At 35.6% G+C, this 107670-nt stretch overlaps 4 protein-coding genes, 1 long non-coding RNA gene and 4 pseudogenes across 5 annotated transcripts; 5 read left to right on the top strand and 4 right to left on the bottom strand.

The window, feature by feature from the left end:
• Nucleotides 1–43317: 43317 nt before the first annotated feature.
• Nucleotides 43318–44001, top strand: LOC136069371 (uncharacterized). The gene has a single exon (XM_065777815.1). It carries the CDS (start codon nucleotides 43318–43320, stop codon nucleotides 43999–44001), a length of 684 nt encoding a protein of 227 aa, XP_065633887.1.
• A 12-nt stretch (nucleotides 44002–44013) lies between these two features.
• LOC136069372 (uncharacterized) lies at nucleotides 44014–45067 on the top strand. Its single transcript, XM_065777816.1, has 2 exons — nucleotides 44014–44490; nucleotides 44603–45067. The coding sequence occupies exons 1-2, from the start codon at nucleotides 44014–44016 to the stop codon at nucleotides 45065–45067; spliced, it is 942 nt and encodes a 313-aa protein (XP_065633888.1).
• Nucleotides 45068–54664: 9597 nt separating this feature from the next.
• Nucleotides 54665–62859, top strand: LOC112027374 (autophagy-related protein 18f-like; annotated as a pseudogene).
• Nucleotides 62860–65048: 2189 nt separating this feature from the next.
• LOC112027372 (disease resistance protein At4g27190-like) lies at nucleotides 65049–68113 on the bottom strand (annotated as a pseudogene).
• A 642-nt stretch (nucleotides 68114–68755) lies between these two features.
• LOC112027371 (disease resistance protein At4g27190-like) lies at nucleotides 68756–82880 on the bottom strand (annotated as a pseudogene).
• Nucleotides 82881–84252: 1372 nt separating this feature from the next.
• LOC136069365 (uncharacterized) lies at nucleotides 84253–86093 on the top strand. The gene is made up of 3 exons (XR_010630608.1): nucleotides 84253–84319; nucleotides 85175–85209; nucleotides 85362–86093. It is a non-coding gene; the product is annotated as an uncharacterized LOC136069365 (long non-coding RNA).
• A 3148-nt stretch (nucleotides 86094–89241) lies between these two features.
• On the top strand, nucleotides 89242–91991 carry LOC112027364 (autophagy-related protein 18f-like; annotated as a pseudogene).
• Nucleotides 91992–93788: 1797 nt separating this feature from the next.
• Nucleotides 93789–96172, bottom strand: LOC136069378 (disease resistance protein At4g27190-like). Its single transcript, XM_065777831.1, has one exon. The coding sequence runs from the start codon at nucleotides 96170–96172 to the stop codon at nucleotides 94127–94129; it is 2046 nt and encodes a 681-aa protein (XP_065633903.1). The 3' UTR covers nucleotides 93789–94126.
• Nucleotides 93789–97078, bottom strand: LOC112027363 (disease resistance protein At4g27190). The gene has a single exon (XM_024060046.2). The coding sequence runs from the start codon at nucleotides 97076–97078 to the stop codon at nucleotides 96320–96322; it is 759 nt and encodes a 252-aa protein (XP_023915814.2). The 3' UTR covers nucleotides 93789–96319.
• Between the last annotated feature and the right edge of the window lie 10592 nt (nucleotides 97079–107670).

A 107670-nucleotide genomic window follows, 5' to 3' on the forward strand; every position in this document is an offset into this window, starting at 1 on the left:
GTGTTTTTTGTTTTTTTTTTTTTTTTTTTTTTTTTTTTTTTTTTTTAAATTATGCAAATTTCTCCATTTTAGTATTTAAGATTTTATTTAATATTTATAGTATAAAATTAATTGATTAATTCATATGACTTATGAGAAGTAGCAATTACTTGCTCAATTATTGCTTGGGCAGTGGAGTGAAAGTGTGAAACTATCATAATGGTAGACTCACGTGCTTTGAAATTTTGAAGCTTATCCCTGTCTAAGGTGATCAGGACCATATTTGGGTCCTATGATAACTCCACTTTTATTCTCTTGTCCTTCTCTCTTTGTCTTTGAAATGACATTTTGATTGGTAATACAAGTGGTGTGGTTGACTTCATAGGTGCTCATGACAACACCTACAAAACAAAAACAAAGAAGACCTTGTAGAGAGTACCGGTGTGATACCGGCCAAATACCCTCTGAATGTCAAGTTAGAGAACTTTCACAACTCTAGAGTGTCAGAGCTAGGAAAAATTATGCATACCTTGGTATGTGAGGGTTTTTATAGTAGCATAGGGTTGACATTCATTTCTTGGTATAGAGGGACTTTCCTTGTATGGAAGATCTTCATTAATACACGTATCTTGAGAGATTCTTTCCTTGTAGGAATCCCCCTTATTAGGGTTGACCGTGGGGCACAAGAAATCTCCTTATATACTCATGCGTGGAGGCCAAGCAAAGTCATGTCATACCCGTCAAAGGTTTACTTACCCCCTTCAGCTTCCTTCCGTCAGCTTCTTATCCCGTTTATGCCTTCTGGTCGTCTCATTCAGGCGTTGTTGATCTCAAGGCACAGCCGTAGGCTTTATGATATCATCGTTTATGTCTATGAATGTACAAGCAAGGTCGACGGGTTCATTAGGACTGTCAGCTTTGCTTCGTGTAAACGAGTTTATCAAATTTTCAGAATTACCCTTATCATTAAGCATATGAAATAATGATCTGAATCTTGTTGAATCCAAGTTTTGTTGATCACTAAAAGCCTATAATTACATGCTGGACAGACTAACACTCTTGATCTTGTTGTTCTCCTACATTACTAATCTCATTTTTAGGAGTTGCACACGCTTCCCATTCATCAACATTGTTAATATGATGGGCGGAAATGTAGAAAATAGTGTGATACATGATTGTGGATACTATGTGTTGTGATTAATCAGTTTAAGCAAGATTAAAGAGAAAAATATCAAAAAGATTTTACATGGTTCGGCAATGTGACTATGTCCATAGGACTGAGCGACTATAAATCCACTATATGAGAAATTTAGGAAGTAGAAATTACTAGTAGAAATCATTGGGGCCAGTGACATAATTGCGTGAAATTTGGTATCATAAACGAATCACCCTTGAGATCAAAACTTGCCATCTATGGCTGTGACCTATGTTGCTTTTTGGGCAAATTCTTTTGTTTAAGCCTCCAAATTATAAAATTTGCTACTTTTATAATTTTTTAATCTCTATAATCTCCAAAGTAGAAGTCAAAATAAGATCTTTTAATTCTGGACATTTCCTAGCATGCAATCTTCTCACATTTTCTTTATTCTATTAATTTAAACTAGTAAGTTTCCTGTGCGATGCACGGATAATTTTGTAATATTTTATATAAGACGGTTTTGAATAGTGTTGTACATATATTATTAAAAAAAAAAGTAAACTGAATTAGAGTAAAGAAACATATACATTTTGAGATATTAAAAATTAGTTTAGTAGTTTCACTGCAAATTTATAGCCTTCTCAAGGTTTTTTATTTTTATTTTTTTATTATTATTTAATCATGAAACCAAAAATAAATGCCAAGAGTAATGGGACAATGAAAATCAACTAATTTATGTTCTATTCACATATTTTATATTATGAAATGAAAGTATGTCCAATTATTTCACTGTCTTCCACTCATTGATAGTGCAATATTAAGATATAGTGTGGGCAAGTGTATATGAACGTGTCTTATAGATGATTTAAAACCATGATAGAATATGGCTTTACATTGCATACCAAATATTATCTCTACTTATATACCCAAAATAAAAACTATCCAACGAAATTACCAAAACCTAAATCATATTTTAGCCCCTAATTTAAAATAAATAAATAAATAAAAAAAACCATAGGGGTTTTGGACTCTTAGGTGGGAGGCCAATATGATAGAGGCAGCGGCCCCTTAGATTTCTCTTTCTCTCTCTTTCAAATGCTTTGTTAGTCTCAGGTCTTTTATTTTGTTAATATGTAGTAAAACAATGCATTTTATTTAACAAGTTAGTTCTAAAATAGGGTTTAGGTAGAGTTATTGTATGTATTGCAAACAATTATTGTATGGAAGGAGTTTGAATTGGATATTTGTTTTATTTTTTTACTTGTGGAATGTATGGATCCTTTTTTTTATAAATGTGTTGTTGAAATAAATGTGTTATTCAAATGTGAGGTTTTAATAATGTAATGACAGGTTACAGGTTAATATCAAAGCCATGAAAAAAATAAAAACAGAAAATAAGTTTTAGTGACGAATTGTTTTGTCACAAATATAGCAACAAAAAATTGTTTTAGTGACAAAAATTTTGTCACTAAATATAGCAAAATTTTGTAAGAAATGGTTTTAGTGACGAAAATATTCGTCACTATATGTGCATAGATTTTCTTAAAAATAGTTTTAGTGACGAATTTTTTCATCACTATATGTACCCGAACATAGTTTTAGTGACGAAATTATTCGTCACTAAATATGATTTAGTAAACTAAATTGCTTTTAGTGACGAAATATTTTCGTCACTGAATAGTGTTTTTAGTGAGGAAAACATTTAGTGACGAAATGTTTTCGTCACTAAAAGTTTTTTTTAAAAAAAATCAAATCGGACTTTTAGTGATGAAATTTTTTGTCACCAGGACTTTTAGTGACGGGGCTATAGTGACGAAATGAGTTTCGTCACTAAAAGTCCAATTTCGTCACTAAAGGTTCTTAGTGACGAAAAACTAGACTTTTAGTGACGAATTTTTTCATCATTGAAAATACATTTTGTTGTAGTGTGTGTTGGTTTAAATGAATTTTTTTTCAAGCTTTCAGAGGATGGACTTTAGATAAGATGTTCAACTTTTATACGCCAAGCATTGACGGTAAGTCTTGTACATGGAACAAATCGAGATAAGAATTTAAGAATATGGTCCATTTTGGTTGGCTTTAGCTTGAGTTGTCTAGACATCAATTTTCTCTCTTGCCAAAAGTCCAACTTATTTTAGGCAGAAGTTTCCTTGATTATTACTTATATACAAAATTCCAAGATCATTAAATTAGAATAGGTCCCTTACTGACCTAACCAATTGGAATAGGATGAAATTTCTTCCCATCCACAGTAAACGTTGTGTACACTCCAAATTTTTTTGGCATCTCATAATGATACGTTGTGGAAAGGTGTCATCGAAGTCCAAATAATTGAGAGTTGTAATTGAGACTATGGCCCAAAAGCTTTACTATTCAATACTTTGCGAGAAAAATTAAACACTCATTTGATGTAACAGGAGACTGTGGAATTTGACACCGTATACATTGGGATTTGTTCTCGATGTTGTAAAATTGCTATAGGTACTAAAAACTCTAGTTTGGTTAGTTGGCAAGTCATGTTCTTTAAGCATAAAAAGTCTACAATGGAAAACTTTTATGTTCCAACAATAAACATTTTGAAGAGAAAATTGTTAGCTCCTTCATCCCATTGGGACCCTCCTATTTATACAAAGGTAAAATGGTTCAATATTCCTGAGTGTAACATAGTTGCATTTGGATAGATTATATTTGGCAACTTATTTTACTATTTAACTTATTTTTGCTTTTGAGTGGAGTTGTGGTGTGTCTTTGAATTAGAACCCATTTCCCTCTTCATTGTGTGTGTGTGTGTGTGTGTGTTTCTCAAAAAAACTTATTTTTTCTACTATTCATAGGTCCTACTGCACTTTTTGGTACTATTTATGGGTTCCATTATATTATTTCAACTAACTTTAATATTTATCTACAATACTTTTAACAAAAAGTTTTCAATTTCAACAAAATAAGCAAATCTCAAATGGTCCCTAAAAGGGATTAGCTATTTTTTCTTCCTCCTTTACCATTTGTAGTATATGTATATGCCTTTTTCATATATGCTCAAGTGAAGTACCCATTAGGATTTCCCTTAATTACTTTCTAAAAAAAAAAGGATTTCCCTTAATTATGATAAACATATTAATTTTTTTTTTAAAGAAAGTTCTATATTTATTAAATGATATATATATATATGTCGATTACAGTTGGGTGCTTCCAAATGTCGATTACATGTCTCTTCATGTATGCAAAGAGTTCTTAATTTGGAAGCACCCAACTGACTATCAGTGGTCTAAATCTCTCAGGAGAATGGATCGGGTGGTTGTCGGGTAATGCAAGCTCTCTGGTCTTGAAAAATTGCTTGGGATTGAATGAGATGCTTGAAGACTTGGTCATTAATAGTGTTGGGTGCTTTCTTTGTTTAAAATCACTTACTATTGCAAGCTCTAATAGCAGTTTACGGCCTGGAGGAGGATGCGCTGCCCACTCTGACCTATTACCAAATTTAGAAGAGCTTCATCTGCAAGATATGACCTACCTAGAAAGCATTTCAGAAATAGTTGGCCATCTTGGGCTGAGATTTCAGAAACTAAAATTAATAGAAGTGACCCGATGTTCCCAGATGAAATATCTTATCTCTTGCGGTCACTTCATTCTCACCCTGCCAAACCTAGAAGTAGTCAAGGTAAGCTTCTGTGACAAGTTAGATGAGCTCTTTAGTTATCATTCAAGGCAGAAAATGTATCCAGATCCTGTTGCTCCAAGCCTACGGATATTGGAATTGAAGAATCTTCCCAAATTAAGAACTCTTTGCAGACACGAAGAGACATGTAATCGACATTTGGAAGCACCTAACTTAATCCCACCTAATTTACAATTACCATCTATATATACAGACCCGATTATCAGCCCTAGTCAAATGTAGATATGCTGTCTCAATTAGTTTCCATTACATGTGACTCAAAAACTCCATCGTTCTATTCTAACTTTTTTCAGTACGTAATAGCATTCTCAGCAACAAAAAATAAATAAATAAAATAAAATAAAATTCAGTAGTAGCATATTCTAATATGTCCATGTGGACTAGTTACAATTAGACTATTACATATGATGGGTAATGATTTTCTCAAATAACTTATTTCATATCATCCATACATATCATTTTTCACGTTTTAAATGTGGACATCACATTTTTGTGTTTTAAAATGTGTAGATTTGACATGTAGTTGTGGATGTAAGTGATAAAAGGAGTGTGAACAAATATTTACCAAATACGTATATAGTATGACATTGTCACACTGGTTGTAATTTTGTATACTTCTATTCTAGGATAAAAATGCTAGATTTGAGAATAGGACGTTACAAATTCTGTCTGTATATACAAAGTCTAAGAAATTCATGAGGTGGTGTTTGAGTGTGACTCTTTGATTGTTTCCAAAGCTTTGAACGGGGCTTGTGAAGCTCCCGTGGTCATAAGCAATATCATTGACGGAAGTAAATTAACATAGGATGAAGGATTTTAGAGGCTATCATTGACAGAAATAGACATAGGATGAAGGATTTTAGAGGCTAAAAATATACATGTTAGAAGACAAGGCAATTGTCTAGCACATCTCTTGACACAATATGCCAAGAATATTGATGATTATATAAGTTGGATAGAGAAAAATCCTACTATCATTAAATCAGTTCTAATTCAAGATGAAATGTTTTTATCTCCTCCTTAATAAAGTTATGATATTCTTATCAAAAGAAAAAAAAAAGTCTAAGAAATTCATAATTACTGTATCAATACTTAGGGTCTGTTTGGATAGCACTTATTGTTGCTGAAAGTTGCTAAAAACTGATTGTTGCTGAAAACACTGTAGCAAAATAATTTTTAAATGTGTGAATAGTGTTGTGGGACCTATTTTTAATATTTTTTAATACATAAACAGTGCGCTACAGTGCGTGAACAGTGCTAATTGTCTCCTGCACAGTGATTTTACTGTTCATGCGTTGTTTTTTTTTTTTTTTTTTTTTGCTCTGAAACGCAGAATTGGAAACGCACAGCAACTTTGAGTGCTATCCAAACGCAGGCTTAATAAAACCACCCCACTTTCCACGTTAATTATATAATTAAGGTCTGCAATCTAAAAATAAGATTGCTTTTAGCAAATAAAAATAAGATTTAGTATCATAATCATACCATTAAATTGCTTTGTTTTTTGTGGTAACCAATTTTTGACTGACAGTAATACATGCTCTTGTTCACTTGTCCAATAGGGAAAAAAATTAACACTAATTTAGAAAAAAAAAAATAGTCTTTTGTTAATGTCAAATTTACCCTTAAAAGTTAAGATGCTCGAACACTCAAAATCTCTCGGTATGTTAATGTCAAGTGGGGATATGTTGAGAACATTCCTATATGCGAGTCCTCCATGTGTGATTTTTAACTTTAGTCTAACTTCAATTGGTACTTGGTACATGATATTTTTAGGTGGGACATTAGCAGCATAGACCAACTTCCAAATTACATGCAAATTTGCTATCGTGCACTCCTAAGTGTTTTCGAAGTTGCTGATGAAGAGTTGGCCAAGCAGGGAACATCATACCGTGCTAGCTATGCAAAAGATGCAAAACGAGTCAACCAACTCAACTATTCTGCCTATTCATGCCTTCCAACTTTTTATTGCCCTCCTCAGTATAACTTATTTCATGAATGTTTTTAAATGTATGTTATCTTAGATGAAACTTTTGGCCTGGGCCAACTTTGATGAAGCCAAATGGGTCTTCCAAAATTACATATCAACAATGGAGGAGTATATGAATCTCGCACTAAGAAACTCCACTTACCCTATGGTCACAACGGTGTTTTTCCTTGGCATGGGTGACATCGCTACAAAAGAGGCATAACATTACACCAGCTCTCTTCTTGTCATCTTTATTGACTAATATTGATGACTTTTTTGCAATGGATTCTAACTTTGGTCAAAATTGGGTTTTACCCCTTTCAGCCAAACTTTTCAGCAAAATACCCCCTGTCTAAAACTATTTAAGAATATGCCCCTGTTTTGAAATTCGATTTTCTAAAACTTGAGTTTCAATGTAAATCCCAATTTTTGGAAAATCGAGTTATAGTGGAATTAAACTTTAAAAAAAATAAAAATAAATTTTGTGGAACTCGAGTTCCATTCAAGGAACTTGGGTTCATGGAACTCGAGTTCCACACTAAAAACTTGATTTTCACTATAACTCGATTTTCTAAAAATTGAGTTTTACATTGAAACTCAATTTTTAGAAAATCAAGTTTCAAAATAAGGGTATATTCCTAAATAGTTTCAGACAAGAGGCATTTTCTTGGAACTTTTCGGCAAAATGGGTATTTTGCCATTTTGGCCTTCTAACTCTATATCTCCTTGTTTCTATTTAGACTTATGGTTTCAACTCCACAGAGCCTAGAAATTTTATTTTAATAGTTTCTAGAGTTGAATTGGTGAATTATTTGATTTTTTTCGAAGATTACAAATAAGTTGTCAAGTTTTGACTAATCCTATTTGGAATTTATGTATAATGATTCAGCATGGTAAACATGCCTCACTAATATAATGCATAGAGAGGTAGAGAGCTCAAAGAGAGGACCACGTTAAGCTTATGATATAATGATCTGAACCGTTTATCTGCCCAATTTTCATGATCAATAAAAGCCTAGAAATAGATGCGGAGAAATTTAGACACACGAACACTCGTGATCTTATTCTTCTTCTACATTATTGATCTAGTTTTTATCAGTTAAGACATGCTTCGCACTTGTCAACAACGTTAATATGATGTGTGTAAATTTAGAAAATAACGTGATACATAATTATGAATATATGTGACCTAGAATGAATAGCACTAACTTTTCTCAAATTAAGGCACTATGACAAGTCAAAGTTGTTAGGGTCATATTTTCTATGTATTGGTTTATCCTTTGACAAAGCGTATTTTACTTATAATTCGGTAGATCTAAGTTGGGTTAATTTATCAAGAAGTATGTAAAGTTTACATCCTAAGTGGTATCATTAAAGACATGAAGATTGATCCATGAAAAAAGTGAAGAAAAGCAGTTTCAGTATTTTTTGACACTAGCATCTATCAAGATTTAATGAAGAAGCTCGACACAAGCTCAATCTATCGAGATCTACGATTTCAAAATTTTTAGATTTAAATTTCGGCCCATGATGACTTGGATTGCTAAGGTTTTGTCCTTTACAACCCTAAACCATATAAAAGGCTTATTTTAAAGTCATCAAAGATGTAAGGTTGAAATTTATCAACCATCTTGTTGGCTTTATTTCATGCCAATTTGCTTGTAATTTAGCACTTAGTAACCCTGTATTTAGGTGGGATTCATGTAAGGGTAGTGTGTGAAGAGAGTGTGAAGAAAAGCTCAAGTTTGTGCAAAGAAGCAGAGTTTCGCAGCTAGGACTCGCGACTGGCAAGCCGCCAACTGCAGGCACATGAGAAGCACACAGGAGAGCTGAAGGGTCGCGCCAGCTGTCGCACTACAGGACAAAAGTCCCAGGCTGGCCAGGCCGTTACGTCACAACTTGAACTTGCAACTTGGACAAGCCGCGAGGCCAAGCCGCCAACCAGCCCTGTTTGGCAAAATATGTTTCTTCGTATTCCAAACACACACTACTATATATAGACCCTTATACCCAGTAAATTGAGAGAGCTTCTAGAGAAAGTTTTGTGAGAGAAACCCTAGAGAAATACAAGATTGATTCATCCACAATCTTTTTCTTAGAGACTCTACAAATTCCTCTACTCTCTTCCTCTCCATTGTTATAACCTTGAGAGGTTATTGACCAGATCCTTGTCTCACCATACCCACGTCTGTGAGAAAGTTTATTTGGTGCTTTTGGGAAGCAGTTAGTAAGGAACCAATATACATTAGTTGATGCTATGGTCTAGTAGCGAAATTCGGAAAGTTAAAGAAAAAATAGGTTCGACGTAATCTCGTTGGAGTAAGAAGCTTGGAGGGCTTAAGTACTTGGGTAGATTAGGCTTGGAGGGTCTTCTGCTGTTCATGTATCCCAACTACATTCTTTAGTGGATTATATCACCGCTTGAAGGGCGGCGGAGAGGTTTTACGCCGAGGACTTCAGTTTCCTCTTCGATAACACATCGTGTGTCGTCCGTGTGTTTGCATCTTCCTTCCTTTTATCTTTACCTTATATATACTGTTGTGGATGTGTTTATATTTGGTTTAGATTAGTTATCAATTTTGTGATTGGCTTATGTTCATGTTCCGCACATTAATTGTTTGATTATAAGCTTGAATTGATATTTTATAATTTGGGGTCTAAACGTTCAAGGGTGTTTCATACCCATTTTGAACTTTCATTTGGTATCAGAGCGGGTACAATTGTTGTAGTTTTAATACCTGAGTGTGATCCTTAACCCTTTGTTAAGATGGATAGGTCTCAATCTCTCAATGTTCCACCATTTTTTTATGGTAATAATTATGCCTTCTGGAAAGTTAGAATGAGGGCATTTCTATGCTCTATTGATGACACCGTTTGGGATGTGGTTGAAGTCGGTTGGACTAGGCCAAAGGCTGCTAAATCTACTTGGGATAAGGCAGCTCTTGCAACAGTCAATGCTAACAGTAAAGCTTTAAATGCTATTTTCTGTGGTGTCTCCAGATGAATTCCACAGGATATCTCACATGATAATGGCCAAGGAAGTTTGGGAGATTTTGGAGACAACTTATGAGGGGACTAAGAAGGTGAAGGATACAAAGCTCCAAATGCTTACCACCAAATTTGAAGAGCTCAAGATGGGTGAAGATGAATCGTTTGATTCGTTCTATGGGAAACTCAACGAAATTTTCATTGCTAAGCTCAATCTTGGTGAGAAGATTAAAGATACTAAGGTGGTGAGAAAAATCTTGAGGTCCTTGCCTGAAAGTTTTAGAGCAAAAGTCACAGCCATAGAAGAAAGTAAAGACTTGGATGAGATCAAAATTCAAGAGCTGATTGGGTCTCTCCAAACATATGAACTGAGACTGCCTTCCCACAAGACAAGTAAATCGCTTGCTCTCAAAACCATCACCGAAAGAATGGATGATCCCTCTGAAGAAGATGGAGTGGAGAAAGAAGTAGCATATCTTGCGAAAAACTTTCGCAAATTTCTGAAGATGAAGAACAGTGGGAAACCATTTAACAGAGGAAATTTTTCATCTTGAAGATGTGATAGGAAAGAGTTTACGAGAAAAGAAGGGAAGGAGTCTCAATCTTCTTCGGACATTGTGTGTTTCGAGTGTAATGGACATGGACACTTTAAAAAGGAATGTCCCAATTATTTGAAAACAAAAGAAAAGGCGTATGCCACAATGCTGAGTAATACAGACTCTTCAAATTTTGATTCTGAAGAGAGCTGTGATGGAGAAGGAAACTACTCCGCATTCATAACCATTGCATATGTGGAATCCTCGGATGATTTGGGTTCACTTGTGAAGGAGCTTGGTGAACATTCTGATTTGGAGTCTATTGGAATTGTTGAAGAATCAGAGGCTGAAGAAGAAGAAGATACATCCAGTCTTCAAAAGAATTACACCTTACTTCTTGAGAAATCAGGTGAGTATACAAAGGTGGTAAAGGCAGCTGTGAAGAAAATAAAGAGAGCTGAGGAAGATTACAAAAGCCTGTTGGTCAAATACAATGAGGCAAAGTGTGAGATTGAAGCACTTAATGGTGAGCTATCAGAAGCTTACATAAAAGTGAGATTTCTTGAGCAAGAGGTAGTGCAAGCTCATGCCAAGATAGATAGGGTCTCCTCCAAGAAGTTAGATGATGTTATTTCATCCCAAAAATATGTCTTAGACAAGTCCAGATTAGGATATACCAGAGGAAGTAGCTCATTAGCAAATGTCACCAAAGAAGTGAAGTTTGTAAAGGTCAAAGAGACGGCTGTAGATAAGCCTATTCCTAAGAAAGTTAAGGCTGAGAGGAAGAAGAATGCGGCTGATCAACGGGTGTTAATTAAGTCCCGTAATCAATCAGAATCCATATATCGAGCTAGAGGAAGATCACTTCCAAGATCACAACAGGGTCTTAGAACGGATTATTTTGTCACTATTGCAGACTGTAAGGACATACCAGACCCAACTTTCAAAAGCTGAGAGTAGACAACAATGCAAGTGCACCTTGGTCACGAGGAAGAAAAAATGACATGAAGTCTTGGGGTGGTGAGCAACCAAGAAGTCAAAACCGTGATCCAGGAATGATGGACATGATGAAGATGATCGGTGCCTTCACCAATTGCCTGGAAAGCTTCACACGAAGGTTTGACAGTCCTAACTCTCGTACCCGATCCGTCAAGGATATCACTCCAAACGCACGTGACGTGTGGGTGATAAAGGGTACTCATGCATAAGCATTATAACATGTCCATGTATCAATACTTCCTATGTTTGTGAATATGCTTGGTTGTGTGCTTCTTGCTAGTATTTATTTGTAACTTGTTTGTTTTTGGTTCAAATGTTTTTACATTGTTCTTTATGTTATGTTTTTGATCAATTTTTTATTGCTTTTGTGTCAAAAATCCAAAAACACATAAAAAGTAGAAAATTCAAAAAGTTTGATCACTTTGTTGAGTTTTGTCTCAAAGTGTGTTTTGCCTTGTACCTTTGTACTTATGGCTTTGTGCATTTAACGAGCTTAGCTTGTCTCTTATGCACTCATATCATTATGGAAGAAAATTCTAAAATCTATGTGACTATTGTAAAAAGATCTTCAACTTTGTCATGAATGATTAGTGAATGGTTTTGTTGATCTTGAGACATGCATAGACTCATGCCTATATATCTTCCCACTTTTTATTTTTATGCTTAAAAGAGCTCTCTAAATGTAAATCTTCAAATGAAAAGAGATATAGAGTTGCAAAAGCCTGTCGCACATACTAGTATTCGACTAGGAAAAAGGGAAAGCGACCAAAATAAAATGTATGATGCCCAAAAAGTCAAAGACTAACTCATCAATTGAAATATCAAAAATTTCAGGCATCTATCTCACAATGAGATTTTCTTTGCTCAAAAAGTGCAAATGATATGTTGAATATGGAGCCAAATGAAAAGTTTCAAAGAATTGTTATCAAGTGCATGTGGGAGGTCATATATGCATGTTTCTATAATTGAGATAGGTCACATTATCCAGTGCTAGTTGTGTATGCCTTAATTGAATTGATCATTGAAACTTCACATTGTACTAAAGACTATCTCATTTTTGATATCCACACACAACACACAAGTCTATGTTCAATGAATGTCATATTCATTTGTGTGATTGTACTTATTTGAATGTGTTTTCACATGCTCAATCTTTGTTGGTCAAATACAAAAAAAATTTTGAGTGTTTTGAATTGTTTTTGGAAAGTTGTTTGTGATAAGTGTAATTTTTACATGATTTTTATTATCCTCTTATTTATTAAAATTGTTAGTTTTCCTTTATTTCTTTTGATTTGATTTGATTTTTTTTATTTATATTTATCTATTCATTTGTGCTTTGAAGAATAGTATCCTCTATGCTGAGTTCTTACTATCATTATTTAGAGGCCAAATGTATAACGGCATATTATTAGTGTTTGATAAGAGTTATCATGATAGCACTAATAATGAGAATTGTTCTCAATCAATCATAGTATTTTATATTCACTCTATGCTGAGGGATATTGAATATGGGATTGGGTTGTCGTTGCATATATTATATTATGGTTTTATTAAGGTTCCATACTATATGTTTATATGCTAAATTGATAATGTCCAGTTTATTGATTATATTCATGTTTATTGTTTTCAGATTTAGAACAGGGCATCATTTAGCCCACTTGTAACTATTCTTAATCAAAACAAACTGACTGGATCCAACTATGTTGATTGGAAAAGAAATTTGGACATTGTTCTTACTGCCGAAGAGCATAAGTATGTTCTTACTAAACCATGTCCTAGCTTTCCTTCATTAGATGCTCCTTCTGAGGAAAAACAACGATATGATTGTTGGCAGAAATCTAATGAGATGGCCAAGTGCTACATCCTAGCATCTATCTCAAATGGTCTACAGCATCAAATGCAGGATGTAGAACTAGCTTCAGACATTATGCTAAGTCTGAAGGAGATGTTTGGTGAGCAAGGTCGTTCTGCAAGGCAAGAGACCATGAGGCAAATTTATAATACCAAAATGGTTGAAGGTACTTCAGTGAGGGAGCATTGTCTTACAATGATCTCTAATTTGAATACATTGGAAGTTTTAGGTGCCGATATTGATGGAGAATCCCAAGTGGATATGATACTCCAGTCGCTACCAGAATCATTCAAGGAATTCAAACTTAACTATAATATGAACAAAAAGATTTATACCTTGTCTGAATTAATGAATGAATTGGTAGCAGCAGAAGGCATTCTTGGTACTTCCCATGTTGAAGCCAATGTTGGTGAAGCTTCTACTTCTCAACCTAAGTCGAAAGGTAAGGGTAAGAAGAAGAAGAAGAAGGACTTCACCAAGCAAGAGGGTAAACAAATTATCTTAGGGGTTGCTGATAAAGGAAAGAAGATCAAAGGAAAGTGTTTTCATTGTGGTGAGAAAGGACATTGGAAGAGAAATTGTCCAATATTTAAGGCTGCCAAGAACAAAGGTATGATTAATACATTCCTTCTTGAAATATGTTTGGTACAGAATCCCACGGATTCCTGGTGTGTGGATTCAGGTTGTACTAATCATATCTGCAATTCCTTGCAGGGGTTCTAGGAGACCAGAAAGGTTAAAGAAGGGGAGTTGTTTCTTACTTTGGTTGATGGGAGCAAGACTCCAGTTATAGCTGTTGGTGTTTGTAATTTATATTTTGAATCTAGAGTTTTAATATTAGAAGACTGTTTGTATGTACCTAATGTTCGTAGGAATTTAATTTCTGCTACTTACTTAAGTAAACATGGATATTGTGTTATCCTGAAAGACAGTATTGTAATAAAGAAGGATAGAGTGTTTATCTGTTCTGGTAATATTGTGGATGGTCTTTATATTTTAACTCCTGATAAGCATGAATTATATAATTCTGAATTAGATAATAACTCTCATGTAAAATCATTAAAGAGAAAGTTTCCTTCTACTAGTAACGCATGTCTTTGGCACTTGCGTTTGGGTCATATTAATTCAAATAGGATTCAAAGACTGATCAAAGATGACCTCTTAGAGTCTATGGACTTTGATGAATTTTCAGTTTGTGAATCTTGTTTGGAAGGTAAAATGACCAAACAATCTTTTAAAGCAAAAGGTAGAAGAGCTCAAGATTTGCTAGAGCTAGTGCATTCTAATGTATGTGGTCCTATGTCTATCCTAGCAAGAGGTGGCTATGAGTATTTCATTACTTTCACTGATGATTACTCAAGATTTGGTTATGTGTACCTAATGAAACGGAAGTTTGAAACCTTTGAAAAGTTCAAAGAGTTTAGGGCTGAAGTTGAGAATCAATTAGGTAAACGCATAAAGGCCATTCGATCTGATCGTGGTGGCGAATACCTTCTTGGGGATTTTAAGGATTACTTAACTAAGAATGAGATTGTATCCCAATTGATTGCACCTGGAACTCCACAACAAAATGGTGTAGCAGAAAGAAGGAATAGGACTTTTTTAGATATGGTTAGGTCTATGATGAGTTATTCAACTCTACCTATTTCTTTTCGGGGATGTGCCTTAAACACAACAATGTATCTTCTGAATTTAGTACCTTCGAAGTCTGTTCCTAAAACACCTGTGGAGTAGTGGAATGGACGTAAGCCTAGTATGAGACATCTCCATATTTGGGGTTGTCCAGCACATGTGTTAAAAGGAAAGTCTGACAAGTTACAGTCTAAAACAGAAGTGGTTTTATTTGTTGGGTATCCAAAAGGAACTGTTGGATGTTTATTCTATAGTCATAAAGATAATAAAGTGTTTGTTAGCACAAATGCCAAATTCTTGAAAAATGACTATATGAATGATTATACTCCTAGAAGTAGAGTTGTGTTGGCTGAAATAAATGAACCTGTAAATGAACAACCAATAGATGAAACTAGGGACGATGTGGCTGTATTAGATACACCACAAGATTCTTCTCATGACATGTCTAGTACTCAAGTGCCTCGTCATAGTGGGAGAATTGTTCGGCCTCCTATAAGATTCATAGGTTTGGGAGAAACTTATGAAACTATCTCAGAAGAGGCTGAATCAGATTCCTATACCTATGAAGAGGCAATGAATGATATAGATGCACATCATTGGGTCCAAGCTATGAAGTTTGAATTAGATTCCATGTATTCCAATCAAGTTTGGGATCTTGTAGAGGCGCCTAACGGCATTAAACCTGTTGGTTGTAAATCGGTTTACAAGAGGAAGAGAGAGATAGATGGAAAGGTTAAAACCTTTAAAATAATGCTAATGGCGAAAGGGTATACACAAAAAGAAGGTATTGATTATGATGAAACCTTTTCTCCAGTAACAATGCTTAAATCTATCAGAATTCTCTTATCCATTGCTACTCATTATGATTATGAGATTTGGCAAATGGATGTCAAGACTGCATTTCTCAATGGCAATCTTGAAGAGGAAATCTATATGATGCAACCGAAAGGTTTCATAGCTAAGAACCAAGAGCATATGGTATGCAAGTTGAAAAGGTCCATTTATGGACTTAAGCAAGCATCTAGGTCATGGAACATTAGATTTGATCAAGCAATCAAGTCATTTGGTTTTGAGCAAAATCTTGATGAACCATATGTGTACAAAAGACATTATGATAAAGTAGTAATGTTCCTAGTGCTTTATATTAATGATATTCTACTCATTGGAAATGATGTAGGGGTAATGTCATCAGTAAAGGTTTGGTTGTCAAGTTAATTTGATATGAAGGACTTGGGTGGGGCTAACTTTATTCTAGGGATCAAGCTTTGGCGAGATCGCAAGAATAAGATGTTAGGCTTATCACAAGTTGGATACAAAGATAAGGTTCTAGAACGGTTTAGCATGCAAAACTCCAAGAAAGGATTACTTCCTTTCAGACAAGGAGTTCCTCTGTCTGATGACCAAAGGCCTAAGACTCAAGAGAAAGAAAATATGATGAGACAAGTTCCTTATGCTTCTGCAGTGGGAAGTCTCATGTATGCCATGCTTTATACTAGACCAGATATTTGTTATTCAGTTGGCGTGGTCAGTCGATATCAATCAAATCCAGGGCCAAAACATTGGCAAGCTGTAAAGCATATTCTCAAGTATCTACGGAGAATGAGAGATTATATGCTTGTTTACTGAAGTGAGGATTTGATACCTATTGGCTATACAGATTCAGATTTTCAATCTGATCTAGATTTCAGAAAATCCACATTAAGATGTGTTTTCACCTTGCGAGGTGGAGTCATAAGTTGGCGGAGTATTAAGAAATCTTGTATTGCAAACTCTACCATGGAGGCAGAATATGTTGTTGCTTGTGAAGTAGCAAAGGAAGCTGTATGGCTCAAGAAATTCCTTTCTGACCTTGGTGTAATGAAAATGGAGCCAGTTCCAATCACATTATTTTGTGACAACAGTCGAGCAGTTGCACAATCTAAAGATCCAAGGAATCATAAGAAAGGAAGGCACATTGAGAGGAAGTACCATATCATTCGAGATATTGTTACTCGTGGAGATGTGGTAGTAGCAAAGATTGAAAGTGCAAATAATCTAGCAGATCCATTTACTAAAGCTTTGCCTCAAAGGACTTTCGAGTCACATTTGGAGAGAATTGGAGTTAGATTAGTGTACAATAGTCTTTAGGGCAAATGGGAGATTGTTAGGATTAGTGCCCTTAAATCCTATTGTATGATGCTATGTATGATATTAAGTTTGACATTGTGTATGACATTATGTATGACTTAATATTGTGTTTAATGAATTTGTTTTATTTTTATCTGAAATAATGATAACATGAATATTAGGACATTATCATTTGGTCCATGAGATGCATAGTATGTGATTTATGTGAAAAGTCACAAAAGATATAAATCACAAGTTCTTTGTAAACTCAGAATTATAGTTCGTAGTCGGTGACGAAATTGGGCATTTCATCTGCGAAGACTATAACATATCAATCACGATGATTTGTCTTGATCATGGAAGTGGAGACTTCTGGTTGATGTGTTAATATGTTTTAAGAGTTAAGACATATTGAACTAGACTGTTGTGAGATTTATTATTCTCCTAATGATTGTCATATGAATAATAAATCTCACGACTTGTATTTGCATGAACTCTTAATCCTGAGAGAATAATGGACCTGATCATGAGGTGTAGGTTGCTTTGATATATCAGGAGTAAGATCTAAAGTAATGGTCAAAACCTCAGTATGTTGGGCAGCCACATTTAGTGTTGATGGAACATGTATTCTCAAGATAGAATTCATAGTCTCTTAACGAAGATATAAAGTATTCCCTTGAGATAAGTTTAATGAGTTTGTTATTCAGATAGTTAGGCCTAACCACTTTAGTAAGACTAAAGTATATATTTATGGAATTGGATTTCATATATATATAATGAATAACATTAAAGGATTAAACCGGGTACTCAAGGATTAAGATGTAGTAATTTATAAAGTGGCAGTCTACATTAATGACTTTGTATTACTACGAATATTTAATGAAGGGGTTGCATGTATAATAAAGTCTTGGGATATAATTTATAGATAAGGCCTAGAGTGCAACTATATTTTTATAGTGGTATTAAATATAGTTAATGGTAACCTTGGACTTGTCAAGAGTTGATAGAAAAGCCCAAGGCCCATTGGAGCTAGTGTCTTATTGGTCCCTTTTGGTCCAACTCCAAGCCACACAATTAAGCCCAATTGGAAAGACCCAAGTAGCCAGCCCAATTAGATAATTGGTTAGATACAAAAGGCAAAAACGTACAGAATTTTGTGTAGGTGAAAAAAACAACATTGTAATGATGGAAGTGAGTGTATGTCACTCTCCAATCATCATTTTGTAACCAATTGAGAGACCAAACTTCTTGGGCATTAGTGGAATTGGAGTGAAGATTAAAAGTATTTCTAGTGCTTCAATCTTCGGTTTTGAAATTCACCGCTTCAAGGTACACTCTCTTGTTTCTCTAATTCTGAAATTTCCTTTGTGCATGTTATCAATATCGAATGAAGTAGATCCGTTTTAAACTTATTTTTCCGCTGCGTTCATCTCTAATTTCCAATAGGGAGAACCTTAATTGATGTCCAGTAAGGAAAACTTGTTTTGAGGGTCGGAGAGGATGAGGTCACTTTTGATGTATTTAAGTCTATGGAATTTCCTTCCGAGACACATTCTTGTTTTCAAATAAGTGACCGAAACATGATTGTGGACGACTAAATTTCTCTATTCGAAATGAGTCAAACAAGTAAAATAATTGCACAAATGCGAATTTGTATTGATGATTGTGTGGTACAATTCTCTGTGATTACAAATGAGTGATCCTCTAATTCGATCTCTTTGAAAGATTTGTTGATTTGGAATTGTGGTAATATGATTTTGATTCAAACACCAAATATACTTCAATTTGGCTGAAGAATGGATCGAAGATCTTTGAAACGGAATTACAATGAATTTATGGCTATGTGCTTGTTAGAAATCCTTTGTTCTTCACGTTCTTCGTGTTCTTCGTGTGTTCTTTGTGTTCTTGGTGCGTTCTTCATCTTCGAAGGTTTGTGGTGGAAGTTTTTCGGTGCTTTAGAGGCTTGAATCCATAGAGCTTCGTTGATTTATGGTTGGTTAGGTTTCTAGAGGCTTTTGAGCTTGATTTTAGGGAACTTTGAGATCTAGGAATATGATTTGGATGATTCCTCTTCGAATATTCTTTGTATTTGAAGGTTTGTTGTGGAAGATGTTCAATGCTTTAGAGGCTTGAATCCGTAGAGCTTCACTGATTTGTGGTTTGTTGAGGTTTCTGGAGGCTTTTAAGCTTGATTCCAGTGAACTTTAGAATCTAAGCAGATCGTTTGGATGATTCTACTTCGAATGTTCTTCATATTTGAAGATTGAAGTTCTTGAAGTTACTGAAGGCTTCAAGGCTTGATTCCAGTAGAACTTCTGGACTTCTAAATCTTCTCTGATGCTGCTTGTGCTTCAGATGGCTTGGTGTCCTCTCTCCCCAGATTCCCCCTCAAATGCCTTAGGAAGGCTTCTATTTATAGGAGTTTGGAGGTGGGTGAGCAACACGTGGTGGAATCTGATTAGTGACACATGTCACAGCTTGATTGGTCCGGTTATGTCATCGCTTACACACGCTAGACCAATTATGTCATCGCTTACACGCGCGAGACTGATTATGTTATCGCTTACACATGCTGATGCATGATTGGTTTTTACATGACACTTGGCAAATTTCTGTTGGTTTCTGAATAGTGATAGTAAAACCTAGCAGCAGTATGTGGCGCTTTGTAATTGGCTGTATTTTGTGGATTTGGTAGTGTGACGTGTCAGCTTGTGATAGGTCAGGAATTTTCCCTTATCTACAATGACCATGGCCGATGAGACTTGTGCAATTGATTTTCAAAAGTTACCACTTGAGGTATGTCTTACTTGCTCTACACCTGTTAAATTCAATAATGAAGAGGTTAAAGAGTGTGAAAGATATTTGGAGGCTACACCACTCTTTCCTCCTTCAATGCAACCAAAAGTGGAAGACCTAAAATCATGCTAGCCAACATCTCCACCATAGGAACCTCCTAAACTTGAGCTCAAACCGCTTCTATCAAATTTAAGGTACGCTTTCTTCGGCCAAGACTTTACTTTGCCAGTTATTATTAACAATTCTTTGAATGATGTAGAGGAGGAAAAGTTACTGAGAATCTTGCGGGAACACAAAATGGCTTTGGGTTGGACCATCTCTGACATCAAAGGAATTAGTCCTTCAATTTGCACACATAGGATTTTAATGGAGGATAACGTCTAGCTATAGACGTTAAATAAAGCGCTTTTGGGAGGCAACCCAAGTTTTTTATTTTTATGTTTATGTTTTTATCTTTCATTTTTTTTTTCTTTATCTTATTTTTTTTTTCTTTCATTTTATAGGAATAAAGAGACCAAAGAAATATTCAATGGGTACATGGCTGCACCTCAAGGAAAAATATTCAATTAAAAATCAAGGGAGCATCTCTTCTCCTTTCTCATTCTTTTAATTAGTTTTTCTTCCATTTTCCCATTGAGGACAATGTGAAATTTAAGTTTGGGGGAAGAGAATTTATTTTATTTATTAAAAAAAAAATTGCCTATGATAAGATTATGGTTGAATTTTCTTATAATTTTTAGGAATCATTCTCATTGCTTATGTCCAGTTATTAATTCTTTACTTGATCTTGTTTAATTTGATATGATCATTAATCATTGTGCATACCTAGAGAAATTTTATGTGAATTTTGTAAATTTTGATGATATCTACTTATTCTAGAACTTGTTGAATTACTCTCATGGAGAAATCTTATACATAATATTACTTGGGAAGTGATTTAGGCATTCTTTGAATCGATTGAGCCTTTCAAGCTTACCTCTTTATTATCTTTATCCCTAGCTATCCAACTGATCTATTCTTACACTGGGTTGAAGAAAAGAGAAGATATATGAGTGTTTGAAAAAAAAAAAAAAATTGTACAGAGTTCCATTTACTTCAATGTTTTGAGTTGCTTAGTAACTAGGGGTATTCATTACTAATGTTACTCTTACGTCAAACCGTAACTTGAAATATGAGTATGCAAAAATACTTCAAGTTTGTGACTTGTTGAGTAACTGGGTGCATCCATCACAAATGCCTGCATTCACGTCAAAAGATAAGTGACAACTTGAAGTAAGAAAAATAAAATTTTGATGAAGAGTGGTATTTTGAGATATTCAAAGGACTGAGAAAAAGTTATATTTTAGAAGTGAGAATGCTCTATTCGCTTAAACCTTATCTTTTCTTTATAGCCCTCACCATAGCCATACATCACAAGCCTAATAAAGACCTATTGATCCTGGGTAATATTTTGTTTTATATTAGTGAAAAGTGATTTAAAAAGCAAGCTTATGGAGTTTTAGAGATCTGTACTTATTTACTTGTTTGCATAAAACTATCCGGGAAGCTAATGATGAAGTGAGAATGATAATGCGATGGAGTTGAGTTTTGAATTAACTTTTGGACTTGATTAATTTGGAATGATTCCTTTGAATTATAAGCTTTATGCAGATCTTTGAGGCAAGAAAAAAAAATTAAAATTTATGAAGCAAAGCTTGTTTTAGTTGTTTTTTTTTTTTTTTCTTTGCTCGAGGACTAGCAAAGTTTAAGTTTGGAGGAATTTGATAAGTGTAATTTTTACATGATTTTTATTATCCTCTTATTTATTAAAATTGTTAGTTTTCCTTTATTTCTTTTGATTTGATTTGATTTTTATTTATATTTATCTATTCATTTGTTCTTTGAAGGAATTAGAAGATTAAGATTAATCTACAAGGGCATTACATGCAAAGTGGGGCTAAGCCAATTAAATCTAAGTCCAATTCAGATTAGGATTCCAGCTTGCACATCAGTTAGTATTTTTAGCATAACTTTCAGCTCATATATCCAATTGAGATGATTTAAGTTGGGCTGAAAAGTTAACTTAAAGGGCTACAACTTTGTAGTCTACCAAAAGTCCGAATTCTGATGTTCAATGAGCCAAAATCATCGGTTAACTAAAGCCTAAAAATATGGGATTTTCTCCAAAGGGGAATAGGATTCCTTGACCTATTTAAAGGTTCTTTAGGAAAAAAAAAAAAAAAAAAAGAAGAGAAACCTAAGAGGAAAAGGAGGTGCCGCATAGAAGAATTTGCTTTTGGGAGTCTTTATGAAGAGGAGGATCTGAGGACAAATGCGAGAACTTCATGTTGATCAACCAATGCAGATGAAAGACATAAGTTTTATTTATTTTCTTCTCAATTTTATTATGAACTAAATTTTATTTTCTAGAGCATTGATGTAGTCTAGCAATGAACACACAATTTATTTTCTGAGTTATTTTATTTTTAATATTTCCATGATTGAGTATTTAATTCTTATTCTTAATGCTTACTATTTTTTACAAATTATAGTTTGATCAATTGAATTACAATGAGACCGAGAGGTGATTTGTTATTTTAGTTCTAGAATTAAACACCATTAGTTGAGCGAAAGTAGAGACGCTTTACCGTGACTAGTGTGATTTTTCAGAAAATTCGAAATACGTAATGAGTCTCCAATTAATTAAATTCACATAGAGATAAGGAATTGTTATTTGAAGATATTTTTGATATTATTCGAGAGAAAATATTGAATACTTACGGAATTTTTAATCATCAACGGGAGATTATTAGAATTTAATAATTAGGAAGAATAAATTGTGTGGGATTTGTTAGGTGAAATCAACTGCTCTAGATCCATTCTTATCATATTTTTACACTGTTAGAGTTTTATGCTTTATTAATTCTTTTTATTCATAGATTTATCTTTATTAAATAGTTTAATTTAATTTAGATAGTAGAATATTCTATTTGTTTTCGAATTTCCAAATGGTAATTTATTTAGTGAATTTTGGTATTCAATAACATAGTTAATCCTTGTAGGTTCAACATTCATTTTTTAAAAATACTTTACTACTTATTACGATTCTGTGTGCTTGCAGATTATTTTACGCGAACAAAGAGTGATGAAAAAAAATAAACCAAGCAGGCCCTAATAATCCTAGCCAGTATGGAGAAAAGGTAATGAAAAGCAATTTGACAAAAGCAAGTCAAGAGTTGGGACCCAGTGCCTCTAACAATCACGTGAACAACTCTACAAGAAGTTTCAATATAGAGAAAGAAGGTGGGCAAGCCGAGGTGATTAGAAAGGAAATTGTTTTGCACACGCAGAAGGATACGTTAGAAAATCTTGGGAAATAGATGGATGTATGCATTGCAGCTTCGAGCAGTGAGAAGAGTGCGGCTCATGTGAAGGCTACTAGCTACTCTAATGCCAAAGCTAAAAAGACTGTTGAGTGTATTGTTGAATGAGTTTGTAAAACAAATAAGATAGTATTTGAAAATGTTAAATAAGTGTTTTTTTTACATCCCATGGCTAGAGTTCTAAACAGCAAAAACTACAAATAGGAAAGGAATATTAAAAATAAAAAATAAAAAATAAATAAAAAATAAAAAAACTCTATGGCAACACAACAAGAAAACGTACGGATCAACAAGACCGACCGAAAGTGTGGGAAAAGAATTTTTTTTTTTTTTTTTTTATAGGAGAAGACGTGGCAAAAGAACTAAGAAGTCGTAAGAAACTCCTCTTCCTTTACTTTTCCTGGTTCGAGAAAAGTGTAGAGTGATCAACAAGAAAGTTTGAAATTTTGTCTACTGTCAGACTCTCACTCCCATTTGCTAAGCCTATACGTCACCACACTAACAGTCCCTCATTTCTACTACTATATATATAGGTACATTGGTGGTACTTATATTACAAACTTATTTACTAGTCATTACTATCCCATAGGCATTGCATTACTAAAACGCTGTAATTGTTTCTTCATAGCTGCCTTCTAGAGAAAATTCAATGGCGAAATCACCAGAGCTTGAGCACCCCAACAAGGCCTTCGGCTGGGCAGCCAGGGATACTTCTGGCCTCCTCTCTCCCTTCAATTTCTCAAGAAGGTCCTCTCTCTCTCTCATCCAATCTTGCTTTATTTTTTTTCGTTTTAATCTAAAATTTTGATTATCTTGGGAAATTGGATCATTTTGTTATGCCTCATAATCATTTTGTTTTCCTCATTTACTATGGGGAGAAGAGCCAATAAAAATGAAATTGGATCATTCAATTATACCAAGCATTTTTATTTAAAATGAAATTTGATCTTTTTGTTATGCATTCCTTTTTCTTCTCTCTTTTTTTGGATGAAAGACAATAGTGAAAAGGCTTTCATTTATTCTATTGTGATATTATAACGAATTTTTTATAATAAAAAAAAAAAAAAAAAAAATCGTTACTTGGGAGTCTAGACCATGATATATTCGAGAGAAGATATTGAATACTTAAGGAATTTTTAATCATCAACGGGAGATTATTAGAATTTAATAATTAGGAAGAATAAATTGTGTGGGATTTGTTAGGTGAAATCAACTGCTCTAGATCCATTCTTATCATATTTTTACACTTTTAGATTTTACGCTTTGTTAATTTTTTTTTTTCATAGATTTATTTTTATTAAATAGTTTAATTTAATTCAAATAGTAGAACGTTCCATCTATTTTCGATTTTCCAAATAGTACTTAATTTAGTAAATTTCGGTATTCAATAACATAGTTAATCCCTGTGGGTTCGACATTCGTTTTCTAAAAACACTTTACTACTTGTTACGATTCTGTGCGCTTGTAGATTATTTTACGCGAACATTTGTTTTACAAAAAAAGTCAAAAATTTCAAAAACAGTGTTGCCCTGTTTTGGCGACTCAGTCGCGGGTAGGTCCAGTTGCATGCTCCAGTCGCGAAGCTCTCTCTGAGATTTTTGCGGGTCTCTGGCAAGTCAAGTTCTTAGTCGCGAAAATTACTTAGAAAATTTTTCAAAATTTGTGTTTTTATGATTTTTGTGGCTTAGTGTGGTGACTTGTTCGTGGGTGGAAGGTCCAGTCACGAGGAGTACTCAGAGATTTTCGCAGCTCATCTTGCGACTATCTCGCGGGTAGACCTTCCAGTCACAAAAAACATTTGGAGAAATTTTTCAAGTTTCTTAACTTCACAGTGTTTCGCGGCTTACTCTAGTGACTGATTGGCGACATAACCCAGTCGCGAAAAACGTGTGTTTTGCGTTTTATGGACAGTTTTTTAAATGATTTTTTAGTTTTTCTCTCGAATATCAGTGACTATTCATTGTCTTCTTCATTTCTCTCACTCAAACACTTCGTGTCTCACTGAAAAAGAATCCATTTTTGCGTCATGTCTTCTTCAAACACCAAGAAAAAGGTATGGGTTTTCCTTCCCTCACTTCATTCTTACTGTTTTGACCATTATTTTCTTGATTTGAATGTTGCATCTATGTTCTGTGATATAATGTGTTCAAAAATGGGTTTTCCTAAAAATGTTGAGAATGTTTGTGTGAAGATTTTGTTTCTCTCTTCTTGTAGAGGTGTTTTAGGTTTTTGTGTCTTCATTAGGTTGCCTATCTCTGGTCTGAGCATTATTTTTTGATAGTTTGTCTTTGGGCATATGATTTTAGGGTTTTATGTAATTCGTTTTGATTGTGGTTCTTAGTCTATCAGTTTAGTTGTGTTTTTGGTGTTTGTGGTTAATGTTATTTTGATCACCATACCTTGTATGTCCTGTTACATTTGGTTTCCTATTTGCACAGTTCATACTCATTAGGTCTTGTCTCAACGATCTTGGCTCACATCTATTTGAATGAATTTGATAACTTGCTCCTGTCTGCATACATACTGTTTAAACTCGTTTGACTTGACCTATCCATTTTTTTTGTTATAAACTATGCTTATTCTATGTTATGTCTGATCTCTCTATTTCTCTCCTTGTAACTAACTTGTTACTAATGTGTGTGCATTTCCACATTGTGCTTTGTCTTGGTGTGGCATTTTTCTGCTTGTTTACAGATGGCTGCATCTCCTACAAAGAAGAAGACACCTGCTAAGAAATCTGACAAAAGAATGAAAATGGACCCTAACCTATTTAGGTCTATTCAACACTTTGAGAGATATAGGGATTCTTTTTCAAAAGGAACCATCATTCAGGAAAGATTTGTTGATTTCAGGGAGTTAAAGGACACCTTCATTCTAGAGTGTTTTGAGGGTAGAGGTTGGGAAAAACTGCTGAGTGACTTTCCACCTGTGTGTGACCCTCTAATCAGAGAATTCTATGCAAATGCTGTGATAAGGGAGAAGGAATTGAGTTGTTGGGTGAGAAGAAAGGAATTTACCTTAGATGCTCGTGACATTGATAAGGTTCTAGGGCTTGAGGGTTTGGAGGATTATGAATTCACTAACTACAAGGACAGAATGCTCTCTCTGGACACTGTCCAGAAAAGAATTGGTGGGGTTAAAGAAAACAAATGTCTCAACACTTCTGATTTTCCTAAAGATATGAGGTGTCTAACCACCATAATGATGTACAATCTGTACCCTATAAGAAAGATGACCACACTGACAAATGCCAGAGCCATCTTTCTCATGGAACTTAAGGAGAAAATCTTTATTGACATCAGTTCTCACATCTTTGACACTATAGTGGATGAGACTAGATCCACCTCAAGACCCAAGCTGATATTTTCTAGTCTTCTCATAAGGATTTTCAGAGAAAAAGGTGTTGCAATCCCTCAGGATATCAATCATTTGCCTCCTCTATTAGCCATAAACAAATTTACTCTCACAAGGATACAAAGTTGTCTTCCATGTGAAGAAGTGGAGGATGTTCAAGAATAAGGGGATCCAATGGAGATTGAAGCAGAAGTTATAGAACAATCAGTCACACCTAGGAGCAGAAGAAAGAGGAGTAGAGCCTCAACTTCATCAGCTGTACCTCCGGATGCATTTCAAATCATCCTAGAGAGGCTTGATACACTCAGAGAGGTTCAAAATTAGCATACTAAAAGAATGATAGTAATGCAGGATTAGATTGATGTACTTTCATCTAAGATTGACAGCATCTTTACCAACCAGGAGCAGTGACCCTTTGGCCATTCCGGTTAAAAAGGGAGAGAATTTTTGGGGCAGTTCTTGAGGGGGAGTGCTTGTTTTGAGGGGGAGATTTCTTTATCACTTGATGTTTTGTTTATAGCTTTGATATTTTGTTGGTTAACTACTGTTAGTATAGGTTTGTTACTCAGTGGGTTTCAATTTTTGGTTTGGCCTAAACTCTTAAGTCTTGGATAGTTTTATTTCATTAGTTTCAGCATATATAATATGATGTTGTTCAGCATATATTACTTTATGTTTTTGGTTTGTACCCATGTTGCTTCTGTAAGCTTTAAGGGTTTGTTTCTATGCACTTTGTAGGCCTCTGTGATTTGTACCATGCTTTATACAGCCTTTGTGCTTTGTTAAATCAGTACTTCTAACTAAATGTTATGCATTTCCTTTTAAGTACTGTCACTCTTGTTCCCTTATAGGATTTTTCTTAGATGCACATACTTCATGTATTGTGCATTGGTTGAGTGTTGGTCATTCAAGTGATTTGCCTTGTGTTTGTCATCTTGAATGTCTGGATGTTCATTTTAAGTGTGAATGAGCATTGTGATCACTTGGTTATAGTGATTACTTGTTTTGGTCTTGCCATGGTTTATTGCTTTATTCCATTGTGCTTGATCGCATTGTGCTTGCTCTATATGCATTACAAGTTTTCTGCATACAATGAACTTATTGTGTTGTTGTGTTTCAGAAGTACTTGTACTTATGGCTCACAAGCTTCACAGATTCTAGAGTTAGGTGTGAGTGAGTTTTCAAACTGTTCCCAACTCACGCGTTAAGTCTAGAGTTTGTTTTAGGGTTTTGTCATGAAATAGTCAAAGGGGGAGATTGTAAGGTTAAAATTTATCAACCATTTTATTGGCTTTATTCCATGCCAATTTGCTTCTAATTAGCACTTAGTAACCCTGTATTTAGGTGGGATTCATGTAAGGGTAGTGTGTGAAGAGAGTGTGAAGAAAAGCTCAAGTTTGTGCAAAGAAGCAGAGTTTCGCGGCTAACTCGCGACTGGCAAGCCGCCAACTGCAGGCACGTGAGAAGCACATAGGGGAACTGAAGGGTCGCGCCAGCTGTCGCACTACAGGACAACAGTCCCAGGCTGGCCAGGCCGTTACGTCGCAACTTGAACTCGCAACTTGGACAAGCCGCGAGGCTAAGCCGCCAACCAACCATGTTTGGCAAAATCTGTCTCTTCGTATTCCAAACACACACCACTATATATAGACCCTTATACCCACTAAATTGAGAGAGCTTCCAGAGAGAATTTTGTGAGAGAAACCCTAGAGAAATACAAGATTGATTCATCCACAATCTTTACCTTAGAAACTCTACAAATTCCTCTACTCTCTTCCTTTCCATTGTTATACCCTTGAGAGGTTATTGACCAAATCCTTGTCTCACCATACCCACGTCTGTGAGAAAGTTTATTTGGTGCTTTTGCGAAGCAGTTAGGAAGGAACCAATATACATTGGTTGATGCTATGGTCTAGTAGCGGAATTCGGGAAGCTAAAGAAGAAATAGGTTCGGCGTAACCTCGTTGGAGCAAGAAGCTTGGAGGGCTTAGGTACTTGGGTAGATTAGGCTTGGAGGGTCTTCTGCTGTTCATGTATCTCAACTACATTCTTTAGTGGATTATATCACCGCTTAGAGGGCGGCGGAGAGGTTTTACGCCGAGAACTTTGGTTTCCTCTTCGATAACACATCGTATGTTGTCCGTGTGTTTGCATCTTCCTTCCCTTTATCTTTGCCTTATATTTACTATTGTGGATGTGTTTATATTTGATTTAAATTAGTTATCAATTCTATGATTGGCTTATGTTCATATTCCGCACATTAATTGTTTGATTATAGGCTTAAATTGATATTTTATAATTTGGGGTCTAAACATTCAAGGATGTTTCATACCCATTTTGAATTTTCAAAAGATATATAAATTCAATTAGAGAACTCATACACTATGTGAGAAGTTACTGCGGTTTTTTGCGTCTTAGGATTTTGTAACCAAGTACTTCTAGATTTTCAATGTGCTTTGAAGTGAAGAACTTTGCAACCTACAATAATCATTCAGTTGCTTGAAGTTAGTCACGTACTGAGATTCATGCATGTACTGTGGGTCAAATACTAAAATAAAGTACTAATCAAAAAGTATTTTAACTTGAAGTTGAACTACCCCCATAGGTAAAAGCTTCATCATAACCCTTACTCCTCAAAAGTTAAGAATGCTCTTTTAGACCTCTTCTTGCTTAGCTCGCGCCTCTTACTCCCTAGCTCGCTCCTCTTGGTCCCTAGCTCTTGCCTCTTTGAGCTCAATTATCTCATTTTCTCGTCGTTGGATATATTCCACCAAGGAATTAGATGAGGCGGTGGTTACTAGAGAAGAGGAAGGTCTCATGCCAAGTCTTTTTGGTAAAACCTTTGTCAAGAATTCTAGCATCATATCAAGTCCCTTATTACTCAAGTTGGTCATTACTTTTACATTCAACATCTCAATATTCAGTATTCTATGAGATGATCTGATCGGCTAATTCAATATTCTAGTTCATGTTAACATAATTTCAATATTCTATCCAAAAAGAAAAAAGATCCTAATTGCAGTAATTTATATATTAATTGTTCATTTTTAGACCCTTTAAAACACAATCAGATTAATCTAGTTAATTAGCCAAGTGAATACTTAGTCAAATTGTCAAATCTAGGTTAACACAAATATATCATATCAATGTAAAGTGCAGAGAATAAAGAACACAAAGATATGATGACCCAAGAAAACCAAACCGGTAAAAAACCTGAGGAGGATTTAACCTAGCTATCCTCAAGATAAAACGAATCCACTATGAAAGAATTGAAATTTACACAATAGCGACTTAAACCACTAACATCCTATTGTTACATCGAGTAGGAAACTTACTACCACGACCATGTGACAGCTTTGAGTCCACAGACTACTTCTTTCTTGAATTCCCAGCAAGCATAAGCACTCCCGCTTGTATATCTTTAAGCTCTTGAATTTGCACTGAATTGATCATCGAGTTCTTGACATTATCTTGATTCTTGATAACTCTAAGTATGTGTGAAGGCAAACACCTCTAAATCTTATAGAAAATTCACCTACACAATATAAAGAGCAACCTCAAAATGTGGCTAGAGTTTACCCTTTTATACCTAGGGCAAAACATAAAACCCTACACGTCAAACGAGCTTGGGCTGAGTTGGAAAATTCTACAGAAAAACAATCTGCACTACTTTTGACCGATTGAGTGTAATTCTCGATCGATCGAGCTAGGCAGATTTACACAGTAAATCTTGTAGTAACTTGATTCCAACTTTACATATGAATACACTTTGAGCAAGTCTAAATAAGACTAAAATGTTTTGATCATAGTTTGTCAACATTACAAATTAAAGTTCTAATACATTTGTTCCTAATTCCTTAGAACCTAACAAACTCCCTCTTTGGCAATCTGTGACAAAACACAAACTAACAAAATGCTCAAAGTTTACATAAAAACAACCCATTACAAAAACATTGCCCAACAAAACAAATCCAACCTAACTACTATCTATCAGTTGCAAGTGTAGACAGCAACATGATTGAATCAACCTGTATATTTCCTGAAACACTTAACAAACGCATAAACACATGTGTGGAAAATACAAGTAACACAAAATAACTTCTTTATTTCACATAACACAAAATAAAGACGAATATCATGAATAACCTCATAAAGATAAATCAATAAGCAATGTGAAACAAGAAACATATACAATCAATGTCTCTCCCCCTATCATGGACAACCCAAACAAAAATACATCATGAGCCAAAAATGTAGATACACAATAAAGCACCTAGATACAATCTAACAGCTCCACAGCTCTAAAACAAAAACAAAAAAAAAAAAAAAAAAAAAAATCTCCCCCTAACAACAAAATCAGAATATCCTTTACAAATGTACTCTCCCTTTTTGTGATGAATTACCAAAGGGCAATCAAAACTCATCATCAAAAGGAGGTGGCGGAAGCAACCGTCTAAAATGCTCCAAAGCCACTCGCAAAGCATGAAGCTCATCAAGCATGTCCACCAAAATCTGACCATGAGCCGCCTGAATGGTCATGACAGTCTCCAACGTACAACGAATGTCTGAATCATCCGAAATAGAAGGTGGGGGAACAGCAACAGCAGCAGCAAGATTGACAGATGCCTCAATAGTAGTAGTACCTGTAGAAGAGGGAGGAGGAGGTGCGACACCAGAAGACTCAACCCTAGAACGTTTAGAGCTTGCTTTCATCTGAGTAGCCCTCTGCTTAAGAAAGGTGGCACCTATAGAAGCAACTATATGAACAGGCTCAAATGCGGGAAAGTCCTCTAACCCTAGATGTAAAAAAATCTGGTGAATAAAAACAGGGAAGAAAAGAGCATGAGCAGTTGAACTACTCCTATGAACCTCAATCAAAGAACGAATGAAAAGATGAAGAAAGATCATAGGAGCATCAGAGACAAAGGGCATACAAAAATGCATAACACTCCAAAGGAATGGTATGCAGATGAGAGATGGGCCAGATGAAATGGTAAGAAATCTAACAAAAGAGATAATGAGTCTCGGTCAACTCGTGAGAGGTGATCCGAGGATCAGAACCCCATTGGATAGTAGTACCAGTAACAAATGACATAATGTCATCAAGGGGTGGAGACTCATCATATGGATAAATAAGATGCTGAACAAGTGGCAACCCAAGAGCATCAGCCACTACTGAAGGAGTAATGGTGTACTCATCACCCCGTTTCCAACTTCTCACAAGAGTGTTGGAATTATAGGAGTGGACCGAGAGGTTTGAGTAGAACTCTCTGATCAAGGTGGCCGGAGGAGGATGATCAACATCAAGCAAAGGAAGCCAACCCTGACGCTCAAAGTTTCTCTGTATCTTACCATTTAGCTTGTCTAACAAAACCTTATGCACAACCCAAATATTCCTACGAAGGTTCAACTTCTCATACGCTTCCTGGTTTTTCTCACTCAAGAATCTCTCACTATCAAAAATGGGGGTAGAAGAGGAGGAGGCTTTTCTATTGGCTCTAGTCTTCCTAGACATAGTGCTAAGGAAAAGACAAGACACACAGGAAATAACCAAAAAGAAACAAAGGAAAAACTAAAGGTGGACTACAAGTTAGCACAAAAAAATATATAGAAATAACAATGATGCATGAACAGTATAAGCAAATGATGCATGCTCTAATGCAGTGAGAATAAGTTTAATTTAACTTTAAAATCACCAAATTGGCTTGAGCATAGAGTTTATATCAAAAACCCCAAAGTTTTGAAAAACCACTCATACAATTTTCAAGAAATTGATCAATTGATCATTAACCAAGATAGATAACACAATATAATGATCATATGAATCAATCCAATAAGCCAATTTCATCAAATTAAACCTAATTGAACAAAATCCCCAATTCGGGTAGTTTCAAGCCCTAGAAATTCCAATTTTTCACAAATCAACAAATTGATCAAATTAATTCACATAGATCAGTTGTATATCATCACACAACAAAAACTCATTGATCAATTGTGAAAGAAAAAGCTTGAATCATCAAAAATCCCAATTTCCCTTAGGTTCAAAATTTTCCAAAAAAATGCATGAAACTTGAAAATAAATGAAAAAGGAGGGGTATAAAGGTCTTACCGGCCTTAGAAGAGAAAAACCTTGCAAAAATTTCAAAGGAAAACGACAAAAATTTGCTTTAACTCCTTGACCGATCGAAGAGAGAGAGAATAGCTTTTGAAAAAGTTGAAAAAGTGATGAACACATGAAAAGCTAAAGGATTTTAAAAAACTCTCCGTACGATTTTCGATTGATCAAAATTTAGATTCGATCGATCGAATATGCCTTCGATTGATCCAACAGCGATCGAGCACCGATTGAAACACACAGAACCAAACCAAATTTTTAAATGCAATTTTGATCAATCGAGAAACAGGTTCGATCAATCGAAATTCTGAAAAAATCAATTTTTTGAAAAAACAAAGCAATCTAATGCAAAAACTCCTCAAAGCATAGTATTTTATGAATAAAATGCATGAGTAGAAGATGTAATGCTTTTCAAAAACACTTGTTTTAAACCCAGTTTTCCCAAAAATAAAATTTTCAATTAATGCACCTTAAATTCTCAAACAACAAACATGTTTTGCATAAAACTCAAGGAATTTTCAAACTTGGTTGGCCAAACCAAAATCACATACAATAACATGTACAAAGTTTAGCAAAAAGTAACTTGTGTAATGTGTGCAACTAGCAAAACCTTGAGATACATGTGAGATGATATATGAATAGAAATCAAGCACAATATCTACAAAATTCATCACATAGAATTCGAAAGAGACTATCACCTAAAGAGTTACATCATATAACTCTCACATCTTCTATAATAAAAGCTTGCAATCATGTATGTTTCTTGATTTGTCTCATATTGTACACACCAATTTTATTTGTTCAGAAACTTATTAAAGTAGTCGGGATAATGTACACACCAATTTTATATGATTTTGAATTTATTATAGCCCAATAATGTACACACCAATTTTAACATTTAAACTAATGCTACACCTTATGTTCTTTTTGTGCACGTGCTACACTGTCTTGAGCACAAAATCTTACGATATGTACTAAGGTGTTCATGATTAGCTAGTAAACAATGGTGAGATGGTTATTTATGCATTTCTCAATAAGATCAAGCTCGTCAATCAAAAGCATGTGACTTCAAGATCAAGACAAAGTAATCAAAAACTATAAACATCTTCCCACACAACATGCACTACAAAACTTTAATTTGTAAAGTGCAATAAATAAGCTGATCCAAACTAAACAAGGTACATAAACATGTTATGTAAAAATAAATTGGCCAACTTTTATTTCAAATCCAAGAAAAATAATGCAAAACACATTTTGCTTCCCTTTCCCCCCCCTTTTTTTTTTAATTTAAAAAAAATAACAAAAACATCCTAGAATAATATGCATGAATGTTATGCAATGTAAATCCTATAAAAACAGAGAAAAAAAATGGTTACAAAGAGTAAAGCGATGAAGCACAAGGACCATGTCAGAAAGACTCAATTAGATCGAGCATTTTGCATCCAAAATTTTTTAGATGCAACTTTAGCATTAGAGTTATTATTCACACTAGAATTCTGAGCAACTCTAGGATTGGAATAAAGGTTTAGAGCCTTTACCAATTCACTAATAAGTACTATAGGATCTTGTGTTTGAGGCACAGGTACTTTTGACTTATTTGCTCGCTTAGTAGCTTGCAACTTGAAATAGTTTGGACGAATGTGTCCAGACTTTCCACAAAAATGACAAACCCATGCAAGCTTATCATGCAACTTGCCTTTAGGAGGGTTAAGAGCCTTAGATTTAGACTCTTGAAGATCAATCCTAATCTTCCTATAAGGTGTAACTTCTACATATTTAGCAGCCTCACTCACAGAGGGTTTGACAACCTCACTTACAGGGGGTTCAGAAGAAGGAACAAAGTTTGTGGAATGGGGTTCAAGCACATAGATGCTTTCTACAAAACTAAAACCAGTTTTGTCAGAAGGAGACTTTTGAACACTCAGCATGTGATCAAGTTTGGAACTTGCAGACCTATTAGATTGTTCTCTAGCAACAGATAATTCAAGTTCCAAATTCTTAACTTTATCAAGCAAAAGCATGCTCTCAGTCTTCACATTATTCAACAATTCATTAGTATTAAATAATTTCACAAGCAAATTTTTCTTTTCAAGTTTAAGAGATACAATTTTCTTTAAGCCTAGATCAACACTCATAACATCCTTTGTAGCAACTTTGCAAAGTTTATTGTAGGTTTTTTTGTAAATTTGTATCCTTAAAGAGTTCTCCATCAGAAGGGTTCTCCTCAACAGAAACACTCTCATCAACTACAGCAGTATCGTGAAAGCCATGAAGTTTCCATCCTCATCACTATCAGACTCATTATCAGAACTTCATCATCACTAAGAGTTACAGTCATAGCCTTACCCTTAGACCTCAAGAATGTAGGACATTCATATTTCACATGACCATACCCTTGACACTCAAAACATTGTTGACCCATAGGATTATTAGAAGGTTGGCCTACTTTCTCTTTAGGTTTATCAGTGTTGTTCACCTTAGTGGGATCATTCCTCCTAAAATTTCTAGGTTCAGCATTGTTCTTACCTCTTACCCTTCTGTTATTGTTCCTAAGAAAGTTTCTAAAGTTCTTGGCAAGATAGGCAATCTTTGTAGCAGAGAGCTTATCATTAAATCCACTCAAATCAACATTATCGACAGACTTAAGAGCCATTGATTTGGATTTGTCAGTCTTAGGTAGGTCCAACTCATAGGACTCAAGTGATCCTTCAAGTTCATCAACAGGGATGAAGTCCACATCTTTGCTTTCAATGATGGCAGTCACTTTGGGTCTAAAATCCTCAGTCAAAGATCTAAGAATCTTCCTAACAATTTTAGGTTGATCATAGATTTTATCTAAATTATATGCAGAATTAACAATATCATTAAGTTTAGCGTAGAATTCATCAAAAGATTCATCATCAGACATCCTAATGCTTTCAAATCTAGTTGTTAATTGCTATAAATTATTGATTTTAACTGCCTTTTTGCCTTCATGCACAATCTGGAGGATATTCCAAGTAGTATGAGCAATCTCAACATTAGAGATTCTCTTAAATTCCTTCATAGAAATAGTATTAAAGATAGCATTCATACCTTTACTATTAAAAGCAGTTGCTTTTTTCTGAGAAGTTTACCACTCACTCGCAAGAGTAGTAGGCTTCTCCTATCCGTATTCAACGAAATTCCAAACTCTCTCATCAATAGATTTTAGGAATGCTTTCATCCTTACTTTTCAATAAGCATAATTATTCCCATCAAAGTGAGATGGAATAACAAAAGAGTGTCTGTGTTCCATGACAACTGGGGTCAAGGATCAGCTCTTAGATCAAAAGATCTACAACAAGAGAGCCACCCGCTCTAATACCACTTCTTCATTTTTAGACCCCCTTAAAACACAACCAGATTAACCTAGTTAATTAGCATTAAATTGTCAGATCTAGGTTAACACAAATATATCATATCAGTGTAAAGTGCAAAAAATAAAGAACAAAAAGATATGATGACCTAGGAAAACTAAATCAGTAAAAAACCTAGAGATGATTTAACCTAACTATCCTCAAGGTAAAACGAATCCACTATAAAAGAATTGAAGTTTACACGATAGCGACTTAAACCACTAACATCCTATTTTTATCTCGAGTAGGAAACTTACTACCATAACTACGTGATAGCTCCGAGTCCACGAATTACTTCTTTCTTGAATTTTCAGCAAGTACAAGCACTCCCGCTTGTAAATCTTTAAGCTCTTAAATCTGCAACTGAATTGATCATTAAGTTGTTGATATAGTCTTGATTCTTGATAACCCTAAGTATGTGTGAATGAAAACACCTCTAGATCTCACAGAAGATTCACACACATAGCATAAAGAGCAACCTTAAAACGTGGCTAGGGTTTACCCTTTTATACCTAGAGCAAAACATAAAACCCTACACGACAAACGGGCTTGGGCTGAGTTGAAAAATTATGTAGAAAAACAATCTGCATGACTTTCGATTTAGACTCGATCGATCGAGCCAGGCAAATTTACACAGTAAATCTTGCAGTAACTCGATTCCAACTTTACATATAAATACACTTTGAGCAAGTCTAAATAAGACTAAAAAGTTTTGATCAAGGTTTGCCAACATTACGAATTGAAGTTCTAATACATTAGTTCCTAATTTCTTAAAACCTAACATTAATGACATGAATCAATTTACTTTACCCAAAAAAAAGACATGACTCATTTTAAGATATGAATTTAAATCACCTTATAACACCATGCAAGCCAACCGCTTGCTCCAATACAACATACCATAACAAATCCAATTTTCAACATCATAAGTATAGAGTTTTACAAGTGCTTAAATCAAATAAAATATTATTCATCATATCTAATCAACAATACTCATTCACATTTGCAAGAAATGAAAAACACTCCCAATATTAGTTTAAACCACCTTATAATATCATGCAAGCCACCCACTTACTCCAACACAACAACCCACTACAAAACTAATAACAAACATCACAACTATAATGCTTACAAGTATTGAAATCAAATAAAATACTATTCATTACATCTAACTAACAATACTCATTCACGTTTATAAGAAATGAAAAACACTCACAATATTAGTTTAAACCACCTTATAACACCATGCAAGCCACTCGCTTGCTCCAATACAACATATCACCACAAATCTAATTTTCAACATCACAAGTATAGAGTTTTACAAGTGTTTAAATCAAATAAAATATTATTCATCACATCTAATCAACAATACTCATTCACATTTGCAAGAAATGAGAAGCACTCCCAATATTAGTTTAAACCACCTTATAACACCACGCAAGCCACCCGCTTGCTTCAATACAACATACCACCACAAATCCAATTTCTAACATCACAAGTACAGAGTTTTACAAGTGTTTAAATAAAATAAAATACTATTCATCATATCTACTCAATAGTACTCATTCACATTTGCAAGAAATGAAAAACACTCCCAATATTAGTTTAAACCACCTTATAACACCATGCAAGTCACCCGCTTGCTCCAATACAACATACCACAACAAATCCAATTTTCAACATCACAAGTATAGAGTTTTACAAGTGTTTAAATCAAATAAAATATTATTCATCATATCTAATCAAAAATACTCATTTACATTTGCAAGAAATGAAAAACACTCCTAATATTAGTTTGAACCACCTTATAACATCATGCAAGTCACCCGCTTACTCCAACACAACAACCCACCACAAAACCAATCACAAACATCACAACTATAATGCTTACAAGTATTGAAATCAAATAAAATACTATTCATTACATCTAACCAACAATACTCATTCACGTTTATAAAAAATGAAAAACACTCACAATATTAGTTTAAACCACCTTATAACACCATGCAAGCCACCTGCTTGCTCCAATACAACATACCACCACAAATCCAATTTCTAACATCACAAGTATAAAGTTTTACAAGTGTTTAAATCAAATAAAATATTATTCATCACATCTAATCAACAATACTTATTCACATTTGCAAGAAATGAAAAGCACTCCCAATATTAGTTTAAACCACTTTATAACACCATGCAAACCACCCGCTTGTTCCAACACAACATACCACCGCAAATCCAATTTCTAACATCACAAGTATAGAGTTTTACAAGTATTTAAATAAAATAAAATACTATTCATCATATCTAATCAACAGTACTCATTCACATTTGCAAGAAATGAAAAACACTCCTAATATTAGTTTAAACCACCTTATAACACCATGCAAGTCACCCACTTGCTCTAACACAACAATCCACCACAAAACCAATCACAAATATCACAACTATAATGCTTACAATTATTGAAATCAAATAAAATACTATTCATCATATCTAATCAACAATACTCATTCACATTTGTAAGAAATGAAAAACACTCACAATATTAGTTTAAACCACCTTATAACATCATGCAAGCCACCCGCGTGCTCCAATACAATATACCACCACAAATCCAATTTTCAACATCACAAGTATAGAGTTTTTCAAGAGTTTAAATCAAATAAAATATTATTTATCACATCTAATCAACAATACTCATTCACATTTGCAAGAAATGAAAAATACTCCCAATATTAGTTTAAACTACCTTATAACACCATGCAAGCCACCCACTTGCTCCAACACAACAACCCACCACAAAACCAATCACAAATATCACAACTATAATGCTTATAAGTATTGAAATCAAATAAAATAAAATTCATCATATCTAATCAACAATACTTATTCACATTTGTAAGAAAAAAAAAACACTCACAATATTAGTTTAAACCACCTTATAACATCATGCAAGCCACCCACTTGCTCCAATACAACATGCCACCACAAATCTAATTTCTAACATCACAAGTACGGAGTTTTATAAGTTTTTAACTAGAATTTACTTACTTAGCTCAAGCTAAGTTTACAACTTTTAGAAAAAATCCTAAGTTAACTTGTGTTCTTCACCTTGTTCCTTACAATTTCTTCAACCACAAAAGAGAAAGAGAGCTGGAGATAAAAGAAAGATAACTTTTAGTTAGCTTTAGTCCACATACCCAAAAAAAAAAAAAAAATTAGTTTACTAAGAAATGGATAACCCACCAAAAAAAAACATCCCAACCAAAATTAGCTTAGTACTTAAGCTTAAACACAAACAAAACCAAGTGAATCTCTTGAATTTGATCCTCAAATCCAAATGCAAATCTAACAAATACAACTGATTAGTAATAGTTTAGGTAAGTTTATCATTCCCTTTATTAAATCCACATTATACAAGGGATAATCTACAAGTACTACTCAGACCACAAAGGTTATACACACACTCAATTACATAGCAATATCAAGATGTAAGAAAAATTCTCCTCCCTAAAACAAATTCATTAAGTCACAACAATCAAAGGCTCTTCAAACCCCTTCCCACTCAATAATAAGGTATTAGAAATAGTTTCTTAACACATTCAAACAATAATATACACCCATCACAAATGTCCAAAGCTGCTAAACCCCAAAAACTTACTATTTCGTGGTTTTGGTTTTGAATCCTTCAAAGTAGAAAACACACAAAGAAGCATAGAAAAAATCAATTAAGTAGTAATAACAAAAAAAAAAAAACAAACAAGCACTTGGGAAAAATTCATTATGATACCACAACAATCACCCCATGTATATAACAACATCAAGCAATACCAACCAACATAAGAAATAGAAGCAATTTCAAGCAATACCAAACTTGTACCATAATTAAACCAATTAGTAATTAAGTACATATCCAAATTTGGAACATGAAAAACAAAAATCAAAGACTCACTCACTAGTACCCTTCTCGACCCACGGCGGGATAAGTATGGTCGAGACCCAAACACCCAACCAGCCTTGAATACTTGAGTTTATCAAGGGATAATCTAAAGTACATGGCACTTTAGTGTAATCCTACATATACAAATAAAATAGCTTTAACAATCTAATCAAATTTAACTAAAAAATAAGCTTAAGGTAAGATGTCACCCATGATTTACAAGCTGGACTTGTACATAACTTTAGGATAAACCTTATACAGCAAACAATAATTCCAAGAACACAACAACAGATAGTACACCAATAATTATCAATTAAAAAAAAAAGAAAAAAAGAAAGAGAAATGAGATGTATAGATCGGTAGGTGGAGAAAGAGGCGAAGCGTCGCCAGCGCGGAGGAAGGTGAAGCATCGCCAATATGGAGAAATCGAAGCATCGCCAATATAGAGAAACCGAAAGCTACGGCAGTAACGACTTCAGGAATCGTTGCGAATGGTTTGTACTGGCATTGGTTGCGAATGGTTCGCTGGGTTTGTGTTCAAATTAGCAGCGTGCTCAATCGACAACAGTTGCGAATCTTTTGGAATCGCTGCAAATTGTTCGCCAGTTGTGAATCTTTGCGACTCGTTTGGGTTTGTGCTCAAATCATTGCGAATCGTTCTTATCGGCGATGGTTCAGGTGGTTTACTGGCGACAATTCGGGTGGGTTATCGGCGACGGTTATCGACGATAGATTGGGTTCTTTTAGGCTTGGTTTCTTTTGGGATTGGGATGGGTTAGGTTCTTTTGGGAACGAAGGTGAAGGTTGCAGATTAATAGGAAGAAAATAAAACGACACACACATGGGTATTTATAGTGGTCTTTAGCGACGAATTGGTCTGTCGCTATTGCTACCTCTTCGTCGCGAAAGGTAGTAAGCTTTTAGCAATGAATTTTAGTTTCATCACTAAAGACCCAGGCTTTGTTAAGTTTTTTAGAGACGAAATTCATATTTCGTCATTGAAGCATAATTTTAGTGACAAATTGTGTTTTCGTCGCTAAAAACATGGAAGTGCGAAACTATTATTATTTTTAGTGATGAATATTTTTCGTCACTAATTCTTCCTTATAGAGACGAAATGATTTTTATCACTAATACTATCCACAGCAATACTACAGTAATGAAATATTTCGTCACTAAAGATTTCAACTTTTAGTGACGAAATATTTCGTCGCTATAGATTAATTAAACTCGCACCAAAGTTTCCCTCTGCTGGCGCCCATTTTTCAAATCACAATAGCGATGAAATTTATTTTTCGTCACTAAATGTTATAATTTTTTTCATTATTAGTGACGAAATTCATATTTTGTCGTTAAAGATGTATTTTTAGCGATGAAATATATTTCCTCACTAATTTTCGTCACTAAAAATACATTTTGTTGTAGTTGTGAAAATTAAATCTAAGGGTGAGAAAGACATTGAAAATTATATATCACACTCAAAATCATCTATCAATCAATTTTAATCCAACCTAACAATTAAATAAATTGCTATACAAATTAAATCAAACAAAAAACCATATGCACAACGAAAAATACACAAATCTAAGGTACTACACAAATGTATTCAAAAGCTACCAACCTTTCCATATTCAAGGTGTTTTAAAAAATTTAATACAAATTTAATAAATTATTTTTTTAGTTATTTTTATGGAATTTTTTTTTTACTAAGTGACTATCTTTTAAGATTATAGATAATTTCATATATAACTCCCATTAAAAAATTATTAAGAAAAAAAAATTAATACATGAAAGCCTTTTCTATAATAATAATAATAATAATAATAAAAGTAATACCCTTCAATAGTTGAGGGAGGGAAATTTCAACCAATTGAGCTATTACTTTAAAAAAAAAAAATTATTATGGCTAAAATATTGTGTTTACGTATTTTTAGTGTCAGACCATCAGAACTCAAAAGTAATGTTGAATATTATTGTGGGGGGAAAAGCCCAATCTAACGTAGGGGGCCTAGGACCCCATTTGAGGATTACTATATGTCTGAAGAGAAGGAGGTGGTAAGGGCAAGGCCCATCTGGAAGAAGGGTACCTAGAAAAGAAAGATGGGTACAATTCGAAGAGATCGCCATCCGTCCGAAGAGATTTTATTCGTCGGACGCGAATAGTATTGATCAACTGAATGTGTAAAAGGTCAGAATGATCTTCCGAGCATTCCTACTGATCAAGATAAGGTCTGAATATATCTGGAGACGATAAGAATGAGAAAATATCTAAAGGAAAAGCTGCTACCACCGTATTAAATGCACTGCAACAACTTTTCTAGCCTCATTTATGCGGAGAAGACCCCTGAACAAGGTAACCTCATCTACCACCACTCACAAAAAGCTGGAAAAGATACATGACATGACATGCACTCAAGTAGGAATTTAGATGAAGAACAAATGGACGATAGAGATGGGGGAGGAGGGTGTTATATAAAGAAGAAGGATTCCTAGAAGGAAGGGAGGGCGAAAGAACTGTAACTTGTATTGAATTAATCAGAATTCTCTTCGGATTCAAACTCGCTTAGTCTTTACATGTACTTTTATGTTGGTTTATACTTACATGCCATAATCAATTGTTGTGAGATCCATAGTTAATCTTGCTCTATCACCCACACTCTACAAATTTTATTGTTTTTGGGATAGGGCCTCCAATCCTGACCCTACAATTGGCACCGTCTGTAGGAAGAGCTTGAGTATCAGTGGAAGCAACAGCAGTTGGTAATGGTGGAACCAGGACAACAACCGGTAGAATCTGTGGCATCCCAGCATTTAGACCCTTTTCTCAATTTGGAGCAGAGACAAGATCGTGAAGGTAGTGTGCATACTATGCACCCTGAGCGAAGTCAACCTCGTGGAGGAAGTCATGTGTCTCATGCAGAGAAGAATAGCATGCAAATAGAAATTGAGAGGTTAAGGAGGGAGTTACGCCATGCAAAGAGAAAACGTGTTTCTTCATACTCTGATGAGGGTTGGGATGACGAGCAGGATGTCACTATTGAGCAAAGGTCTCAAACACCAATCAGTGAATCCTTTTCATATGAAGAAGAGCACCGTCGCAAAAAGCAACCTCAAAGCCCATCACGTGGAGGGGTGGTAAATGATGCTATGAGCAGGGCTCTGAATCAAATCTCTAGGTCACCCTTCACGCATAGGATTGAAAGAGCGAGACTTCCTTGGCGTTTTAACCAACCAACCTTTACCATTTATAATGGTAAAACGGACCCTGTGGAGCATTTGAGCCACTTTAATCAAAGGATGGCTATCTATTCTAGAGATGAAGCTCTGATGTGTAAGGTCTTCCCCTCTAGTCTTGGACCGGTTGCAATGAGGTGGTTTGACAGCCTAAAAGCAAATTTCGTCAATTCCTACCAAGAGCTCACTCAAGCTTTTGGTTCACGTTTTGTCACCTGCTGAAGAGCGGTTGGGCCCTTGTCTTCTCTGCTATCCTTAAGCATGCGTGAGGGTGAGACCCTGAAGGCGTACTCAAATAGGTATTGGGAAATGTTTAATGATATAGAGGGTAACTTTGATGCAATGGCCCTAGATACGTTCAAACTTGGCCTACCTACTGACCATGGTTTAAGGACGTCCTTGTCTGGTAAACCTGTTACTAACATGCGTCAGCTCATGGACCATATTAAAAAATATAAAAGGGTTGAAAAAGATCAGCAGCAAGGGAAGGGTAAGGACAAGGTAACCCCCCAAGAGAGGAAGGATTTCAGGTTAGACCGTTATAACAACAATAAGCCACGGAGAGATTTCGTTGGGCAGTCGGGGTCAACAAATGCTCAAGCAGTCAATACAGTGTTCAAGGAGCCAGTCCACCAAGTTTTGGAAAAGATCAAGAATGAACCATTCTTTAGGTGGCCGAGTAAGATGGTGGAGAGTCCTGAAAGGCACAATCACAATCTCTATTGTCAATACCACCAAGACCATGGGCATACCACTAAAGACTGCAGAAGTTTGTGGGATCATTTGGACCAATTGGTCTATGAAGGCAGGTTGGGGCATCTCTTGCATCACTCTAGTGGCCGAGGAGGTCAAATGAATTTTGAGTCCGAGAGGAGTGATTCTGCGAAACCTCCTCTAGGAACTATTAACGTCATTTTCGCTGCACCAGGAAGAACAGGGTCCTAGCCGTCCAAGGTTATGTTAGTAGCTCAGTTACTAACAGGGGACATTGGTCTAGATCTGAAGAGCGCTAGACCGGCTGTCCAGCCAATTTTAGGCTTTTCGAACAAAGATAGAGTTGGAACCATTCAACCTTATGACGACGCTTTAGCAGTCACCCTTAGAATTGAAGGATATGATGTGAAAAGGGTAATGGTGGACCAGGGTAGCGCGGTGGAGATAATGTATCCTGACCTCTACAAAGGGCTGAACCTCAAGCTTGATGACTTAACACCATACTATTCTCCCTTGGTTAGCTTTGAGGGAAGAATTGTCACCCCGAAAGGCCAGATACGGCTACCTGTACAGACTGGCTCAGAAGTAGTGGAAGTGGACTTCATTGTCGTAGATGCTTATTCCCCTTATACGGCAATTGTAGCCAGACTTTGGTTACATATGCTAGGGGCTGTTTTCTCCACTCTACATCAAAAAGTTAAATATCCATCAGAAGGACGGGTTTGTGAAATCCGTGGAGATCAATCCTCGGCCAGGCAATGCTTGGGTGGCTGCCATCCAACACAAGCCTGAAACTGAGTCCTAGGTCAGGACTGAGGGAGACTTATAGCAGTTAAAAAGTCGGGTGTTACCCGTCGAGAATCTTGATGAAGGCGTTAGATGCGAGGATTTGGTAAAAGTTTTAATTGGGGATAGTCCTGAAAGGTACTTTCAAGTCGGATCTCAGATGCCTCAACCAGAAAAAGAAGAGCTAATTGATTTCCTCAAAAGAAATATTAACGTATTTTCCTGGAGTGCTTATGAAGCCCCAAGAGTAGATCCGGAGTTTATTTGCCACCATTTGAGGGTCAACCCACTGATTGTCCCTAAGAAGCAGCCTCCTCGGCGGCCATCTAAAGAGCATGTAGATGCAGTCAAAGAAGAAGTAACGAAGCTCAAACAGGCTGGAGCTATCAAAAAAGTTTTTTATCCCGATTGGCTGGCCAATACTGTGGTAGTGAAGAAGAAAAGCGGAAAGTGGCGAGTTTGTGTAGACTTCACGAACTTAAACAAGGTAAAAGCATTGAGGTCTATATAGACGACATGGTAGTAAAAAGCAAAGTTATTTCTGAACATGTGAAGGATCTCGATAACACTTTTGAAATCCTAAAAAGACATAAGTTGCACTTGAACGCCTTCAAATGCTCATTTGGTGTGGGGTCAGGCAAGTTTTTGAGTTACATGGTAATACACAGGGGAATTGAAGTTAATCCAGATCAGATAAAGGCTATTCAAAATTTACAGCCTCCTCGGAATCCGAAAGAGGTTCAGAAGTTAACAGGGATGACAGCTACTCTGAACCGATTCATCTCTAAGTCCGCGGATATGTGTAAACCTTTCTTCTCACTAATCAACAAGTGGAAGGGATTTGAATGGACTAAAGAATGTGCCTTAGCTTTTCAACAACTTAAAGATTACTTGGCTCGGCCACCGATTATGTCTAGCCCTAAGCCAGATGAGGTCCTGTTTGCCTATATTGTAGTGGTTCCTTATGCTGTAAGTCTGGTGTTAATACGAGTGGATCAAGGTGTACAATGACCGGTTTACTGTGTGAGTAAATCTCTACATGAGGTCGAGATCAGATACTTGCCACTGGAGAAAGCTATTTTGGCAGTAGTACTCGGAACACGAAAATTGCCCCATTACTTCCAAGCATATACGGTCGTTGTGCTCACGTAACTCCCGCTTAAAACCGTACTTCGAAGTGCCGACTACACGGGGAGGATAGCCAAGTAGGGCACTATCTTGGGGGCTTCCGATATCAAGTACATGCCTCGCACTTCAGTCAATGGGCAAATCCTTGCGGATTTGGTGGCCGAGTTCACAGAACCTAGTTTAGAAGAAATAACGTCAAAGAAGGACATGGATGAAAAATCGGTTGGGATGATTTCTCAACAAGGTCCTGCCCGCTAGGAAGTGTACGTGGACGGCGCTACGAACCAGAAAGGTTCTGGAGTAGAGCTAGTACTGATATCTCCAGAGAGAATCATCATTGAAAAATCGTTAAGGTTGAATTTCATGGCAACAAATAATGAGGCAGAGTACGAAGCCCCATTGATGGGAATGTCTATGGTCCAACGAATGGGAGGAAAGGCAGTGGAGTTATTCTCGGACTCAAGATTAGTTGTGGGCCAAGTACAGGGGGAGTTTGAAGCGAAGGATGAAAGGATGCAGAGATACTTGAGCCGAGTTAAACGTCTACAGTCGGAATTCGAATTTTTCAGCTTGCTACATGTTCCTAGAAGTGGTAACGCACATGCTAATTCTCTGGCCACACTCGTTATCTCTTCGGTACAAAACTTGCCGAGGGTTATCCTCGTTGAGGATTTGCACGAGCCTACCGAGGCAGGGAGAGATACAGTACAAGTTCACCAAATCGGAATTGGCCTCTGCTGGATGGACCCTATAATCAAATTCTTGAAAGAAGATACTCTGCCTGAAGAAAAGGGGGAAGTTGACAAAATTCGGAAGAAGGCGACCAGATTCTGGCTGTCCAAAGACCGAAAATTATACAAACGATCCTATTCAGGACCGTACCTGTTATATATTCATCCTGAAGCGGCTGCGTTGCTATTAGAAGAGTTGCAAGAAGGAATTTGTGGGAGTCATACTAGAGGTAGGTCTTTAGCTCACCAAGCCATTACTCAAGGTTATTGGTGGCTAAATAGGCAAAAAGAAGCCCATGACTATGTCAAAAAGTGCGATCAATGTCAACGGTTTGCGCCGAACATACACCAACCAGGTGGGGTCCTCAACCCACTGTCTAGTCCATGGCCGTTTGCTCAGTGAGGCTTGGATATAGTGGGTCCATTCCCAAAGGTCGTCGGAAACAGGAAGTATCTTCTGGTCGACACAAACTATTTCACCAAATGGTTGAAGCTAAGCCTCTGGCCAATATCCGAGACGTAGACGTGCAAAGATTTGTGTGGAAGAATATTATTATTCATTTCAGAGTTCCTCATACTCTCATCTCGAACAATGGTCCACGGTTCGACAGTAAGGCATTTCGGAGTTATTGTAGCGAACTAGGGATCTTGAATAGATACTCTACCCCTGCCTATCCCTAGGGGAATGGACAAGCAGAAGCAATTAACAAGGTCATAGTTAATTGATTGAAGAAGAGATTAGACGATGCGAAGGGCAAATGGGTGGAAGAGTTGCCACACGTACTTTGGGCTTACAGAACTACGCCTCACAGATCTACTGGAGAAACTCCTTTCTCGATGACTTATGGGGCTGAAGCTGTTATTTCTCTGGAAACTGGGTTTCCAACTCTGAAAACAAGTTCATTTAGTTCGACCAGCAATGATGAACTTCTAGAAAAGAGTTTGGATTTGATCAAAGAGAGGAGAGAAAATGCAATGGTTCGATTGGCACATTACCAGCAAAAGCTCAGGCAAGGCTATGATGCCAACGTAAAGCTAAGGCCCCTAGAACCTGGTGATTTGGTACTCAGGAAAGTTATGGGCACTGCGAAAAACCCAACTTGGGGGAAGCTAGGACCTAATTGGGAAGGGTCATATCGTATCACTTCAGGGGCTAGAATTAGGGCATATTTGCTGGAGGACTTAGAGAGTCATGTAATTCCGCACCCTTAGAATGTAAATAACCTCAAAAGATACTATTATTAATCGAATCATTTCTTTAGTCACTATGATAATTTTTCGTCCCTAACGCTTTTCTAAGTGTGTAAACTTAAATCCAGTCCTCGGACCAAATGATTTGGGTTAGTTAACACTCACTAACGCTTCTCTAAGTGTGTAAACTTAAATCCAATCATGCCTGTAGTCCTCAGACCAGATGATTTTGGTTAGTTAACAATCCCTAACGCTTCTCTAAGTGTGTAAACTTAAATCCAATCATGCTTGTAATCCTCAGACCAGATGATTTGGGTTAGTTAACACTCCCTAACGCTTCTTTAAGTGTTTAAACTTAAATCCAATCATGCCTGTAGTCCTCGGACCAGATGATTTTGGTTAGTTAACACTCCCTAACGCTTCTCTAAGTATGTAAATTTAAATCCAATCATGCCTGTAGTCCTCGGACCAGATGATTTGGGTTAGTTAACACTCCCTAACGCTTCTCTAAGTGTTTAAACTTAAATCCAATCATGCCTGTAGTCCTCGAACCAGATGATTTGGGTTAGTTAACACTCCCTAACGCTTCTCTAAGTGTTTAAACTTAAATCCAATTATGCATGTTGTCCTCGGACTAAATGATTTGGGTTAGTTAATACTTTTGTGTTGTTATTACTAGTGAAGTTTAAGTCTGGAATGAGTCTTGCCTGACACTCTCAAATGTATTTATAATCGGCTCTAACTTATGCTAGCCTTCTTTGTATATGTGCGAAAAGATCTGTGAAACTTTTATAACATTTGTTGTATTCATTATTTAATAGTAATTTTTATACACTGTTCTTTCTGGAACCAATTTTAGTTATGTATATTACCAGCAGGATAGGGTGATTATGTTTATCTACAGTTATTTGTAGCAAGAGTAAGTCATATGATATACACCAAAAGTAAAAAGGAACCATTTCATTAACCAAAAGAGAATAGTCTACAATCCCTTACACATTTATTAAAAACAAAAAAACAAAAAAACAAAAAAAAACAAAACAAAACAAAAAAAAAATAAACAAAAATAAACAAGAACAGATAAAAACAATGGTACAAAAGAAAAACCCTAAGTATCTAAGTCTTTGTTTGAGGGACCACAAGGTCGGCAGCCTGGGTCGTCTAAGTAACAGCAGCTGTTGAGACCTGATCCTTGGGCTCTGAAGAAGTCTTCTCTTTTTCCGAGTTCTTGCCCTTGTCCTTGGATGGTTCAGCTAGTTTGCTATGATCACCTGGCTAACCAGGCTCCTTTGAGACCTCAAGCGTGGTTGGAGGAACTTGGCTGACCAAAGATTGCTCCGAAGCCTCTGGAAGTTGTGTTGGGGGAGGAGGATCAGACTCTGGGAGCTCTTGGATGTCAGGATCGTAGTATATACTCCTAGGCAGCCTTAATTCCGAGTCAGCAGGCACCCCGGCAGCATCTAGTGCTTTGCCCTAGATTATGTCGCAGTAATCTTGGCTGACCGAGGCGAACTGCTCCGTTAAACCTTTTTCGGTCACGTCCACTCCCAGCTTGTATGCTGCTTCCTTTTCGGCCTCGGTCGTCTCATTGGCCAGCTGAGCATCCCTCCAAGCCAACTTGGCAGTCTCCCTAGCCTTTTGGAGTTCGGTTCGAAGTTCCTTCACGAGCGCTCTCTCAGAGGCCAAATTAGTCTGAGTCTCATTTAGTAGCTTGCGTTGGGCTTCGGCCTGGCTCTCAACGTTTTGAAAGCCAGCATTGAGGCTATCCCTTTCCTGGGTTACCCCTTTGAGCTGCTCAAAGATCTGAGAGAACTCCTCTTTTAAGCTACCCAAAGTTTTTTCTGCCTCAGACCGAGAGTAGGCCTCCGCTTGGGCTTCGACATAGGCTTTTCTGTTCCACTTTTCGGCCACGAAGACTTGCTGGGTAATCTACACAGTGAAGTAAAAATGTTAGCATAAAACGGCAGAAAATTAGCATGCCAACTGAAGAGCGAGATAAGCTCACTTACTATAGCCAGGTCCCTCTTCAGGGACATGAAGAGTTCATACTGGCTGAAGCGCTTGTATGACTCCATGTTTTAGGGGGGGAGCAGTGGTTGCTCCAGGGCTTCAGCTATCAGCCCTGCTCTTCCCCCATCGAAGTTTCTAATGGAGGTCTCCCATGAAAAAGGAACGCCATCCAGCTCCAATCTGGGAGACCACGTGCGTTGCCCTTGGAGCACGTCAGCCGCCAAGAGGCTCCTCCCGACTCTCTACAGATGAGGCCCTCTTGCTCCGGTGGTCCCTCACCACCTTTTGTTGCTTTGTGGTCTTTGGTGGCACCACCACCTCCCTCTCCTCAGGTTCGAGAGGTCTCTTTTTCTTCAAGTCCGGTACTGGCTTTAAGCCTGGATCAGGAACCTGAGGTGGTGGTGGAGGCAAGTTCACCACTAGTCGGGAAGTCCCAGTCCCTTTGGGCTCAGCCTTCTTACCCCTCGTCTTCAGCAGAGCTTTTAAGTTTGACATTTCTTCTTCTTCCGAAGAGTCCTTTGGAAGCGTGGTTATCAGAATTAGGGGATGGACACTGGACTGTCTGTCAATCTCCTCCTTAGAATCTGAGGAATGTATCACCTGCACCCCCCTGAAGCTTCTCCTTCAAATTTGAACTTGTTTATCTGTTCCTTTAGTGAAGAGGACGAAGAGCCGACCCCCTCGCCTACGACTGCCGGCTCAAGGGGGACTTGTTGAACTGGTTGGACCAGCAGTGGGACACCCTGTGGATTTGGGTGTGGAACAGGTTCAAGGTCGTATGGCGCTAAGAAACCACGCCAAGCGACGTCTATTCGCCAAAGCCGATGATCACCTTGTGTAATGGCGTTACCGACCGGCTGAATATCAGTTGCTTTTGGTGTGTAGCTGAGGATGAGGGGAACAGACCGGAGCTGTCTGTCTTCGCTCACAAATATCTTCGAGCGTAATAGATAATTAAGTGCAGCGGTGTTGGTGAGGCTAAGCCGAGGAGAAGTATGCCTTTTATCTGTAAAAAAAAAAAAAAAAAAAAATTAATAATAATAATAAACGAACTTGGTCAAAAAAACTGAAAGATGACGACATAAAAAAAACAACAGATTATGAAGAGTGAAGATCCTAAGCCTACTGTTAGAGAGCCTAAGTCTAGGAAGTCACACCTGGCTCTCCAGGCTGGATCGGATAGTGTAGACCTTCATGCCATGCGCCCGAGACGATTAAATAGTCGTCTTTCATCCCTTTATTTGACTTGGGAAGGCAGGACAGAAGTCTAACAGTGTCGGATCGGGATTTAAGGTAATATCCCGCCCCCTTTTGGCTATGACACTCATACATATGTACCAGGTCACGCCAGGTCAACCCTAATCCTAGTTGAAGGTTCAGGGCATTAATGGCTCCTAAGATCCTAAAGGTATTGGGCGCGCATTGCTCAGGGGAAAGTCTATGGTTGCGAAGGTAGTTCATGGTGATGGAACCCATTGGAAGGGTCATTCCCCCTTCAATGAAGGTTGTCATGGGAATTATGACCTCCCCCTCTCTTCGATCCGTTAGCATCCGCTCCGAAGGGTAATACCTCAGATTTACCTCCCGCGGTATACCATAAGTCTGCTTGAATTCCTCTATCAAAGCAGGACTATTGACAAGGTATTGGAATCTACCCATTTTTGAGGAATAATTGAAGCAGTAACCGGGAAATGGGGGTTTCGAAGGTTGAAAATCCCAGCCGAGAAGAAAATAAGGGATTAAGGATGCCGAAACTTACACAAACGGGAATGGAGGATGATCTCTGAACTCAAAGTGGACTTTTAGTAGATTTTGGGAAGAAATGGGAAGAAATAAGACAGAAAATCGAAGAAGCCTGAAGGATTTTGAATGAGCGAGTTCGCTGGGTATTCTGAGGATGCGTAAAGTAAAGAAAAATAACCTCCTCTGAGGGTTTATATACAGGGGCAGGTGAAAGGATGTGATTCATCCCGTCCAAATCCTGAAGAATAGCCCTGTCCGTTAGATCAATGACCCACCGTTGAATGCAAAAGACAAAACGCCGCCTGGAGTGATTAATACAGCGTTTTGGGAATACGAAAATGACATCGGCAATGACGAAGCGGTTGTATCTATGCCTGCGCACGTGCAAGCTTGGGTATTTATGGACTCTTTTCAAACTTTTCATTCTTTTCACTACGTGGTAGGTCAAAACCTTACTTTTTCTCCTCGAATGTGAGGAAAAAATAAAAATTTTGAGGGGCTATTGTGGGGGGAAAAGCCCAATCTAACGTAAGGGGCCTAGGGCCCCATTTGAGGATTACTGTGCGTCTGAAGAGAAGAAGGTGGTAAGGGCAGGGCCCATCTGGAAGAAGAGTACCCAGAAAAGAAAGATGGGTACAATCCGAAGAGATCGCCATCCGTCCGAAGAGATTTTATTCCTCGGGTGCGAATAGTATTGATCAACCGAATGTGTAGAAGGTCAGAATGATCTTCCGAGCATTCCTACTGATCAAGATAAGTTCTGAGTATATCTTGAGACGATAAGAATGAGAAAATATCTAAAGGACAAGCTACTACCACCGTATTAAATGTACTATAACAACTTTTCTGGCCTCATTTATGTGGAGAAGACCCCTGAACAAGGTAACCTCATGTACCGCCACTCACAAAATGCTGGAGAAGATACATGACATGACATGCACTCAAGTAGGAACCTAGATGAAGAACAAGTGGACGATAGAGATGGGGGAGGAAGGTGTTATATAAAGAAGAAGGATTCCTAGAAGGAAGGGAGGGCGAAAGAACTGTAACTTGTATTGAATTAATCAGAATTCTCTTCGGATTCAAACTCGCTTAGTCTTTACATGTACTTTTATGTTGGTTTATACTTGCATGCCATAATCAATTGTTGTGAGATCCATAGTTAATCTTACTCTATCACCCACGCTCTACAAATTTTATTGTTTTTGGGATAGGGCCTCCAATCCTAACCTTACAATTATTTTATGAAACTTTTATATAACAAATTATTGTGCAATTTTGTTATATCTATAAATTTTAACATAGCACATGCTTCCACGTTTACTAAAATTTTATTAGAATTGCACATATTACTAACTTGATTATTTTGTAAGTAGTATTATAGTTACAATTTCATTATCCATTTTCAATATATGTAAATTTATAAGATTTATTTAGAGGATCTTTTTTTTCCTCCCCCTAAAGGTTAATACTAAATTATAGCATCATCTTCCAATCAATAAAACATTGATTACTACAGAAAAAAAAAAAATTGCCAAAACACGTGATAATTACGGAATACTAACATCTCAACACTCGCTATTGTGCATGTTCAGAGACTCTTCTATTTTTTGGGTAAAGGTTAATAATTTAAATTTATTATAATTTGAGTTTACTACATTTTCTAATCATAAAATACCTAGGGGTGTGATGAAAAAAATATTTCATCCACAAATGCCACTTATTACACCCCTAGGTATTTTATGATTAGAAAATGTAGGAATCCCAAATTATAATGGATTCAAATTATTAACTTTTATCCAAAAGATAAAAAAGCTTCTGAGAGGCTAGTTCTTTCCTAAGTAATTTGAGATTGGTGCCATCTATAGTGAAGGTTCTCATATCTGTTCTAGTACACCAAAGCTCTACTACCCAACTCCTATTTTGTCAAACCAAATCTTTTCTTTATTATTAGTAGTATTCCAATGTGATGCACAAATTGATGAAGATTCATATATAAGCTAAAAATAATTATATATATATACATATAAAAGTAAAACTGAATTACTAAATATAAATAGTAATAATAACTTATAAAATATAACTAACTAATTTTAATTAAAAAAAATTACTTTATGTTATAATAAAGAAAAGATTAGTGTTTATTAGTGTTTATTAGTGTTTATCTACTTTTATAGTTTAAAATTCTCTTTGTGCTTTGTATTAATGTCTTAGTATGAGATCTAAAATGAGTTTGATCATTCTTAATTTTAAATTTAATCTTTTTAATTCTAAATTTTGTTTGGATTATGTTTAATCTATGGATTTTTCCTTGTGATATTCTAATTAAAAAATCAACACAGTCACAAAATCAAAAAACACACAAAAGAGTTCAAAATTTGACAATTAAGAAAATTTAAAAAAAAAATTACCTAAGAGGAACTAAAAACTTTAATGGGTGTCCCATGTTTACTTCTTTCTAGTAGGCTTACTTTTGATATGAAGTCCATGCATGCAAATTCAGAAACTAATAATAATACGCAAGATGAAATTATGAGATCAAAACTATTATATATACAAATACATAAGCGTATGTTGCATCTTGAAAAAAAAAAAAAAAGGAAAAGAGAAAACAACAACAACAACATCAACAACAACATGGTGGTATGGTGTGGGATTTAATTATAGTAGTAGCTTATTGTTTAAGAGGAATTGTATGAAGGACTATGGCTGAATATATATAAACTTTGAAAATAATAGACTTTTAGTTGGATTAGAATTTAATTTTTTGAAACTTAGATGATAAAGTTTGCCCTAAATTGAATTATTGTTAAATCTTATCCTTTGGCCAAGAGCCTTTTTTTCTTTTTTTCTTTTTTTGATAAGATAGAAATTTTACTCTACTTCAATATAATTATATATATGTATAAAGCTCCCTCATAGAGGCTTGAACCTCAGCCCAAGAGCCTTTTAACTTTTTTTTTTTTTTTTTTTTTTTTCAGACAAAGCCTTTTAACTTAATTGATTGAAATAGCACCTCTTGACTTATCCTTGTTTCAAGAAAATATATCCTAACATTTAATAAAAAATAATTTAATAACTAATAAACATAATATGCAACTTCAGAGAAAAAAAAAAAACTCAAATGTACCCAAGTCTCAAGACTCTCAACAGAAAGTTGTAACAAGAACCTAAATTGGGCTGGGCTTGTTAACTGAGCATGGTTTTGAAATTAGGCTAACAAACTGGACCGGACTGCTCCTTTCTTCTTCTCGTTCCTCTTCTTTATTTATTTATTTTTTAAATTATTAAATTGGGTTGGGCCTTGGCCTTAATGAGTCTCTTTGGACCCACGAAATCTCAGTCTCAGGTACTGGAAGACGACTCGTCAGAACGGCAAATGCACGGGAGAGACGGCGGTCCGGCGAAGTTTTGCAAACAACTTCGTGGCAAGCCTCTGCCCAAACGACGATTTAGTTATTGTACGGTTAGTTACAAAAAAAGAAGTAAATGGATTTAGTTCTTGGCAGCTTGTCCTATATAAGAATTTCAAATGTTCATGAAAATAGTTGCATATTTGCAAGGAATTTGCACATAAATTAAATTCATAATTATGTGAGACCAGATGTACTTGAATTTGGACATGCAGTGTGTGTAAGTGAGGTTCTTTTATGCTTTAGTGAAAGATTAATTTTTTTTTTTTTTTTAAATTTCAAAATTGATTACAATATAGCTATTTGGTTGGAAATTTTTGACTCAATATTTTATTTTGTCTTTGATAGTTTCACACTGAGTAGACAATATGTATATAGATTTGTTGTTTCAAAGTGAGAGCTACATGGGCTGGGCTTCACAAGTTAGAGGGTGAGGGAGATTCCAGGTGTGGGATGTTGAGGATGCAAATAATGTCCATGACCAAGTTTCATTCATGCAAATGCTACCAAAACCAATTGCATCAAAGAGACATTAAGACAATTTTGTTCTGATGGGTCCCGTTCTATAGGCAGAATAGAAACATTGATAATGGGTTAACCACTCCTTGCAATGGGAGCATCCCAAACTGCCATGATCCAGTGAGTGACAGTTTTTTGCCTACTGCTGTTTGGTTTCATTCCTTGTGATCTCAATCTTATGTTCATGTCCTAAAGATTATGGGTCCCTGATGGCTTGCTTATGGGTACATGATTTTCTTGAGTTTTGTTTTTTCTTCTCATTGAATCCACATATATATGCCTTCCCCTTTATCTCTGTATTCTCTATGTTTGCAAGCTTGACTAGAGGTCATATACTTTTACTTTGCTTGTGCTACTTTACCTAGGTGAATGAATTATATTGCATAATGGAAGCTGTGTGACAAATCTAGTTATGGTTAACCTATCATATGAATCATTAAGTCCATTTTGAGGCATGGGTTACCTTCTACTGAACAAGGTAGCAACCTTTTTATTTTCTATTTTCCTCCCTTCGGTGAGTGAACATGGTAGCAACATTGTCTTCAGCACAGATGATGAATTGATTTCTTACCTATGTCACTCCATTTTTGATCTTCAATGAACACAGTAGCAACTTAGTCTGTGGTAGATCATGCTGTTGTGATATTTACTAGAGAAGTTATATTATGAACTAATACTGGCATGATCCCTTTTGATATCTCACTAATTTTTCCCTAGGTTTCTTATTGTTTTCTTGTGTTTATCTGGTCATTTTCAAAGATATTGTAAGCAAATTTGTTATTGCCCAGTTCAGGACACTCACAAGTCCTATTTAAGCATTATGCTTTGATCCGAGTGGCACAACATAAATGTTTTCAAAATAATGCTTGGAAAATCTCATAAACTCCTCTGCATCTCATACTGGTACATCTTATGTACATATTTACAGGCTACAGCGTGGTTTTACAAATGTAGTGTTTGATAATTCTTTCATGGTTTCTTCCTGAATATGTCGTTGTTATTGTCAAGTGCTTATATGTTTTTTGGGTTTTTTTAGGTCATAGAGGATATCAATTTCAGTGACAACACCAATTGGATTATGATTAACTCATTAAGGTGGACACACAATTTGTTTGCTATAAATCCTTTCAGAGGATCAGTAAACTTCCAGTCTACTGATGCTCTAGTTTTATCACCAAAAATGGCAGTTTGGGTGTTATGGCTAAGACTGCGGTTAGTTGGCCACCTGCTCATAAATCAACAGAATAAGGAATGGAACGAATGGATGGAAAAGCACTGTAAGTGGTGCTGCAGCAGCTGCAACTGGCGGGATGAGTTCCCTTTCTGGGGCTATTGCTTCATCTTCCACAATTGCAGAGGCAATGCTTTAATTGTGGATTGCAGCTCTTCAAAGACAAATTAGTCTCTTTTGGTTTTTCCTCCTCCTAGTTGTACTGTGGAATATGCATTGCGAACATCAACTTGTCTAGATCCAACTCCTGTTGTGTCTGGATTAAACACTGTGCATGAGTCAGCTCCAGAATGTGATGCAAGATTGGTTGTTGAGGCTATCCAGAAGTGGAATATATGTCAGAAAAAAAACTGAAGAGAGACAGAGAAGATATTGACATATATGGTGAGATTGGGAATTCAGACAGCAATAAAATATATCCTGAATGATTGAAGAAAGGAAATAGCATCTATCCTGAAGCTGGGGGTGCATTCATGAAAGCAAAAAATCAGTCCTGAGGAGAAACATCATTTCTATATACCAGAAGCTGAACTGCAGATGCATCAGCCTTGGACCCCATTGTGGGAAAAACATGAGGTATTTGTGTTCTGGTGGAATGAAATATTGTGCTTGTTCAATCGTGCATACATTTTGTTTGATGTCTAACATCTCCCTTGTTCTTGTAAATTTGCTTGCCAGATATACTTTCAATCAATGATGGTGGAAGGCACCAAAATGAATGAAAAAAATTCTTCCAACGAAGAAATTGAACTTGAAAGGATCCCAACTTGCATAATTGAAGCAAGGTCAAAAGACTTGGTTCCAGTTTGTGACTATCCCATTCTTTACATTATCATACTAAAAGGACTTTATCTTAGATAAAGCTGACATATAATAATTATATGTCTTGTTTAATGTGCCAATGAGCTCTAGCTTATACAACACCTCCTCCTCATAAGAATGGGATAGAGGGTGAGGTTGTGGGTTTAAGATCCACTGAGTGGGTGTGCAACTTACCAATAGAATAAAAATCATATGATTTGCTTAAAAGTGCACCCATAATGTCTTCTGCTTTTGATCACTTTGTAAATTATCTTTTTTGTTCACAACAATGAGGGTTGTACTGACATTTTTGGGTACCATTTCTTGTGTCATACGGAAACCCAGCTTTAGATTGCAATACCAATGAGCTTCAACATCAGAGGTCTGAGCTGTCTGAAACAGCAGGCTTTCATGTAGGAGCAGCTCTGGCTTGCTTGACTCTATGACTGACAGTGCTGCTGCAGTGGCAGAATTTCACAATGTTAGCGAAGAAACTGAATGTAGTAGTCCTCATACGGAAACCCAGCTTTAGATTGCAATACCAATGAGCTTCAGCATCAGAGGTCTGAGCTGTCTGAAACAGCAGGCTTTCATGTAGGAGCAGCTCTGGCTTGCTTGACTCTATGACTGACAGTGCTGCTGCAGTGGCAGGATTTCACAATGTTAGCGAAGAAACTGAATGTAGTGGTCCTCAGATGCTAGTAGGAACCATGGGCTTTGTAAATATTAGTGACAGCCCAAAAACAAAGACTCGCTTGAGATTGTAAATAATCAAGAGAGCTTAAGAATGGAGGCTCAACTCAAGTTTGTAAATAGTTACAAAGACAGCCTGAAAATGGAGACCCATTTTAAAGATGAAGTTGGTGAGTTAGTTTGGAGGTATGTTCCTTGTCTGGTTTAAATGGTTGGTTGGACATAAAAAATGAAGTTACTGAGCTTATTAGTATTAAATATTGATTGGTTTTCGATCTGGTAGAGATGAATTTCATTCTACCCTGTTTTGATTTTTTTTAGTCACATTTTAATTAATTTCCCTATTTCTTGCTGGTAGTTTTGAGTTACACTTTGTCCCTTTTCTCTTAACAGTGTTAATATGATGGGTGGAAATTTAGAGAATACTGATGTGGAACTGTGGATGCTATGTAGTTGGGATTTCATCTACTACTTTGTAAATAACAGTATATTTTTTCTCAATAACCAGTTGTAAATATGTACATAATAGTATATTGTAAAATCTCTTTCTCTTTATTCTTTTAAAAATTTATTCTGCTACCACTCTTTTTACATTTTATCAAAGATGAAATGCTTGACCAATCTCATGTGTGGGTTCTTTGTTCTTATCTTCTTTCTGTGACAATTTGCTTAATTGGATTCCTTCCTGTTCTATCATGGAGTTTCTAGATTCTTTAACCAGTTGATCTTTTCACTTATGGACTGAAACGTGCTTACAAATTTTACCCTCTGGCTTTCTGCAATATCTGAGTTATAGGGGAAAAGGGTTGATGCTTTAATAGATTCAGGAAAGCTTTTCTTAAAGTTGTCAAAAACGGTGTGAAACAGTAATAAATATTCAAACATGTTTGAAGCAATATCTGTTTGTACCCAAGCATCAGTGCTGTATATTCAGGGAAAATGTTTTTTATTTTCTAAAGTAGGAGATGTGATAAAGAATTGTCATTTACATGTAAACAAACATAGTAATATAAATGAATAGGGTGACTAGAACAATTAGGCATTAGATCTAAAAATATCTTATTCTTCAAAGGACTTAATATAAATGGCATTTTAATCTAATCAGTTGATAAGCCGATTTCAATGAATATAATACTTATTAATGAACCTGTGGAACTACAAATATGAGTCAACCTTTTTTCTTTTTAATATAAATGGCATTTTAAACTAATCAAACCTTGCTTGCATTTGGGTATGCGGTAGTTTTTGGTAGCTTATTTGCATAAGCATTTATTTTATATATTGTTAAGCATATATCAATTTAAAAGTAATAATGGATAATAAAGTGAATCCATGGACCTTAAATGATGTTTAGAAAACAAACCAAGATCAAAAAGAGTAATAATAGATAACTAGGTAAGTGTTTAACATTGAAACCAATATATAAAACATATAAATAAAAACTCTTACAAGTTTGGGCTATCTTTCACTATCAGGGGTTGGGTTAGAACGATATCCAAGTCATATCACAGGTGTATCCTAGATGCATTGGTGTGTGTGTGTGTATTTATATTTTAAATGACTGGGTATGTATCTTAGAGATATCTGGTACGATATGTATCAAATACGGGTATGTGCGCAAAAATTGAGTATCCATGCATCCTAGTATGTAGGTGAAAGACACCAGCAAAAAACTCTCTTTTTCTTGGGTGCTATGAATTATGTAGCGGTGCTTTGTATTTGTTGAAGATCACCTAATTCCAGGAAATTAATAGCTCTTTTATTTAGTTTCAAGTTGTAATTTATGTTCAGACAGAAAAGAGCTTGAAGCACAGGCTACACAGTTACATGTATGATGTACAGGAAAGTTATAATGCTCCAAAAGCATAACATATATAACAGAAAAGATAGGACAATAAAAATTTTGGGAAGATTATAAATAAATTACCTATTCGAATCATTTTAAGCTTGAAACCAAAGAGATGAGCTGATATATAACTTGCAAAAGAAAATAAATGTTTTTCTTTCCCTAATGGATCTTTAAAAAAGAAGAAGAAATCATGAAAAGGAAAAAGTAAAAAGAGCGGTGCTCAAGATCTGGTTGGAGTAGGGTTGCGTAGAAGGAAACTTGAAATTTTTTTATTACTTACCATAATTCTGATCATACATTTACACAAGACTTAAACCTCAGTTTTTTGCCTACTGCTGTTTGGTTTCATTCCCTGTGATCTCAATCTTATGTTCATGTCCTAAAGTTTATGGGTCCCCGATGGCTTGCTTATGGGTACATGATTTTCTTGAGTTTTGTTTTTTCTTCTCATTGAATCCACATCTATATGCCTTCCCTTTTATCTCTGTATTCACTGTGTTTGCAAGCTTGACTAGAGGTCATACACTTTTACTTTGCCTGTGCTCCTTTACCTAGGTGAATGCATTATATTGCATAACGGAAGCTGTGTGACAAATCTTGTTATGGTTAACCTATCATATGAATCATTAAGTCCATTTTGAGGAATTGGTTACCTTCTACTGAACATGGTAGCAACCTTTTTTTTTTTTTCCTCCCTTCGGTGAGTGAACATGGTAGCAACATTGTCTTTGGCATAGATGATGAATTGATTTATTACCTATGTCACTCCAATTTTGATCTTCAATGAACACAGTAGCAACTTAGTCTGTGGTAGATCATGCTGCTGTGGTATTTACTAGAGAAGTTATTTTATGAACTAATACTTGCATGATCCTTTTGATATCTCAGCTAATTTCCCTAGCTTTCTTATTGTTTTCTTATGTTTTTCAGGTCATTATCAAAGATATTATAAGCAAAGTTGTTATTGCCCAGTTCAGGGCATACAAGAGTCCCATTTCAGCATTATGCTTTGACCCTAGTGGCACAACATAAATGTTTTCAAAATAATGCTTGGACAATCTCATACACTCCTCTGCATCTGATGCTGGTGCATCTTATGTACATCTTTCCAGGCTACAACATGGTTTTACAAATGCAGTGTTAGATAATTCTTTCATGGTTCCTTCCTGAATATGTCATTATTGTCAAGTGCTTATATGCTTTTTCGGTTTTTTTAGGTCATACAGGATATCAACTTCTGTGACAACAGCAACTGGATTATGATTAACTCATCAAGGGGGACACTCAATTTGTTTGCTATAAATCCTTTCAACGGATCAGTAAACTTCCAGTCTGCTGTTGCCCTAGTTTTACCACCAAAAATAGCTATTAGGGTGTTATGGCTAAGCCTGTGGTAAGTTGACCACCTAATCAAAAGAATGGAAGGAAAGGCACTGTTAGTGGTGCTGCAGCAGATGCAACTGGCAGGATGAGTTTCCTTTCTGGAGCCATTGCTTCATATTTCCACAATTGCAAAGGCAATGCTTTATTTGAGGATTGCAGCTCTTCTATGGAAAATTACTACCTTTTGGTTTTTCCTCCTCCTAGTTGTATGGTATAATATGTGTTGTGAACATCAACTTGTCTAGATCCAACTCCTTTTGTGTCTGGATTAAGCACTGCACCTGAGTCAGCTCTAGAATGTGATGCAAGATTGGCTGTTGAGGCAATCCAAAAGCGGAATATATGTCAAAAACAAAACTGAAGATAGAGAAGATAATATTGACATATATGGTGAGATCGGGAATTCAGACAGCAAGAAAGTACATCCTGAATTATTGAAGAAAGGAAATAGCATCTATCCTGAAGCTGGGGGTGCATTCATGAAAGCAAAAATCAGTCCTGAGGAGAAACATCATTTCTATATATCAGAAGCTGAACTGCATATGCATCAGCCTTGGACCCTGTTGTGGGCAAAACATGAGGTATTTGTTTTCTGGCGGAATGGAATAGTGTGCTTGTTCAATCATGCGTACATTGTGTTTGATGTCTGACATCTCCCTTGTTCTTGTAAATTTGCTAGCCAGATGTACTTTCAAACAATGATGGTGGAAGGCAGCAAAATGAATGAAGAAAATTCTTCCTGCTGAGAAATTGAAATTGAAGGAATCCCAGCTTGCATGATTGAAGCAAGGTCAAAAGACTTGGTCCAGTTTTTGACTATCTTCAAGCCCCAAAATTCAACAAACAAGGTACACTAGGTTTTGTCTATTTATTTTACATATTCTGGTTTTTCGGCTTGTGGCTGTTTCTTATATATAACATTGCTTTACCATTATGTTTTGGATGCATGGGCACCTGATTCTTTACACTATCATACTAAAAGGACTTTATCTTAGATAAAGCTGACTTATAATAATTATATGTTTTGTTTAATGTGCCAATGAGCTCTAGCTTATATAGCACCTCCTCCTCATAAGAGTGGGATAGAGGGTGAGATTGTGGCTTTAAGATCCATTGAGTGGGTTTGCAACTTACCAATAGAATAAAAATCATATGATTTGCTTAAATGTGCACCCATAATTTCTTCTGCTTTTGATAGTTGTCTTTTTTGTGCACAACAATGACGGTTGTACTGACATTTTTGGGTACCATTTCTTGTGTCATGTAGGAACCCAACTTTAGATTGCAAAACCAATGATCTTCAGCATCAAAGGTCTGAGCTGTCTGAAACGGCAGGCATTCATGTAGGAGCAGCTCTGGCTTGCTTGACTCTATGACTGACAGTGCTGCTGTAGTGGCAGAATTTCACAATGCTAGCAAAGAAACTGAATGTAATGGTCCTCGGATGCTAGTAGGAAGTAGGAACCAAGGGCTTTGTAAATATTAGTGACAACCCAAATACAAAGAATCGCAGGAGATTGTAATTAATAGAAAGAGCTTAAGAATGGAGGCTCAACTCAAGTTTGTAAATAGTAACAAAGAAGGCATGAAAATAGAGAATCATTTTAAAGATGAAGGTGGTGAGTTTGATTAGAGGTATGTTCCTTGTCTGGTTTAAATGGTTGGTTGGACATGGTAAATGAAGTTACTGAGCATACTACTATTGAATATTGATTGGCTTTCAATCTGGTAAACATGTTATACTGAATGAAGGCTTTATATATATATAGATATATATATCTATATATTGAAATTCATTCTACCTTGTTTGGATTTCTTTTTCGTCACATTTTAATTAATTTCCCTATTTTCTGCTGGTAGTTTTGAGTTACACTGTCCCTTTTCTCTTAACAGTGTATATGATGGGTGGAAATTTAGAGAATAGTGATGCAGAACTTTGGATGCTATGTATTTGGGATTTCATCTACTCAACTATGTAAATAACAGTCTATATATTTTCCCAATAACCAGTTTTAAATACGTACATAATAGCATCTTGTAAAATCTCTTTCTCACTGTTTCTTTATTCTTTTAATTTAAATATATTTTGCTACCACTCTTTTTCCATTTTATCAAAGATGAAATGCTTGACCAATCTCATGTGTGGGTTCTTATCTTCTTTCTGCAACAATTTGTTTAATTGGACTTCTTCCTGTTCCGTCATGGATTTCCTAGATTCTTTAACTAGTTGTCTTTTCACTTGTGGACTGAAACGTGCTTACAAGTTTTACTCTCTGGCTTTCTGCAACATCCTTTAATGAGTTATGGGGGAAAACTGAAAAGGGTTGATGGTTTTGTGGATTCAGGAAAGCTTTTCTTAAAGTTTTCGACAATGCTGTGAAACAGTAAATATTCAAACACGTTTGAAGGTATATCTATTTGTACCCAAGCATTAGTGCTGTATATTCAAGGAAAATGGTTTTTATTTTCTGAAGTAGGAGATGTGATAAAGAATTGTCATTTACATGTTAACAACATATTAATGAGATGAGGATATTGCATGGTCTAAATGGATAGGATGATTAGGCATAAGCTCTAAAAATATCTTATTCTGCAAAGGTTCTAATATAAATGGCATTTTATAAAGGTTCTAATATAAATGGCAAAGGTTCTAATATAAAGGTTCTAATATAATACTTATTAATGAACCTGTGGAACTACAACTATGAGTCAACCTTTTTCTCTTTTTAATATAAATGGCATTTTAAACTAATCAGATCTTGTGTGCATTTGGATATTTGGTAGTTTTCGGTAGTTTATTTGCATGGAATTTTTCAAAAGATAGAGTTTTTTGTAGCTTTTATGCTAAATATATGACAAAAAGTTAAAATGTTAGCTTATTTTCCAAAAAAAAAAAATTTATATATATATATATATATATCAAAAAAAAATTTCTTAAATTGAGAAGCTTATTTTCCAAAAAAAAAAATTTATATATATATATATATATATCAAAAAAAAATTTCTTAAATTGAGAGAAAAAGCAAAAAATTTTGCCAAAACAGACCGTTATCTTTCTCTAGGAAAGTTGTCCAGGCCTGTAATCTTGTACTGCTTATTTGTATAAACAAATTGATAGTTTGGTCATGCATTTCTTGTACTATGCAGGGGAAAGACACCAGGTTAAAAGCTCTCTCTTTTTTGGGTGCTATGCATTATGTTCAGTATTTGCTGAAGATCACCTAATTCCAGGAAATTAGGAGCTCTTCTATTTAGATTCAAGTTGTGATTTATGTTCAGACAGCAAAGAGCTGGAAAGCACAGACTACACAGTTGCATGTACAGGAAAGTTATATATTGCTCCAAAAGCATAACATAAATACCATAATAGATAGAAATTTTTTGGGAAGATTATTAATAAATTGCCTATTCGAATCATTTTAAGCTTGAAATCAAAGAGACGAGCTGATATATAACTTGCAGAAGAAGATAAATGTATTTCTTTCCCTAATGGATCTTTAAAAAAGAAGTAGAAATCATGAAAAGGAAAAAGCAAAAAGAGTGGTGCTCAAGATCTGGTTGGATTAGGGCTGCCTAGAAGGAAACCTGAAATTATTTTATTACTTGCCATAATTCTGAATATTTAATATAATGGAAATTCTACTACCAACATTTTAATTTTTAATTAGCATAAATATCCATATAAACAAGAAATTAAAATACATTAACATGATTTCAATATCATTTCGCCAACTTCATACCTGCCTACGTCTTCTTGAAAAAAGAAAAAAGAAAAACTTCATGCCTAAATGACATCCATGGGCACACCAATAAAAATCCATTTATGAAAGATATAGATACAAACTTCAAATTCTCACAATTTCAAACCCATTATGGGTTAACTCAAAACTCTTTCGATCTTAACTCACAAACGTGACACTCAATTGTTCCAAATTTTCAATACATGCAATGGTGTGCTCACACTCAAATAATGCACATACTCTTTCACACTACGAAAATGAACAAACTCTTTAACTCACTCAATTTTCAAACATATGATCAAAAGGACCACTTTGGGCCAAAGCCCTTATCTGACCGAAGCCACCCAACTACCGAGGATGGAAAAAAGGCAGCAAACTTGATTTGGTTTGGTCATCATCCCACTCCAAAGCATCCCACCGTTCTGATTCTCCTTTTATTTCTTTTATGGTACCTACATTTTGGTTAGTAAGAGGCAGCCTTTTGAGACCTTTGCACTCCCTCACTTCAGCCTGCTCCAGACACGGCCATGTCTCCTCATGTCTGCAAAGAGTTTTGAAATAGGGAAGGTGCCCCAATTGCAATATCCGTAGTTTTGGAACCATAGGATCTGGAGATATGTTCTGCCCTGATTCATTATTAAAGAGCTCCTCTAAGTCCATACAATCGATTACCTTGATTACTTCTAGGTTTGGTAGAGTTTGAATGAAGTCACCACAGGAGAGAAGATATTTCATCTCAGAACAAAATTCCACTTCTATTGATTTTAGGGTATGAAATCTCAGCCCAAGATGACAAGGTAGCTCTGAAATGCTATTTAGGTTTGTCATATTGTAGAGATGAAGTTCCTCCAGGTTTGGTAGTAGGTCACAGCGAGCAGCACATCCTCCTCCCCGCCCTAAACTGGTTGGACAATTTCTAATAGAAAGTGACTTCAAACCAGCAAAGCTGACATCACTTTCAATGAAGTCTACAAGCATTTCAACCAGTCCTGTACATTCGTCTACTTCCAGAGAACTTGAATTACCCCAGAACCACCCAATCCATTCTTGCGAGAGAGAAAGATTAAGATTCTTGATAGAACAACTTTTTTCATCAAATGTAATTAGGACGTCACTTCCTTGTGCTTGGTAAAAACAAAGTTCAAGATAACTCATTCTATTTATCCAGGAAAGATCTTCGAATTTGTCCCATGGGATTCCATTCAATGAGATGTTTAAGTAACGTAATCGATTAAAGGATGATTTGAGCTCTTCAAAAGTTGCCTGCCCGTCTTCCTCTCCCTTCAAACGGAAATGAAAGCCACTTTCACACATGGATAGACTGTCTAAACAAGACAACTTGGATATAATTCCAGGTTGAATGCTTTTCAGTTTTTCAGTCTCGTCTAAGTTTAAAATCCTTAGCTCACTCAAGTTTTCAATCCCTCTTGGCAAATTTGCGATACACGTGGCAGTAAGATCAAGTTCTCGAAGTTTAGTAAGCATTTCCAGTGAGGGTAGTTCTTCAAGATTACTGCAACTGGAAAGATTAAGAACACGGATATCTCTAAGTTGAAGTAGAGAATGAGGCAATGACCGGATGCTGGTATCACTGAGATCCAATACCTTAGTGCTTCAAACCCTTGCAGGAATTTCTCAGGAACCGTGTCAAGGGCATGATTGTCTTGGAGTAGCAGAACCGAGGCCTTTGAACATTGTATCATGCAATCAGGTAGCCTTGTTATGCTGTTACCCATCTCGAACAACGTCATGCATCTTCACAGTGTTCGGATAGGGACTATCTTCCAACAAACAAGAGTCCTTCAGATTTTCAATCGAAGAAATGCCTTCGTCCATATCCTCCCAATTCTGTCCTTCACCTATCAAACCTTCTGCCCGCCAGTATTGTACTAATTCCCTTATTTCAATTATATGGTCCTCGGGAAATAGACAGCAATATAAGAAACAAGATTTTATGTTGTTACCTTGTAATGAGTCATAACTCAACCTCAACGGCTTATAGACCTCAGCCTCAATTCCTTCTATAGAAGGCACTGATCTTTGCAACTCCTTTAACGCATGCTTCCACAACTCGACCTTTGTCTTTTTTCTCATGGCAGCTCCCACGGTGATGATGGCTAGTGGTAATCTGCAACATTCTTTTACAATTGCTTCTGCTAATGGTTTAATTTCTTCCAGATGAGCCGCATCCCCTGCCTTTTGACAAAACAATTGCCATGCTTCAACATCATTTAAAACTTCTATTTTGATTTCGAGATCGGTTGTCATAGCCCTACAGACTTCCTTAAGTCGAGAAGTCAATATGATCTTACAGCCTTTATGAACTTCAGGCCCTGGGACACCCAAAGTGTCTAAATCAATTTTCGCCCAAACATCATCTAGAATGAGTAGAAATTTTTCTTCATTCTCAGGCCTTTCATAAAGCCGACTGGCCATTCTCTGCACGCTTTCTCCCATTTTCACCTCCAAATTTAATCTTTCAGCTATTTGTGTCTAGACATCTTTAACTGATTTCTTGGAAACGGTGGCCCAAATGACAATGCCAAAAGGCTGTGTAGAAGCCTTTCTGAGCTCATTATTCAAGTTCTTCACCAGAGTAGTCTTGCCAACTCCTCCTAGTCCCCAAATACCAATCCTTTTGAATCCATCATCCAATGCCTTCATAGTCTCGTCTAATTTTTTTGATGCAGTTGTTTGACCTTGAATTGAAGGGCCAGGAATACACTCCACTGCTCTGGGAACTCTAGTAAGACAAACCAAACCAGAGTCAAAACTTCCAGCTACAAGAAGAAGCCTTTTGATCTCTTTCAGAGTTTCTTCCACTTCTCTGCTCGCTCTATACCGCTTTCTGTAATTTAAGAAACATCGAGAAGGCTTTTTGTTGTTGAACATTTGTCCTTGAATTGCATTGACTCTAGGCTGAAGCGTTTCCACGTCCTTAAGCCAAGTTACGACTTGAGCTCTAATTTCGTTTCCTTCTTTCTCCGCTGCTTCCGTTTCACGTTTGACTTCTTTTATACGATCCGTAAGGCTTTTCATCTCCTCCTCAACAGCAGCAAGATTTGAATGCAAATTAACAGTGGTGTTGGCCTTAGAACTGACACAACTACAGAGAAGCTTGCTAGTTGTTGTTGTTGAATATTAGCTCTGATACCATGTTAAATGGAGAATATTATCAAACGCAATGTGTTATACCATGTTGTGTATGCTAGAGTAGATGCGGAAGAGGAAGCATAGAATAGGAACATCAAGAACACGAGGGTTACATGCCAATTGACCAATTTCAGAGCTTCAAATGAAGAAACGGAGTCCAAAATTGGAATCTACGCGAAAAACTGAGCAAGATAGACCCTTTCGAAAATTTTGACTTTTGGTCAAAGGTCAACACAAAAAGTCAAAGTCAACGGATTTTGTCAAAGTCAACGGTCAGTGCTCACGGGTCAGATCCGGGTAGTCCGGGTCGGGTTGGTCCGGGTCAACGGTCAACTAGATGACGTGGTGCTGACGAGGTGACACTGCTGACGTGGCGAGCTGCGTGGCTGATGACGTGGTGATGACAAGGCCTTTTGCTGACGTCATTAATGACGTCATCTTATATTTCGGCGAGTGGCTGGCGCGTGGGAGGTCCACTGGCGCGTGGAGGAGAAGCCAGATACCAAATCGACGCGTGGAGGTGCGTGCTTAATCATTTGAAAGCCAGATTTCTTCTGTAGGCAAATCGGTGGTCGACATGGCCAATAGGGCGGCGCGTGTGACTAATTAATGAGCTACAAAAAAGGAAATCGAGGCGGTGCGTGGGGAGATTCCGGAGCTGTTGGCGGCACGTGGCGGCGCGTGAGGCCGCCGTTGGGGGCCGTGTTCCTGGGTTTTGGTCGCAGGTGGTCGTGGATCACGTCTGTGGTGTTGGTTTCATCAGGCGAGACTTGGATTTGCACAGATTTGAGAAGTTGAGTCACGGCTTTGCTTGAGTTTGTGGATCTTGGACACAGCACTGAGCCATGGTGGCTGCAAGATGCCATGGAGTCTAGATTCAGCAGAGAAGCATGTGTGCTTGGATTAGCACAGATCTGAGAAGTTGAGTCACGGCTTTGCTTGAGTTTGTAGATCTTGAACACAGCACTGAGCCACCGTGGCTGCAAGATGCCATGGAGTCTAGATTCAGCAGAGAAGCATGTGTGACTTCTGATGGTGATGTGCACATTAAAATCTTCTTTGCTTGTCAGAGATTTTGTTTGATACCAAGAACGGAGTTTGGCTCTGATACCATGTTAAATATTAGCTCTGATACCATGTTAAATGGAGAATATTATCAAACGCAATGTGTTATACCATGTTATGTATGCTAGAGTAGATGCGGAAGAGGAAGCATAGAATAGGAACATCAAGAACACGAGGGTTATGTGGTTCAGCCTTGACGGCGTACATCCACGGAGGAATCCCTTAAGGGCTACATCTTTATTGTGTAGGAGTGTAGTACAATAACCTGTGTTACAATGAATCCTAACATGAGTATATATAGGCGACTAAACCCTAGACTACCAGTACAAGCAGGAATGGGCTTGGGCCTATTACATTGGGCTAATATAACTAATATATATCTCTAACAGTTGTCAATAATGCACCAACAGCCGCGGCCACCACTTCCATGCTGGAAATTTTGCTATGGGAGATGCCGGAAGCTTAAAATAATTGACGCCAAAGAATGGGAGAACCACAGAAAATACAAGTTTCCACGGTCTCGCGGGCACAATGATGTGAAGAAACAGAATGAAAAGACACACAATGACTCATTGCTGAGAGGATTGCCTACTCTCACATAAATTATCCAGCATGGTCCCCTGGCTTTCACGCGTGATTTAATTTTTATGTATAATTTAATATTATAAAATTTTAAATTTTAAAATTTTAAAATTTAATTGATATATATATCTTTTTGTTTTTTTGATAGCAAAACTTTGTTGGTTAAAAAAACATTTGCCGCCTATTTTGTCTCTCAAGAAAGCATATTTGGGTGTTCTTAGTTCTCACCCCCTTTCTTTAATGCTATTCCTATTTGTCAGATTAGATACCTCCAAAAGTATGAAGTTTTTTTTTTAAGGGTAGGTATGAAATTAGGTTTCAAAATGAATCAAATTATATTATACAATGTTCAAACCACGATGCTTTTAAAATGAAAAACTTTTTGAATAAAAAATAAATAAATAAAATAAAAATAAAAATAAAAAAGCAAAAATTTGGGTGTTCTCATCCTCCTGTCCTAATGTAGTTATTTATTTTATTTTGCTTGAGTTGTCTTTAATGGCTATTGGTCAGATAGCTGAAATTATGATATTTTCAATTGTTAAATATTTAAAGGAAAAAAGTTAATGATGCAATGGCGAAACTAGGGGAGCCTAGGGTAGGGCTGTACACGGTGTGGTGCGGCCGGTTTTTGTGGCCGTTTTTGCACCGCACCGGAATCTTCGGTTTCCTAAAAACCCACGCTGCTGCCGCGCCTGAGTAATGGTTTTCCGACAACCTCGGTGGCGGTTTCAGTCGGCGCGGTGGTCGGTGTCCACCTGTCTATCACACACACACACAGAAGAGATATCTAAATTCTAAAACCAAAATCAAACCCTGAAAACTTAAGGATTCAAACCACAAATTAAAACTTAGATCAAAACTAAATATTACAAGATTCAAAACCTATTACAGACCCAAATATTAAAACCCATTACAAACCATCTGTTTGAGTCCGACTGAGCTTTTTTTGAGTCCGACTGAGCTAAGCGATGGAGCGAAAGGAGCCTGAAAGACTGAGAGCAAAAGTCTAAAAATAGAGAAAGAGACAAGTTAGAGTGTTAGACAACTGGGTGCTAGGTACGTGTATGGCTGAGAGTAAATAAGGAAAAAAAAAAAAAAAAACTTATACAGTGACTTAAAAACACTAACCAACTATGGCATTTTTATTTTTTTTATTTTTTGTTTAAATGCAAGACAATTAGACAAGACCTAAGTGAGACTATACTTTAGGACTGACACACGCTAACCTTTTTTATTTATTGAAAGGCTTATTTCCTTTGACTTCGCATGCGGGTGAGAAAGAAACTAATGAGTCCTCATCACCCAAAAAAAAAAAAACCTGAAAGACTGAGCACGGCGTGCTCAGCACGCCATATATTTTTGAACATAGCATAGGCCATGGTGTGAGAAACTGAGAGCACATCTCAGTTAAAAAAAAAAATATATATATATATATATATACATATTAAACATACTCGGTGCGGTTCGGCTCTCGGCGGTGTGCACATCTCAGCGCCGACAGCCGCACCAGTCCGACGTCGAAAGTGAAAAGATGCCGCCGACCACCGTGCCGGAAACCATCGGCAGAGCTCTGAAGGGGGCGGATCGGTGCGGTCAGACCGGTTTCAGTCGGTGCCGGTTGATCGTTGAACAGGCCTAGCCTAGGGTGGCCATGGTCCCCCTAAGTTTTGGAAAAATCCCTTGAGACTTGTACTAAAAAGAATTAAAAATTAGGAAGAATTTAATCACCAACCCTCTTAAGATTTTTGAACAAAAATACATACAACAATTTCACTCCTAAAAACCCAGCCTTTTCTTGGGTAGTTTGGCCCATTGTTATTAACAATGTTATGAATACCGTTTCGGAACCCATTTCGGTTTGTTCATTGGAATGGAATATTTCGGTGCTGGTCAATTTCGGGTACCGTTTCTGAAACCGTTTCGGAATTATTGCTAAAATATATATTTATATATTATTATTACTATTATATAAAAAAATGAATTTAATATAGTTTTCTATTAAAAAAAAAGTGGGATTATTATTTTAAAAAAAACATTTTTTTATGGGTTTTTTGTAAATAAAACTCACATTTTAGGTAATTGTACACAAGTGAGCTTCCAAGAAGCTTCTTATTGACTACTTTTTCAATTTTTCCCATTTTTCATCTTCCTAAATAAACTAATATTAACAAATTTTTAGAATATTATAAGATTAAAATGTATATAAATAATGAAAGATAAAAAATAAAAGCTGAAATTTATTTTTATAAAAAAACTAGATGACAACGTGGAGTAGAGGAGGGCATGGGGCTAACAATTCAACATAAAAAGCTGAATTAAAGTTTCCCTTTCAAATACTAGTCAGGCTAGTCACGTGAAGGCTCACAAAACTAAAAATAATATTACAAAAAGCAAAACTAAGCACAATAAAAAGTTGAACTGGGCAGAAATAGCCACAACGACTGCTGTGAAGAAGAAACGCGGTGATGGGATGAAACGCACAGAAAGAAGAAGAAGAGTTGCAGAGGATGAAACGCACAGAAAAACTGAAGAAGAAGAAGAAAAAGAAGACTGCTGTGATGGGATGCATTTCTTCAAGTGATCAGCGCTGTGACAGGATGGGTTGATCGAGTTTGATTTCAATACCGGCTGGAATTGGTATACCGGCCGAAACTTACCGAAATCGACCGAAATGACCGGAACGGGCCGGAATCAACCGGAATTCAACCCGAGGTGGAACAAGAGGGTGCTTCGTGCTGGTGAAGTGACTGGTATGAAATTTTCCGGCCGTTCTGGCCGGAACGGAATGGAATATATCTGTACCGGCCGATTTCGACGTACCGTTTCAGGGTGTTTCGGGGTTCTTAAAAAATAATTTATATATATTCATGTTGAACATAAAATTGTCAATTCTAATAAATAAATAACTAAATATCAAATAATACAAATCATTTAGTCTTAACTCTTAAGTCTTAAACATCAATATAACACCAATTTAACATCACACAATAAGAAAATTTACAAGACAATAACTAAATATTAAAAAAATACAAGATTTACTCCTCCTCCTCATCATTATCCATGAGAGAAGGATCAAATTCATCATCAAAAGAACTCCCAAGAACTACCAACACCCATTGGACCTTTTTTTTTTTTTTTTTTTTTTTTTATAAATAATAGGCCAAATCCGGTATCGGCCGAAATTTGCATCTCGGCCGAAATTGGCCGGAATTGACCGAAATGACTGGAATGGCCCGAAATTTGACCCGAGGTGGAACGTGGGGTATTCTAGTACTGATTTGCATATCGATATGAAAAATTCCGGCTATTCCAGCCGGAATGGAACGGAATCAATAACAATGGTTTGGCTCACAAACAATTTTGAATTTAAAAAAACAAAAAAAAAAACTAGACATGTATCCGCATCCTAATGTGTCTAATGTAATTAACCACTAGACACAAAACTCTTGCAATCTAAGAAAACAATTATGGAGACTTTTCATTGATTGTGACTTTTTTCAAGAGAAGTAGTTAGTGATGAAGCCAAATTCGTAAGTTGTTAGGTTCGTCCAGACGAAGTATGACCAAATGAACCTTAATTCCAGCACAAGATTAGAAATAAGGTTTCTCTTGAAAAGGTCACCGGTGTGGTGCTAGTAAGTGAGCCTTCGAAGATGAAGTCAGGTATTTGGAGAGGAAATAACGAGGATTGAATGTATTATGATAAGTGTCCGTACCTTTGTTTGGGTTTTGAAGTGGTTTATATAGGTCTCAACCTTCTTAACCGTTGGGGGCTTTCAATGGTGGCTTAAATGCCTCCTTGTAACACTTCTGGTGCTTTAATGAGTTGATTTGAAGACCCCTCCAACGGTCAGGCCTGCGTTTCGTTTGTGTTACGGCTCATGCATTAAATGTTCTTTTATGACACTTTGGTCATTCAATGACCCTTTGAACGACGGAAATTTCTTGGTTCATCAGTTAGCATATATACTGTGTTTGTCAATTAGCAAAGCATTTTTTTTTTTTCTTTTCTCATAATTTTATTTCAAATAAAATAATTTTTAGTTTCTGTCTTACATTACACAAATAAAAGTTATAAAAAATAAACAATTTATTATAAAAATGCTATAACCATAAAAACTTACGCAATTTTTGCTACAACTTACCATGTGACATATTATGAGCAGTAAAGTTGTGAACCCACCACTTTTTCTAGATCACTTACAACTTGTCATGTGGTAAATTATAGGAAAAATTGTGTAATTTTTTGTGCTCCTAATATTTCTTATTTATTATTACTTTAGCACGAATGGATGACTCACAAGTGTGGTTCAATTATTGTCCTATAACTCCATTATTTTGTTTTTGTCCATTTGCTCTTTGATTCGGGAACTATAACTCCGTTATTTTGTTTTTGTCCATTTACACTTTGAAACGAGTTTCCACTGAAATAAAGATGGTAGGTCAAGAGGGCGATTTTGGCCATTAAGCCCACTTTTGTGTAATTTTTAAGCCAAAAAGTCCTTCCTTTTTTTTTTTTTACCAGAATCTCACTTTTTTAAAAATTGATTTCTAAGTAAATGAGGATGATTTGACCTTTTTTAAAAAAAATGTAATACAGCTAACTCACTTGTATGGGCTAACATCAAGTAAGTTCAAGATTTTTCAAAATTGACCAACTTGGTCCCTAAACCCAACTTAATCCCTAAATTGTTACTCATTTTTCTTCTCTTTCTCACACTGATCAAGGACCAAATTGATAATTTAAATTTCACTTTTTCAATGCCACTAGTAATATTTAATTTCAATTCATATTTTGTCTTTTTGCAGAAGTACTTAAGTGTTGTTATATTCATATATTTTATTTCTTTAATGTTATGGAGTCATGGTTGCTAAAAGGAATAAGAGAATCGTAGGTAGGAAATTGACCTTAAGATACTCAATTGGTCATCTAGTTTTGCTCAATGCTAATTAAAATACATTGATTAAACCGATGCAACTTGCGAGAAGGTATAATATATCTGTTCAAGACATGTATGTAGTACTTTTTTTTCCTGAATTGTGACTCAATATGAGATAATTTAAACTCAGCCCCTAGACAAAAAATTCTAATTCCGCTCCTATGGTAGTGTATCATATGATATACTTCTGGATTTAAGTCGTTCCTTCCAGAATTTTTTTATTTTATTTTAATTTTTTATCTTTCTCTCTCCATGTAGACTAATAAATGCTAATGCAACTTGCGAAAAGGTATTATCTGTTTAAGTAATGCCTGAAGACAAAGTCCAAGAACAGTTGTTATCTCTTTGATTTGGAATTCTATAAGAAACATAACGACATACACTGGACAATTTCCACAGTGCAAGATTGACTCTGGCGCTGTGATTCAAACTTGTGGTAAGATTCCTACACGGCACCGGCACATGTGCATTGCTCAAGGCTTCATACATACTACATAGTACTCCCGATTTATTTCATAAAATAACCACACTTGAGAAAAAGAACAAATGGAGTAGTTATATGGAAATTTTTTTTTATCTTATCCCTATCGGCCACGTTAAATTTAGAGAGCAGAGCTGTAGAGAAAGAGACGCAGTGGCAGCTGTTGGAATTCTTGTTTTAGAATAGTCTCTAATAAACTTAAATTATATCAAATCTTATAGAGAAAGAACTTGAATATAAGGACATCATAAAAAATAAACACAAAAATATAAAGAATCACAATGTCATTCAATTAACAAAAAGAAAAAGAAAAAAGCGACTTACAAGAGATAAAGTGGAAATTGAGAATGTAGATGAGAATAATAATGTGAGAGAGTTTGAGATGATGATAGAGAGGAGAAAATGAAGAGAGGGGCAGAGAGCAATAGATAATACTTGCTAAGCCGAGTTGCCGAGGAGAGCAAAGTTCTTCTAATTGCAAAGCCAAAGAAAGCAGAGCTGACGATTCTGCCAGGGAGAACTCACAACTAAAATATTTCCCTTTATATTTCTTTTTTTAGCAAAAATGAAATTAGATATTATTTTTATGTAATGTGTTGAATTAGTTATAGATTTGAATGATTAGGGATTTTTTTAATAGGTTTTCTGTTGAATAATTTATTCACTTATTGTTGTTTGGCTTAGTCTTATTTTTGTTTGGGTTGTTTTTGCTACTTTCTAATTTTTATTGTTGTTATTTGACCTTATTTTTTTGTTTAGGGGGTTAAGGATTATGTTTAGAGGAACATGTGTTTTGTGAGTTCTACTTTCTGCCAAATCCTTTAATGAGTTACGGGAAAAAGAGTTGGTGCTTCAGTGGATTCAGCTGGCAAGTTTTCTTAAGTTGTCAACAATGATGTGAAACAGTAAATATTCAAACATATTCGAAGGTCTTATCTGTTTGTACTGATGCACCCAAGCATCAGTGCTGTATATTCAAGGAAAATGGTTTTTGTTTTCAAAAATGGGAGATGCAATGAAGAGTTGTCATTTACATGTTAACAGCATGGTAATGAGATAAGGATGAAATTGCAGGGTACAAATGAATAGGATGATAAAGATGCCTAGATCTAGAATTATACTTTAACATTGTATCACAATTATATCCCAATACACGCATGGGTTCACACTCTAATAATGAACAAACTCTCAAGCTTATTGATGCTCTGACACTAAGATAATTTAATGGTGCTATCACGTAAGGTAATGAACAAACTCCTGACTCACTGAGTTTTCTTTCAATTTTCAAACAAAATCACGAGGGCCACTTAGCATCAAATCTCTTATTTAGGGCAAAGCCACCAAATCCTAGCAGTAATTCCATTCAGTGGCGGCTCTAGGATTTTTTCCTAAGGAGGTCAGTAAGAAGATACTTCTTAAGTAAAATATGAATCTTACGGTTTAAATGGCTTTCTTATTACAAATTTGTCTATAATACGTACTAGTAATAGAATAAAAAATAAATTATAGGTTCATTTGACATATTTTTTCTTAATAAAATGAACATGTTAATTGTTGTTGTTAAGTGAATTTTAATTATTACTGCCTAAAGTACTTTTATTTATTAGTTTATGACGATTATATGTTTACATTGTACTATTAATGTAAGATTTATATTATGGATAATTATACTATACATATTTGCAAAAATTATATAATATTGTACACATCTGTTTAGAAACAATGTAGATATTACAATGATAGTACAATGTAAACTATGAATTTTCCATTAGTTTATTTTAAATTTATTAAGATCTAAATGGGCTTTTTAAAACAATTTTAGATGAAAAAAAAAAGTTACTTTGTTGTTGGGCTTACTATTTCTCCTAGTTTTTAGATAAAATTGGATTGTTGTTAGGTGTTTTTTTGTATTTAAAAATATCAAAATATTGTTAAGATGATCGTAATTAAACTTATTTCAAGTGGGTTTTAAAAAAATTTAGAATCAGAGAGTTCAAATTTTTATTTAGGAGGGTTAAATAAAAAAATATATATATATTATATAAAAAAAAAAAAAAAAAAAAAATTAAATAAAAAAATATATATATATTATATAAAAAAAAAAAAAAAAAAAATTTGCTAGCTCAGGGGGTTCATTTGAATCCCCTAAACTATACATGGCGCCGCCCATGATTCCATTTCCAATTACCGCCATGAGTGGAAATAAGGCAGCATACTCAATTTGGTTTTCTCATCATCCCACTCCAAAGCAGACCACCATTGTAAGTCTCCTTTTATTTCATCTATGGTATCTGTATTTTGTTTATCAAGAGGCAGCCTTCTGAGACGATCGCATTGCAACAATTTAATCTGCTCTAGACACGGCCATGTCATTTCATGTCTGTAAAGAGTTCTTAATTTGGGGTCATCTTCTTAGGTACTTCATCATCAAAAGAATCTTCACTGTCACTAGCACTCTCCACAATCACCTTATCGATTGTGGCAGCAAAGACCATAACTTGACGACATTCATCCACAAACTCATCAGAAGAGTCATCCTCAGTATCACTCCAGGTAGCAACCAACCCTTTATCTTTTGACTCCTTGGTCTTTTCCTTCATGAGGTAGTTTGGGCATTCTATCCTCATATGACCAAAACCTTTGCACTCATGGCATTGGATGAGGGATTTCTCATTCTTGCCCTTTCTTGAGGATTTAGATTTCCTAAGAGGTTTGCCTTTATCCTTTTTTCTAAATTGAAGAAGTCTGATAATCTCATCAGTTATGAAGGATAGATCTTCATCCTCATCATCATCTTCATCTTCATCTTCACTTTCAGAGTCCTCAATCTCTTCCTCTATACCTTTAAGAGCCAAGTTTTTGCTCTTTCCACCTTTTCCCATTGAGCCTAATCCCATTTCATAGGTTTGAAGGTTCCCTACAAGCTCAGTCAAAGGAATTTGATCAATGTCCTTGACTTCTTCAATGGCAGTGATCTTGGCATGGAATCTTTCAAGTAAGGACCTAAGGATTTTCCTCACAATTTTGGATTCTGCAATACATTCTCCAAGGTTGAAGGCAGAATTCACAATATCCTTGAGTTTGGCATAGAACTCATCAAAGGTCTCATCCTCCTCCATTCTTATTTCTTCAAAACTACTAGTGAGTTGTTGAAGCTTCACAGTCTTTACTGCCTTGGTACCTTCATAAGTGGTCTCAAGAATGGTCCATGCTTCCTTGGCAACTTCCGTGGATGATATTTTCTTGAATTCTTCATTGGTCACCCCACAGAACAAAGCATTCAAGGCCCTACTATTGAAATTTGCAGCTACAATTATTGCATCATCCCAATCCACAGGTGCTTCCTTCGGCTTAATCCAGCCAACTTCAATAGCTTGCCATACCTGTTCACCTAAAGCCTGCAAGAACACTTTCATACGAACTTTCCAGTACGCATAATTAGTTCCATCAAATAAAGGAGGTATAAATAAAGATTGTCCTCTATCCATGACAACAGGGGTCAATGGATCACACTCAGAAAATTAATCCAATCAGAGTGAACCCGCTCTGATACCACTTGTTGGGAAATTTAGACCCCGATTGATAGAATTAACAAGTTTTAAACCCAAGTTGTTAATTAGATTTATTATGAATCAAACTTGTTAAAACAAACAAACATTAATATCATGTCAAAATCATGCAGCGAAAAAAATAAATAAGACAAGATATGATGACCCAGGAAAACCAATGAAACCAACCAGTTTCACAGTAAAAAACTTAGGGGGAAACCCTCCCGAAAAGCAATCCACTATAGTAAAGAGAAGTTTCAGATCTAGTACAAAACCTTTGTCCCTAGACTCTACAATTCCCGTAGATGAACTCACAGCAGAAACCTTCTACCGCTTTAGAACCTCTGAACTCTTCAATATATGAACGCCACCCTTTTTGTTGTTGCACAAATCCCAGTACGTGACTAACTCCTTTGCACGAATCCCAATACGTGACTCACTCACCAACTTAAGGGAGAAGAATGTTGGCTGCAAAGTTCTTCACTTCATCAACAATGAAGATCAAGAAGCACTTGGTTACAAAACCCTAAGGCGCAAAGATGCAGTAACTTCTTTCAGAGAGAATAAGGCATCTATCACCTTTTGCATATGTTCTCCTTGTATTCTCTCATGTGACGGCATTTAAAATAAGCCTTATATAAGTCTAGGGTTGTGAGAAAAGAAACCCTACTCAAATACATAAGCCTGGCCCAAAAATCAAAAAGCTGAAATTTTGATTTCCCGTAACCTCGATCGATCGAGAGGTGTCGAGGAGGTGTCGAGGTGACAAAAACTTTCTCGATCGATTGACTAGCTATCGAGAAGCTATTGAGATTGCGATAAGAATCAGCTGAAGATCTCGACAGATAGCCAGGTGTCGAGGTAGCTATCGAGCAGGTGTCGAGCTTTAAAAACTTTGCACTTCAGCTTGCTTTTTCTTGGACAGACTTGATGACTTCAACACTTGACCTTGAAACATTGTTTCTTGAAGTATTAAAAACACCTAGAACTACCCAATTACAAGTAGAGTGCGTTTTGTCAAAGGATTAGCCAATTTACATAAATAAGTGACATATGTTTTTAATCAAGTTAAAACATATATATCCTAACAGAAATCTTAGCCCAAGATGACCAGCTAGCTCTGAAATGCTTTTTAGGTTAAGCATATCGTAGAGACGAAGTTCCTCCAGGTTCAGTAGTAGGTCACAAGGGGCAGCACATCTTCCTCCTTGCCCTAAATTGATAGGACACCTGCTAAAAATAAGTGACTTCAAACCAGCAAAGTTGGCTGCACTTTTGATGAAGTCTTCAAGCATTTCACTCATTCCTGCACAAATACTTAATACTAGTGAACTTGAATTACCCCAGAACCACCTAATCCATTCTTGTGAGAGATTAACACTTTGGATATAGCCCCTCTTTTCATGTGTACTTAGGATGCTGTTTGTTTAGTAAATGGAAAGTTCAAAATGCATCAATCTATTTATCCAGGAAAGATATTCATATTTGTTCCATGGGATCCAATTCACTGAGATGGATAACTTACGTAATCGATTAAAGGATTTGAACTCTTCAAAAGTTGCTTGTCCGTCTTCCTTTCCCTTCAAACGGAAGTGAAAGCCACTTCTTTTCATATTTAGAACCTTTAGACAAGACAACCTGGATATAATTCCAGGTTGAATGCTTTTCAATAGGAATGTCTTGGATGAGTCTAATTGCCTTAGCTCACTTAGGTTTTCCATCTCTCTTTGCAATTCAGTGATACGAGTACCACTAAGATCAAGCTCTTGAAGATTACTAAGCATTCCAAGTGAGGGTATTTCTTCACGATTCCTGCAACTGCCTAAAAGAAGAGCACGAAGGTCTCTAAGTGGAAGCACAGAATGAGGCAATGACCGAATGTGGGTTTCACTAAGGGTCCGTTTGGTTCCTGTAAAATATTTTCCGAAAAATATCTATTTTCCGAAAAATATCTATTTTCCGGAAATACTATTTTTCAGAAAAGGAAAATATTTTCAAGTGTTTGGCAATGTTATTCAAATTTTCCTAGAAAATGTTTTCATGTGTTTGGTTGCATTTGAAAATGCTATTTTCCTATTACTTTCTCACATTTTCTCAGCATCCAAACAAATTTTATTACAAAAAATTTCAACATCATAGCCAATTCAACAACAAATTCTGGCAGCAAATTCCGGCAGCAAATTCCGGCAATCAAAACCCACAACCACCAAAACATCACCACCACACCACCACAACAACAACAATAATCAAACTTTAAAAAAACAAAACTGAGAGATCGAGGAAGAGAGAGCGATGGGTCTCGGTCTCGGTCTCAGTCTCAGTCGACGACGACATCTAGGTCGAAGGTCTGTGTCGAAGGCGATGGGTCGAACGCTTTGGGCATTGGGTTCGTGGGTCGCCGGCTCTGGTTCAAAAATCGGTGGGTCGTGGGTCGATGGCTCGTGGCGGTGGGTCATCGGCTCTGGGCTCTGGGACTCTCTCTCTCTCTCTCTCTCTCTCTCTCTCTCTCTCTCTCTCTCTCTCTCTCTCTCTTTTCGGAAATACTTTGAAGTGAAAATAGGTACTGAAAATCATTTCCGTTGTGTAAGGGAAAATTGGAAGTGATTTTCTGGAAAATTCTATTTTCCGTAACAGCCAAACACGCGAAAAATGTGGAAAACAATTTCCTGAAATGGTTTACGCCCAATTCAAACGCAGCCTAAGATTCAATACGCTGAGTGCTTTAAATCCTTGTAGGAATCTCTCAAGAATTGTGTCAAGGAGATAATTTCTTTGTAGTAGTAGAGTTGAGGCCTCTAAACATTGTATTATGCAATCAGGTAGCCATGTAATTTCATTATTCACTAAAGAAACTCTTTTAAGAGAATTTGAATTTGAAAACTCTCCAAATGAAATCTCACTCAACAGAATCCCTGAACGAACTAGGGATTTACATCCATCTTTAGAGGATGATGCGATCCATCTAGCTACATCACAAACAGTGTCATGCATCTTCACAGTTCTCTCATGGGCGCCATCTTCCCACAAACAAGAATCCTTCAATTTTTCAATCAAAGCAATGCCTTCAATTGAATCCTCATAATTCGGTCCATCAATCAAACCTTCCACCAGCCAGTATTGTACTAATTCACTTATTTGAATTGAGAAGTACTCTGGAAATAGAAAGCAATATAAGAAACATGACTTTATATTGTTATCTTGTAATGAGTGGTAACTTTTCAACTGCTTATAGACATCAGCCTCCATGCCTTCTATAGAAGGCACTGATCTTCGCAACTCATTTAACACATGCTTCCACAGTTCGACCTTTGTCTTTTTTCTCATGGCAGCTCCCACAGTGATGATGGCTAGTGGCAATCTGCAACATTCTCTAACAATTGCTTCTGCAAATGGTCTAATTTCTTCCGAATGAGTTACATCCCCTACATTTTGACTAAACAATTGCCAGGCTTCTTCATCATTTAAAACATCCATTTTAGTTTCAAAATCAGTCATTATATTCCTACAAACTTTCATACGTCGAGATGTCAATAAGATCTTACAACCTTTATGATCTTCCGACTGTGGAACATCCAAAGTGTACAAAAAAATTATCTCCCAAACATCATCTAGAATGAGTAGAAATTTTTCCTACTTCTCAAGCCTTTGATAAAGTCGACTAGCTGTTCTCTGTACACTTTCTTCCATTTTCACCTCCATATTCAATCTATGAGTTATTTGTGTCTGGACATTTTTAATGTCCAAATTCTCGAAAACAGTAGCCCAAATGACGATGCCAAAAGGCTGCATGGAAGTAGTCTTGAGCTCATTGTTCAAGTTCTTTACTAGAGTAGTCTTGCCTATTCCTCCTATTCCCCAAATACCAATCCTCCAAAATATATGACAATAGTTTCATAGTTTTGTCTAAAGCTTTTGATGCTGTTGTTTGACCTTGAATTGATGGCCCAGGAATATGCTCCACAACTCTGGGAAATCTAATAGGATAAACCATACCAGAATTAAAACATCCAGCTTCTAGAAGCTTTTTGATCTCTTGGAGTATTTCTTCCACTTCCCTGCTCTTTCTATACCGCTTATTGCAGTCTAAGAAACATTGAGAAGAATTTTTGTTGCTGACCATCTTTTCCAAAATCTGATTGACCCTAGGCTAAAGCTTTTCAACATCATCAAGCCACTTTATGACTTGACCCCTTATTTTGTTTCCTTCTCTCTCAATCACTTCCTTATCATCTTTAACTTCCTTGCTACGATCCAAAAGAATGTCCATCTCCTTGACCAAAACATCAAGGTTTGATTGGAGATTGAAAGAAGAATTGATCTTAGAACATATATAACCATAAAGAACCTTGCCAGTTGCTGTTGGCACAAAGATTAAAAAACTTAAGTAGATAATTATAGTATAATCTCCACATAAATTTAGATACATGGCTTAAATTGGATTCTAATTTCAAATTTTAATTGAATTTTCTCTAAACTTTACATATATATATATATATATATAAGGGTAATTCTTGAAATCTAAGTAAAGCTGACGAACCTGTTGTATCTAACGACTTTGCTAATGCACCCATAACTGACTCCATAAAGCTGACGATCCATCTCAAGGCCGACGGGTTTGCCTTAAGATCATCAATGCATGGACAAGACGACCATAAGGAATAGATGGAATGAGACGTTGACAAGATGAAGTTGACAGGGGTGAAAGGAATTCTTGACGAGTCCAGCATGTCTTTTGCTTCGGCTCCACGTATGAGTATATCTTGCGCCCCATGATAAGCCCTAATCAAAAGGACTCCCACAAGGAAATGATTCTGCAAGATACGCGAATTAAAGAAGACCTCCCCTACAAGGAAAGATCTTCTAAGCCAAGAAACGAATGTCAACCTTATGCTACTATAAAAACTCCAAAACCCTCACAAACTAAGATACGCATAATTAACCCCAGTTTTGGCACTCTAGAGTGGTGAAAGGGCGCCTTCCGTTTCTCCTATTCGGATACTTTCTTTTCGCTTCCTTTTCAATTTTCTTAACACCGATACTTGCGATCCAGAGATAGAGAAGGAGGAAAGAATAAACCTTGCGATACAGAGATGAGAAGGAGACAGACATTGAGAGAACTACCACTGGTAAGTTTTTCTTTTTTTTCATTCTTTCTTAGATCTGGGTATGGGTATGAAATATGAATTAGTTTTGAGAAATTTGGTTGGATTGATTTTTATTTAGGTATTTGGGTAACATTAGGTTTTGATTTGATTTTTTGAAATTTGGGGTCATATATGATTTAGGTTTGGAGAGGGTAAAAATAGAGAATAAGAGAGAAGGAGAGAGTTCTCCGTTCCCATTTATTTTTTCAATTTCTTGGGTTTTGTTTTGTCGGTTATTGTTTTTTTGGTTAGAATTTTGCTCCTGTTTGGCAGTTTTTTTTTTTCTTCGTTTGCCACTAAAATTAATTTCTGAATTGTTTTTTTCTTTTTCTTCTGTTTCTCCCTCCAGTTGCAAATTACCGTTTCCCTTTGCTAGATAAAGACATTGGGACTTCTACAATAAAAGAATTAAAAGGTACAGTTAGATTTTAATTTCTTTGGTTCTTGCTAGAATTAAGATCCTTAATGAATGCAAAGATTGAAGTGTTCTCTTTACATTTGAACTCACACGACTCAATTTGGATTGTGACTTATCATGTTTAAATAAGAAAAAATTTGTCTTTTACTATATGTTTGTTTGATTTTTTTGAGTTACTTTCAAATTCTCGAGTGAATATTTGTGGTCCATTGGTATGTTGTTGAGACCCAACAGTTGTGTTTTTTAAAGCAAGAGGAATTGAATAACACAATCCAAAAAAATTTAGAAGAGTCATGAAAGTTGGTACTAAAGACATAGAAAAAAAGGAAAATCGAAATGTTACATTCTGATGCTTCTGTAATTACTCATTTGAAGTTCAAACCTGATTCAAAAAATTGGTTTGTGGTTTATAGCATTTCTATTTTTACTGATTGTGTGTTTCCCCGTACCCGTTTTTTAAATTTTGGTTTGTGTTGTCTTTCATTCTAGTTTTCAGTATCTGTGGATTTCTCTTCTTTTTGCTAGCTTTGAAACAACATTTTGCCAGATTTGGATCCATACTACTAGACTTATTGTTAGTTACTTAAAGTTCAGTGGTGTATAAAAGTACACGCATTTGAAACTTTTGATTAAATAAGTAAAAGAACATGAATGTTGCCTAAGAAGGGTTAGCAAGAAAAATGATAATCATGTCAGTTGAATAATCCCAATTATTTTGTTGGTAAACTTCATTGATAAATGGGTTTTCAGAACAGATAAAAATTGTTCATGTGTGTTTCATTAGATTTATTGCAAAAATGAAAGCAGTGACATGTAATCTGTCTCTATCGTTGTTGGGCATGGAAAACACAGATTGACTATGCTTCCAACGATCTCCGCTTTCACTGGTACCTTCAACCTCTCTCTCTTAAGGATTTTCCATTATCTTTTTTTTTTTTTTCAAACCAATTTTTTCCTTGGTTTCTCAATTCCCATCAAACTATTCGAAGAAAGGCTTGAACTGAATTTTTGGTCAATTGTTTCTTAATTCTGATTTTAGTTTAAGGTGAGTGGAAGCATGAAGGCAAGCAGATATAGAAGCTGTCCGGGAAGCCAGACGTAAGATAAAGCTTAAGAGATAAAGCAGCACGACAAGCATTAGGCCATTGTGACTGAACAAATATGAGGTAATGTTTAGTACTATGTAGTGCCATGTTATTGAGATATCTACGACTGCATGAGAATTGTGTTTTCTCATGTAATCTTGATGTTATGAGTCTGATGTTGCGTTTTAGATCCTCTTTATGATCATTAATGACTAATTAATATGGGTCCAGCTGTCAATGGTGGTTAAAATTGTTTGCCAATTGTAATGTTCATTTTTACTAAGGTTGCATGCTTTTTCTAAGGACAGGGATACCATGGTTATTAGTGCTCAAATGTAAGACTCAAGTAATTTTCCTTTTTCCTTTACCTACAAACAGAGCGGGAATTGATATGGTTGCTTGGAGTTTAAAGTGTTTGTTTGATTTTGGATTTTTATTTTTTGGGGATAGCTAAATTTGATTTTGATTTTTCCTTTTATTTTATTTTTGGGGTGGAAAATGTAATTGGGCTATTTGCGTGCCTTTTTCCTTCTATATCACATAAGAATTACACATTGTTTTGAAATTCATAAGTATATATTTGTCACATAAAATAGAGTCTCATTTTCCCTTTTCCTTTTTCCCTTTTCTTTTAGCATCTTATTCAGATGAAATGCTGCACTAATCTCATGTGTGGGTTCGTATTTTGTTATAAAATGACTGTTTTATTGGATTCCTCCCGCTCTGATATGGACTATTTTTTATGTTATCAAATACTGTGATTTAGCAACCACTTTTATATGATTCTGCTAGGTTAAAAGCAGCCATTTTGACAAATGGTCCTCTGTAGCAATAGTTGTGATAGCTGTGGCAGAGTTAAATCCTGAAAGTTTGAGTGGAGGTTAGGGAATAATCTTTTGGAGGTCTAATTAGTTTGGAGGTGAATTTGGTGGAGCTTGTGAAAAAAAAATAGTGCCTCAATTGTTTGGAGGTGAATTTGGAGGTATTGGGTTGTTAAGTTCAACCTGGAACTGCAAGTCTAGGGGTGAGTAAAATTAAGTTGGTGAAGTTGCAGGAGAAAATGAGTACTAAATCAACATCAATGGGACCATCTCTATTATTTTTGGATGAGTTTTGGCCAAGAATTCTCACCTACCAACGATTTTCTATCATATTCAGAGGTGGTATCTGTTTGTACCCAAACATGTGTAAAATATTCAAGGAAGTCATTTTCTAGAGCAGGAGACGCAAAAAAAGAATTTTCATTTACTTATTAACAACACAGACGAGATACGAATATTTTTGCGGAGTGTATATGAATAGGATGACTAGAATAGTAACTTCGTCCTCCATAGAATCTAAGGTGCCTAGATTTGGAATTACAATTGTTTGCACTTAGGAATTTTATATTTTTTTTTTTTTTTTTCCGTAATTTTAACTGAAACAATAATTTTATACAATTGACAAACAACATTTTTCATATATTTTACCAAACACTTAATTTTAATTTTAAAAATCATATTTTCAAAACGCATGTATTAAAATTGTAACTTTTATTTATGCATATTTTCAAATAGTTAAGACTTAAAAGTGCAGTGTAGTAATAGGAAGCCCTAGTAAAGACCAATCACTTTGAACCAAATGTCAAGAGATAATGGATTCAAGTATTAAGTACTAACTCATACTTCAAAGTGCAAAAATTGTGGTAATGAGTCAGTTGTGGCATGCCTTACTGTGTGCTAGTGGTACTTATCGGTTTGCCTAAAAACCCAAGTGGCAATGTACCATGGGGGCTTGGGGGCAATGACTACACAATAATAGGGATTATAGGATTTCCAAAGGGGGACAAGAATTAACAAGTCCTTAAAATTAAGGCTTTTTGCTAACACCTGTTGTGTTGCCATGAAAGTTTGGTACTCGGTTAACAAACCAGCTGCTCCTTCCATGATAAACCGTGGCTGTAGCTAAATATACTGGAAATAATATTTGTTCCTTGCATCTAAATGCTCCACACCATGACTGCCCTTGTTCAAGTTCGAAAATCTGATTGTTAGATTGCATGTTCTTTATGTTTTTAACACGCATTTCAAATTTTGTTCAAATTTAATGTTATTTACTATTCAATCAATAAATTTATTTTTTATGCATAATTTTATGTCACAAAAATTTGAAAATTTTGAAATTTTGCAAGCATGGAGGATATAATAAAAGTTTTTAGATTTTCAAAATTCACATTCAATAAAAAGATATAGAAAGAATTTGAAGGTTCAAAAAAAAAAAAAAAAAAAAAAAAAAAAACTCAAACGTACCCAAGTCTCAAGACTCTAGAGCCTCAACAGAAAATTGTAACAAGAACCTGGTTGTGGGCTGGGCTGACTAACTGAACATTAATCTGAAATTGGACCCACAAATTGGACCGAACTGCTACTTTCTTCTTCTTCTTCTTACTTATCTTTTTAATTCTATTTTTAAAAATAAATTGGGTCGGGCCTTGGCCTTAATGGGTCTCTTTGGACCCACAAGACTTAAACCAAAATCTCAGTCTCAGGGACGGCGGTAGCGTGCGGCTGTCCGGTGAAGTTTTTCAAACAACCTCGCGGGAAGCATCGGCCCAAACGGTGATTTAGTTATTGTATGGTTAGTTACAAAGAAGTGAATGGATTTAGATTTAGTTCTTGACAACTTGTTCCTATATAATAAGAAGAAGAGTAACAAGAGAGGTTGTTACTGCACATGTTTTTTTTTATTTATTATTTATTTTAAAAAACCTATTATTGGTTGTTAGCAAATGTGCGTGCTTTTTGAAGCTTTTGAGTTTATTTGAATCTCAATATTTTGTCCCACAATTTTTTTGGTTCTCAGAGCTGGGATAGTCAGTTTATGGGCTCGATTTGTTTCATGGGAATATAATTCATAACTTCATTTTCCGTTACATTTTGCTGCTTATTCTTTAGTACCTGATGTCATTAAGCAATGGATTTGTTGCTTTGAAGGAGGTGATTTATATTGGTCTGCTTGGTACCTATGTGTAAAAGAAAAGGAAAAAATATTGCATTTGGTCTTATATTTAGAAGAATATTAATAAAAGATCCCGTGGCTCCCAAATTTTTATCAAGTTATCATAATTCAAGGGAGATACATTAATAGAAAGCCCCTTCATGTAGATTTGTTTATACAAAACTGGAATAAATAAAATTTTAAATGTTCATGACCATAGTTGTATATTTGCAAGGAATTGCACATAAATACATAATTATGTGAAACCAGATGTGCTTGAATTTGGACATGCAGAGTTTGTGAGTGAGGTTCTTTTATGCTCTAATGAAGATTAATTAATTATTTTAAAATTTTAAATTTCAAAATTGATTACTATATAGCTATTTGGTTGGAAATTTTTGACTCAATATTTTATTTTGCCTTTGGTAATTTCACATTGAGATTGAGTAGACAATATATCCATAATATGGTTGAGTATTACCATGCATTGCTTCTTTACATTCTACTTTGTTGTCTTTTTGTCCATCTTAATCCTCTTCCTCCTTTAGTTAAGTTATGCTACTTCAATAATAGATAATGATTTCATATTTTTATTGAACCTTATAAAGGTTAATTGGACTGGGTTTTACAAGTTAGAGGGTGAGGGAAATTCCATTCTGCAAGTTCTCCTGCTGGGCTACTGGTCTGGTTTCTGGTGTGGGATGTTGAGGATGCACATTCTGTCTGTGACCGAGTTTCATTCATGCAAATGCTACCAAAACCAATAGCATCAAAGAGATATTAAGACAATTTTGTTCTGATGGGTCCCTTTCTGTAGGTAGAATAGAAACATTGATAATGGGATAGACACTCCTTGCAATGCCTTCTGCAAGCTTTCCTTGTTTTCCTTCAAATGGGAGCCTGGTGGCAAGAGAATCAAGCAAGCAACTTGCAGCTGGGGTACATGCTTCTCTTGAGTTTTGTTTTTTCTTATTGAATTCACATGTATATGCCCCTCCCTTTATCTCTTTATACTCTTTGTTTGCAAGTTTGACTAGAGGTCATACACTTTTACTTTGCTTGTGCTACTTTACCTAGGTTAATGTATTGTATTGCATAATGGAAGCTGTGTGACAGATCTTGTTATGGTTAACCTATCATATAAATCATTAAGTCCATTTCAAGGCATGAATTACCTTCTACTGAACACGGTATCAACCTTTATTTTTATTTTATTTTACTCCCTTCGGTTAGTGAACATGGTAGCAACATTGTCTTTGGCACAAATGATGAATTGATTTCCTACCTATGTCACTCCATTTTTTATCTTCAACTAACACAGTAGCAACTTAGTCTGTGGTAGATCATGCTGTTGTGGTATTTACTGGAAGTTGTTTTATGAACTAATTCTGGCATGATCCCTTTTGATATCTCACTTATTTTTCCCTAGGTTTCTTATTGTTTTCTTGTGTTTATCAGGTCAGATATTGTAAGCAAAGTTGTTATTGCCCATTTTAGGACATACAAGAGTCCTATTTCAGCATTGTGCTTTGACCCTAGTGGCACAACATAAATGTTTTCAAAATAATGCTTGGACAATCTCATAAACTCCTCTGCATCTGATGCTGGTGCATCTTATGTACATCTTTACAGGCTACAGTGTGGTTTTACAAATGCAGTGTTAGATAATTCTGTCACGGTACCTTCCTGAATATGTCGTTATTGTCAAGTACTTATATGTTTTTTGGATATCAACATCAGTGACAACAGCAACTGGATTATGATTAACTCATCAAGGGGACACACAATTTGTTTGTTATAAATCCTTTCAGAGGATCAGTAAAATTCCAGTCTGCTGATGCTCTAGTCTTACAACCAAAAATAGCATTTTGGGTGTTATGGTTAAGCCCGCGGTTAGTTGGCCACCTAATCAACAGAATAAGGAATGGAACTAATGTATGGAAAGGCACTGTTAGTGGTGCTGCATCAGATGCAACTGGCAAGATGAGTTCCCTTTCTGGGGCTATTGCTTCATCTTTCCACAATTGCAGAGGCAATGCTCTAATTGTGGATTGCAGCTCTTCAAAGGCAAATTACTACCTTTTGGTTTTTCCTCTTAGTTGTATGGTATAATATGCATTGCGAACATCAACTTGTCCAGATCCAACACCTATTGTGTTTGGATTAAGCACTGCACATGAGTCAGCTCCAGAATGTGATGCAAGATTGGTTGTTGAGGCTATCCAAAAGTGGAATATATTTCAGAAACAAAAATGAAGAGAGACAGAGAAGTTAATATTGACATGTATGGTGAGATTGGGAATTCAGACAGCAATAAAATATATCCTAAAGGATTGAAGGAAGGAAATAGCATCTATCCTAAAGCTAGGGGTGCATTCATGAAAGCAAAAATCAGTCCTGAGGAGAAACATCATTTCTATATATCAGAAGCTAAACTGCAAATGCATCAACCTTGGACCCCGTAGTGGGCAAAACACGAGGTATATGTGTCCGGTGGAATGGAATATTGTGCTTGTTCAATCATGTATACATTTTGTTTGATGTCTAACGTCTCCCTTGTTCTTGTAAATTTGCTCGCCAGATATACTTTCAATCAATGATGGTGGAGGGCTCCAAAATTAATGAATTAAATTCTTCCGGCAGAGAAATTGAAAGGATCCCAACTTGCATGATTGATGGTTCCAGTTTTTGACTATCTTCAAACCCCAAAATCCAACAAACAAGGTTCTCTAGGTTTTATGTCTATTTATTTTACATATTCTAGGTTGTGGCTATTTCTTATATATAACATTGCTTTCTCATTATGTTTTGGATGCATGGGCACCTAATTCTTTACATTATCATACTAAAAGGACTTTATCTTAGATAAAGCTGATATATAATAATTATATGTTTTGTTTAATGTGCCATGAGCTCTAGCTTATATAGCACCTCCTCCTCATAAGAGTGGGATAGAGGGTGAGGTTGTGGGTTTAAGATCCATTGAGTGGGTGTGCAACTTACCAATAGAATTAAAATCATTTGCTTAAATGTGCACCTGCAATTTCTTCTGCTTTTGATCATTTTGTATGTTGTCCTTTTTGTGCACAACAATGAGGGTTGTACTGACATTTTTGAGTACCATTTCTTGTGTCATACAGGAACCCAGCTTTAGATTGCAATACCAATAAGCTTCAGAATCTGAGGTCTGAGCTGTCTCAAACGGCAGGCTTTCAAGTAGGAGCAGCTCTGGCTTGCTTGACTCTCTGACTGACTGTGCTGCTGCAGTGGCAGAATTTCACAATGCTAGTGAGGAACTGAATGTAATGGTCCTTGGATGCTAGTAGGAATCAAGGGTTTTGTAAATATTAGTGACAGCCCAAAAACAAAGACTCGCTTGTGATTGTAAATAGTAGAGAGAGCTTAAGAATGGAGGCTTAACTCAAGTTTGTAAATAGTAATAAAGAAGGCCTGAAAATGAAGAATCATTTTAAAGATGAAGGTGGTGAGTTTGATTAGAGGTATGTTCCTTGTTTGGTTTAAATGGTTGGTTGGACATGAAAAATGAAGTTATTGAGCTTATTAGTATTGAATAATGATTGTCTTTCGGTCTGGTAAAGATGTCATACTGAATGAAGGCTCTGTGTGTGTGTGTGTATATATATATTGAAATTTATTCTACCTTGATTGGATTTCTTTTTAGTCACATTTTAATTAATTTCCCTATTTCTTTTGGGTGGTAGTTTTGAATTAGACTGTCTTTTTTCTCTTAACAGAGTTAATATGATGGGTGGAAATTTAGAGAATAGTGATGCGGAACTGTGGATGCTATGTAGTTGGGATTTCATCTACTCAACTTTGTAAATAACAGTCTATACATTTTCTCAATAACCAGTTGTAAATATTTACATAATATCATCTTGTAAAATATCTCTCTCACTGTTTCTTTATTCTTTTAATTTAAATTTATTCTGCTACCACTCTTTTTACATTTTATCATAGATGAAATGCTTGACCAATAATCTCTTCTTATCTTCCTTCTGCAACAATTTTTTTAATTGGATTTCTTCCTGTTCTGTCATGGAGTTCCTAGATTCCTTAGCCAGTTAATCTTTTCACTTGTGCACTGAAATGTGCTTACAAATTTTACTCTCTAGCTTTCTGCAACATACTTTAATGAGTTATAGGGGAAAAGGGTTGATGCTTTTGTGGATTCAGGAGAGCTTTTCTTGAAGTTGTCAGCAGCGGTGTGAAACAGTGAATATTCAAACAGGTTTGAAGTATATCTGTTTGTACCCAAGCATCAGTTTTGTATATTCAGGGAAAATGGTTTTTATTTACTAAAGTTGGAGATGCGATAAAGAATTGTCATTTACATGTAAACAACATAGTAATGAGATGAGGATGATATTGCAGGGCCTAAAGAATAGGATGACTAGAACAGCTAGGCATACGATCTAAAAATATCTTATTCTGCAAAGGTTCTAATATAAATGGCATTTTAATCTAATCAGTTGATAAGCTGATTTCAATGAATATAATGCTTATTAATGAACCTGTGGAACTACAACTATAAACCAACCTGTTTCTTTTCAATATAAATGGAATTTTAAACTAATCAGATCCTGCATGCATTTGGGTATGTGGTAGTTTTTGGTAGCTTATTTGCTTATTAATTATTGCTTTTTTGTATAAACAACTTGATAGTTTGGTCATGCATTACCTGTACTATGCATATGAAAGACACCAGCTAAAAAGCTCTTTTTTTGTGGGTGCAATGGATTATGTAGTGTTGTTCTGTATTTGCTGAAGATCACATAATTCCAGGGAATTTGGAGATCTTCTATTTAGTTTCAAGTTGTAATTTATGTTCAGACAGAAAAGAGCTGGGAAGCACAGGCTACACAGTTACATGTACAGAAAATTTATAATGCTCCAAAAGCATGACATAAATACCAGAAAAGATAGGACAATAAAATTTTGGGAAGATTAATAATAAATTGCCTATTCGAATCATTTTAAGCTTGAAATCAAAGAGATTATCTGATATGTAACTTGCAGAAGAAGCTAAATGTATTTCTTTCCTAATGGATCTTTAAAAAAGAAGAAGAAATCATGAAAAGGAAAGAGCACAAGAGTGGTGCTCAAGATCTGGTTGGATTAGGGCTGCCTAGAAGGAAACGTGAAATTATTTTATTACTTGCCATAATTCTTAATATTTAATATAATGGAAATCCTACTACCAACATTTTAATTTTTAATTAGTATAAATATATCCATATAAACAAGAAATTAAAATATATTAACATGATTTCAATGTCATTTCGCCAACTTCATACCTGCCTACGTCTTCTTAAAAAAAGAAAACTTCATGCCTACATGACATCTATGGGCACACCAATAAAAATCCATTTATGAAAGATACAGATACAAACGTCAATCTTTATAAATCTCTCACAATTTAAAACCCATTATGGGTAAACTCAAAACTCTTTCGATCTTAACTCACAAACATGACACTCAATTATTCCAAATTTTCAATACATGCAATCACTCACGCTCAAATAATGCACATACTCTCAAACTTGAATTTTAAAAAAAAAAAAAAAAAAAAAAAAAAAAGACGACAACAACAACAACAACTCTCAAATTGATCGGTGCTTTCACACTACGAAAATGAACAAACTCTTCACTCACTCAATTTTCAAACACAATCAAAAGGGCCACTCTGGGCCAAAGCCCTTATTTGAATGAAGCCACCCAACTACCGAGGAAGGAAAAAAGGCAGCAAACTTGATTTGGTTTGGTCATCATCCCACTCCAAAGCATCCCACCATTCCGATTCTCCTTTTATTTCTTTTATGGTACCTGCATTTTGGTTAGTAAGAGGCAGCCTTCTGAGACCTTTGCACTCCCACACTCCAACCTGCTCCAGACACGGCCATGTCTCCTCGTGTCTGCAAAGAGTTTTGAATTTGGGAAGGTTCCCCAATTGCAATATCCGTAGTTTTGGAACCATGGGATCTGGAGATATGTTCTGCCCTGATTCATTATTAAAGAGCTCCTCTAAGTTCTCACAATCGATTACCATGATTACTTCTAGGTTTGGCAGAGTCTGAATGTAGTCACCACAGGAGAGAAGATATTTCATCTGAGAACAGTATTCCACTCCTATTGATTTTAGGCTATGAAATCTCAGCCCAAGATGACCAGCTAGCTCTGAAATGCTATTTAGGTTTTTCATACTGACAAGATGAAGTTCCTCCAGGTTTGGTAGTAGGTCGCAGCGGGCAGCACATCCTCCTCCCCACCCTAAACTGGTTGGACAATTTAAAATAACAAGTGACTTTAAACCAGCAAAGCTGGCATCACTTTCAATGAAGCCTTCAAGCATTTCAACCAGTCCTGTACAGTCATTTAATTCTAGAGAACTTGAATTACCCCAGAACCACCCAATCCATTCTTGCGAGAGAGAAAGATTAAGATTCTGGATAGAACACCATTTTTTTCTTGTAATTAGTTCACTCCTTCCTTGTGCTTGGTGAAAAAAAAGTTGAAGATGACTCATTCTATTTATCCAGGAAAGATCTTCGGATTTTTCCCATGGGATCCCATTCAATGAGATTTTTAAGTAATGTAATCGATTAAAGGATGATTTGAGCTCTTCAAAAGTTGCCTGTCCGTCTTCCTCTCCCTTCAAACGGAAACGAAAGCCACTTTCCCACATAAATAGACTTTCTAAACAAGACAACTTGGATATAATTCCAGGTTGAATGCCTTTCAGTTTACTAGTCCCGGCTAAGTTTAAATGCCTTAGCTCACACAGGTTTTCAATCCCTCTTGGCAAATTTGCGATACACGTGCCATAAAGATCAAGTTCTTGAAGTTTAGTGAGGGTTCCCAGTGAGGGTAGTTCTTCAAGATTACTGCAATAGCGAAGAAGAAGAACACGGAGATCTGTAAGTTGAAGTAGAGAATGAGGCAATGACCGGATGCTGGTTCCACTGAGATTCAATACCTTGAGTGCTTCAAATTCTTGCAGGAATTTCTCAGGAACTGTGTTAAGGGCAAGATTACCTTGGAGTAGCAGAGTCGAGGCCTTTGAACATTGTATCATGCAATCAGGTAGCCTTGTTATGTTGTTAACCATGAAAGAAACTCTATCGAGAGAATTTGAATTTGAAAACTCTCCAACAGAAATCTCACTCAACCCAATCCCCGAACGAACAAGGGATTTACACCCATCCTCAGACGTTGATGAAATCCATATAGCAACATCCCGAACAACATCATGCATCTTCACACTTTCCCCATAGGGACCATCTTCCAACAAACAAGAGTCCTTCAAATTTTCAATCAAAGAAATGCCTTCGCCCATATCCTCCCAATTCTGTCTTTCACCTATTAAACCTTCTGCCCGCCAGTATTGTACTAATTCACTTGTTTCAATTATGAAGTCCTCGGGAAATAGACAGCAATATAAGAAACAAGATTTTATGTTGTTACCTTGTAATGAGTCGTAACTCAACCTCAACGGCTTATAGACCTCAGCCTCAATTCCTTCTATAGAAGGCACTGATCTTTGCAACTCCTTTAACGCATGCTTCCACAACTCGAACTTTGTCTTTTTTCTCATGGCAGCTCCCACGGTGATGATGGCTAGTGGTAATCTGCAACATTCTTTAACAATTGCTTCTGCAAATGGTCTAATTTCTTCCAGATGAGCCACATCCCCTGCCTTTTGACAAAACAATTGCCAAGCTTCTTCATCATTTAAGACTTCTATTTTGATTTCGAGATCGGTTGTCATAGCCCTACAGACTTCCTTAAGTCGAGAAGTCAATATGATCTTACAGCCTTTATGAACTTCAGGCCCTGGGACACCCAAAGTGTCTAAATCAATTTTCGCCCAAACATCATCTAGAATGAGTAGAAATTTTTTCTCCTTCTGAAACCTTTAATAAAGCCGACTAGCCGTTCCCTCCTCGCTTTCTTCCATTTTTACCTCCAACCCCAATCTCTCCGCTATCCGTGTCTGGACATTTTTAATGACGAAATTCTTAGAAATGGTGGCCCAAATGACGATGCCAAAAGGCTTCGTAGGATCATCCACGAGCTTGTTGTTCAAGTTCTTCACCAGAGTAGTCTTCCCAACTCCTCCGAGTCCCCAAATACCAATCACTTTGACTCCATCAGCATACAATGCCCTCATAGTCTCGTCTAATTTTTTTGATGCAGTTGTTTGACCTAGAATTGAAGGGCCAGGAATACACTCCACTGCTCTGGGAACTCCAGTTAGACAAACCACACCAGAGTCAAAATTTCCAGCTACAAGAAGAAGCCTTTTGATCTCTTTCAGAATTTCTTCCACTTCCCTGCTCGCTCTATACCGCTTTCTGCAATTTAAGAAACATCGAGAAGGCCTTTTGTTGTTGAACATTTGGCCTTCAATTGCATTGACTCTAAGCTGAAGCGTTTCCACATCCTTAAGCCAAGTTACGACTTGAGCTCTGATTTCGTTTCCTTCTTTCTCCGCTGCTTCCGTTTCACGTTTGACTTCTTTTATACGGTCCGTAAGGCTTTTCATCTCCTCCTCAACAGCAGCAAGATTTGAATGCAAATTAACAGTGGTGTTGGTCTTAGAACTGACACAACTACAGAGAAGCTCGCTAGTTGTTGCCACTAGTGCACCAACAGCCGCACCCACCACTTCCATGCCGGAAATTTTGCTATGGGAGATGCCGGAAGCTTAAAATAATTGACAGCCAAAGAATGAAAGAACCACAGAAAATACAAGATTCCACGGTCTCGCTGGCACAATGGTGTAAAGAAACAGGACGAAAGGACACACAATGACTCATTGTTGAGAGGATAGCTACAAGAGTCCAAATTTTTGCGTCCCATAGGGGGTGTTTGGTAGAGTAGTTTGAAAATTATTGTTTATTGTTTTTTGAAATACGTGTGGGTGAAAAAGTGTGTTGAAATGCGTGAAATGCTGTTTAAAAACTAAAAAATGTTGTTTAAAATGGCAAACCAAACGAGGCCATAACCTCAATTTTTGCCTATGAGTTATTGGGTTACAGAATGACTCGTTGAGTTTCACGCGTGTTTGGGTTGGAAAATGTTTGGAGGGCCATGGTCCCCTGACTTAAAAAAAATCCTCCCGCTTCGACTTTTAAAAGAAGAAGTTAGTGCAAATTTTAAAATAATGCTAATGCCCCTAAATTTTAATTTGTTTTTACTTTTTTTTTATTAGTAATTTGTTTTTACTATATTTATGCAAATAACTCTAATTTTTTTTTTATTAAAGTGTACTTTTGGACCTCTTAAGGCATTTATGTTTAAATTTTTTTTTTGACTCATTGTTTTTTTATATCTTTTTCATATTTACTTTACCATTTATTTCTATTTATAATTTGACAATGCATATTATGTTTTTCAGTTTTTTGCCTAATGTACCAAAATAAAAATATAATTTTTTTATTTATAAAATGGTAGAATAGAAATTTCATATATAAACTCATTTATTATAAATCATTAGTAGATCGTATTTTCTTGAATTTTTTATGCATTGCATAGGTTATTGATTAGTTATATTAATATTACAAATGCCTATAAAAAAATATTTCATAACTTTTTCTTTCAATAATTCAATTGTTTGGGGAGGGACTATTAAAATGATACCATTTAAATAAAGAACAAGTTTGGCTAGGAGCCAATGAATACAACTTCCATTAAAAAATTAATATCATTATATATTTTAAAATTTTAATTGTTAAATTACATATTTTTTTATATTTTTAACATATATGTCAAATTCATGTCAGTCCAATGTTATATAACATTTTATTCATAAATTTATTTTTTATGTATTTTTATATTACAAAATTTTGAAATTTAAAATTTTGATTAATATATATATATATAGAGAGAGAGGGAGAGATCTTTGATTCTACTAAAATAAAATAGCTATTAAAAAATATAATTTAATATTAAATTTATCAAAATTAATGCCTAATAAAAATATATTAAATAAAATTACAATCATTTTTTTACCAATTAATTTGTAGGAAAACTTTGTTGGTTAAAAACACATTTGCCGCCTATTTTGACTCTCAAGAGAGCATATTTGGGTGTTCCCACCCTCTTTCCTTAATGCAACTTTTATTTGTCAGATACCTTTAAATGCTATCACCTAAAAGCAAAATGAAAAAAATAAAAAAAAATAAAAAAATTAGAAAGAAAACTACACTAGTTGTCTAGTTGAAAAGGTAGAAAAAATGGCAAAAGAAAAGTCAAGAAAGGAAACTCTTCTTTAATCTCCTCTTCACATTTGAAAATTTGTACTGCCGGTCTAATGGTCTAGAGTCGGTGATGACTCTACAAAGAGTTCAGCTATAAAATCAACGACACCACTTGTATTACTACGTACCAATCAAAATGTCATTTCAAAGACAAGGAGAGAAGGACAGGGAGAATAAAAGTGGGATTATTATGGAGAAATTACACCCTGTTTCGGGTGTATATTTCTCTTCTTTCACAAGTTGATGAGTGAGAAGAAATATACACTCGAAACAGAGTATAGTTTCTCGTTATTATAGGACCCAAATGTGGCCCTGATCACCTTAAATGGTGGATAAGCTTGAAAATTTCAAAGCACGTGAGTCTGCCATTCTGATAGTTTCACTCCACTGCTCAAGCAATAATTGAGGCTATTGAGCAAGTAATTGCTACTTCTCATAGTCATAAGTCATATGAATTAATTAATTAATTTTATACTACAAAAATTATAAATAAAATCTTAAATTAAAGAAATAAAATCTTAAATATTAAAACAGAGAAATTTGCATAATTTTTTTTTAAAAAATAACAAATGATAAAAATAACCTCCATATTTCATCCTACATAAGATGTTAATTGAACTATATACTATAAAACTCTTGACAGGTAATTATGGTTGTTTAGCCCTCTTTTGTGGCTTTTAAGCCAAAAATCTTCCTTTTCAAAATATTTAGGGTTGGACCTCTGTTTTGCAACGTGATTGGAGTAAAATAAAATTCTACCTATACCTTGATTTTTCAAAAATCAAGTTTTAAGTAAATTAGGCTGAAGTGGTAGCAATTGACGTAGCAATTTCTTTAAAAACTTTCCTAAGTAGAACTCAAGTTACATGGAAAAATTTTCTATGCAGAACTCAATTGTAGAGAAATCAAGTTGTGTAAATTCTTGGTATTGAAATTGATCCTTCTGGAAGATCTCAAATAATCTTTGCTTGCTCGCATGGCTTGCTGCAACATTTTTATACAAAACTCAATTTCGCTATAACAGGTTCTTTATAAATTTTTTTTTACATAACTTGATTTTTCAACCCAGAAAACTTTTCGGTGTAATTCTAGTTTACTAAATTGTCCTGGTGACCTGCCATCTTTTTCTCAATCAAAACGTAATTTTAAAGAGCAAAAGGACAAAAACAAAATAAGAACATTCACATCAGTATGTGTATTTTATACATCTATTTTTACACTAAAAACTTACTTTTTCTATTTTACACATACACTTTTACAAAACACTCACATCAGTTCATTTATTTTACAAGATATTTCAATAAAATATTCATTATACTCCATTTTTTTATTATTTCTCTCTAACTACCCCTCTTTAACACGCGCTCTCTCTCTGTTTCTACCCATTTTGCTGATTTCTTGCTCTCTCTCTCTCTCTCTCTACACCCATCTCTCTAGCCTTCCTCTTCCAAATCACAAAACCCATCCGCATCCGATCCACCACCAAATCTCAGTCGATCTCCGAGCTCCAATCCACCACGCTGAAATCGATCTCCGAGCACCGATTTATCTGATCTACGAGCACCAATCTACAAGCTGATCTACGCCACCAAACACCACAGCTCTGAACCACCGCTCCAATCCAAGCTCCCACACGCTCCGATCCACAGCTCCCACGAGCTCGAATCCACAGCTCCGAACCATCGCTCCGACCACGCTCCAATCCACAGCTCCAAACCATCGCTCCGACCACACTCCGATCCACAGCTCCCACTAGCTCCGATCCACAGCTTCGATCAAGCAGGACCCATACCCACGAGCTCCGATCAAGCGAGACCCACAGCTCCGATCCATAGTTCCGATAAGCACTGATCTCTCTTTGTTGTTTGTCCATTTGCGTTTGTTTGTGTATCTTTGTGTGTGTGTGTGTGTGTGTGTGTGTGTGTGTGTGTGTGTTTTTTTTTTTCTAGTTATATAACATTTTATTCATAAATTTATTTTTTATGTATTTTTATATTACAAAATTTTGAAATTTAAAATTTTGATTAATATATATATATATAGAGAGAGAGGGAGAGATCTTTGATTCTACTAAAATAAAATAGCTATTAAAAAATATAATTTAATATTAAATTTATCAAAATTAATGCCTAATAAAAATATATTAAATAAAATTACAATCATTTTTTTACCAATTAATTTGTAGGAAAACTTTGTTGGTTAAAAACACATTTGCCGCCTATTTTGACTCTCAAGAGAGCATATTTGGGTGTTCCCACCCTCTTTCCTTAATGCAACTTTTATTTGTCAGATACCTTTAAATGCTATCACCTAAAAGCAAAATGAAAAAAATAAAAAAAAATAAAAAAATTAGAAAGAAAACTACACTAGTTGTCTAGTTGAAAAGGTAGAAAAAATGGCAAAAGAAAAGTCAAGAAAGGAAACTCTTCTTTAATCTCCTCTTCACATTTGAAAATTTGTACTGCCGGTCTAATGGTCTAGAGTCGGTGATGACTCTACAAAGAGTTCAGCTATAAAATCAACGACACCACTTGTATTACTACGTACCAATCAAAATGTCATTTCAAAGACAAGGAGAGAAGGACAGGGAGAATAAAAGTGGGATTATTATGGAGAAATTACACCCTGTTTCGGGTGTATATTTCTCTTCTTTCACAAGTTGATGAGTGAGAAGAAATATACACTCGAAACAGAGTATAGTTTCTCGTTATTATAGGACCCAAATGTGGCCCTGATCACCTTAAATGGTGGATAAGCTTGAAAATTTCAAAGCACGTGAGTCTGCCATTCTGATAGTTTCACTCCACTGCTCAAGCAATAATTGAGGCTATTGAGCAAGTAATTGCTACTTCTCATAGTCATAAGTCATATGAATTAATTAATTAATTTTATACTACAAAAATTATAAATAAAATCTTAAATTAAAGAAATAAAATCTTAAATATTAAAACAGAGAAATTTGCATAATTTTTTTTTAAAAAATAACAAATGATAAAAATAACCTCCATATTTCATCCTACATAAGATGTTAATTGAACTATATACTATAAAACTCTTGACAGGTAATTATGGTTGTTTAGCCCTCTTTTGTGGCTTTTAAGCCAAAAATCTTCCTTTTCAAAATATTTAGGGTTGGACCTCTGTTTTGCAACGTGATTGGAGTAAAATAAAATTCTACCTATACCTTGATTTTTCAAAAATCAAGTTTTAAGTAAATTAGGCTGAAGTGGTAGCAATTGACGTAGCAATTTCTTTAAAAACTTTCCTAAGTAGAACTCAAGTTACATGGAAAAATTTTCTATGCAGAACTCAATTGTAGAGAAATCAAGTTGTGTAAATTCTTGGTATTGAAATTGATCCTTCTGGAAGATCTCAAATAATCTTTGCTTGCTCGCATGGCTTGCTGCAACATTTTTATACAAAACTCAATTTCGCTATAACAGGTTCTTTATAAATTTTTTTTTACATAACTTGATTTTTCAACCCAGAAAACTTTTCGGTGTAATTCTAGTTTACTAAATTGTCCTGGTGACCTGCCATCTTTTTCTCAATCAAAACGTAATTTTAAAGAGCAAAAGGACAAAAACAAAATAAGAACATTCACATCAGTATGTGTATTTTATACATCTATTTTTACACTAAAAACTTACTTTTTCTATTTTACACATACACTTTTACAAAACACTCACATCAGTTCATTTATTTTACAAGATATTTCAATAAAATATTCATTATACTCCATTTTTTTATTATTTCTCTCTAACTACCCCTCTTTAACACGCGCTCTCTCTCTGTTTCTACCCATTTTGCTGATTTCTTGCTCTCTCTCTCTCTCTCTCTACACCCATCTCTCTAGCCTTCCTCTTCCAAATCACAAAACCCATCCGCATCCGATCCACCACCAAATCTCAGTCGATCTCCGAGCTCCAATCCACCACGCTGAAATCGATCTCCGAGCACCGATTTATCTGATCTACGAGCACCAATCTACAAGCTGATCTACGCCACCAAACACCACAGCTCTGAACCACCGCTCCAATCCAAGCTCCCACACGCTCCGATCCACAGCTCCCACGAGCTCGAATCCACAGCTCCGAACCATCGCTCCGACCACGCTCCAATCCACAGCTCCAAACCATCGCTCCGACCACACTCCGATCCACAGCTCCCACTAGCTCCGATCCACAGCTTCGATCAAGCAGGACCCATACCCACGAGCTCCGATCAAGCGAGACCCACAGCTCCGATCCATAGTTCCGATAAGCACTGATCTCTCTTTGTTGTTTGTCCATTTGCGTTTGTTTGTGTATCTTTGTGTGTGTGTGTGTGTGTGTGTGTGTGTGTGTGTGTGTGTTTTTTTTTTTCTTTTGAGCAAGTGTATCTCTGTGTTGATTTGTCTGTGTGGATGTGTTTGGGTTAATTTTCAGTTGATTTTTGGGTTAATTTTCGGGTCGATTCTGAGTTAATTTTCAGTTGATTTTGGTTAATACTCTGTGCTAGATTGCGGTGTTTGGTGGTTGGGTAGTTAATCTAGCGCGCTGGGTTGTTGTAATGATTGGAGAAGAGAGGTAGTTTGAGAGAGGAGAGAGAAAATAAATTAAAAAAATCATTTACACGAGCTACAGTACCTGTGTAAATATACACGGGTACTATAGCTTATGAAAATATATACACGGTTTTACATAGTTTTACACCACTGATGTGGGTGTTTTTTTGCTCAAAATGTGTAAAATTTGCACTGTAATTCTATTTTAAAAGACTTTAGCCGAGCATATGTGAATGCTCTAATGGAGTTATAGGACCCAAATTTGGCCAGATCACGTTAGATAGGGGACCAATAAAAAAGCATTAAGGACAGGAGGATGTGAACACCCAAACTTCACTCATCAAAAAAAGTGAACACCAAAACTTTTGCTTTTTTGACTGTAAAAAAAAAAAAAAAAAAAAAAAAAAAAAAAAAAAAAAATACTTCATACTACTAGATATGGCCCTGAAGAAAGATAGAGAGACACTAAAATGTTGTGGATTTTTGTATAAAACGCACTGTTTCACTATATATTACCAAAAAAAAAAAAAAAAAAAACTGAGACTGACAAAACATTTGAAAGAGAGAGAAAGAGGAATCTAAGGGGTCACCACCTTTGTTATACAGCCACCCACTACCATCAAGACACCAAAACCCCTACGGGGTTTTTTTTTTTTTTTTCCTTTTTCTTTTTAAAATTAGGGTGGGTAATTTGGTTGGATAGTTTTTGTTTTGGGTATATAAGTAGAAGAGAATATTTAGTGCACAATGTGAAACCATATTCTATCATGGTTCAATTTTAAATCATCTATAAGACACATACATACACATTTGTCAAACCATGTCATAATGTCGCACTATTGATAAGTGGAAGACGGTCAGAGAGTTGGACAAACTTTCATTTCATGGTATGAAATATGTGAACACAACACAAATTTGTTAATTTTCATGGTCCCGTTACTCTTTTGCATTTATTTTTGGTTTCATGATTTCAATATATATATAAAAGCAGAGACCATATGCGGAAGTGTATGAGATCCTGCCAAGTGGCACTCTAATTTTGCATTGTGCAATTTTTTTTTTTACCTCTTTCATTAAGTGTTTTTACTGTTATCCAAAAGTTTATATTAACTTATTTTACTGTTAGCTTATTAATGTCTCATTAATTTACTAAACTTAACCACACATTTCTCTATTCTTCATGTCTTTTAGTACATCCACCATTTTAGTATTTTAAAAAAGAAAAAAGATAATAATTAAGGACTAATAATAATAACTAACTAGATAAGGCCTTGAAAAAAGATAAAGAGACACAAAAATGTTATGGATTGTTATATAAAACGCATTGTTTCACTATATATTACCAAAATAAAAAACATAAGACTGACAAAACATTTGAAAGAGAGAGAAAGATGAATCTAAGGGGTACCGCCTTTGTTATACAGGCCACCCACTACCATCAAGACACCGAAACCCTATGGGATGANAAAAAAAAAAAAAAAAAAAAAAAAAAGAAAAGTAGTACTTCAACTTTTAAAAAAGATTTTCATTCTAAAAGGTTGAGCATTGTATAATATATAATCATGAAACCTAATTTCATATCTACTCTAGGAAAGTTTGTCAATTCAAGATACAATAACTTCATACTTTTAGGGTCCATTTGGTTTGGAAGATGAAAAAGTGAAAGAATGAAAAATAAAGAGAAGATGAAAAGTGGGAGGATAGAAAAGATTTTAGTTTTTCTCATTTGTGTTTAGTTAGAAGGGTGAAAAAGTGAAGGGTTGAAAACTTTTTTGTTTGGTTGGAAAGAGAAATGGGAGAATAGAAAATGAAGTTTGTATAAATTTACTCATATATCCTTATTAAAAATAATACTCAATTAAGGAAAAAAAAAAAAGGCAAACAACCAACCAAAAAAAATGCAATCATCCAAAGTTTATTAAAAATGAAAAATTCATGTCCAATAAAAAATAAGAAATAAATTTAAAAAATTAAAAAAAAAAACGTCCAAAAAAAATGCATTGTATGGTACTATGATGAATCACGAATTCATGCACATCATCATATTAGAAAAAAATCAGCGTCCAGTGAAACCCAAAGAAAAAAAAGGAAAAAAAAAAAATGGTAGGCAAGTCACATTTATTACGGCTAGGTTGAGGTTGCCAAAAAATAAATATAATAATAATAATAATAAAAAGAAAATGTGGGCAATTTGGTCCAAATATTTTTGTCAACTTTTCACTCTAATTTTTTCTCCAATTTGGAGAGATTGTGTTTTGGAGGGAAATGAGAGAAAACTTGTGAGCCCTACCAAAATCTCTCATCTTTTTCACCCTCAACCAAACAACTAAAATTTTTCATCCTCCCTAAAATCACTCCAAACAAATATAGCCTAAGGGTCTGTTTGGTTGGAGGAGTGGAAAAGTGGAAGAATGAAAAATTGTGGGAGGATGGAAAATATTTAGTTTTCTCTTGTGTGTGTTTAGTTGGAAAAGTGAGAAGATGGAAAAACTCTTTTATTTTGTTGAAAAGAAAAGTAGGAGGATAGAAAATATAGTCAATATATATATAAAACAGAGACATATGCGGAAGTGCATGAGATCCTGCCAAGTGGCACTCTAATTTTGCATTGTGCAATTTTTTTTTTTTTACCTCTTTCATTAAGTGTTTTTACTGTTATCCAAAAGTTTATATTAACTTATTTTACTGTTAGCTTATTAATGTCTCATTAATTTACTAAACTTAACCACACTTTCTCTATTCTTCATGTCTTTTAGTACATCCACCATTTTAGTATTTTAAAAAGAAAAAAATAATAATTAAGGACTAATAATAATAACTAACTAGATAAGCCTTGAAAAAAGATAAAGAGACACAAAAAAATGTTATATAAAACGCATTGAAAACATAATGTAACAAAACATTTGAAAGAGAGAGAAAGATGAATCTAAAGTTATATAGGCTACCATCCTATTTTTTTTTTTTTCCTCTTTCTTTTTAAAATTAGGGGCTTAAATATGATTTAGGTTTACAAATATGAACATTAACATGAGCATGAGCATGAAGGTAGATTTCTATTCATTTTCTTGAAGAAAAAATACTTTTTTTTTTTCCTCTTTCTTTTTAAAATTAGGGGCTTAAATATGATTTAGGTTTACAAATATGAACATTAACATGAGCATGAGCATGAAGGTAGATTTCTATTCATTTTCTTGAAGAAAAAATATACTTAACAAAAAATTCCAAACTTTATTATGTAAAGAAGAATCAAGTTATAGATAGAAAAATCAACAAACCAAAAATTTTAGAGTCTAAGAGGAGCCATTACTCATTTGAAACAACCCAAAATACTCAAGGACTAAAAAAAAAAACCATCCACTCCGCACATCCATCACAATTGCTTTACCTCAAGGAAAAAAATATATACATATATACACACACACACACATATATATATATATATATTTTTTTTTTTTAATTTAGAAATAATTACAGTATCTATGCTAACCCCGCAACTTGAACATTTTCTTCTTGACTCCCACAATTTGAACATTTTCTCCCTTAAACCCTAGACATTTTGTGTATGGGGAGGTGCCAATTCAGTTACATGGCCCTCGACATATATATATATATATATCTCATTCAATAAATATAGAACTTCCATTAAAAAAAAAATGTTTATCATAATTAAGGGAAATCCTAATGGGTACTTCACTTGAGCATATGTAAAAGAGGCATATACATACCACAAATAGCAAAGGAGAAAGAAAAAGTTTCTAATCCCTTTTAATATGGTTAATTGCTTTGCCTCAATTAGTTGCCCAAACAACATACCGCTTATTCATTCTATAACCACAAATGACAATGCAGCGTTGGCCATCGGTAATTGCTAATCTGAAAGTATAGATTTCATTAATAGCTCTACCTTTATTTCTTTTGGCTAATATGTCTTTACTAAATCAAAATCAAATTACAAAAATCATATAAAAATCACCAAATTAGAGTTTAAAATTATAATTAAATTTTTAAAAGAAATGTAGGCACAATTGCACAAAAATTCCATTTAACTAAGTCACACTTAGGAATATTGGACCCTTTTTCATTTGTATAAATAGGGGGGGGGGGATCCCAATGGGATGAGGGGGCTAACAATTTTCTCTCCAAAACATTTATTGTAAGAGCATAAAAGTTTTCCATCATAGATTTTTCACGCTTAAAAAACATGACTTGCCAACAAATCAACCTATAGTTTTTAGTACCTACAGCAATTTCACAACATCAAGAACAAACCCCAGTGTACACAGTGTCAAATTCCATAGTCTCCTATTACATCAAATGAGTATTTAATTTTTCTCGCAAAGTATTGAATAGTAAAGCTTCTGGGCCATAGTCGCAACTACAACTCTCAATCATGTTGGACTTGGATGACACCTTTCCACAACGTATCATTATGAGATGTTGAAAAAATTGGGAGTGTAC

Source organism: Quercus suber, unplaced genomic scaffold (assembly GCF_002906115.3).
Source record: "Quercus suber isolate HL8 unplaced genomic scaffold, Cork oak 2.0 scaffold_165, whole genome shotgun sequence".
NCBI lineage: Eukaryota > Viridiplantae > Streptophyta > Magnoliopsida > Fagales > Fagaceae > Quercus > Quercus suber.

Coding starts and splice junctions, on each gene's coding strand:
- LOC136069371 (XM_065777815.1), top strand. CDS start 43,318: ATGCGTGAGGGTGAGACCCTGAAGGCGTACTCAAATAGGTATTGGGAA.
- LOC136069372 (XM_065777816.1), top strand. CDS start 44,014: ATGTTAGTAGCTCAGTTACTAACAGGGGACATTGGTCTAGATCTGAAG. Junction 44,491..44,602: donor AATATCCATCAGAAGGACGG/GTTTGTGAAATC, acceptor GACTTATAGCAG/TTAAAAAGTCGGGTGTTACC.
- LOC136069378 (XM_065777831.1), bottom strand. CDS start 96,172: ATGACAACCGATCTCGAAATCAAAATAGAAGTCTTAAATGATGAAGAA.
- LOC112027363 (XM_024060046.2), bottom strand. CDS start 97,078: ATGGAAGTGGTGGGTGCGGCTGTTGGTGCACTAGTGGCAACAACTAGC.